The sequence below is a fragment of the Chiloscyllium plagiosum genome, unplaced genomic scaffold (genome assembly GCF_037043375.1).
Source record: "Chiloscyllium plagiosum isolate Xiang-an unplaced genomic scaffold, Cpla_swu_hap1 HiC_scaffold_5, whole genome shotgun sequence".
NCBI classification, from domain to species: Eukaryota; Metazoa; Chordata; class Chondrichthyes; order Orectolobiformes; family Hemiscylliidae; genus Chiloscyllium; species Chiloscyllium plagiosum.
Genome location: NW_028270143.1, coordinates 73,600,869 through 73,715,958, shown reverse-complemented (window position 1 = coordinate 73,715,958; position 115,090 = coordinate 73,600,869). Strand labels below are relative to the sequence as shown.

The following is a 115,090-nucleotide window of genomic DNA, read 5'->3' as shown; positions in this document are numbered from 1 at the left end:
GGCATAGCCTCCGATTTTGAGAATGCGCTAAATGTATTAATAACTTGGATTAAGCGAGGTACGGACGTCAGAGGATTACTGAGGAATAGAAGAACATCATCTGCATAAAGGGTAATTTTATGTTTACCTGTACCAATCCTTGGGGCCACTATATTAGGATCCGCCCGTATAGCTTCTGCTAGTGGTTCAATTATTAGCGTAAATAACAATGGCGAGAGCGGACATCCCTGACGGCAGCCCCTACCCACAGTGAAGCTATCTGAACCTAATCCGTTGGTAACCACAACTGCTTTGGGATCACTATACAATATTGAGACCCATTTGGTAAACACCTTTCCAACGCCAAACCTTTCCAATGTGTAAAACAAATATGACCATTCAACCCTATCAAATGCCTTTTCCGCATCTAATGAGACTACTACTCCTGGTATCTTTCCCTGATGGCAGGCTTGAATCATATTCAAAACCCTTCTAATATTATTGGATGATCTACGGCCCTTAATAAACCCCGTCTGATCCTCCTTTATGATATGTGGCAGTACCCTTTCTAGTCTCAATGCTAACGTTTTAGAAAGGATTTTAAAATCTACATTTAGCAAGGATATTGGTCTGTATGACGTGCAATCTTCTGGATCCTTTCCTTTTTTAAGGATAAGAGAGATATTTGCCTCTTTCAGCGAAGGCGGGAGACAGCCCTGACTATATGCATAGTTATACATGTCCATAAGTGAACCAGCCAATATTTCTGTAAATTCTTTATAGAATTCAGCTTGAAAACCATCTGGGCCAGGTGCCTTACCGCTCTGAAGTTGCCTGATTGCGTCAAATATTTCTTGGACTGTTAGGTGAGCTTTTAAGACCGATACCTGTTCCGCAGTTAGACCCGGAAAGGTCAAATTTTTAAAAAATGATTGCATCCTCCTAGTCCTATCTTTACAATCCTGCGATTTATATAAATCAGAATAAAATTTTCTAAAGATTGCATTAATCTTTTTATGATCATGAGTCAAAATACCTGTACTTTCCATGATAGACGTAATAGTTTGAGGGGCCTTTTTTTTCTTTGCAAGAAATGCTAAGTATCTACCCGGTTTGTCGCCAAATTCATATAACCTTTGTTTTGCAAATAATATTTCCTTTTTAGCCGTTTGGGAAAGCGTAGTGTTTAGAGCTGTCCTTTAGAGCCATAATCCTTTGCAATTTAATAATAGAAGGTCTATCAGTGTATGCTGTTTCAGCCGCTTTTAAGCGGGCTTCAAGCAGACGCTGTTGTTCTCCCTTTAATTGTTTCTGGGTCGCTGAGTAGGAGATGATCAAACCTCGCGCGTAAGCTTTGATGGTCTCCCACATCATTGATGGGTTGCTAGCCATACCTGAATTAATTTCTAAAAAAGTTTTAAGTTCTTGAGAGAAGTACTTTACAAATTTACTATCTTTCAATAGGAAGGGGTCCATACGCCAATGCCGAGGGGATGTCCTGTTGTTCCTCGCCTTGGTTTCCATATATACAGCAGCGTGGTCGGAAATTGCTATACTACCTATTTTACAGGATGATATCGAATTTTTAAAAATCGAGGGGGCAAAAAACATATCAATTCTCGTATGACATTTATGTGGATTGGAGTAAAAAGAAAAATCTCTGCCCTGTGGATGAAGACATCTCCATACATCTACTAATCCTAATTCTTTATACAGATCCACCAATTGTCTAGATCTGGGAGATACTCCTGCAGTACTCTTGGGAATCCTATCTATTTCCGGATCCATAATACAATTAAAGTCTCCCCCTATAATTGTATGATGGGCACCAAAAGCCATCAATTTTGAAAAGGCTTCCGTTATAAATTTAAAGGGGTGTGCCGGGGGGGCAGTACAAATTTAAAATCCCATATTCCTCTCCATTTATAAGGGCTTTAATCAAAATATATCGTCCAGATTCGTCTTTTATTTGATTTAGGATTTTGAAAGGGAAATTCTTCCGAACAAGAATAACAACTCCCCTGCTTTTTGAGCTAAAAGAAGAAAAAAAGGCCTGATCAAATCCACCCTGTCATAATTTCAAGCGTTCTTTATCCAACAGGTGTGTCTCCTGTAGGAGAGCTATATCAACTCTTTCTTTCTTAAGGTTTGATAATATTTTCTTCCTTTTGACTGGCGAATTACTCCCCCTGACATTCCAGGTGCACCACTTAACCGACTGATCAATCATACTCGTTTGGGCAAATCCGAGACCCCTCAGGAGGGGAAACCCTATCCAGAACATCCCGAGCATAGAGCATATAAAATTCACAAAAGTAAAGGCTCTCTAATACACTCACAACAGTATAATAAAAAACTATTTCTAAATAATAAAAAAAATATAAAACGTATTTAAATGGAGATTTTCCCCCTTGTTCTCAGGGGGTGTCACTTCCTTTCCAAAAGTCCATTGTATCCTCTCCTAACCAATGCCCCACCCTTGACCCAGGCACTCCTCAATAAAATGAGGAGAATTCAGATATAATACAAAGCTAGAGTTAACAGTGAGCACCCTACCCCCACCCACCCACACCAACACCAACACTTGGATATATTTGGTAGTGTTAATACCATGTATAAACATACATAACTATAAAATTACAACCTCAACAAATAATAATTAAATATAATAATACAAAATAACAAGGGAAAACATCCCCGCTCCTAGAGACAGAGGTAAAATAGATAAAGTAACCACTCCCCCCCACCAACATTAAATAAACCTCCCGGCTTATATATATATATAAAAAAAATTTAAAAAAACAACCCCAAGGGGGGGAGAAGATCGTTAAATAGAGAACAAATAAATAAATAAATCCCTCTCCCCACCCCCCAAGATAATATTAAACAGTAAGGTAAGAAAAAAGAAAAAAGGGGGGGGGGGGGGATATAAACCGGAGTGGAGGAAAGGCAAACCAACATCCATTATCTCTTACAATTTATTTAAGAGAGTCCAAAAATTCTTTAGCCTTTTCTGGTGATCCGAAGTTATACACGGATCCTTCATGGTTAAAGCGTAGCGTCACTGGGTAGCGTAAGGAGTACTGAATATTTAAGTCCCTTAAACGCTTCTTCGCCTCATCGAATGCCTTCCTCTTTCGGACCAGAGCCGAGGAAAAGTCCTGGAATAACATGATCTTGGATCCTTTATAGATCATGGCTTGGGAATCTTTTCCAAGATTTCTAGAAGCTTCTAGGAGTATCTGCCTCTCCCTATAGCTCTGCAGCCGGAACAGGACCGGGCGAGGGCGCTGGTTCGAACCAGGCCCGTGTATTGCTACCCGGTAGGCCCATTCTACCCTTACCCGGCCTGTTCCAGCCTCCAGATTTAAAAGCTGGGGCAGCCACTGTACGAGGAACGCTGTAAGCTGGCCTTCCTCTTCCCGTTTGGGAAGGCCCAGCAAACGAATATTTTTTCGACAACCTCGATTATCGAGGTCATCAATATGATTCTCTAAGGTCCCAGACTCGCTGTTCGAGAGTCCGGACCTGATCCACGGCTGATTGCGCTGTAGTTTCGGAGGTCGCGGCCTTTAGCTCCGCCCCTCCGACTCGGCACTCGATTTCTTTAATGTCTCGGTCGTGCTTTTGCAGCGCGGCCGAGAGTGAGTCCCATTGGCTTCGGGATTCTACGATGAAAGCATCGATCTTCGCATCGAGTTTAGAAATCATTTCCACGAGGCTTGCCACTGTAGGTAAGTCCCCCGGGGCTGCAGCTGGAGAGGGTGGGGGAGGGGTTCCTGTTTGCTGAGAGCTGCGGGCTCCCTTCCCTTTGGCCATTTTTACTAAAGATTAGATTGTCTAAATTTAATACTAAGCAACTAATTAAATTAAACAGCTTTTTTGAATGATTTGGTGAGTGTGGTGGGGGTGGGTGACCCACTTTACCCAAGTCTTGGGAGGAGCACTGTAGACTCAGACTTGCTGGGTCGCCACCATCTTGGATCTCCGCAGAATCCTGTCTTTAATCCTATATTCAGCATTCAAGTTCAACTTACAAAATGCATCACTTCGCATTTATCCAGGTTGAACTCCATCTGCCATTTCTCAACCCAGCTCTGCATCCTGTCTATGTCGCGTTGCAGCCTGCAATAGCCCTCGATACTATCAACGGCACCTCCAATCTTTGTGTCATCAGCAAATTTACTAACCCACCCATCAACCTCCTCATCCAAGTCATTTATAAAAACTACAAAGAGCAGAGGCCCAAGAACAGAGCCCTGTGGAACACCACTCAACACTGACCTCCAGGCAGAATACTTTCCATCTACAACCACTCTCTGCCTTCTGTCAGTCAACCAATTCTGAATCCAGAGAGCCAAATCTCCCTGTATCCCATACCTCCTGACTTTATGAATGAGCCTACCATGGGGAACTTTATCAAACTGCAGCATTTCACAATTGTATGAAAGTCAGCACAGGCAAGTTAAAACATCTTCTAGAAGTAGTTTTCCAGGCAAGACAGACAAACTAACTCATGCTATCTCTGGGCTGAATGTAATTGTTCTGTTATCTATTGAGTTTAGAATCATGAGCACAAGGAGGCTACTCAGGCCAGTGTTTATGCTGCTTCTTAGAATCATCATAGATTCCTTACACTGCAGAAGCAGGCCATTCTGCCATCACTCCCACACAGATGCAACCCCCTACTCTCCCACCCAAACTGCATGTCACTGAGTAGGTTATTGCTGAAGAAGTGCTGCTTGATAGCACTGTTGATGACACGTTTCATCACTTTACTGATGAGTGAGAGTAGACCGATAGGGCAGTAATTGGCCAAGTTGGATTTGTACTGCTTTTTGTGTACAATACACACCTGGGCAATTGAGTAGATGTCAGTGTTGTAACTGTACTGGAAGAGCTTGGCTAGAGGAGTGGCAAGTTCGAGAGCAAATGTCTTCAGTACTATTGCTGGACTGTTGTCAGGGTCCATAACCTTTGCACGATCCAGTGTCTCCAACTGTTTTTTGATATCACCTGGAGTGAATCGAATTGGCTGAAGACTTGTGATGCTGGGGACTACTGGAGGAGACCAAGATGGATTATCCACTCAGACTTCTAGTGAACATTGCTGCAAATGCTTCAGCCTTATCTTCTGCACTGATGTTCTGGGCTCTTCCATCATTAAAGATGGGGATATTTGTGGAGCTTCCTCCTCCAGTGAGTTGTTTACTTGTCCACCACTATTCCCGATGTGGAAGGACTGTAGAGCTTAAATTGGTTGTGGAATTCTTATCTCTGTCTATCACTTGCTGCTTTTGCTGCTTGGTATGCAATTTGTCCTGTTTGGTGGCTTCACCAGGTTGACACCTCATCTTTAAATATCCCTGATGCTGCTCCTGGCATGCCCTCTTGTACTCTCCATTGAACCAGGGTTGATCCCCTGGCTTAATGGTAATGGTTGACTGGGGGAAATGCCAGGCCACGAGGTTGCAGATTGTGCTAGAGTACAATTATGCTGCTGTTGAAGACTCACAATGTCTCGTGATGTCCAGTCTTGAGTTTCTAGATCTGTTCAAAGTCTGTCCCATTTAGCACAGTGATAGATGTGAAGTCTGACTTTGTCTCCACAAGGACTGTGCAGTGTTCTCTCTAACTGATACTGTTATGGACAGATACACCTGCAGCTATCAAGTCTGTAAGGATAAGGTCAAGTATGTTTTTCCCTCTTGGTGGTTCCCCTCACCACCTGCTGCAGACCCAGTCTGTTAGCTATGTCCTTTAGGACCCAACCGATTCGATCAGTTTTGACACTGCTGAGCCACTCTTGATGGTGGACATTGAAATCCCCCACCCAGAGTACATGCTGTGCCCTTGTCATCCTCAGTGTTTCCTCCAAGTATTGTTCAATATAGAGGAGCAATGATTTATCAGCTGAGGGAGAATGCTGCATAATAATCAACAGGAGGTTTCCTTGCCCATGTTTAACCTGAAGCCACGAGACTTCATGGTGTCTGGAGTCAACGTTGAGGACTCCCTGACAACTCCCTCCCGACTATATCCCACTGTGCCGCCACCTCTGCTGGGTCTATTCTGCTGGTGGGACAGGACATAACAAAGGAAAGTGATTGTCTGTCAGGTATGATTCCATGGGTATGACTGTGTCTGATGCTTACTAGTCTGTGAGATGGCTTTCTCAATTTTGGCACTAGCCCCCAGATATTAGCAAGGGAATTGCAGGGTCAACGGGGTTATTTCTGCCGCTGTCGTTGCCTTTCATTGCTAGGTGGTCCGTGTCTTTGACACTTTGTGGTGATTGGTACAACTGAATGGCTTGCTGGCCATTTCAGCGGATGGTGAATAGTTAAACACGTTACTTTGGGTCTGCGGTCACATGTAGGCCAGACCAGGTGAAGATGCCAATTTCTCCCCCGAAGGGCCAGGTAGTTTATCCAACAATTGGCAATGGTTCCCTGGTCATCAAAGATGCTTAAGTATGGACTACTTTTTATTGAATTCAAATTCCACTACCTGCTTGGTCAAACTGGGGTCCCCAGAACATCAGCTGAGTTTCTGGATTAATAGTCTTGCGATAATTAGGCTATCGCTTCCCCATTGCGTTGTCTGAATAACCTTTCACACTTCAATCAATACATTTAATTGATATGCTTGAAATTGGTTGTGTAATGCAGACAGCATTGCAGTTCTGTTGCAAGTGTTTGGAAGCCTGAAGGTGGCTGAGCAATGACTTATAGTAAATTGAATTAGGAAATCCACATCAAAATGTCTGACTGTAGTTAGAACTGGAGAAAGTGTCACTCCTTTCCTAAATATTTCATGCTTCTGTTTCTTTTCTGCTGAAGTTATATTGGCTTCACATCCACTCTTTCGGATATTTAGGGAAAATCATTCATGAAGGTAATTCTACACAGAAACAAATAAAGGTGGCAGACCATTTGACAGTAGATAGCAATTCAGGGAATTTGGCAATTAAAGGTTCTGGAGCAATAAACTGCTCAGCATGAGGGACTCACGTGGGGACTGGAGTGGAATATAACTGATAATTGTTTTCTCTTTTTGCCAACTCCAATAAAAACTTTGGATGTTCAATGGGATTTCATACTGGATGCAAGTCAATTGGCAATCCCAGTTTAAGAATGTATTTGACGTAGGATACAGTGTTAAATCTAGGTCATGTACACGTTTCTTACCTCTCTGAAAGTGTGCATTCTGATAACATGTGTTCTCCGTACAAACCTGAAAACTCTACAAGTTTCAAACTAGGATTAGAGGCCGGCGCAATATTGAAGGCTGAAGGGCCTGCACTGTGCTGTACTGTTCTATGATCTATGTTCAAATCTGGAAAGAAATTTTGTCATTTTTGTTTAAACAAATTCAGGCACATATCCCAATAGGCAAATAGACACAAATTATTCGTTTGAAGAGTTTCATCAAGTTTAGTTCAGATATTTTAGAAAATGTAATTATTGAGTCAACAGACCTGAAGTGGAACGCTTGATAAATTCAGAATTCTGAATTCACACAATGAATATATACTATTTGTAGATTCTCAGATTTCAAGTAATAAGGTTGTGTCAAAATTGACTTACATCAAATTTTATTCATTATTTCATTAATTCCTGACATTCACATTATTCAAAATAATAAAACATCACCACTTGTTATAGGAAGAATATTATTAAGCTGAAGACGCTTCAGAAGTTATTTACCAGGATGTTGCTGGAAATGGAGGGTTTGAGTTATAAGGAGAGGCTGGATAGGCTGGGACCTTTTCCGCTGGAGTTAGGCATGTTAGCCAGGGGCTGCAGGAAAAGAGAGAGAGAGAGAGATACAAGCTGCCAAAACACTGCAGTAAAATACTGAAATTGCTGACATGCAGGAAGGAGCGGCTTGTGAACTAAAAATTATCTGAGTCCAGGTACTGGTTTGTACTAACAAAGTTATGTGGTAAACAATGAACTAACAAAGTTATGTGGTAAACAATGCACCAACGAACTTATGCGGAAAGCAAGGAAAGATGATGTAATGCAAAAGCCCTATCTGAACAAGGAGTAATGAGGCAATGCTACTTAGGTAGGTTCTTGGCCTGGGCTAATAAGATAAAGACATGTGACAAAGCAGATGAGTCTGAGCCAATGAGGAAGAGACAGCTCACAAGAGATAAGGAATAAGACGACAACTCTCAGGCATGGAGCCAGCGAAAACTCCAGAGACCAACAATTATGGAAGCAGACCCTACGTCAAAGATATGGTGATGACACCAAGAGAGAGGGAACAGAGCACCTGGCCAACATCAGTCCCTGTCAGCATCAGCCGCTATCCTGCTCGGGTATTAGCTTCTATATTCTGACTACTTGGGGAGTGTCAGCGGATCCTGGTTGGTGTACAAATAGGTTCTAGTTTGTGGTAAAACATATAAGCTACATGTGTATTCTCAAACACATGAATAAAGTAACTTGTGACTTATGAGAGAACTGACTCTTTTCCTCTCTGTACAAGCTGATAACTGTAGCCGGCGATTTTGGGCAACAACACAAGGTTGAGGAGTGAACTTGTAGTGTCATAGAGTTGTACAACACAGAAACAGATCCTTCAGTCCAATGCAGACATGCCGACCAGATATCCTAAATTACTCTAGTCCCATTTACCAGAATTTGGCCCCTATCCCTTTAACCCTTCCTATTCATATATCCATCCAGATCCCTTTTAAATGATGTATCAACCTCCACCACTTCCTCTGGCAGCTCATTCCATACACGGACCACCCTTTGTGTTAAAAAGTTGCCTCTCAGGTCCCTTTAAATCTTTCCTCTCTCACCTTAAACCTATGCCCTCTAATTTTGGACTCCCCTAACCTAGGGAAAAGGCCTTTCACCCTATTCATTACCCTCATGGTTTTATAAGGTCACTTGTGAGACAGGAAAATCAACTTCATTTAGAAAGTCAGTGTGATCACATTAAAAAACAGAACAGGAATGTTCCTGGTTTATTTCTTAATACTTGTTTCAGGAAAGAGCAATGGAAACAGACACAAATATATTTTGCCTGATTCGTGTGCTACTGGACTCAGGAAATCCTGTAAGAGTCTATCGTATCTATAAAAACATTGGTGGGGTTTCCTACTAGATGTATTTAAAATGTGAAAAGTAGTGATTTGGTGGACACAGAGAATGTTTCTTCTCATCAGCAAAAGGCCATCAAGAAATTCAGTAAGGACTTCAGAAGCAATGTATCTACCCAAGACTGGTGGAAGTATGGAACTCATTAGCAGAGGGAGTGTTTGAAGCAAATATGATGGATGCATTTAACAGCAGGTTGGACAAACTGATGAGGAAGAAGGGATTAGAATGATTACAAAAGTACATTAGACGAAGAAAAGTGAAAGGCTTGAATAGAGCATAAATAATGTTGTGGACTTGCTGAATGGAATGGCCTTAAGCTATACTGTATATCCTAAATAAAATAGTAGTTACCCTATAACCAATTGATACTTGTGCAGTGGGGGAGGAGTCTGGCTTTAGATCCCTATTGATGCCAATTCTCAAAGACATGATTTCCTTCCCCATCTCTCTTGGCTCAGATACACCACCAAACTCAAAGATTCAGTCAGAGCTAACATGCATTCAGAGTTCCCACGTCAAATCAACCACCAGAAACTGACCCATGCTGCTGTTGCTGAGGCATAACTTTACTAGATTCTAGACTCCTTGTGATTGCACTTAATAGTAGATTTATTTTTGTAGAATAATAGAAATTGCATCAATGGAGAAAACCTTTTAGCCCCACTCATGGAACCCCATTACCCCCAGATCTTTTATATTTCTGACTACTTTCCTTACTAGCCCTCCAATAAGAATTATTTGGCATTCTTTGTTGATGGTCTTACATTTTATTCATCCCATCTCAGTTCCCATTCAACACTGCCGCTATGTCCAGCTCTGCAGAAAATGCCGAGTCCCACTCCAGCCACATACCCGCACTCTCTTCTCACCCCTAGTTTGCCTGTGTCTAATTCTATTGTCTCTTTCCAATCCTCCTCCGATTACTCCCACCTCTCAGGTTCCCTTGGCTCTTCCCTGCTGGTGATTGCTGTGCCCAACTCATTGACTGTTCCCGAAATAGTAGTCAGCATGCAGATTCTCTGTTGCATTTCCATTGTGAAGTAAATCAAGGTGGTGAAGGAAATTTGTGATAGTCCACACCAACAACTCTCTCCATTACAGAGAGACAATTAGTTATGTATAGCCTGATGGCAACCAAGTTTGAGGTATATGAGGAAGGGCCTCCATGAACTACCATCAGGGACTTGAATCCATCCTGATGATTTTATTCAGTAGCAGACTGTAGTAGACAGGTAGGAGAATTAAAAAGAGAAGTTATTGTTGCTGTGGTGTTTTAGGAAATTTGAAGATTTCTTAAGCACAAACGACATGCAAATGAAGTTGTGGAGTTAAAAACTGGGCTGGTTGAATTGAATTGAATTGAATTTATTGTCACGTGTACTGAAGCACAGTGCAAATCTTTGTCTTGGAGCAAAACAGGCAGATCCCATAGTTAAGTAAATAATAGGTAAACAGCGGCAAAAACAGTAGCATAGGTACAGGCGAATATAAAGAATTGGGAGTCCATTCAGTAGTCTAACAACACTAGGGTAGAAACTGTTCCAAAACCGGCTGGTGGATGTATTCAGGCTTCTGTACCTTCTCCCCGATGGTAGAGGTTGTAGGAAAACATTGCCGGGGTGGGATGGATCTTTGAGAATGCTAGGTGAAAGTGAGGACTGCAGATGCTGGAGATCAGAGTCAAGATTAGAGTGGTGCTGGAAAAGCACAGCAGGTCAGGCAGTATCCGAGGAGCAGGAAAATCTTTCCTTGACAGTGGGCCTGGTAAATGGATTCTATAGATAGGAGGTTGGCCTTTGTGATTGTCCGGACTGAGTTCACACTCTCTGTAACCATCTCCGATCTTGAATGGTACAGTTGCTATCACAGGTAGTGATACATCCAGACAGAATGCTCTCGATGGCGCACCTATAAAAGTTGGCAAAGGTATTCGCTGTCATGCCACATTTTCTCAGCTGCCTGAGGAAGAAGATACATTGTTGGGCCTTTGTAACCAGTGCATCCACATGAAGAGTCCAAGAAAGCTTGTTGTGGATGACCACTCCCAGGAGCTTGACATTGTCCACTTGTTCCACCTCTGTGCTGTTAATGTGTAGGAGGGGGGGGAGCATGAGTAACATCCCGTCGAAAATCAATAATGAGTTCCTTGGTTTTGCCAGAGTTAGGTTGTTCTCAGTGCACCATTTTTCCAGGTGTCCCTCTCCTGTCTGTAATCTGTTTCATCGCCATCTGAGATTCAACCGACTATGGTGGTGTCATCAGCGAACTTGTAAGTGGCATTAGTCTGGTATTTGGCGATGTATGGGTATATAGTGAGTACAGTAGGGGGCTCAGTACGCATCCCTGGAGACCAGTGTTGAGCGTTAGTGAGAATGAAATATTGCCCCCGTCTTCACTGATTGTGCCTATGGGTCAGGAAACTGAGGATCCAGTAGCAGAGAATGGGGCTTAGTCCGAGATCACTAAGTTTAGTAATCAGTCTCGGGCGGATAATAGTGTTGAAGGCTGAACTGTAGTCAATGAGTAGGATTCTTACGTAGCTGTTCTTGGTGTCAAGATGTTCTAGGGAGGAATGAAGGGCAAGTGATATGGCATCTGACGTGGATCTGTTGGTCTGATAGGCAAATTGGAGTGGGTCAAGAGTAGTGGGGAGGCTGGAGTTGATTAATGCTATGGCCAGCCTTTCAAAGCACTTCATGACCACCGAGGTTAGGGCCAGTGGGCAGTAGTCATTGAGACATGCTGCATGAGCCTTCTTAGGCACAGGGATGATGTTGACCCTCTTGAAACAGACAGGGACAGTGGCCTACTGAGGGGAGAGGCTGAAGAAGTCCAAGTTGATCTGCGCATGCTCTGAGTGCACGGCCTCTGTCTGGTCCCATCGCATTCCTTGGATTCACACAAAGGAAAACTGATCTGACCTCTGATGCAGTGACTGTTGGGATAGGTTTGTCAGGACTTGTTGGAATAGGAGTTACCGCTCCGCCAAAATTCTGCTCAAAGCGAGCATAGAAAGTGTTGAAATGATCTGGGAGTGATGTGTCATCGTCCTCTATCTTGCACTGTCTCTTTTTAGAACTTGTGATGTCATTCAGTCCTTGCCATAGTCGCCGGGTGTCTGTCTGGGTCACTAGTTTGGATCGGTATTGGTCCTTGGCTGTCTTTATGGCTCTGCGAAGGTCATACTTGGATTCCTTATATTTGAGTGGGTCTCCTGATCTGAAGGCCTCATGCCTGGTTTTTAGCAGATTCTGTACGTCCTGAATCATCCAAGGTTCCCTGCAGGTGAACACCCTGATTAACTTCCTCGGTATGCAGTCCTCCACACACTTGCTGATAAAGTCTGTGACGGCAGAGGTGTACTCGTCCAAGGTACCCGCACACTGGTTGAACACGGCCCAATCAGCCGATTCCAGACAGCACCGGAGTTGATCCTCTGCTTTCTCTGACCAGCACTGGACCTGTATCCGTGAGGGGATCTCCTGCTTGGGCTTTTGCCTGTAAGCCGAGAAGAAACACAGCATTGTGATCAGAGTTCCCGAAATGAGGGCGGGGGATCGTGCGGTAGGCATCTTTCACAGTGGTGTAGCAGTGGTCTAAAATGTTCGGGCCCCTGGTGGGGCAGGTAATGTTCTGGTGGTACTTGGGCAACACCTTCCTTAGATTGGTTGGGCCCATTATCCTACACCCAGTTAAAATACTTTCTAGTGCAACTGGTCTTTTGAAGATAATATGTAACTGTGCATAGGTAATGTCAACTTCAGATACTGAAGTCTCCTACACTTTAATTATTGTCATGTCCCAAGTTAGTAAAAACTTGCAGGCTACATTGTTTTTATTTCTTTGAGTGATGGAATGTGGGCATGGCAAGTTGAACCACCACTTATTGCTCAGAGGGCAATGAATGGTCAACACAATATAGTGGGTCTGAAATCACATGTAAGTCAGAGCAGGTAAGGAGGACAGACTTGCTTCTCTAAAGCAGGATTTTACTGAAGCAAATGTGTTTTTGTAACGATTGGTGGTGACCAAATAGTGACCTTTTGATTTCAGATTTGTGAGAAATTCAAATTCACCAGTTGTCACGATTTGATTCAAATCCATGTCCTGGGAATATTAGCCTCGGGCATTTACCACTACGTTCCTCCGTCTCTCCCAGCATACACTCCTCGTTACTCCTTATATTGGAAAATTATTCAGTTTCTTTTCTCAGCCTGATTGGCACGATTTGCAACAGTTGTCTTTTTTGAATGATCAGGGATCTTCAGATGGAATGTGATTTGATTGACAAACACAGACGTTATCACTCCCCAGACGCAGAAACACTTGCTTTTTGAGCATTTGTAAAGAGAATGTTTTTTCAGTTGATACAAAAGTAGTTTTCGCAAGATTGATGAAAATATAAAAAAAGTATATAAAGTCACTTTAATTGAACATGCAATACATAGTGTTTTTCAGATTACAGTTGTTTCAAGACATGCAACTATATATCTCACAGATACATCTGTTTGCATCTATGTTAACATTTTTACAGCGCAAGGATAAAACAGCATTCTGCAATCACAGGTTTGCAATATTATTGAAATCCAATTCATATTTAACTAAGAAGCACATTTTTATTTCTTCCTCAGATTAAAGATCTTTACTTCATATCAAGGAGATTCCAAGTGACCTTACACTGCTTTTCTTTACAGCCCCTAATACAGGTATGTAACTTCAATATTGGAAATACGGAAAAATAATTAAAGCCTTGTAGAAGTAAAATTGGTCTATGCCAGTTGTGCAAGTTGTGTACTTGAACAGTGTTTTCCAATTCATCTTGGATTTTATGAGTTTGGGGCATAATGCAACCCATGTGCCCTTGAGCCTGTTTATTTATTTACCAGGTAACCCCAGGTGAATAGCCCAAAGCTTTTATCATGTGGGCTGGGTTCAAACACAGTGGCAATATCCCTGAAGTTTAACACACATAACACCACTTCATCACCACTTGTCGCAAAGCTGGTCTGCCAATCCCTTCACCTGGACCTGTCCAGCCAGACCCTACTCATACCCACATTTACCTTGAAGGCTGGATGGCAGTGAGAGCCTTCACCTTTGGTAATCATTGCTACTTCCAGTGTAAGTTGGCAGCGAATCAGCTGATGTTTTGGGAGATAAGACTATAAGGTAAGACATAGGAACAAAATTAGGCCATTTGGCCCGCTTCGTCTGCTCTGTCATTCGATCATGGCTGATATGTTTCGCAACCCCATCCTTCTGCCTTCGCCCTGTAACCCTTGATCCCCTTACTCATCAAAATCTTAAGTATCTCTGTCTTAAATATATTCAATGTCTTAGCTCCATAGCCTTCCCCAGCAAATGACTTCCACAGATTCACAGTCTCCTCTGGCTGAAAAAATTCCTCCTCATCTCAGTTCTAAAGGGTTGTCCATTCACTCTTATACTGTGGAAACATCATCTCCACATCCACTCTCTATCCTGGCCTCAGAGTATTCTGTTAAGTTTCAGTGACGTTCCCTCTCATTCTTCTAACTGCATTGAGTACAGACCCAGAGTGCCCAACTGCTCCTCATATGACAAATCCTTTAACCCAGGATTATTCTTGTAAACCTCCTCTGGACCTCCAATGTCAGCACATCCTTCCTTAGAAACAGGGAGCAAAACTGCTCATAATATTCCAAACACATATGGCTGGAGTCTTATACAGTCTCAGCAGTACATCCGTCCTCTTGTATTCTAGCATTCTTAAAATGAATGCTAACATTGCATTTGCCTTTCTAACTGCCAGCCGAACTTGGATGTTAACCTTAAGAGAGTCCTGAGCTAGGGCTCCTAATTCCCTTTGTACTCCAGAATTCCAAAGCCTTTCACAATTTACAGAACAGGCTATACCTCTATTTGCTTTGTTTTAGCAGGTGGCTAGGAGCAGAAAATATGGTGCCCCATAAAATCCAGCTCAATGAAATATCTCTGTGAATTTCAGTGGAGCAAACATTTGGGCACAGTGAATATTAGTTGCTGATTCAGCAGGACTCTATTTCACACTATTGTGCAGACCAATTTCACCATCTATAAAGTGAAGCCAAGATAAAGAAAGAAATTGTGACAGCAAACGATTTATTCTACAGTGATTTGTATTACATTGCGAGACTGTGATAATTACAAACGAATAGATATTACAATATAGAGACCTTGAGGTTGCCAGACAATAATTTATATCATTCAGACATAACTTGATGAAAGCCACTGAATGGTGCAAAATCCATTAAAATATCAAAACTACAGGTTTCTGAATACATAGGAAGATCTATTTATAGGTTTAATTTCTTTTGGAATGACTGAAGGATGTCTTGATATAGAAAAATCATCCTCTTACCTCAGGGTCTTGAGATTCCTATAATAATTATAAAACAGGATCAGAGAATTCTAACAAGTCACTGATGTCTGAGAACACAGTGACCTGACTGGAATTTTCCTCCAGTGCAAAACTACCACAGTGGTCCTCAAAGTGAAAAGCTGTTTGATTTTAAATGAAAAACAAAAGCACGTGGTTAATATTTGGCTCTTATAAATCGGTCAGTAAGCCTGAAAACAATTTTTTTCTGTTCATTATCAATGAATTTGTCAGCTTAATTGGGTGGATAGCAGCTTTGCGATACAAGTTGGTGCTAACAGCATAGATTCAATTTCTGCACTCACAGATTACCACAACGGACTTCTCAAGTTAAACCACAAGTTCTCTCTCTCCAGTGAGAGAGCAGTCTGATAGTCTGGTAAGACTATGGTGGCTTTATCTTTCTACTTCTTCCCACATGGAATTTAAGTACTAAACAGACAGTAACAGCAGTAGTGATTGCAGCCAGTAAGTAACAATTTTAAGGCCACACAAAAGTTAAGGTTGGACTGTTATGTTTAATAAATTCATATAAATAAACCCAATTCAGTTAGTATAGATTAACATTTCACCTGTTCGGTTTGGTCAGTCCAAACAAAATGTTTGACTACTTAATAGAATAATTTTGAACTCTGGAAACTAAATAAGTTCTTCGCAATGGCATTAATGTTACAGGGGGTGAAATATAATTAAAATTTAAGCATTTTTAAAAACATGACAAGCACGGAACTGACCTGAAATCAATCTTCAGATTAAAGCCAATTTTAATGCCAAATGACCACACTGGCCATTAACAAAGATGGATTTAAATCTGTTACAATTACAAATTCCATTTCAATTCAAAGCAGAAAGAACCTTAGAAATTATCAAGGTGATTTCATGTGCCTACTCATGCTCACATTTCAGCCCAATTATAATTTTCTTTCCATTTTTCCATTAGGTGTGGTAGCTGCTGGCAAAGCCGAGATGTGTTGCCCATCCCTAACTGGCCCTGAACTGGGTGGTTTTCCTCACCATTTCAGAGGAAGGTTAAGAGTCAACCACATTGTTATGGCTATGGAGTCATACATAGGTCAGTCCAGGTAAGGATGGCAGGTTTCTTTGCCTAAAGGTTATCAATGAATCAGATGGCTTTTATGACAATGTTAGGTGTCACCATTATTGAGACTAGCTTTCAATCTATTTTTTTTAAAAAGCCAAATGTAAATTCCATGATGAGATTTGAATGCTTATCCCCTAACCACTACACTGCGCTTCTGGATTACTGGCTCAATGCCAATACTATGAGATTGCCATTTCCCCCCAATCACAGCTGAATGTGTGACAATGCATGTTTATATGTTTCCTCGAAGCAAGTTTAAGTAAACTGGAGATTCCTACGATCATTTTTCTGAAAAGCTAAATAAAACTAATATGAACACCAACACCAAAAATAAATTACAAAGTTTTTTTTATATAATAAAAATTTGATCCAAGCATCTAAAAGGCATAATTATGAAAAGCTTTAAGATAAAAGTTGCTTAATCTTCCTAATAATCTTTAAATGGAGAGAGAGAGAGAGAGAGAGAGAAACTACAAACAGAGGCATCAGAACATCATACATATTTAAGATACAAGTTCAATTCATTAATTTTCAATGGATCTACAGTAGATTGTATTCAGATAAACAGGCAAATGACAAAAAGCAATTTTTATTGAATCCACCCCAATCTAGAAACAAATGCTCTCCGGTCAGAACAATGAGTAGAAAGAAGCTTAGATTTTTTTTGCTATTGTTGTCTGAACAACTTTGGAAACTTAAAATTCAAATGTGTATAAAAAAAGGGTCTGTTTTTAGAAACAGAACAACTGCTTCTGTAGCTCAGACAGGTATATTTCCTTGCTCATTCAGTGGCTGGGTTTCCGCTTTCACATTTTCCTCAACTTTTTTGGTTTCAACTGGCTTATCCTCCTTTTCTTTCCAAGGCAGACCCTCTTGCTGAACATGCAGCACCAAATCCACAAAGAAGGCAATTGTAGCCAGGAATCCAAACGCCTATAGAAAACAATGAGAACAATGGGAAATGCTCCAGTTAAACAATATATCAGACAAAGTTAAAAATGACACACCACCAGGTTATAGTTCAACAGCTAGTGCTTCCAATTAAACCTGTTGGACTATAGCCTGGTGTTGTGTCATTTTTAACTTTGTACATCCCAGTCCAACACTGGCACCTCCAAATATATAAGACAGTAAGCATTCTATTATAATTACCCTACTATGAAGCAGGTATTACACAGATTACAGGAAAATCTGACATGACTGCAGTAGGGATGAAATTCCTGTGAGTTGCACTAATTAAGTTCAAGCAAAAAGGATTGAAAAGAAAATAAAGACCCATAATACTTGGCTTCTCTTAATATTAAAGTGCTGAGATGCTTCTGGGGACCTCCTTGGAGGGTAGAATGACAATACCTAAGCTAGTCAAGTCACAGACTGGATTATACTGGGTGCCATGGTAACTGCCACCTCAACTACGAAGTCAATGGGAGCCTACCTTTCAGGAGAGAAGGGGCTGCCCTGCAGGTATGAAATCTGGAAATGGGATATTTGGACCTGGGGACATGAAGTCCTAGGTCAGGAAGTGGCTGTCCAATCAGGTGCTGGCAGTTCTCAACATACCCAGAAACCTCACTGGGAGAGTGGTGGTTTCTGCTGTTACTGTATTCAGACAAGGATCCGGTCACCTGGGATGAATGGGAACTTGGATCAAATATCGTGGGGGATTGGTGAGCTATAGTTAGCGGGACAACGTTGAGCTTGGTGGGGCTTGTTACTGAAACAAATAAGGGATTATGGAATACAGATGCATATTACAGTGAAGCTACAAATAGTATAAATAGTTCAAAATTGTAGCTGCATGTTTGGTGGTGAAGAAAGGAGGCACTGAAGGGATAAGCAGGATTGCCTGCAATGTATCTATCTTCTGTGAGTAAATTAATGTAATCTTGATATTGGTCTCAAGTATATCAGTTCCTTTAAAAGACTTTCAGGTATTTAACTATGTTGAATTCCTTCCTCGCATATGGCTGCATGACGACAAATATTGTCTATATACCATAATAAAAATCCCAACAATTAACCATATGACACACATCAGGTTCATTAATGCTCAATGTTTTACAGGTTCTTTTTAGTTACATATTGTTTTGTTTTAAGATAATATGAATGATTGGTTCAAAATGAAATGGCTCCTGGGACATATTGGAGGACTGCTACTGATGACGTGAATGGCTTGAAATTGTTCTTTCTCCCTCCTGTTCAGTGATCTGCCTGTGGAGGTTCGATCGGTGGTGGCAGAGTTTTATTTATCGGAGGCCTGAGGACCAATTACAATTGATACTTAGGTCACATGGATAAAGGCAGGCCATGCCTTTGCAACTTCGAGTCTAAGTCTGACAACATACCCAGATTTTTAGCCTGAGAAATTTAACCACAAGGTAAGATTGGCTTAAAACTATCACCAGCTTCAAACACAAAAACAGAAGTTGCTGGAAAAGCTCAGTGGGTCTGGCAGCATCTGTGAAGATAAATCAGAGTTAATGTTTCGGGAAGCATTGAGGGCGGGTCACCGGACCTGAAATGTTAACTCTGATTTCTCTTCACAGATGCTTCCAAACCTGCTGAGCTTTTCTGTTTTTGTTTCTGATTAACAACATCCACAGTTCTTTCGGTTTTTAATCACCTTCAAACAGCCCACTAACCCCCGAGGAAACTGATTGGAAGGCTACTAATGCTCAAAGAACTGTGGTCCAAGCAAAATCTGATATCATTTTACAGAGCCTGAAACAAGGGAGATTGAAATTAAAAGGTATTTTTTAAAACAAAAAACTTACCACAGATGTTTTCTCCAAATCAGACCCATCATTCTTTGCGGCAAACACAATGGCAGCAATGAGGAACAGAATCCCAATCACAAGAGTGTAAAAAAAGTCCTGGAGGAAAAGAAAAGGATGCAGAGTGAATTTTGAGAAAGGTGCTGCATACATTTTTTGAAAACAAGTCATGAATGAGAAAGGCTGTTTGATGCACCGCTGTGTTCCAAGTACTTAAGCTCTCTCTTCATGATATCATCTAACATTAAAAAAGGAATGGGACTAATGTTTATTACATTGTCAGCAGATTGCTGTAAATATTAGTAAAGAAACCTTTTTCCCCACTAGTTGTTCTAAACTTGCTCTCCACAAAAGCCCATAATTATTGACTGATGCTATTTTGTTCATGATTTAATTAACGTGCTGTATTTACCTCATCTATTCCTATAAATTTCTGAGGTCCCTATAATCACCTGCACTCTTAATGGCAAAGACTTTTGAGACAGTGAACTTTCTCACTGTTCATTCAATTTACCTTTGGGGTATTCCTTTTTTATCTACATTTTAGGTCCTAACAACTGCTGTAAACTCTTTACTAATTTCGAATATTTCCCAACCAATCGTTAAAAGATTCATGACTCCTGCTGAGGATACATTAAACAGGGCTGAATAAATTCATCATCAGGTTGTTAGGTCTTTGATGTTCCCAATGTGTGCGAGACATCAGTCCTTAAAAATTGCCCTGCATGGCACCAATTTGATGCCAATAGAATGCAGGATTAAAATTAGAATCTTTGCTGATGGAAGTAATTCATGCTGGCTGTTATCAATTTTACAGTAATCTGTTTTTTGATGAAATAATTCACATTGGTATAGTACTTTTAATATCCTTAAAATATCAAGGTTTCTCACAGTAAATTAATTGTCTTGAAATGCACACATGCACTAATGAGGCAGCAGCAAACTTTAGAGGTTTACATACTGTGGGATAGACAGTAACAAGCACACTGGCGATTTCTCTCTTCTCCAGCATAAAGTGTCACCAGATCCATTTATTGACTGAAAAGGAGTTTGGATTAATCTGATGGTATCTTCAATAAAATTACAGTCTCAACTTCACTGAAGTGGTATCCCGGATTAATGTGCTTGAACTCACAACCTTCAGATTAGATGTACAACTGTTGCATTAAGCTGACAATGAAGGCCAGTGTAGTATCAGAGTATCTTATAATTCGGGAGGATAATCAGATCCTGTACCAGCTGTCACAAAGAGCAGTTCATCACTTATTCACTCCCTGTCTTACAAATGTAGGCATTTAGCTACACTAGTATTTCTGTTAAGACATTCTAAATCCAAAATAACCTGCATTGTGGAAACAAAATCCCAACTGCTTCCTTCACTTTTCTAGTAAAGACTTTTGGCAATAAGTTACTAATGTAGCCGCCAATGGAAAACTGCTATTTTAAAACTTCCATCAGACTGACTTGTAACATGCTTTGTTCAAATGAATTGGTTTCTCCGTATCAAGTAAAAGAGGAAAAGAAACGCAACTGCTAGTTTTCAGTGCACACAGGAGTCTTTCTTATGAAATGGCAGACGGCATAGAGCTGCTCTGTTTAACTGGTTCAATGTGTGCTTTAACCTAAGCAGCTGAGAAAATAGGAGGTGGCAGCAAAGAGTTTGCATTTCAGATCACGCAAGCAACTGAAGAAAAATCTTTCAAACTTTGGCTTCTTTTTGCTTTTCTATCAAGTTAGTTGATGCCAAGGGAACTGGATTCCTTCAATATTGATATGCACCAGGCAGTACAAAAGGCAATAGGAAAATCAATGTGTAGTAAACACCCCAGATTCACTGAAAAGACATGAAGGTGTCACATGTTGCAAAATGTATGAAAACCAAGTGTGACGACAAATATCCTGGCAGACTGAATTTGTCAGACATTTCTGGTTCATAAATAGACACATTTTCTGATATCAAACATGGTGGAAGTACAAGCTCAATAAATTATATGACTGCCTCTTTAATCAGTAGACTGCACACACTCAAACAGGAAGGAAAATCATTGTGGGTGGGGGCTGGTAGGACATAAAGACATAGGCACACTCCCCCGGAATGGTTTTCTCTCAAAATTACTACTTCAAAATAGATTTAAATTTCTGATATCGGGTTCTGCACATCTTTGAAAGTTCCTCTTTACTAACATCGCAAGTAACGCATGAGTTCACATGAGCAGGTGCTCATTTCAATACAGTTTGATGAGACAAAGAGCTCTTATTACAACCTACAGGCATACAGTTATTCCTGTATGATGTAGCTCATCAGCAAGTGTCAAGAACATTCCCTGGCAGTAATCCCAAAGTAAATGTATAATTTGAAAAGGTTAATTTGACAAGCAGCATGGCAAATCAGAAATAGAAGGAAGATTTGAGGGAGAGATTGTAGAGAAGCAGAGCTGGGTATCATTATTACAACACACAGCTGAAGCTCACATTGAAATGTTAGGAACAAATCTATCTCTGTCTTGTTTTCTTGTCCTGTAACTATTTGACAGCATCCGAGAGCTGCCAAGCAATCTAACAGCTATAGGACTGGCAGTGTACCTGGGGGCCCCTCCAATGTACACAGGGGTACCATGAAGGTGGCATCCATCCCTTGACATTGTTTTTACCCAATCTGTAACCTGGCAATGACTGCAGATGCTGGAAACCAGATTCTGGATTAGAGTGGTGCTGGAAAAGCACAGCAGTTCAGGCAGCATCCGAGGAGCAGGAAAATCGACGTTTCGGGCAAAAGCCCTTCATCTGGAATAGAGCAATAGGAAGAGGCCAAGGAATAAACAAGCCTCCCAACACCTTTCCCACAATTGGTAAACTAGAGTGGCACCCAATTTTATGGCTCTCCTTCACCTGCAAATTTGAGGTGCAAGAACCAGCACACAATTTATTTTCTTAAAACAGCTGGGCAACTGATCTTTGGTACTCATAGGCAATGTTTTAGGAAGTGAGTCTTTCTTTTTCTTTTATTTAACCTATTTTTCTAACTGACCTGTTCGGGGAGGTTATTGTACACGTCTAGAGCAGCTGGGACTTAAACCTGTGCCTCCTAATACAGTGATGGGATCTCTACCACTGTACCAAAAGCATGTCCCCATCAGACAATCTGCATTATTTTAACAATCACGGTCAACTAATTAAATTAGATGTTGGGAATTGAGGAACTCCATGGGTTCGTGTAGACCAGTAAAACACATTACAAGTTATGAAACAGATATTACAGCAACCAACTGTGCAGTGTGTCCGCAGCTTGCAAATGCAAGGTCAAACAGAGTGCAAACAACGCCTGTACAGTGTGTGGGGTGTCCTTAAACAACGCCTGTACAGTGTGTGTGGACAACGCCTGTACAGTGTGTGTGGAGTCCTTAAACAACGCCTGTACAGTGTGTGTGGAGTCCTTAAACAACGCCTGTACAGTGTGTGTGGGGAGTCCTTAAACAACGCCTGTACAGTGTGTGGGGAGTCCTTAAACAACGCCTGTACAGTGTGTGTGGAGTCCTTAAACAACGTCTGTACAGTGTGTGGGGAGTCCTTAAACAACGCCTGTACAGTGTGTGGGGAGTCCTTAAACAACGCCTGTACAGTGTGTGTGGGGAGTCCTTAAACAACGCCTGTACAGTGTGTGTGGGGAGTCCTTAAACAACGCCTGTACAGTGTGTGTGGGGAGTCCTTAAACAACGCCTGTACAGTGTGTGTGGAGTCCTTAAACAACGTCTGTACAGTGTGTGGGGAGTCCTTAAACAACGCCTGTACAGTGTGTGGGGAGTCCTTAAACAACGCCTGTACAGTGTGTGTGGGGAGTCCTTAAACAACGCCTGTACAGTGTGTGTGGGGAGTCCTTAAACAACGCCTGTACAGTGTGTGTGGGGAGTCCTTAAACAACGCCTGTACAGTGTGTGTGGGGAGTCCTTAAACAACGCCTGTACAGTGTGTGTGGGGAGTCCTTAAACAACGTCTGTACAGTGTGTGTGGGGAGTCCTTAAACAACGTCTGTACAGTGTGTGTGGAGTCCTTAAACAACGTCTGTACAGTGTGTGTGGAGTCCTTAAAAGCATAGCACACATGCAATTATAAAGCTTTAACACAGGTGAGTCCATAAACATTTATCAGTGCTCAGCAACAAAGGAATTTTTGTTTTTTTTTACACACACTCACTGCCTCCATGTTGAAAGTTGACTTGTAATATGTGACCCACTTTCTGCCATTCTGTCTACCCCCTACCCATCCCCCAGTTTTGAGAGGGTGGAAGGGGCATTGAACAGTCCAACATTGGGAAAATACAAGAGACCAATAGGTTTCTAATTAATGGTCACTTCAAGGCCTCCTCCTGCCATAGTCATAAAGGTTTACAGAATGGAAACAGGCTCTTCGGCCCAACTTGTTCATGCTGCCCAGCTTTCACAATTAAACTAGATCCATTCGCCTGCATGTGGTCCATATCCCACCTTACCTATCCCATCCAATGTACTTGTCCAAACCTTCCTTAAATGACAAAATTGTACTCACCTCCACCACTACCTCTGGCACCCACTCCAAACACTCACCATCCTCTGCGTGAAAAAAATTGTTCCCTGGACCCTTGTGTATCTCTCTCCTCTCACTTTAAACCCATGTCCTCCACTTTTAGACTCCCCTACCATAGGAAAAAAGTTGTTGGCTAGCTACCTTATCTATGCTTCTCATGATTTTATAGATCTCTAAAAGGGCACCCCTCATTCTCTCAAGCTCCAGGGGAAAAAATTCCCAGCCTATGCAGCCTCTTCTTAACTCTCAAACCTTCTAGTCCAAAAACATCCTTGTAAATCTTCTCTGCATCTTTCTAGTTTAATAATATCCTTTGTATAATAGGGCGATCAGAACTGCACCCAATACTCCACATGTGGCCTCACCAATGCCCTGTACAGCTGCAACAAGATGTCCCAACAATTATACTCAATGCTCTGACTGATCCCTTCTGCTATTTTGCCCTCAGCAGGTAAAGAATTGAGGCAAGTGAATAGCCCAGCAGGTTTTTGTGAAGGGGCAGCCCTCTTGTGGGTGGGTACTTACCTACTTCTTCGTGGGGGTGTGCTGGGGATTATGGTACAATTCAGTCCACAAAACTTGTGTTTCTGTCCTCTGTTATTTATCTACCCTATGTTAATTCTGTAAGTGTACCACTAATCAACTGACGTGCTTCACATCACAATCCTAGTCCAACAGAATGGTTTCGAACAAGGTAAAGCATTAATATTGATGCATTTTATAATCAATTAAATTTTTTAAACGCACTGACATAACCAGTAGAAGTTCAATGCGATGCGCTGTAAATTATTACTGAATGATGTGAGATTCAAAAGAGTACTTAAATGAACAGAATGGCATCAGCAACTGCAAGTGTGCCTCTGCTGTTCTGTCCAGAAAGTGAATCTAACAGCAGCCAATATTTTACAATGACAGGGGAAGTGAGTGAGTGAAGCTAAGAAAACAAGGGTACCTTTGCAGGTCACAATGAGGACGATCAGGGAGGTCACCACAAGTTAATAGCATGTGTCTGAGCCATAGAGTCCTACAGCATGGAAACAGACCCTTCGGATCAACTCATCATGCTGACCAGATATCTTAAATCTAGTTGCATTTGCCAGCATTTGGCCCATATCTCTCTAAACCCTCCTTATTAATTTTTAAAAACTTTTTTGACAGGGTGAGGACATTGCTAGCTAGGTCAGCATTTATTGTCCATCAGACAATTAAGAGTCAACCACATTGTTGTACATCTGGAGTCACATGTAAGACAGACCAAGTAAAGAAGGCAGTGTCCTTCCCTAAAAGAGATTAGTGAACCAGATGGGTTTTCCCCAACAACTGGCATGGATTAATGGTCACCACTTGACTCTTAATTCCAGATGTTTATTGAGTGCAAATTCCACAATCTACTGTGGCAGGATTCAAACTTGGTACCCCAGAACATTACTCTGGATTAACAGTACAGTGGTAATACCACTGGGCCATAGCCTCCCCTTATATCCATCCTGACGTCTTAAATGTTACAATTGTTCCAGTCTCCAACACTTCCTCTGACAGCTCATTCCATACATGTCTCACCTTCTGAGTGAAAAAGTTGCCCTTTAGGTCCCTTTTAAATCTTTTCCTTCTCACCTTGAACCTATGCCCTCGAGTTCTGGACTCCCCCGCCTGGGGGAAAGACCTTGACAATTCAGTTGAATAATTGTCTCCAAATGGAGAGTCACAATCGGTCCATCTCCAAATTCTATAACAGCTCAGCAGTGCAGAAGGCTCAAGACTGGAATGTGTGGATGATCCTTCTTGGCCTCTTTTTTTGGTAAATATTTTTATTGAAAAGAAAAAGATTTTTGAGTTTTTCTTGGCCTCTTTCAGGGGTCCCCAGATACAGAAGTCGGGCTTCAGCCAATGTGATTTACTCCACACAATATCAAAAAAAAACTGGATACTACAAAGACAATGGACCCTGACACCATTCCTGATACCATGACGTGTGCTCCAGAATTAACTGTGTCTCTAAGCAAGTTGTTCAAGTACGGCTGCACACTGACATCTATCCACCTGGAAAGTTGTCCAGGTATGCTCTGCAGGATAAATGCAACCTGGCCAATTTCTACCTGATCTGTCTACTCTTGGTCTTAAGTGATGAAAGGTGTCTTCAACAGTGCTGTTAAGGAGCAGTTGCTTAGCAATAGCCTCTTCACTGGCACTCGGTTTGGGTTCCACCAGGGCCACTCAGCTCCCGACCTCATTCCAGCCTTGGTTCAAATGTGGACAAATGACCTGAATTCCAGAGGGGAGGAGAGAGTGACAGCCCTTGACATCAAGGCTGTACATTAATGAATGTGGCATCAAGGAACCCCAGCCAAACTGGAATCAATGGAAATCAAAGGGAACACTCTCCATTGGTTGGAACCAGATCAACACAAAATAGAACGACTGCAGTTGTTCAAGATCAATCATCTCAGCAGCAGGACATCTTCAGGATAGTGTCCTTGGCCCAACTATCTTCAGCCGCTTTAATGATCTTCCCTCCATCATAAGGTCAGAGGTGGGGATGATTATTGATGAACTGCACAATGTTAAGTACCATGCATGACTGCTCTGATGCTGAAGAAGTGCATATCCAAATGCAGCAAGATCTGAATGTTAACAAGACCACTACACTAACCCATTACCATTTAGGAAATTCATATGAAGGAACCTGTATGTTTTAATAACTGAACCCAAGTGAGTGGTTTGTCATATGGTTTTCACATGAACAGTTATGAAACTGGTCTTATTACAGTTAATGTGGTGACCACTTAACTTTGACACATCACATACAAGAAAGATGACTGACCACACCTTTAATGTGTGTCGTGAGGAAGGGGATGCCTTATATGAAAGGATTTCTTTGTAATAATTCCCATTAACAGTAAGCTTTTTCCTGATTTTTGATTTATAAAATCTGCTAGTACTTAATAATGACAATTCATTTTAAACTAAGCCATTTATTTTTGAGGCAAATCCAAAATCTAGATTTAGAGGATTTTTCTCTCAATCATTTTGCCTGGTCTGGGTCCACTCTTGTTTGACATTTATATCAAACGATGTAGATGCAAACATAGGAGACGTGGTTAATAAATTTGTGGATGGCACTAAAATTGATAGCACAGTGGACTGTGAAGAAGGTTATCAAAGAGTACAACAAGATCTTGATTAGATGGGCCAATGGGTAGAAAAATAGCAGATGATATTTAATTTAGATGAATATGAGGTGTTGTATTTTGGTAAGGTAAACCAGAATAGAATCATAGAATCCCTACAGTGTGGAAACAGGCCATTTGGCCCAACAAATCCACACCAACCCTCCGAGTAGTAACCCACCCAGACCCAATCCCCTACTCTAATAACCTATATTTACCCTTGACTAATGCATCTAACCTACACACCCCTGAACATAATGGACAATTTAGCATGGCCAATTCACCTAACCTGCACATCGTTTGACTGTGGGATGAAACTGGAGCACCCAGAGGAAACCCATGCAGACACGGGGAGAATGTGCACACTCCACACAGACAGACAGTCACCCCTGAACCCAGATCTCTAGCACTGTGAGGCAGCAGTGCTAACCACTGAGTCATCGGGGCAGGACTTATACAGTTAATGGTGGGGCATTGGGAGTGTTATTGAACAGAGGGACCAAGGGGTTCAGGTTCATAGTTTCTGGAAAGTGGCATTGCAGGTAGACAGGGTGGTGAAGATGGTGTTTGGCACTATTGCCTTCATTGGTCACAGCATGGATTATAGGATTTGGGACATGTTATGGCTATACAAGAGATTGTTGAGACCACTTTTAGAATACTGCGTACAATTCTGGCTGTCCTGCTATAGGAAGGACGTTGATAAGCTAGAAAGGGTGCAGAAAAAAACGTACAAGGTTGTTGCCAGGATTGGAGGACTTGAGTTATAAGGAGAGAATGGATAGGCTGGGACTTCTTTCCCCTGGAGGGTCGGTGGCTGAGGGATCTTAGAGAAGTTTATAAAATCATGAGGGGCTTAGATAAGGTGAATAGCTAAAATCTTTTTCTAGTCCAAAACTAGAGGGCACAGGTTTAAGATGAGAGGGAAAAAGAGTTAAAGGGATCTGAGGGGCAACTTTTTCATACAGAGAGCGGTGCAAGCTGCCAGAGGAAGTGGTAGAGGTGGGTACAACTATAACATTTAAAAGATATATGGACATGTACATGACTAGGAAAGGTATAGGAGGGATATGGACTAGATGTAATCAAATGGGACTAGCTCAGTTTAAGATACCTGGTCAGCATGGGCCAGTTGGATCGAGGATCTGTTTCCATACTATACAACTCTATGGACTCTAAATGGTGCAATGGTGAAGGTGAGGAAGAAGGGAAAAGTTCTTTTATAGTTGTTGTCTTATAAAGATCAGTTATTTAATTACAAAATGAATAATTCATTCGGTGCAATCTCAACAGCTGCTACATACTTAGCACAGTCAATCCCAACACATCACTGAGAAATTTCACAGATAGTATTTAACTTTGTTTCCTGCTTTGCCTATTAACAGGCTCTCTATTAACACAGATCTGAAACATACTAGTTGAGCTTTTAAATGCTAAACATAAATACCAAAGTAATTAACCACGGAATTTAATTGAATATTTATTTTTACTTAACGCTCCCATGAAAAATGTGAAATTCTGTTTTCCTATAGTTATTTTGGTTGTATATTCCTGTAACATTCTTTAAGGAACTGATGAATATTTTCTTTACTTTACTGTTGATGTGTGAACTGAAATTACTTCCTTGCAAAATATTTTTTTCTCAAGGCCTCCAGCTATATTTGAAGATGGCAAAGTAATATAAACAAGTGGCACGAATATTCATTTTAACAAGTGGGTTTCTGAGACATCTCTAGAAGTAAATCACTTTCATGCTTCCAGTGATGCTGGAGATTGCTGCCTGTATTTTCTTCCTCAGACCAATAGTACAAGCCAACAGAGTATTTATTTTGCATTACTGTGTTATTCACACATTCCTCCAGTATGGGGAGAGATCTATTGCCAGATATCATGAGGCCAAAATTGTTGCTGTGTTCAGATACTCCAATACAAATGGAAAAAGAATTTAAATCATCAGCTTCATGTTACAGAACCATGTCCAATAGGCACATCCCACAGTATAAAGATGATGCGAACAGCATGCTTCGATTGAAAATTAAGATTAGGATAATCCTCTTCTTCTCTATCCAGTTTTGAATATACAGCAATTATTTTTCCAGTTAAACTATTTAATGCTAAGTTAATCATGGATTGGTTACAGCACAGAAGGAGCCTATTCAGCCCAATGTGTTTGTACTGGCTCTCTGCAAAAACAATTTACTTACAGTGACTACCCTGCCTTTTCCCAGTAGCCCTGTGAAGATAATGATCCAGCTCTCTTTCAAAGGTTGTGTCTGACCCTGCATGTATCACTCTCAGGCAATGCATTTCAGATCCTAACTACTTGCTGTGTAAAAATATTGATCTTCATTCTCCCCTTGTTCTTTTGTCAATCACTTAGCTTTACCAAATCCCTTCTCAATCCTCTCTTCTCTGAAGAAAACAGTCCCCACTTATTGAATCCATCGAGGTCAGTGAAATTCCTCATCCCTTGGGAAACAACCTGGGTTTCTGGATCCTTTCTGTGCCCTCTCAAAATCTTTTACATTCTTCTTAAAGTCTGGTGCCAAGACTGAATGCCATACTCCACTGTTTTGTTCAAATTTATTATTACTTCTTTATTTTTTAAACTTTCCTTGTCTGTATTCCATGCCCATATTTATAAAGATCAGGATCCAATTTGCTTTTTAACAGTTCACTCAATCTGATCTGCAACTGTAAGAATTGTGCATTTTATATTGTCTTTGTTCTTTCTAGCAAAATAAATCACTTCCTTACATTCCATTTTATTTTCCACTTCTCTGTCCTTTCACAAAATTATGAGAATCCCTGCAGTGTGGAAGTAGACCATTTGGCCCATCAAGTCCACACTGATCCTCTGAACAGCATCTCACCCAGACTCACTCCTATCTTTGTATCCCTTCATTTTGCATGGCTAATCCAGCTACCTGAGCATCCCTGGATGCTATGGTCAATTTAACATTGCCAATCCACCAGACCTGCACTCCTTTGCACTAAGGGAGGGAACTGGAGCACCTGGAGGAAACCCATGCAGGCATGAGGAGAATGTGCAAACTCCACATAGACAGTCACCTGAGGCTGGAATTGAACCTAGGTCCCTGGTGCTGTGAGGCAGCAGTGCTAACCACTGAGCCACTCATTCCATCAACCTCCCTTTGTCCTCATCATATCCAAATGTTGTGTCATCCATGAATTTTAAAAGTATGGCCCATATATCAAAGTCTAGGCTATTCATTTACATCAAGATGAGCTGGGGTCCAAACACTGTATTCACAGGGATACCACTGCAAATCTTCCTCCTGTTTGTAAAACAACCAATTATTCATCACTGCTTTCTGTTTCCGAAACTCAGTCAATTTCATGTCCATCTTGATGCAGTTCCTTATTCCATGAGGTAACTTTACATGCAAAGTTTTTGTGGGGCACTTTATTAAATGCCTTTTGGAAATTCATCTCCATTGCATTACCCTATTTGCTTAACTGACTGCATTTTCTCAACTGACCACCAACTTTGTTCCAAATGCTTATTTCTAATAGTTCCCCAGCAGTGAGGCTGAAGCATAATCATTGGAACTTATCCTTAAAAAACTTTGAACAACAGTGTAATGTTTTCAATTATCCAATCCCAAACTGTACCATTGTTTAAAAATGGCTAAATGAATCGATCCTAATAACAAATGAGAGCAGGGCCCTTGAATCTGCACTACCATCTAATAAGTTGCTGATTATCTACTTCAACTGAGTTACACCCTGTCCTCATATTCCTCAATTCCAATGGTGTACAGAAATCTATTGATCTCAGCATTGACTACATTCAATGATTCAGCATCATCAACCCCAATGCCGGATGAAGAATTGCACAAATCCACAATCCTTTGATGAAAATGATTTTCTTCAGTCCTAAAGAATCTTATCCGGAGGCCTTATCTGAGTCCTGGATTACTCAGCCTGTGTTAACAACCTCTCAATCTCTATTGTGTCAAAGCCCTTCAGAATCTACAGTATGTCTCCACCTAACGGTAAATCACTTAATGTCGCTTTGCTCTAACTGTGTTAATAAAGTAGTGTCAATATAAAGAAAGTCATAACATTAAAATGTCATGAGCTCGAGACTTCCTGTTCTGCAACCTGCTCGCATAAGAGGCTTTTGCCCCAGTGCTTCCATTTCCAATCACAATCCTGAGGGTCACTCCACTCTCCCCTCTCTCACTGCCAGCTCTAAAACCTTCTCTTCACCCGAGTTCCTTCTCCTACTCTTCATTCTTCTTTTATGAAGTTCCTGGTGTCTGTTGTCATCACTGGGGGCTTCAGTTGGTCCTCACATGTTGCTGTGGTTCTCAGCTTGGACCTTATTCTGGCTCTTGCTCCTGCATGCATACCTTGCACTTACCTTAGCCACTGGTCTGTGCTTTAGTTGGACTGGTCCTGACAGGTTCCTCCTGTTCTGCACTGAAGTGCACCATGTGCAAAGTTTGGTTGGTGCAGGTAGTGAGGCAGCATCCAAGGAGCAGGAGAAGCGACGTTTCGGGCATAAGCCCTTCTTCAGGAATGAGGAAGGTGTGCCAAGCAGGTTAAGATAAAAAGTAGGGAGGAGGGACTGGGGGGAGGGGCGTTGGGAATGCGATAGGTGGAAGGAGGTTAAGGTGAGGGTGATAGGCCAGAGAGGGGGTGGGGGCGGAGAGGTCGGGAAGAAGATTGCCGGTCAAGAAGGTGGTGCTGAGTCCGAGGGTTGGGACTGAGATAAGGTGGGGGGAGGGGAAATGAGGAAGCTGGAGAAATCTGCATTCATCCCTTGTGGTTGGAGGGTTCCTAGGTGGAAGATGAGGCACTCTTCCTCCAGGCGTTGTGTTGCTATGGTCTGGTGATGGAGGAGGCCAAGGACCTGCATGTCCTTGGTGGAGTGGGAGGGGGAGTTAAAGTGTTCAGCCACTGGGCGGTTGGGTTGGTTGGTGCGGATGTCCCAGAGGTGTTCTCTGAAACGTTCTGCAAGTAGGTGACCTGTCTCCCTAATGTAGAAGAGGCCACATCGGAACCACTGCACTCTTGACCTGCAATCGTCTTCCAAACCTCTCTGCCCCCACCCCCTCTCCGGCCTATCACCCTCACCTTAACCTCCTTCCACCTATCGCATTCCCAACGCCCCTCCCCCAAGTCCCTCCTCCCTACCTTTTATCTTAGCCTGCTTGGCACACCTTCCTCATTCCTGAACAAGGGCTTATGCCCGAAACGTCGCTTCTCCTGCTCCTTGGATGCTGTCTGACCTGCTGCGCTTTTCCAGCAACACATTTTTCAGCTCTGATCTCCAGCATCTGCAGTCCTCACTTTCTCCTCCTTGGTGCAGGTTGTCCTCACCATCTGATACCAGCACTGGCTGCCTTCTGCCACTAGATGGAGCCTGATTAATCTAAAGTACTGTACTGTGGGTGAGTAACTTTTTAGAACAGGTTACAATGTGTTGGTGCAATGGTACATCGCTAATAAAAAAGAAATACAAAGTATTGCATTTGGCAAGTTATCTAAGCTGCATCTATAGACGGTGCTGCACATGTATGGTCCAACATTTTAACTTGTATGTTGTTTCTTCAAGATGAGAAACATCCAAAGGAACCGAAACTGGTTTTAACAAGACTCAGGAGAAAGTGAGGACTGCAGATGCTGGAGATCAGAGTTGAGACTGTGGTGCTGGAAAAGCACAGCAGGTCAGGCAGCATCTGAGGAGCAGGAATCCTGATGAAGGACTAATGCATAAATGTCGATTCTCCCGCTCCTCAGATGCTGCCTGACCTACTGTGCTTTTCCAGCACCACAGTTTGAATTTTAACATGACTCACACAGTTATTTCACCTGCTCAGGTACACTCCAACTTTAAGTGAAGACTTGAAGTGTGTTTCAATGACACCAACTCTCATTCTTCTTAACTTGTGAAACAGGCCCAAATGTAATCAAATTCACCATGTAGGCCAACCACCTCATCCCAGGCACTAATGTAATGAACCTTTGTTGTATCAGTGTAATATCCATTCTTAAATATTAAGAGCACAACTTCACACTAAAGTCTTGTACAATTTGAGATAGACTTCTTTATCGTGTATTCCAATCCCAATGATTAATGGGATTTACTTTCCTACTTGCTTGATGTAACTTCACACTAATTCTTTTTTGTGTTCCAAGAATGAGCACACCCAAATCTCTCTCAACATCAACATTTAGAAGTTTCAGGCCTTTTAAAAATTATAATAATTTACTAATTCTTACTGCATACGTCAATAGCTCTCACTTCCCCATATTATATTCCCGCCTGCCATCTTAGTACTTAGCGTGTCTATTTTTTTTGCAGCCTTGACTTTATAACCTCGACTGGATTTTGTATTGTTAGGAAGCTCAGTCTTGGGGCTGAATTGTCCCATTTTTAGGCAGTGTAATTTTTGGGAAGTTTCACAAAATGACTTTTCTCATACTAGCCCCCCCTCCCCAATCTCAAGTCATTAATTATATAACTGGCCCCTTTGGCATCCTTCTCAGACATGCATATAATAGACATGATGATAAGAATGGGGTAGTGTCGATTAGATGGGATTCAGATTAGTTTCACAGGGTGGCGCAACATCGAGGGCTGAAGGTGTTGTACTGCGCTGTAATGTTCTATAAACTCCTGATGATGCCAGGCCCTTCTCACATAAGCTGACATATTTAAAGCACAACTGCACGTCACTTCAGATACTAAAAGTGAAGAACATGATCATCTTATGAACCAAAATGGCTCAGAATGGGAGGCTGGGACCCTGCTTTCCAGATTGGGACCTGAAGGCCCTGGTGAATGGCGTGATTGAAAGAAAGGCCATTCTTCACTCAGCAGACCAGAGGCGGCAAACAGCTGGCCTGGAAGCAAATAGCAGCCTGGGCCAGTGTGATGCCCCAAGTTCAAACAAAATGCCCAGGAATTCAGGGAAAGGTCAATGATCTTACCCACAATCTTTGTGTTACCACTCAAATTCCGGCCCTATTACATTAACCTCACCAATATTCATGGACTATGGACATCACTACTGGATACAGCATCTTTACCCAGAGGGTCTCACATCTCATCTGCCACAACTACTAACCCTTTCTGCCCTCTGTCCAAAACATTACGCATAGAGACTTACAGCCTCCAAGTAAACCAAAACCGAGTGAACACTAAGAAATAAATAATACATAATTTGTATTCTGTATAGTTTGAGAAGATAGCGGTGTCTTTTTTTATTCACTCATGGGATGTGGATGTTCCCGGCTGATCCAGCATTTATTGTCCCTCCCTAGTTGTCCTTGGTGAGCTGCCTATGTGAATCACTACTGTCTATATCCTATACCTAGATTCATGGTGCCATTAGGAAGGGAGTTCCATGATCTTGTTCCAGCAAAACTGAAGGAACAGTGATAAACTTCCAAGTCAGGATAGTGAGTGGCTAAGGGGAAAATTTGCTAGTGTTGTTTCCATGTACCTGCTGCCCTTGTAGTTGATAACAGTTATAGGTTTGAAAGTAATGTCTAAGGAACATTGTGAATCTTTGCAGGGCTTCTTAGAAATGGAACACACTGCTGCTACTGTAAGTGGTAGAGGGAATGGATGTTTGTGAAAGTGGTACCAATCAAGCTGGCTGTTTTGTCCCGGATGGCGACAGGCTTGAGTATTGTTGGAGTTACACTCATCCAGGGAAGTAGGGAAAATTTCAACCCAATCCTGACTTATGCTTTGTAGATGGTGGACAGGCTTTGCAGAGTCAGGAGGATAGATATTCACTGCAGGAATCTAAGCCTCTGACCTGCTCTTGTAGCCACAGTATGTATATTGCTAGTCCAGTTCAGTATCTGGACAATGGTGACGCCCCAATGGTAAATCCACGTTTTGGCTTACTTGGATGTTGTTGTGGGGGATTCAATAATAGTAATGCCATTGCATGTTAAGAGGACAGGGTGTCGGTGGTTGAATTCTCTCGTCTTGGGGATGGTCACTTGTATGGCACAAATATTAGACAGATATGGTGTAGGAGGGGTTTGTTTAAATGAACTCTTTCGGGCAAGAAGAAACTATAAAGGCCATTTTCCTAGGAAAGTGAATGGATTCAGTATTTGATAAAGAGGCCGATACAGAACCTGCAGAAGGATGGGGCACTGATATTTCCTCATTCCAGATGTACCTATTCCTATGAATGTGGAACAGGTTACCACTTCTTGATAAATACAAATTCACAAGAAAATTACAAAGGCATGGCTGAGGAAGTGGCATACCTTTCATCGATCTGTATTAAGGTAAATTAATTTAACTCCTCTGTGGCCTTAATAAAGTATTACCCAGAGGGTGCGTTTATTTAATGCAGTATCTTTATCACTCTATTGTAGCACATCTTGTTTTTAGCGGATTTCTTCTTTATTGATAACACTGAACTTTTCAAGGTTGTGCTTGCAGCTGGGGGAGGAGCTGGAATTGCTTCAATTTTGATATTTTATTGTAGATCAGCACCAATAGGTTGAAAGAGCCAAAATAAAACCCAGAGATGAAAGGAATGCCAGACTTTTAGCTACTAGGTTCTATTTAATAGTAAAAATGTAGTCAGTTTGAAATCGAACTGGCTAACCATAATCCAGTGACAACAGTACCACAGACAAAGGGGATAACCCATGAGTTGTTCAGAACTACTCCTACTCCACCAGTGCAACATTTTATTTTATTTGTTCACAAGATATGCACGTCACTGCCAAACCTAGTATTTACTTTCATTCCTAATTATCCTGGAGTGCTGAGCTGGCTTCATAAATCTCTGCAGCCCGTATATGTAGACATAACCAATGTACTGCAAGGTAAGGACTTGCAGGATTTTGAAATAACAATGATGAGGGAAGCTCCAGAAAGAGACTGAGAGAAATTTGGAAGGAACTTGAAAATGTTGGTGTTCCCATGTGCCTGTTGCCCGTGTTCTTCTAGGTGATAACAGTTGCAGGTTTGGGAAGTGCTACAGAAGGAACATTGGTGAGTTGTGCAGCCCACCTTGTAGATTGTACAAACTGCTGCTACGTATGTAAATGATAGAGGCAGCAGATGTTTAAGGTTGTAGACAGAAACAGAAAATAGGAATAAACTATTTGTATATACATACATGTCTCATACTTCCCTGATGATTAAGAGTAAACTGATGGGGACAATTGGCCAAAGTGGATTTGTCTGCAATTTGTGGACTGAATGTATGTGGATAGATGTACCTGTGCTGTAGTCTCAGTCTCCAACACTGGAGCTATGATACTGTTGTGGACCACAGCCTCTAGCATAGCAAAAGCATTTGGCTGTTACTCAATATCACAAGGAGCAAACTTATTTTGTCCTAAGTGTAGCCAAAGCACTGTTTAAGCATGATATGGAGATGCCAGTGTTGGACTGGGGTGGACAAAGTCAGAAGTCACAGAACACCAGGTTATAGTCCAACAGGTTTTTTTGAAATCACAAGCTTTCTGAAGTGTGAAATGACAAAGGAGCAGTGCTCTGAAAGTTTGTGATTTCAAATAAACCTGTTGGATTATAACCTGGTGTCACATAACTTCTGACTCTGTTTAGGTAAGTACTGGGATAAATTTGAATTTGAACAATTCTGGAAATACATATTAAAATAGAAGCTTAGATAGAATACTAGAGGATTTGATATCCAGCACCATGGAATGCCAAACTAAACATAACGCAAAGCATTTTTAAATAAATCAAATAACTTCACTTACCACTCGTGTCCAGTTGATCCGGTTCAATTTGGATTTCAGTGATGTCATCAGTACGAACAGCAGGAAGAAAGTCAGTAAGAAGGCACTGCAGCTGACAAACTCAAAGAAGTAAAGCGCATGACAGTGCATGCAGTTCTGCACTATCTCCTCCAGAATAAAGGCCACGAATGATAGGATCTATTCGGGGAAAAGGCAAAAAACGTAAATTCAGACAAACCTCCTGTAAATCATGTTTTCACGTGGACATAAAACAATTCAGTTCAGGTTGGCCTTCGCCACTGTTAATATTAAACTTTTTTCAACTGATGGTATTGATCACATACAGTTAAACTACCCCCTTCATCACATTGTAACTTCAGCGTCGAAAGAATACACTATCTCACACAAATCGACTTATTCCACTTCCAGACTAACTAATGAGGGGCATATTTAGGGTAAATAGACAAGGTCTCTTCTCTGGGGTGGGGAATCCAGAATTAGAGGGCATAGGTTTAGGGTGAGAGGGGAAAGATTTAAAAGGGGCCTAAGGGACAACTTTTTCATGCAGAGGGTGGTGAGTGTATGGAATGAGCTGCCAGAGGAAGTGGTGGAGGTTGGCACAATTACAACATTTAAAAGACATCTGGATGGGTATATGAATAGGAAGAGTTTAGAGGGATGTGGGCCAAGTGCTGGTAAATGGGATATCTGGTCAGTATGGACAAGTTGGACTGAAGGGTCTGTTTCCGTACTGTACATCTCTATGACTCTATCTTAATATTTCAGTTTGGTGTCAAAACAAAAGGATACTTTTGAGCCTGTTAAGAAATAAGAAACTCATTTTGTTTGGGGCCCTGGCAATGGCCACTTAGGTTGTATACAAACCTGAGGGATGAGGCATGAAGCATGTGTTAACCCACTGTAGTACCCCGTCCCAAAAAGCCCAAACAGCTTAACAATGCTTCAGTTTCAAATGAGTGGTTTTTCTCAAACCTACATGATTACCTGTTCCTGAACATATTCAAAATGTTTTATATTCCAGGAAAATTGTTGAATAAGAACAGAGTAAAAAAATGTACCCAGTACTAAATGGTAATCAAACCCTCTAAGTGGTATTCAACCAAGGTTACTGATGAGAACATTACTGTGTTTTACAGGATCCACTTCAATCTGAATAAACTAAAACCAAGAAGCTCAGGGGAATGTTTGCAATGGGGTAATGAATAGTTGCCAGCATGTGTCTAATGCAACATACAAACCTGTTCGTGCAGGAGACTTTAAGGTAAGGAATGAAAACACTGAAATTAGGTAAGTTAATGTTTATGTAAAAATGACTTATGCAGGAATATCTTCCCAGCATGCCCGAAATTCAGATGCAAGCTCTATCAATTGTAATTTCTCCCCTAAAAATAGAAGAATTTATCTAATCTGGCTTGATCATTTGACTGGACAGTGTAAAGAAAAAGATGATTTAAGACATGCAATAACTATTAACTCCATCAAGTGAAATCTAGAAAGATATGAACGCAAAACATTGTTCTCTTTAGGTTTACTAGCAATTTTCCATTGGCGATACTCCCTTGATCCAGAAATATTCTACGGAATATTTTAAATTGTTAAATTAAAACTGACCCCACTTGTCCAACTGATTTGCTTTCAATCTTTCATTAGCTCGTGGCACAAACCCAAACCTCTACTAAGTAATGAACTTGTAAACACATTATCTTGTAAGAACTAAAATGATGCTGTGATCAAGCTCTGAAATGTTGGCAAAATAATGCTTAACTGCTACACCAAACTGTACATTTTGCAAGGAATGTGGTTTAAAAAAAAAGAACTGGAGAATCAAAGTGGCTGGAGAGCCAGTAAGTGTCACATTCCCAAACCACGTGTTACACATTAAAGGTTTCTTTTGTTAAGTTCTTACTTCGTTCTGTTCTCCCCTTTTTCTTCCTTGATCCTGAACTGACCACGTACAGATTCAGGAGGCAAAAAGGAACCGTTGCTCCAGGTCTCTATCAATAATACATGAATTACTAAGATTGCAAAGAGACGGGCCTGAAAGAGAGCCTAAGAGGAGGAGAGTGAGGTGGACAGCCATTGGTTTTAGAAAGGAATTCCAGCAATTACAAGTTTAACACATGACCAACAAATAATGCGTTGAAGGGGAGGAGTAAGGGACAACATTTGAAGAGGGTGGGTAGAACTGTAAAGGGGTGCAGTGATAGGGATGCTATATGAAGTAATAGCAGAAGTACACCATTTGAACCCCTGAGCCTTTACGTTCAATAAGATCATGACTGGTCCGTGGTATTTTGAATTCCACATTTCTATCTATACCCGATTTCTCTCTATTCTCCTGCCTAACAAGAATCTTTCCAAAAGAACACAGAACAGCAAAGCAGAGGAACAAGCCTTTCAGTCCACCATATCTGCACTGACCATGATGCCATTCTGAACTAATTCCATCTGCCTGCACATGGTCCATATCCCTCTATTATGTGCCTGTTCACATGTCTGTCTAAATAACTCAATGTTGCGATCATGTCTGCTTTTACTGATTAAGGATGATCAGCCATGATCATATTGAATGGTGGTGTAGACTCGAAGGGCAGGTTGGCCTACTCCTGCACCTATTGTCTCCCTGGTTGAGGAGAGGCTAAGGATAGGTTATGCACCATGAGCACAGTTATTGTTACTGGGACATTGGTTAGAGATATTAAAATGACCTGGCATGAGCAGAAACTGACCACCAGCTTTAAAAAAACACCAACTCCAAAACAACTTAAAGGTCATAGGGACTACAAGACCTGTGTGGTTTTCATATAAACATGGGAAAAACTTGTACACGGTACATTATTTAAAACGCAATAGTCCACACATAAGGATATATGGCACCATCTACTGTACATATGTAGAATTTTAATTTGACGGCACAGAATTCTCTTGAATGTTATTTAAATATCCAGATCTCCATTATGGTTTCCAGCAACAGCGAATTAAAGTTATGCTTCTATCTTTTAATATTTCCTTTAGTTTATGATTTACAACCTGATTTTGAAGCTAGGCAGATATGAATTGCTAGACTTGCTGCAAAAAATTCATTTTTTTTTATTTTAAAGATGTGTTTGTAGCTTAGCCTAAATATGTGAGATCACCTAATCACAAGGCCTTATGTTGAAATATGCGAGTAATAGAGTTTTTAAATCAGGAACCACCTTGAGTGGTACCATGCTGATAGCCCATTGTCACAGGAGAGACTGAGTACTTTCCAAGAGTAAGAACTCCCAATAGGATTCTCAAATTGATTGCTGAAAAATAGACAGCCTTTGTTGAAGTTTTTCATCTTGCACTTAACAGGACAATTTGCAAGAAATACCAATTTGAGGGCAAAACCAAACTTAATACTGTATGAAAGGGCAGAGACGATTAAGACTCTGATTCTTAGAGGTGCTGCCATAGAGAATATTAATGATGTTTATCAGTTAATTGTCAGGTTTTATTTAAATAAACCAGCAAATCACAGAATTATTATGGTGCAGAATGAGGCCATTCAGTTCATTGAGCCTGCATCTGTTTCATTGTCTGCACTAATGTAACTCTCCTGCCTTTTATTAAAATTCACTCAAGGGATGGGTGCTGGGCCAGCATTTACTGCCCATCTCTTATTGCCCTTGAGAAGGTGATGGTGAACCACCTTCTTGAACTGCTGCAGACCATGTGCTGTAGATAGACTCAATGCCATTAGGCAAAAGTGAGGACTGCAGATGCTGGAGATCAGAGTCAAGACTAGAGTGATGCTGGAAAAGCACAGCAGGTCAAACAGCATCCGAGGAGCAGGAAAATCGACATATCAGGCAAAAGCCCTTCATCAGGAATGCTGAAGGGCTTTTGCCCAATAGATCGATTTTCCTGCTCCTCGGATGCTGTCTGACTTGCTGTGCTTTTCCAGCATCACTCTAACCTCAATGCCATTAGGGCAGACCCTTCTGCTGTTTTCACTGATAATAGTGCCTGTCTTGGCTGCTCTACTTAGGCCTTCAACATTATGATCACCATTAAAAATGACTAAGGCTGTGTTATACAGATCATAGGGGGAACAGCACCAATCGCATTAACCCAGTGATAGGTGATTATATTCTGGAATTCCAAATGCTACTCACTTGGATCACGTGCTGCATCGTGTTGGCAGCCACACAGGAGAGGACTATTGCTGGGCAGGGTTTCAGAATAGCAGCAATGGGTGGTGAATGTGATACAGTTCCAGTGTATTGCCAAAGTGCAATCAGTGTCTCCCACCTTTGGCAAAGTTTCATTTTTGGCACTCATGATTCATTTCTTCATACAGATCTCCATGGAAGACATTTTATACATTCAAATCACCACAATGAATGCTTTGATGCCCATGTTTTAGCTCATTTAGAAAATGTCTGTCACTTTAGGCTCTCCCAACATCAGTCCCTCAAGTAAGAGGTGTGAAAATTTCATTACATCTGTGCCAGGTTTACATTGGTCATTGTATCAGATGCAGTATGACCACGGCTGTGCCATGCTCCCCTAAGAACTAAGTTGCAGTTTACTACAGGAGCATCGTGAAGGGAAAGGACAACACCAATCTTCTCTTCTCAGTACCAACTATTTCCTTCTCAACTTCCCCATCCCAATGCACTCATCTCAATACAAAGTTGATGTGGATCACTTTCAAAATCACAAAAATCCAGAAAGAAAATACTGTGTGGTCCGACAGCAGATTAATTCCATCACCCACATGAAGTAAAGATCCAAGATTCTGTGCTGATTATTCGAATATCACGTGGCAATGAAATTGGATTTGTGATCAGTTGCACGTTTTGGTTGAGGAGATCTTAACTAAGTTTAACAAAAACAATTTAAGGGAAGAGCTTGCTGAAGGGATTGAGAAAGCCAAATGATTTTGTATGTCAGTATATCATAATTATATATAGTTAATAAAAGATTTTTAATTTTTTTAAACTTTAGAGGATATAGACTCTTACAGCGGGGCAAACAATGGTTTTAACTCCTGTATTTCTGCTCTTTTCTTTGAATAGACCTCACCAAATTATTTGTTCAATCTTGGGCTGCCACGTTACACTTGGCTGGTCACCAGCAAGTTCAGTGAAATTGCCACATTCGACTTTCCTTAGCTGTTCCTACTTTCAGCTTGGCAGCTGCCTTTAAGAGGTGGGTTCAGCCATGTGTTTGTGGTCCAGTGTTCTGCATTTACTCTGCCTCCCATACAGCAGTGTGGTAATGTTGCAAGGCTCCGATGTGTCAATCTTGTAAAGTATTTTCAGACCAGCTCAGAGTTGGTCCCCCTCCTTGGATACATTGTCAACAAGGCATTCAAAGTTCTCCAGCATTAAGTAGTCACTGCTGGAGTGGTTTCTAGCCTTGTTAAAACCAAAGTCTTCTCAATAGGCTCGAGTTCAATTTGCTTGTGTGACAATCAACTTGGTTGTACTTTATTGTACTCACATTCCAAATGGTGTTTGTTACCCACCCCCACCAAGAAAGTGGAAATAAAACAATTGCATTAAAGTGGAACGATAGTCCTTTTAAATGCAATTAAAGAATCTGGTAGTTAGTATTAAGCAGCTTTAAATGAACAAGAATAATCTGTACAGTCCACAAGAACAAAGATAATACTTCAAGGTGGAGTTAAAACATTGCTGCAAGCAGCAGGTCTGGCTCAGGTGAATTTACCTGACATACAATATGGCATAAGAGGTCTTACAATTAATCTTTTCACAGAACAGATACTCAAGTTACCAAAAATGCTGGTGGACAAGTTAACCCTTGAAGCCTCCAAACATTGGTATAAACAGATGGATTTGGAAATGGGGCTGAAACTGTTTCATGGTCCTAAACTGATCCTTGGGAGAAAATAGTCACTCTGGAATTTTGTTTCTGGATTAGTGGTGCTGGAAAAACACAGCGTTCAGGCAGCATCCGAGAAGCAGTAAAATCGACGTTTCGGGCAAAAGCCTTCATATTCGTGATGAAGGGCTTTTGCCCAAAACGTTGATTTTACTGCTCCTCGGATGCTGCCTGAACTGCTGTGCTGTTCCAGCACCACTAATCCAGAATCTGGTTTCCAGCATCTGCAGTCATTGTTTTTACCTACTCTGGAATTTTGACATGGGCACTCATTGAATTGGCACGAAGGCAGATTCCATGCCCAATTGCGGGTAATAAGTGGGCTTTCAAAGCTGGAAGGCCAATCCCAATTGATTCCCTGGTTTGAGGCAATGGGGAGGATTGACATTTGGCAGATCACAAGGTTATAAATTGGTCTATCAACCACAGCAGAATTACATTCAACCTCAATCTGCAACTTCAGAATATCTCCTTTAAACTGACACCTCATTATGCTGAAGGCTGTATTTCTAGCTGTTAATGAGCCTAACACAGAGTGTCAAATACATGGTCAGTACTGACATTTTTAACTTCCATCTGCTTCCATTCCCTAATTTGATAGCACTCAAATATTTAGACCTATGTTAAACTCAATAATGTTATAATTGTTATTTGATAAATGCTCATGTGCCATCAGGTTATTAATTAAATGTAGTGTGTCACTTCTTTCAAAATCTAATATGGTTCGCCCACTTGCTGCTTCTCAGACATATTGTTGCAAAAATCTATCCAGCGTTCAAGACATGCACAACCTTAAAATATGCTAGTATGAATTGGGAGAAGCATACGAATGTTAAATTTTCCCATTAAATGATTCTACCTTTTCTATATTACACACACTTAGAGCAAGTGGGACTTGAACCCAGGCTTTCTGATCAGAGGTAGTGATGCCAACACTGCATGACAAGAGCTCCCCAACCTTTTCTACATGCTTTTTTAATCTTTGGATTTATACAATCTAAACATTTACAGAAGGCCAAAAAGCAACCATCATTGCAGTCTTAAATATTTTGCTTGTTCTTAATTCTAATTTGTAGCCACTGCCATCACTGAAGAGATTTCAATTATTAAGACCAATTTATGTTCCTTCATCTTATCCATCTTTCTTCTGAATCCTATAACCTGGTATGTGAGAGACCTGGTACATTTCAGACTGTCCTTCAGCCATGTCTCAGTAATGGTTACAGTGGCACAGCTGAATTTCCAACAGCACTTTTTTTTCCAATTTGCTCTTTTTAGTCCATGTACCTTCAAGTATAAGAACACCAATTTAGCCACCAATCAACCTATTTTGCTCTCTGCTTCACTTATACATTTTCTATTTCTCTCTCTCCTGGCTTAATTATTTTATACCTTTTAAATTTTCCCTTTTGCTGTTGTGTCTTAACCACCGCTACTCAGCTCCCTTCCCTTTTAAAAAATTACTATCTACAGAACTCTTTTCAGCCGAACCTTCCCCTGGAATCCCACTTATCAACTGAGGGTTCCTGTGACCACACTTGCTATCCTTTCCACTGAGACCCTGACTCCAGCCTGGTTCAGGCGACGCCCAGCAAGCTCTTTCATGCCCCCAATACTAAAGCTCCATGAACCGGAATCCTTTTGCCACATTGCTCCTTCAGCTTCCTTGATAACCTTATTCTAACATTAATTTGAAAAGTTGCTTGGGTAATAATTCAGGGGCTGTAACTCTCAGTTAGCTCTTTGTTCCTGGTATTCTCTGCACAGAACATCCTGTCTATTTTTTTCTGAATGCCTAGATCCTCTCCAATATCCTTTCAAGTTGGTTTGAGTTGCTGCTCACCCTCGCACAAGATACAGAACAAGCCATATGGAAATTCTACTCAAAGGTGTTAGCCATTCCTCAAGTGTAGACGGAACAGAAATTTTGTGTCCTTCATAGAAAAACAGAATGAAAACTTCAAAATGGCAAGCCCAATCAAAACCACTCATTAATATTCATTGAACGTATTCATAGACAAAAAGATGATTAGACATGGGTAACTAATTAAAATACTACACCCAAGTGACTGGAAAAAGCCAACACTTTGGACTGATTAAACTATTTAAGAAGAACATATTAACATGCCATAAACAAGCTGAACTTCAGGGAGCACAAAGGTAGAAACCAAACTATAGTAATAAATCAAATGGATTTCAGTTTGTACTCAGTTCTCGGTCAACATGCTGGATTCCTCACTGCAGTCTCAACAGAGAGTTAGCAAGTGAATACATTAGGCCTAATTACTGAGGAGGTTTGGTATACAATGGGTTGGACTCAATTAGGATTTCCTGTAATCAAATTCTAAAATTCTGAAAAAATTACACCAGAAAACAAAAGTGAAAAGATGCAACACCATGTGGACTGTTTTTTAAACAAAGTAGAAAATCCCCCAAAATTTACCCTCAACATAGTTTAAATTTCAGTTGTAATTGTTTCCCTTTGGAATTTTAGCTGTTACACTTTATTTACACAAATCATCCACAATTCAAGGCAGTGTTTATAGCAGTGAAAACCAGCCTCCCTATCAAAGAGCTCTACTAATTTAAATGATAAACAATCAGCAAATGAAAAATATCTGAAAGATACGTCATCATTTCCTCATGAAAACAGATTCAAAGTTAAGCACGGTGAAGTACTAACAGCAAATGTAAACAGTTTATAAAAAAAACTTTCTACATAATCAATCATGTTACGTAGCCATCTAAAACTCTGAAATGCCCAATTTCTCAAAATTTGTCCTCTTAGCCCAGTTATTTTTACATTTCTTACCCTTCACCCGAAGGTACAGACTCGCTCAAGTTGGGCCTGGTTTAATGCGTGTTCACAGCTCTAATCCGTGCGAAGCAGCATTTATTTCAATCTGAGCTTGTCATCAGACAAAATGGATATCCCTTTAAATCATTAGGTGGCAAGAAGAAAGCAATTAAAAAAAGAAAATCCTGATCATGGCTTCCTCAGTGTGGGCAGGTTACTTTCCTCCCGAGAAATGCTGACCCTGAACATGTTAAGAATTATTTATACCAGTGTTGTGTTCCAGAAAAAAGCCTTCCAGCTGCTGGCTGCCTGTAGCACTGACCCTGCCAGAAAATACAGCTTCAGCCCATTTATGTACTGAGCTGATACGTTACAAGAATAATATACAGACAAGGGTGGAAGCCACTGACACCAGCAACACACATACTCTCCTCCCCTCTTAGTGCTCCAAAGGAACTGTTCCTTTTTTGACACCTCAGTACAATCTGCATTCAACCCCAATACCCCTCCCCTTCCCAACAGTATCTTCCACCTCCCCCCGAGGCTGGAATCAAAAACCCGAGTGCCTGGTGCTGTGAGGCAGCAGTGCTAACCACTGAGTCACCGTGCCATGTACAAAGGTACATAATCTGTCTTGGTGTTGTCACTGGAGTCTGTATAACAGGAATGTCATTCCACATACAAACCCATCTTATTAATTTGCAGATTACATGCCTTCCCAATACATAACATTTGTTTTACTGAGGTAAAGGCAATGGTCACTTTTACTAACGATGCTTTTTTTTCCTACACTACAAGTCAAAACATTCCAATTCTCGTCAGGACCTATTAAACATTGTTCAACAATACTATTTAAATTTAGGTGCTGTGTTGTTTGGAGTGAGTTGGAGTTTATATTGGCATGAGAGGAATGATGTGGTGATTTAGCCTAGTAAGAAAGCAAAGTTTCGAGAGAAACGTTGACACAATGAATTGTTTTTTGGAAATGTGAGGTTTGATTTGAGGAGACATACCTATACTTTTTAAACATAATACTGATGGATCGTCTGTTACATTTCATGTGGCGAATCAGTGAATATACTGGAGGAGGGGTATACTGTGCCTTCCTATGTTGTAATCAACCTGTTCAGAGATATTACAAAACTCTTGAGCAGGTGGGACTTGAACCCGGGCCACTTAGCTCATGTAGGAGTGCTACTACTATACCACTAGATCCCACTTATGCCAGCGTTGGACATCTTGCCCATGTCCCTCACTTATATTTTTACAAACGTCTCATTTCTATCTTTTCTCATGAATTATGATGAGCTAGAAGCCAGTACCTAAAAAGATCAGTAAAAGCAGATTTCATTAGTAATTCAAAAGGGAATTGGTTTAATTCTTAAACTGTTAGGTTAGATGAAAGAATGAGAGACAGAGAGAGAAAGAAAAAGATTAATTGGATCACTCCTTCAAACAGGTGACACAAGTAAAATGGATGAAGTGCCTCTTTTTGTGGGGTGGTGTTCTATTATTCTCATTCCCCCTTTTTATTTGTACCTTGGTATTGCTCACAACTCCCTTCCTTTGAGTGCTTCCTGACAACATGTGCTGCACCTCATCCTTTCCTGTTGAGCCCTACCTTGTTGACTGTAGGATTTTCAATTCCTGTAGATAAATATGGCTTGTTTAGCTTACTTGCATAAGGGTCACATGAGTTTTTTTAAAACAGTGAGATAAACCAAACAAATATTGGTGAGCAACTGGGAAACAAGTGCTAACTCTAATGAAAGTGTACAAATCTTTTCCAATTTATTGATATTTCCATCAGATATACCTGGATAATCTAAAACATAGTTAAAAATCACACAACACCAGATTGTAGTCCAACAGGTTTACTTGGAAGTACTAGCTTTCAGAGCGCTACTCCATCATCACTAGTTACCTGAAGGAGCAGTGCTCTGAAAGCTAGTGCTTCCAAATAAACCTGTTGGATTATAACCTGGTGTTGTGAGACTTTTTAACTTTGTTCACCCCAGTCCAACACCGGCAACCCACAACAAATCTAAAACATGACATAAACAGAAATCAGGAAATATGTTAACAACGAAATTGGAATTAATTGAGAAATATCAGACATGACATGTATGTGACACTAAATCCCCAAAAAACAGCCACACTGAAAACCCAAGTGAGTTATTTTTAATCCCAATCTGAAATAAGATGCATAAGGGAAAGTGGCAAAACCACAAAACAGCAAAGGAGCCTTGCAAAATCAGGGATGCTGCCGGTCCATCAAAATTAATAGCAGAACGTCATGAACATGTTTTTGGACCATTTACCACACTACAGCAGTCATATTAACAGGCTAGCCAGAGGTGAAACCAACAGGAGGTGGCTGTGGCTAGTGAAACAGAGGATGATCCATCACAATCATAAACTTCTAGATGGCCAGACATTATGGAGGTACAAACTGACATTGTAGAGTTTATCAGCAGGAGGGAGAAAGGCCACAAATAGCAGAGGAAGGAATGGGTGGAGGTGGTGCTGGTAAAGGAACAGGAGTGTGTACACCTGCTCTCCTGATTAACTAGGAATGCTGTATCACCTATCCTTCAGTAAGAATGCATACAACTTAAAAGAAACCTACATTTCAAAGCAAAAGCTTTTTGTTGTAGATGATTTTCAAATATTGGCCTAATTCTATCTCCCAGCATTCCACAGCTCACAGAAGATCTGGCATACACAGAGTCAGAGTCAGTTTTTCAAATCCCAGGCAGCAGACCACACAATAGGGATGTGTCTACAAGTGGGAGAAAGGACGATAAATAAACTTACAGATCTGGAGCCCTTATAGCTGAATATTCATTTCAAATGCTAATCCCAGAGAACCTTTTAAAGCAAAACTGACTTCATATAACTAAGATCTGCCAAACGGAAATCACCTTCAGATGTTACTAGGCTACTCATGCAACTGTTCCAGTATATAAGAAATGGGAAAGGATTTCTTACAACAAACTTTGTCATGAGCGTGAATGCAGTTTTCAGTGTAGTGATGCCAGTGCCAAAGTAAATAAGGGAAAAAGCAGTAGCCAACAGCCTAGTGCTCTCAGTACATTCAGTATTATACTGTCTTAACTTGGAAACATCGATGCTCTGCTCCTTTCAAGTTAAACTACAAATACTGATTTATCTTAAAAGGGCATCAGGATACTGATATGAGAGTTTACCAACATTGCAGTAAACTATTTAAAAAAATTGAAAGCCTTGACAATTTTCTGCATCTGGGCAGGTTTACACTCAGTCTTCCGAAAGTTGGAAAAACCACTACCAGCTCCCACCTCCCCTTCACTGCTGGGTTGGCAGCAACTTTAAAACCAGTTCCAAACTGTGCATTGTGGGAGCCCAAATTAAGCGCATTACTGAAGCTCACTGCCTCTCCACTGCAGGTCACCTGCATAGCTTCAAATCCATTGCGCTGGGTTCAGATTGTGGCCTGTACACGGGACTAACTTTGACCTCTGATCTGTGCTCGACCGTCACCTATTCCACTTCAGAGAAGGTTAATATTGAGGCCAATGAGCCAAGCATTTGCAAATCTTAACCAATGACCCAAAAAGCCCAAAGTTTCAGCAAGACCATTAACCAGAAATGTTAAGAGGAGATAACAACAAGGCTTAACAGAGCCATTCTATGGTAGTGTCTACTGAAAAAGGTCTGCAGTAAAAAATTAATTTCACTGTCCAAATAATCCAACCTCTCATGTTATTGACCATACTCTGTGTCCTTGTATAGATCACACAACTGTCTGATTAATAATTAATCCCTGCCAACTTTCAGCATTGAGCTGCAATTTTGGCCAAACCAGAAAAGTTAAAAGATATATGCCTTCATTGTATTCCTTATCCACAGCAAAACTTCATGTGGTACATGTAAGCATAAGGAATTAAAATATAAGTTAGTTAAGTAAAGTTCATGAATACCATATAAACTTTAAATCCAAAATAGTTAAGGAGATGGTGCCACAGCAAATAAGCCCATTGGCCTTTCACCTCGAGGACCTTGACTCAAGTCCAGGCCGTGAAGTAACATTTTCTTATCATCTGGCTGAAAGGGTCTGAAATAAGCCTGATCACCTCTACCCACTATAGAAATAAAGAGGTTTGTTGTTCTCCAATGCTTTAAGTCCAATTCTCACCCACTTGAACTTTTGTTTCTGAACTGACAATGACTTTGGACTGATACCAGAATTTTGTAAACCTCCAGAATTTAGCTTAAGGTGCAACTGGTCATAGTAAGCTCCAATCCAAGCTCTTTCCTTCATTACAATGCAATCTCTTCTTTGGTAGTTTATGAATTTACTATTATGTGAAGGAAACAAAGTGACTGGAAAAAATACAAAGTGTCTTTTTCTAGAGTCAGCCTTCTTAAAGTGTGCAGAATGCCATGTTATTACACAATTCTCATAAATAATACCGCTGTGTATCCGTATTCAGTAAATTTTCAGTAGGGAAAAATAATTCACCATTTATAGGTCAGAAAACATATTTAAGGTAGGAAAAGCAAGGCTTAGATATTCTGCTTCATAAGACCATAAAACATAGGAGGGGAAATAGGCTTTTCAGCCCATTCAGTTTGCTCCACCATTCATTGAGATCATGGCTGATCAAATAACGGCACCCAACAAGGGCTCCAGACCCACAACCATTCCTCCATTATATGTTTGAATACAGGAAGCGATTTATTCCTAGAATGGAATGTGGCAAAAATTAGGTGGAAATCAGACTTGAGAGACAACATAAGCTGATTAATGAGGTGAGACTGGTAAGATATGGCAAGAGATCTCCATACACCTCATAGTGGCAAACCTTCCAAAACGAAAAAAAAAAGTGATACAGCACTGAATTAGTTAAAAAGGACACCAGATATACCCAAAGTTTGGATCTTCTGCATGAGGACATGAAGCCATAGCAACTTGTCCAGGTCCTATCTATTTGGCAGGCTGGTTGGACAATGCTGAAAAATGTGTTGCTGGAAAAGCGCAGCAGGTCAGGCAGCATCCAAGGCGCAGGAGAACCGATGTTTTGGGCATAAGCCCTTCTTCAGGAAATGGTCAATACATCCTTGGAGTTCAGTAAAACATAATTAGAAGCAGGAGGGGGCCTTTCAGCCCTTCAAGCCCACTCTGCCAAACAGCGAGATTATATTTGATGATCTACATCATTTTCCCACACTGTCCCCAAGTTCTTTGATGCCTTTAACATATGGAAACTTTATTGATCGGAGTGCTGAACATACTCAACCACTGAGCTTCCGCATTTCCCTGGGGCAGACAATTTCATAAATTCAATATTGTCTGCTTGAAAAGACTCCTCCTCAGCTCAGTCCTAAATTGCCTATCCATTAATCTGTGACTGTACATCTGATTCTAGACCACCTCCACCCCAACCAACCAGCCAGGGGGAACACCTTTCCTCCATCAACTCCATTGATCCCTGTAAAACGTTTGTATGTTTGAATGAGATTACTTCACATTTTTCTAGACTCCAGAGAATAATTGGCATTGTCTATTTAATCATTCCTCAAAGGACAATTCCTTTGTCCAGAAATTAGTTTATTGAATCCTTATTGCATTCTTTCTATGACAAGTATAAACCTTTCTTGTGTGCAGATTCGGTCTCCTTGCCCAATATACCAAGTGTGATCTCAGCAAGAGTTTAACTGCAGCAAGAAATCTATGTTTCTGTAATCAAGTGCGCTTGTCACAATGGCAACATGCTACTTACCTTCTTAATTTGCTTGCTATCCCTGCATGCTAATTTTCTGTGACCCAAAACAAAGATACCCAGTCTCTTGGAATTTCAATATAACCCTCTGACCATTAAGGAATACTTTGGTAAGAAAAAGCAGCACAACAAAGTGGGTAACTTTTCATCACCTTGTATCCCTTCTGCCAAACTTCTGTTTTCTCATGTAGCCTCTCCAAATGCTTGAATCACCTCTATTTCCGCTTTGGAACTCCCACTTCCACCTCGTCGTCTCATGTACAAACCTGGTGATGTTATATTTAAACTCCACACCTAAATCATTGCTATCGACTGCAAATAGTTGGCATGCAAACACTCATTTATTTTTTTAAAAATTCCTTCATGCAATATGGAAGTAGAGTGCCAGGCCAGCATGCAGTTCCCATTCCTAATTGACCTTGAGAAATTGATGGTGAGTTACCTTCTTGAACCACTCGAGTCTATATGGTGTAGTTCACCCACAGTGCTGTGAGGCAGGGAGTTCAGGTTCCATTGCAACAACATTAATTTTACCCATACTATATGTAAATTGAAATCCCTCATGATTGCAACATTACCCTTGTTACATCTGCATCTAACTTCCTGAATTATACTGAGCTTTAGATAGCTACTTGGATTCCTATGAAAAACTCCTGAAAACATGTTTCTTGCTATTTCTTAGTTCCCCTCAAACTGATTCTACATCTTGAACTGAGGTTGTCTTTCACAACAGTACATAGCCCTTTTTAAATCAAAGGTCTAGTATCTGTCCCTCCTAAAATGTCATGCATCCTCAGGTATTCAGATCCCAGCTTTGGTTTTCCTTGGAGCCAAACTTTTGTAATGATCAGCATGTTGTACCTATTCATTTAAATTTGAGCTGACAATTCAGCTTTTTTTTTTAAAAAAAGTGACTGCTGTGGGCATTCATATACAGAACCCTTAATTCATTTTTTTTCTTTACTATTCTTGTAAATTCTGGCCCTACCACTGGCTCACTCAGAGGGTTACCATCACTGGATCGTCTTGCCATGCTCTGCATACCATTTACTGCTTGCTACCCTTTTCTAATATCCTCAATATTTACTCAATCTTCCCCAACTGGAGCCCAGCCCCCTTCTCTTCAGTTTAAAGCTCTCTCTACTTCCACAGTTAACTGATTCAGTTTGCAAAGCAGTTTACATATGTCACATAATACAGATGGAAGCAGTTACCTGAAATAACACAATGCTCCATTACTTTGGATTCTCGAAGATTGCTACGGGTGGGTGTGGAGGCTTGCAGGAATATTACCTTGGGGTGCAGTGCTCTGGTCTACCAAAAACTTTCAGCCTTCAGGCTGTTTTCGAAGGAGCCAAGAAAGAGGCACAATAGCTACAAACTTGCACGCAGCATGTAGTCTCCTGCACTGACCAGAATTCTGCAGTTTGCAGGCAAGCCTCCCATGTGAGTGAAACACAGCAAGTGAAAGGAGGTGGCCGCTGGGCAGTAGAATGACAGACAAAACCTGCAATAATTTTCCAAGGTGCTAATACCCTCTCAGTGCTGGCAGGTTTTCTATGGACTATCCAGCACCTAGAACCAGCCTACTTTCCTTGACTGAACACAATGTTTGCAAGATTGGCCCATGACTATTCCTGACAACAATGCAGGTTGGTCCACCATTTTGATCTCTACATCAGGGGTCTGATCCCAAATGCAACGTGCAGCCCTATAATTGCCTGGTGTTTGATTGCAAGCTCCCAACTGAGATATTGGCTACTCTAACTAGTTGTTTGTTCAGCGCAAAGTACAGAGGATGAAATGAAGACGGGTGGGAGGAGACAGGTATGCAGCATAAATCTAGCATATTCCAGGACGGCTCAGAGAGCTGTTTCTATACAATAAACGTTATGCAACTCTAAATATAAATTGCTTAGTTTCTTCTTTCTGATATGATCTTTGCAGCATTCCAAATTCCTCAACAGATTCAAATTAATAGGTGGTTTGTTTGGTCAAAAACCTTCAAAATAACTACCTAAGGGTGTGAAATAAGTGATCATGTTATTAAGACCCGATAACATGATGCACTGCAACTGTGGCCAAGATTTTGTTGTGTTAAAAGGGTCAGAGAACCAATGGGAACCCCTGTCACTTTGGTGGGAAAGCCTGACAGACTCAAGTGCCTGTCAGCCTCTTAATTGGTCACCAATGGGCCTTCCCTATGATCCAGGTCTTCAGCAGTGGAACTACCACCAGCTGAGGGCTGCTGGTAAAACAGTGGCCAAGAGCTCACATTCCTCCAGCACTAAGCACACTGCAGACACCAGGAGTCCTTGATCACGGAGAGACCCAGGCCATAGGAGCATAAAGGCACGATATAGCAGAGAATTGAAGGTAAGGTTGTGAAATGTGAAAGGTTCAGAAAAGATTTACAAAGATATTGCCAGGGTTGAAGGGTTTGAGCTATCAGGAGAGGCTGAATAGGCTGGGGCTGTTTTCTCTGGAGCATTGAAGGCTGAGAGGTGACTTTATAGGAGGTTTATAAAATCATGAGGGGCATAGATAGGATAAATAGACAAGGTCTTTTCCCTATGATGGGGGAGTCCAGAACTAGAGGGCATAGGTTTAGGGTGAGAGGGGATAGATATGAAAGGGACCAAAGGGGCAACTTTTTCACGGAAAGGGTGGTGCATGTATGGAATGAGCTGCAAGAGGAAGTGGTGGAGGCTGGTACAATTATAACATTTAAAAGGCATCTTTATGGGTATATGAATAGGAAGGGTTTGGAGGGATATGGGACAAATGTTTGCAAAAGGGACCAGATTTATGCAGGATATCTGGTCAGCACAGACAGGTTGGACTGAAGGGTCTGTTTCCGTGCTGTACATCTCTATGATTACAAGTGGGAAAGCACATGAGATGGGGAAAGAGAGGTGCTTTCAGCCCCCCCTGTTCCAGATGTTAGTTCCTTCAAGTGGGTAGAGTGCCTGATTGCGTCCTTCACTATCCCCACACTCCACAAGGCGGATGCATGAAGCCAATTTCCAGGCCAACACTAAATTGACAGATTAGCTATGAACTTCATTGCAATCTGCTCACTAATGAGCTGAACTGAGATCCCCCTCCCCACTGGCAGCCCCTGCCTGCCCATTCTATTCGTCTATTCAGGGGAGATCTTCATTTGCCGGGAGATGTATGCAGGGATACTCCGATGAATAAGGCAGTTCATGCCACGACAGGTCACATAAAACCCATTGCTAGCCATTAGTGAAAGAAAAGCATTGACGGCCACCTATGACCTACTGGCAGCAAAAGTAATACTTCCTGTTCCACGGCCAACCACTCCTTGCCACACAACAGCAATAAACTTCAAATTGGCAAATCACCAAAGCAGAGAATAAGAAGCACCGTCCAAAGAAAGCCACAAACTGAATACTGCAAAGTACTGACAAGGAAAATTTAATATCCTTCTGGTTGATAAACTGTATTTTTAGAAATGACCAATAATTATACTGCACAACAGAGAGATAGCTGAACATGGATTACAAGACCAAGTTGGTACAATCACCATTTGTTTAAATGGCAAATAAGTTAAACAGTGAGGGCAGTTGCAGTTTAACTGATGATATAGTTTTACAGCACACATAATAATAACAGTACTCAGTTGCTGTTCTCTTTCCCCTACCTCAGAGGTGCAATCTGTTTACTAAGTAGGTTTCACCATTAAAGTTTCAACGGTTTGTTACAGCTGCAGCCGTCAAACTGTTACAGCTGTTATGTATGCTAACTTGATACTCAGTTTGTGATGAAAAGAGATGTATTTTGTAGTCATTGCATTGCCTGCCACTCCAGTGTACTCACTGCCAAGTGACTGAAACAGTGGAAATGCTTAGCTCCTTCCTTCCTCCCACATTTCCAAACATTTCTCACACAAGCTTAACCCCATCCAAACACAACTGAGCAATTCACTTAATTTTCTCACTTATTTACATGGTTATGCTTTGCAGGGCTCACCCTGCAGGTTTTGGCCCTTCACTTTGGCGTCACACCAACACATGGCCACGAGCTGCACTCAACCCTGTGGAAATTCAACAGGATTTTGTTGTCATTTGTACACACCGAGGTTTTGTTGAGCCCACGCCCCACTAATAAGCATCCTTTTCTCTTCAAAGTTCTGTATCTTGCACTTGCCTGAATACTCGTGTTAACTTGATAACACTGGCAGGAATTCCAAAATCCTGGAGAGCTATGGAACCCGGCACTTAGAGTCATAGAGATGTACAGCAAGGAAACAGACCCTTCGGTCCAACCCGTCCATGCCAACCCAATCTAGTCCCACGTGCCAGCACCCGGCCCATATCCCTCCAAACCCTTCCTATTCATATACCCATTCAAATGCCTCTTATATGTTGCAATTGTACCAGCTTCCACCACATCCTCTGGCAGCTCATTCCATACACGTACCACCCTCTGCGTGAAAACGTTGCCCCTTAGGTCTCTTTTATATATTTCCTCTCTCACCCTAAACCTATGCCCTCTAGTTCTGGACTCCCCAACCCCAGGGAAAAGACTTTGCCTATTTATCCTATCCATGCCCCTCATAATTTTGTAAACCTCTATAAGGTCATCCCTCAGCCTCCGACCCTCCAGGGAAAACAGTCCCACCCTGTTCAGCCTCTCCCTGTAGCTCAAATCCTCCAACCCTGGCAACATCCTTGTAAATCCTTTCTGAACCCTTTCAAGTTTCATAACATCTTTCTGATAGGAAGGAGACCAGAACTGCACGCAATATTCCAACAGTGGCCTAACTAATGTCCTGTACAGCCACAACATGACCTCCCAACTCCTGTACTCAATACTCTGACCAATAAAAGAAAGCATACCAAACACCTTCTTTACTATCCTATCTACCTGCGACTCAACTTTCAAGGAGCTATCAACCTGCAATCCAAGGTCTCTTTGTTCAGCAACACTCCCAGGACCTTATCATTAAGTGTGTAAGTCCTGCTACGATTTGCTTTCCCAAAATGCAGCAGCACCTCGCATTTATCTGAATTAAAATCCATGCGCCACTTCTCAGCCCATTGGGCCATCTGGTCCAGGATCTGTTGTAATCTGAGGTAACCCACTTCGCTGTTCACTACACCTCCAATTTTGGTGTCATCTAAAAACTTACTAACTGTGCCTCTTATGCTCGCATCCAAATCATTTATGTAAATGACAAAAAAAGAGGGCCCAGCACCGATCCTTGTGGCATTCCACTGGTCACAAGCCTCCAGTCTGAAAAACAACCCTCCACCACCACCCTCTGTCTTCTATCTTTGAGCCAATTCTGTATCCAAATGGCTAGTTCTTCCTGTATCTAACCTTTTTAAATCAGTCTCCCATGGGGAACATTGTCAAACGCCTTACTGAAGTCCATATAGGTCACATCTACTGCTCTGCCCTCATCAATCTTCTTTGTTACTTCTTCAAAGAACTCAATCAAGTTTGTGAGACATGATTTCCCATGCACAAAACCATGTTGACTATCCCGAATCAGGTCCTTGCCTTTCCAAATACATGTACATCCTGTCCCTCAGGATTCCCTCCAACAACTTGCCCACCACCGAGGTCAGGCTCATCGGTCTATAGTTCCCTGGCTTGTCTTTACCACCCTTCTTACCACGTTTGCCAACTTCCAGTCTTCCGGCACCTCACCTGTGACTATCGATGATACAAATGTCTCAGCAAGAGGCCCAGCAATCACTTCTCTAGCTTCCCACAGAGTTCTCGGGTACATCTGATCAGGTCCTGGGGATTTATCCACTTTTACCCGTTTCAAGATATCCTCTGTAATCTGGACATTTTGCAAGACGTCACCATCTATTTCCCTACAGTCTATATCTTCCACATCCTTTTCCACAGTAAATACTGATGCAAAATATTCATTTAGTATCTCCCCATTTTCTGTGGCTTCAGACAAAGGCCGCGTTGCTGATCTTTGAGGGGCCCTATTCTCTCCCCAGTTACCCTTTTGTCCTGAATATTTTTGTAAAAACCCTTTGGATTCTCCTTAATTCTATTTGCCTCACCCAAACAATGTTTAAAACAGACTGATAGTGGTCAGTCCACCCGACCATTGCCCCATCACAGAACAGATTTGTTCTATTTTGGCGAGATTTTAGGAACAGCTAAAAAGGATACAAGCTCATTGACTAAACCCCAATTTTTAAAATCACTAGGAATACATGAGCACAGGACAGAGCCATATGGATTAACTTTCAGATATTGGAAGCATGCTATTTTATCATTTAACTAGAACATTGTGTTTCTCAAAAACTATTTGGCTCTGGTATCTTTAAGCATTACTATTTAAATAGAACTGTTAATGAAGCCACTAGATACTAGGTTGTACAGTTTGACACCTTGATCCTGGATACTGACAAATTATATTGCTTTCAATTTGCTCATTATTCTTAAATTAATGATTGGCAAGTCATCTTCCATCTCAGGAACTTAGAATTATTCAGTCTTGAGATTAGCTCTTCTCTGATGGTTACAACTTGGAATTTTATCCAAATTCTTTGTGGGAAATCAATACAATACAATGCAAGAACATTTGGCCCACGAAGCCTGCATCGATTCCTAATCCTTATTGAGACCCGCTACATATTGCCAATGCGCAGTATCTATCCCTCTGTTCACCTCATGTTCATCGGTCTCTCAAGATATGTCTTAAACATTGCTAATGCGCATTCTTCCATCACCTGCACTGGCAGTGTGTTCCAAGCACCCATCACCCTGCGTGTGAAAACATTTCCCCACACTTCTCCCTTAAATTTTCCCCTTCACACATCATCAATGCTAGATGTACAAGTTTGCAAAAATTCTCCCTTAAGACAAATAAAATAAACATTCTGAGAGTTCTTCGTGTGGGTGCAGATCTTTTTATATTCATTTACTCGCAGGATATTGGCATCACTGGCATGTCCAGCATCCCCATTTGCCCTTGAGGCAACAGAGAGCAATTAAGAGCCAAAGAATTGCCGCGGTGCTGGAATCACGTCGACCAGATTTCAGATTTCCTTCTCTAAAAAGGGCATTATCACACTAGATAGATTTGAACAAGAATCTCGTAGTTCCAAAGTCACCATTACTGATCTTCAAGATTGGCCATGATTAATAACTAATCACATTTCAACAGCCACATGGGCGACTGGAGAAAGAAACAAAAAAAAGGTACACATGACCATTAGGTGAAGCTATTGTATTTGAGGTCAATGCACATTATTAGGAAAAACTACATGGGAATATCACTTCTAACCATCTATATTTCACCAACCTTGATATTTAAACATTTCCCAGCATCCCTCACAATGGTGGGACAAACACCTACCAAAATATTTCCTGGATTATTTACAGTTAATTTGGATAGATAAGCCTGAACTTTAAAATATTGCTCTTTTTAAAAAGTACTTTCATTTTTTATATTAGTTAAGAATAAATTACATTTTTTTCCTGATTGTGCAGGATTATTACCTTGTATTGCCAGCTTTTTATAAGAATATAAGAAACAAGAGCAGAATTGCGCCAGTCAGCCAGTGCTGCTCTGCCACTCACTAAGGCGATCTGATCTTGGCCTCAACTTAATGTTCCTCCCTGTCCCATAATTCTAGATTCCCTTATGGTACAAAAGTCTGTCCACCATTCTGAAAACATTCAATGGTACACAGTCTCCACACTTCTATGGGGTACAGAATTCTATAACTTGAGGATCCTCAGAGAAGAAGCTACTTCTCATCTCTGCTCTAAATGGATGATCTCCTATTCTGAAACTACTTTCTTTAATTCAGTCATGGGATGTGGGTGTCATTTCTGGTGCTATTCCTACCAGGCCCTCCTGCATTCTTCATTAAACTACAATTGATCTCCTAGCTTAATGGCAGAGTGGGGAAATGCCTGGCCAAGATGTTGCAGATTATGTTGGAGCACAATTCTATTGCTGATGGCCTACCACACCTCATGGATACGCAGACTTGAGTTGCTACATCTGTTTGAAATTTATCAAGTTTAGCCCGGAGATAGTGCCACACAACAGACTGCAAGATATTCTCAATGAGAAGAAGAGTCTTTGTCTTCACAAGGACTGCGTGGTGGTCACTCTCACTGATGCTGCCATTTATAGATGCATCAGCAGCACATAGCTTGAAGGAGAGGTTGAGCCGGGTTTTCCCTCTCGTTGGTTTCCTTATCACAGCCACTAATCTGGTTTCTGCAGCAGATATCTTCATACGAGCTGACCAACTTTATCAGCAGTGGTGCTGAGTCACTCATTGAAGTTCCCCACCTAAAGCAGAGAAAGTGCGTATGCACGCATGGAGGGTGAGGGGTGGAGAAGAGCTGGTTTTACATGATAACTTGCAGGAGGTTTCAATACTCATTTTGACCCAAAGACATGAGACCTCATGGTATCTGCAGTCAATGTGAAAGACTCCTTGTGTAGCTCCCTCCTGACCTCTGGTGGGACAGGATGTCCACAGAATAGTGATGGTGCTATCCAGACAGTGTGTGTAAGGTATGACTTATTATAGCATGGTGCTGGTTTGACTATGCCAGGTTGCTATTTGAGCAGTCAATGGGACAGCTCTCTCAATTATGGCACCAGCCCATAGATCTTAGCAGGTTGGCCTATGTAAGAACAACCGAGCTGTGTTTGTCATTGTCATTTCCAGTGCCTTAGTCAATACAGCTAATCTGTTCGATTTTATTCCTTCTTTCTTTTTCTGTAGTTTGTACAACTGACAATCTTTCTAGGCCTTTTCAGACTGCAAATGAGAGTCACACACATTTCTAGGGAACTGGAGTCATATGTAGACCACACCATTTAAGGAAAACAGTTTCCTTCCCTTAAAAAGGGGATATGAGTGAATCAGCTGGGTGCCTACAACATTGACAATAGTTTCACACAGTCATCATAAGATACAAGATTCAGATTTATTAAAATAACTCAAATTCCACCATCTACCATAGTCGGAATCAAATCCAGGTCCCCAGGACATTACCTGGGTCTCCGGGTCTAATGATAACATCACTAGGCCATTACCTGCCTGTTGTCCATTTTCCACAAACATCCTATGTAAAGATCCTTCAGGATCTTGAGGTTTCTCAGTCAGATCAAGTCTCATTCTTCTAACCTTCAGTGAATGTAGATTCAATAGAATCAACATTTCTCACAGGACTTAACCGAGAGAACTTTCTCTTTGTTCCCCACCTTTATACTTCTGCTCATTTGCTGATCAAAACCATGAATGAAATTTATATAAAACAAACTGGAAAAGATTCAACTAAATGTGACTTTGGCTTTCTCTACAATACTAAGCACTAAAACGTATCTGCTGCTTTCACATTAACAGGCCCCAATCCTGGGAGAAGAATAATTCTTGAGCTGGGTTAAAAAGGTCCTTTGTAATATTTGTGCTCAATACCTCAGTGATAATGGGCATATTTTTGGAACGTTATTGCAGGCCTCAGTGGCTGTCTAGACACAATAGTTTGTTCTAATAGATGACAGATCCTAAGAGGACGTTATCTTAGAGTTATAGAGCTGAACAACATGGAAACAGACCCTTTAGTCCAACTTGTCCATGCCAGCCAGAAAACCTAAATTAATCTGGTCCCATTTGCCAGCATTTGGCCCATAATATTCTAAATCCTTCCTATTCGTATACATACTCAGATACCGTTTAAATGTTGTAATTGTACCAGGCTCCACCACTTCCTCTGGCATGTTTATTCCATACACACAGCGCCCTCTGCGTTAAAACAAAGTTGCCCCTTAGATCCCTTTTAAATCTTGCCATTCTCACCCTAAACCTATGTCCTCTGGTTTTGGACTCAGCCACCTCGGTTATTCACCCTTTCCATGCCCCTCATGATTTTATAAACCTCTATAAGGTCACCCCTCAGCCTCCAAATCTCCAGGGAAAATAGCCCCAGCCTATTTAGCCTCTCCCTGTAGCTCAAATCCTCCAACCCTGGCAACATCCTTGTAAATCTTTTCTGAACTCTTCCAAGTTTCACAACATCTTTCCTATAGATCAGAATTGCACACAATATTCCAACAGTGGCCTAACCAATGACCTGTACAGCTGCAACATGACCTCCCAGCTCCTATACTCAATACTCTGACCAATAAAGGAAAGCATACCAAACGGCTTCTTCAGTATTCTGTCTACTTATGACACCACTTTCATGGAACCATGAACTTGCACTCCGAGGTCTCTTTATTCAGCAACACCATCCAGGAACTTACCATTAAGTGTGCATGCCCTGCTCTGATTTGCCTTTCCAAAATGCAGCACCTTACATTTATCAAAATTAAACTCCATCTGCCATTCCTCAGCCCATTGGCCCATCTGATCAAGATCCAATTGTACTCTGAGGTAACCTTCTTCACTGGTGTCATCTGCAAGCTTACAACTATACTTCTTATGTTCACATCCAAATCATTTATATAAAAATGACAAATACAGTGGACCCAGCACAGATCCTTGTGACACACCGCTGATCACAGGCCTCCAGTCTGAAAGGCAACCTTCCATTACCATCCTCTATCTCCTACCATCGAGCCAGCTGTTTCCAAGTAGCTAGTTCTCCCTGTATTCAACTGGACTTGCCATATAAATATAACAGCTACGAGAGCAGGTCAGAAGCTAAGAATACTGCAGTGAGTAACTCCTCTCCTGACTCCATGAAGTATGTCCACCATCTACAAGGTACAAGTCAGGATTACTTTCCACTTGCCTGGATGGGTGCAGCTCCCACAACACCTCAACAAGCTTGACACCATCCAGGATAAAGCAGCCCACTTGATTGGCACTAAATCAACAACCATCTACTCCCTCCAACCCTGACACTCAATAACAGCAGTGTGTACTATCTACAAGATGCATTGCAGAAATTCATTAAAGATTCTTAGACAGCACCTTCCAAACCCACAGCCACCTCCGTATCAAAGAACAAGGGCAGCAGATACATGGGAACATCACTACCAGAAAGTTCCCCTCCAAGCCACTCACCATCCTGACTTGTAAATAGATCGCTTTCTTTCACTGTTGCTGGGTAAATTCCCTCCCCAACAGCATTGTGAGTGGATGTGGATGGGTGGACTGCAGTAGTTCTAGAATGCAGCACACCACCACTTTCTCAAGGGTAACTGGGGATGGGTAATAAATACTGGCCAGTCAGTGATGCCCATGTCCGAGTGAATTTAAAAAATCCTGGGCATCTACGGTCTGTCTGATTATCAGTGATAAAGGATAAGCCACTGGTCAACCTAAACAGAAGAGGAACATCATAGATAACAAGATATAGTTTAAAGTTATTTGCTGCTGTGCAATAAACTAAGTATTTACATTATTAGTCAGACATAATTACCCAGGTCTCTTGAGAGTTGTGCAGAATACTTATCTGTCCCCTTATGAGAACGGAACTCAACCAACTCCACCCAAAGACTGAGAGACATTGTCAGATTAGCTGGAGCTAATGCAACTTGAACATTCACACTTTGAGAATTATTATAATAGTTACATGGGTCTGTGAGTGAAAAGGCAAGCCAAGAAATATTAAGTTAAAAAATTTTTCAACTAAGCTTCAAAAAGACTTCTAATTCCGGGCTTCCTTTGTGGTGGGGGATTTGTACATGGTAAGCTGTGTCGGGGGTGTGGAGGAAGTTGAGTGATATCATGACAGTGGGGAGCACTGGATAAATATTGTTTAAGGTTTAAACTAATTTGTATTCCTTCCTGATACAGTGCTTGCTGTAAATCACTATCATCCCAGGTTCTTTGCCTCTGATTAACAGCAGGAGAAATTTCTGTGCATGGTCGGGCCATTAAATCCTAATTATTTACACTGAGGTCAGTGTCAGAGACATTCCTTTATGATCCGGGCAGCCAATTGAGTCCAGCAGCAGAATTTTAAACATCTGTTTTAACAACACAGTCTGGACTTCCAAATGTTTCTGACTAGCAACAGTGGTTGTGTGCCTCTACATTCACTGCTCTTATTACCAGAAGATCAAAACCATTAACTAACTGCACTGCAGCACGGTGAGCAGGTACAGCCTTGTTGCCAATTAGAAACCACTCAGCCATTAGAACGTTTACAATCAAGCACCAGGTTCAACTTCATCCCCCAGATAAGAGAGATCCCAGCCTACACAGGTACATTCCCTCAAATCCAGCAGCCAGAGGACTGAAGCCATGCTGGATCTCAGAACCTGAGAGTTTTTGTGGAAAAAAAAACATACTAACTTAGATCAGAAACTATTAATCCACTGAATTGGGGCCTGGGGGCACAGGAAACCCAAGTGATATAGTTACAAAGCACTTTAGGTTAATGGCCATGTCACTGCTAATATTAATTCACTCTCGTGCATTGGATTTAATAATTCTTTCTTGCTTCTCCTGCTTCCCTACTACTCCCAAGAATCCAGTAATCTTCAAAGTAGTAATAATCTTCCAAGAATTCTTTGTTTCTGGAAAATGTTGGAGCATTGGAAAACTGCCAGTATCACACATACATTCAAAGTATAGAACAGGTGGCTACAGACCAGTTGATTTAATATTAGTTATTGGGAAAATGTTAACATCTATTATCAAGGATGTAACAGCACAGCATTTAAAAAACTCAACATAATCAAGCAAAATAGGTGGGAACGTAAGTGCTGAGTCTGACGAGGGACACAGAAAGGTTTAGCAAGTGGGCAAAAACTCAGTAGTTGGAATACAATGTGAGAAAGTGTGACGGCATGCATTTTGGTAAGAGATAGAGAGCAGAACAATATTGAAATGAACAAACTGCAGAATGCTGCCACACAAAGGGATTTAGAGGTCTTCATACATAAATCACAAAAAGTTAGCAGCCAGGCTTAGTAGGCAATATGGAACGCAAATGGACTATCGGCTTTCATTTCAAAATGAAATGGAATATGAAAATAGGCAAGTCGTACTAAAACTTTATGAAGTATTTATCAGGCCACACTGGAATACTTTGTACAGTGTTGGTCCTTTTAGCTAAGGCAAGAACACTGGAATTGGAGGCAACCCAGAGAAGATTAATCCCAGATCTGGAGGGATTTTTTTTAATGAGTAGAGGTTGAGCAGTTTGGGCCTGTACTCATTGCAGTTTAGAAGAATGTGAAGTGACCTTATTGAAACAAAGGAGATTCTTTGGGGGCTGTTAGCCTGAAAGGTTGTTTTCCATTGTGGGAGAATCTAGGACCAAAGGGGAATATCTCAGAATAAGGCAGAAATGAGGAGAAATTTCTTCTCTGAGGTGGTGGTGAATCTGTGGAATTCTTTACTGCAGAGGGCTACAGAGGCTGGGTTGTTAATTACTGATAGACAGTTTCTAGCCAGAAAGGGAATCAGTATTATGGGGAAATTTGCAATTTGGGATTATCAGATTAGCTACGATCTCATTAAACAGCACAGCAGAGTTGATGGACTGCATGGCCTACTTCTCTCCTACAGTTTATGGACTTATCAGCACAACCTATTTGAAAGGAGAAAATATTGATTATTAAAAATGTCTAGTTTTCAGATAATGCTAGTCTATGAATTGCCTGATTTGAGAGAGAATGTAGTGTACCTCATCACCATGTTGGGCACATTAACTCCACTTACTGATTGTGAAGTAAAGATAGATTTTATGAATCTTATTGCCCAGCCCAGTGCTTTCTCAATAGGCAACACAAGGCCTCACACCTACTAATTTCTGCCTAACTTCATAAGTTGCACATGATAGTTCAAAAAATGCTCACAAAACTGGACAGGAATTCCTGTTTATTCACAGACACAAATTCCAAGAAGCAATTTCTGTTACAATAAACAGATGCTACTCCCAAAAATTAAACTGTATCTGACTTTGATTTTTCCCTCTCCTGTTTTTGGTGTTAGCACGATTACTATTAATGATAAACCTGGGTATGTGCCCCCACCATTCACAAGGATATCTGTTCGTCTTCTGTAATACATGATGAAAATACCTCATGAGAATATTGTCCAATATTTCTGACATGTTGTAATTGTTTTGCAGTTTGCCAAGACTGCTGCTTCACTAAATACATTAAATCTTTTATTTCTAAATTGAATAGCATTAACACTGAGTTGTCACTGAAACTGAAAACATTTAGTAACTGTGAAATAAAAAAAATTGGAAAAGGTAAAATAATCTACCTGTGGGAATCTCGTAAAGCTTCTTGCCCAGTGTTTCAGGGATTAAATAGCAGCAGCTAGAGAAATTATTTCCAAATCTAGCCAAATTTCAGGTGTTCACCAAACCATTCTTTCACTGAAATATGTATACTTTTCTGCAGAAATGTCCTGTGGCTGTGGCGATTGACCTTCAACAACCACAACCATCTTCCGCTGGGCAGCACATGACTCCACACAACTGAGAATTTAACTCTCGAATCTCATTGCTTCCAGTTTTGCTAGAACTCCCTGTTGCCACACTTGGTCAAATATTGCCTACACAGAACTATTACAATGTGGAAGCAGGCCTTTCGGCCCATCAAGTCCACACAAACTCTCCAGAGAACATTATACCCAGACCTGCCCTCCCCCCCCCCCCCCCCCCATCCCTCCCCCCAACGCTATCCCTACATCCCTGCATTTCCCATGACTCATCTACATAGTATCCAGGGATTTTCAGGCCATGGGCAATTTTGCATGGCCAATTCACCTGACCTGCACATCTTTGGACCATGGAGGAAACACACAGACATGGGGAGAACGTGCAAACTCCACACAGACTGTTGCCCAGAGGGTGAAATCAAACCTGGGTCCCTGGTACAATGCTAACCATTGAGCAACCGTGCCATCTTGCTGTCAAAAACAAAGGTAGTCTCCATCATTTTCCTATGGATTCATCTCTTTTGTCCTTGTGTGAACCAAGGCTGTAATAAGATCAAGAGCTGATTGGCCCTTTTGGTACCCAAGCATGTTATTGCTGGGTTAGTGGTGCTTGACAGCATTGTTGACGATCCCTTCCATCACTTTACTGATAGCCAAGACCAGGCGATTGAGGCAATAATTGGTTGGGTTGAATATGTCATGCCTTTTGCAAACAGGACATACCTGAGTAATTTTCCACATCATTGGATAGATGCCAGTGTTGTAGCTTTACTGGAACAGCTTGGCTAGGGGCTGGCAAGCTCTGCTTCATTTGCTACTGAGCTCTAACATTGACTGAACATATTGAAACCTTGACACTTGCATATCTTCAACTACACGAGGTAAGCATCTGGTAATGAATATGCATTATTGAACTTTGATGTCTAGAACATTAATGTAACAAACAGTTTATTGCTGTTTTGCAAATCCCCTTTCACTATGCTTAAGCCATGTGAATAAGGAATTATGAATTTAAGATGAAGACCATTGGAAGTCATTACCTGAAGGTCAGGTACAATAACATGAACACAAACGCAAATGAAGTTGTTTCCCATGAACATGTTGCTTTCAAGGTAGGAATTATATGTAAACCATAAAGAGAGTGTATAGCATTGATTCGGCAGGATGATATAACTGATAGGAAACTTTCATTGAGGAGTATTAATGATCCCACTTCATGTTACTACTGGACTGGTTACATCCCAGAATTAAATATGTCTTGATAAATGAAAAGCAAAGTCAAATCTAATTTAACATTGTGGTTTTTCACTGAAACATAAACATGCAAGGCTATATATTTGGTATTAGCAATAAAACAGAGGTTTACTACACAAAATAGATAAAAATAAAATAAACCCATACAAGCTAAATATAATAATTTGAAAGATTTCAAAACTTTTCATCACAAGGAGAAATAAGGGAACAATTTCCACTGGACAACAGGGAGCTCAGAGGATTGTTAGTAGGACTTTTTTTAAAATGCTGTATTTTAGTGCAGTCAATAAATATTTCTTCTATTTGGGAATACAGTGACAAAGTCAGTGACCTTGGTTTGACGTGATGACATTGTCCCTGAGACCCAGGTAATGCTCTGGGTACCTGAGCTCATATCTCATCACTGCAGATGGTAGAATTTGAATTCAAAGCAGAAAAAAAAATCAGAATTAGAAGTGTAATGATGACCATGAAACCACTGTCGATTACTGTAAAAATGCATCTACCATCTTTCTATGGGTCTGGCCTACATGTTACTCCAGATGAACAGCAATGTTGTGGTCCCTGAAATGGCCTGCCAAACCATTCAGTTCTTTCTAACCACTAAGAAGCTGAAAAACAACAATAAAACCAAACAGTCCACCTGATATTGAACATGGGACGGCAAATAACAGCAGCAAATTCAGTCCTGGCAACCCTGGAAAATCCTTACTACCATCTTGGGGCTGGGGTCAATATCAGGAGAGGAGCAGCCAGATGATTACTTTGCGTTTGATTATGTGCCAGACAACACCAACACTATCCTGTCCACCCACTGGCAAGTCAGATCCAGCAGAACGGACAGCACAATAGTATATATTGTTGGGAGTATGTTGCCCCAGGTTCTGCAACATTGATTCTAGACCCAGTGAAGTCTCAGGGCATCAAGTAAAATGTGGGGCAAGGAAACCTCCTGCTGATTACCAGTAACTACACATCCATTTACTGAGGATGGAACAAATTTACACTATGAGAAAAAAAACTGCTAGGAGACGACAGAATGAGGTTTCACAACTCCATGTAGCTTATTAGTACAGGCAATCTAGAATCTTATGACATTTCAAGTGTGCATTCAGAACATGGTTTCCCTAGAACCGAACAAGTTATGCTACTCTGCCATTGTGCAGAAGATGCAGAGATGTATCCAGGCGCAGCTGTTTTACTGGTCCAAATAAACCCATCCTGGTAATTACACTTGATTCAGAGTGTTACATGACACACCTGGGATAGATAGGACTTGAATCAAGATTTTCTGGCTCAGTCACAGCAATACCACACTGTGCCTTAATGGCCTTAACTCAACATAATACTGGCAAATGAGCAATCATTAGTGTCAATTCATTCTAATTCACTTCATAGATTTGGGGGCTACAACTGCTTGTTCTGTGGCGCTGTGGAGTCCGTGGACCACGTATATATTGGGTGTGGGCGTTTGCACTCCCTTTTTGATTTCCTGAAAAACCTTCTCCTCTGTTTTTGGCTGCACTTCAGTCCCACGCTCCTGATCTTTGGGCACCCGGTACGGACGAAGGAGGGCAGGTCTGAAGACCTCCTCGTGGATCTGCTCCTGGGCCTGGCCAAACTGGCCATCAACAGGTCCAGGCAGCGGGCCGTGGAGGGGGTCGTTAGGGCCGACTGCCTGCCCCTCTTCCGCGGTTACATTAGAGCCCGGGTGTCCTTGGAAAAGGAGCACGCGGTGTCCACCAACACCCTGGAGTTGTTCAGGGAGAGGTGGGCGCCGCAAGGAGTGGAGTGCATCATTTCTCCCTCCAACTCTATTTTGATTTAGTCCCTACCCTCCCCTTCACTGTTTTGATCACACAGCACTGCCCTCTGATGTGAAGGGCAGTGTTTGTCACTGGCCACCCGGGTGTTTTCCTATCTTCCTGGTGGTGGAAATTGAATAAAGATTCGTGCACTTTGTGTCTTTCACTGTGTCTCACACCTGCACACACACACCATGGGTGCAGGGGATAAAATAAGCACTACCGCACTTAGGTGGTAGTGTGGGGGTTAAATTTAAAAAATAAAAGAAAAAAAAATAGATTTGGGGGCTAATCTCATTAATAGTATGAGGAAAGCTGTATCAGGTGCACCTGGTCAGCAGATTTATGAAATAAAACTCATGCAGAGGGCATTGCTTGTCACTGGCCACTCGGGTGTTTTCCTACCTTCCTGGTGGTGGAAATTGAATAAAGATTCGTGCACTTCGTGTCTTTCACAAAAAGAGAGAAAAAAATAACCAGGAGGAGCAAACGAAAAAAGAAAAAAAAACTCATGCAGGCCTTGGTTCTTGTGGTTGTATCCCTACCAGGAGGCCAGTTTTCAAATCCCATCTGCTTCAGAGATGTGTAATGACATGTCTGAACAGATTGATTAGAAAAATAGCTTCAATAAGTTTAAAAAAAACTCATTCAAGACTCTTGTGGCACAGTAGTAGTGTTCCCATCTTTGTGCCAGGACACCCAGGATCAAGTCCTACTTGCTCCAGCGGAATGCAGTAAGATCCCTGAACAGGTAATTAAAGATATAAAAATCATGTAGGGCTCTCATGGCACAGTGATAGAGTAAAATAAAATCCCTTTTGCATGTAAATTCGTCACTGATTTAGGAACATGGCTGATTTAGTGGTGGAGAATAAAGGAAAAATAATTAACATGGTGATCTGGTGGTGGAAAAGTATGTTCAGTGGCGTGTGAAAGCATTTCTGGATTGGAAAACAAGTCCTCGTGTTTCAACCAGTACTAACATATGGGCCTCCTCAGTAGATATCAGGTTATACTTAAAACAGACCTATACATTGTGTTTTAGTAAACTGAATTGCCTGTGTTGTGACTCATGGCGAGCAAAGTGGTAATTATTTTTAATCAACCTATTCACAGCTGTTATAACACACCTGGAGGGCAGGTGGGACCCGAATCCTAAAATTTTGGGTCAAAGGTAAGGCCACTACCATTGCACCATAAGACCCTGAATTCAAGTTTCACCACTAGGTACAAACAGGTTTCTGTAATGATCTGAAAGTACCACTAAAATTTGGGAGCATAAAGACAAAAGCACAAGCGATAAAACATAATCATTCTATTGCTTTGAAAGAGACATTTGCATTTGAACTGGACAGAATGTTGCAGCAACATTAGCCCACCTGGTGAGCAGACAAGTTCATTGCAAACATAGCAAAGAGAGAGCAAAATAGTGAGAGAGACGAAGGAAATTTTAAAAAAAATCTGCAAATCAGAAACAAAACCAGAAATTGCTGGAAAAACTCAGCAGATCTGGCAACACCCTTGGAAAGAAAGCAGAGTTAACATTTTAGGTCCAGTGATCCTTCTTCAGAACTGACTGTAGCTAAGGAAAGGGTGGAATATAATCTGAAGCTGGGTTTGGAGTGGGCAGGGCAGTAAAGAAAAGGTGGAGATGAAACCCAGAGAAAGAGAACAGCAGTTGGGTAGGCAACAGGAGATGCCATGTGTCACCCGGGGGAAATGAATAGTTGTTGATGAGGACTATTAGAAGCCGACAATGGGTTGGTTATGGTAGCAACCCAAGTGATGACAAGGCCTGGTGTGTGGGATTGGGGGAGGGACATGAAAGAAGGTGTCTAAAATTATTGAACTCTTATATGGAGTCCTGAAGGCTACAAGGTTCCCAAGTGAAAAATGGACCGCTACATCACTGCTCACAATATGGTCTCCTCTACGTTGGAACACAGATGAGGTAACTGCTTTGCAGATACCTACATTCTGTCCACAAAAATGACCCCGAGTTTCCGGTTGCCTGGCACTTCAACACACTGCTGAGTTCCCTGGCCAATCTCTGTCTCGGGCTTGCTGCAGTGCTTCAGCAAGCCATTCTCAGCTTACATAAAACTTTGTCATTGCAATGTCGGAATTGCAATAGCCAACATGCACACAATCAAATATATCACATGGCAATGTAATAATGTAGTTTCATCATATTGGGTCAGGAAGAACTATGGGCCAGCGCTCTGGGGATAACTCCTCTGCAACAGTTGACAATAAAAACATTTATAAAAATTAAAAGTAAAAATATTTATAATATTGATTTTTTTTGGCACTAAAATTAGAATGAAATACAATGATATTTAAACTGGACACGGATGACAAGAAACTGGAAGTTTTGATGCATTCACAAGTTAGAAGAGTTATATTGCTTTAGCTGGGAGTGTTTTTGAATGGGCAGTGCAAATTACAGTGGACAAAGAGATTAATGAAAGTGACGGTGTGTCTAATGAGTTGGTTAGTAATACCCTCCCTTTTAAGCAAACTGTTTTCAGCAAACCAGTAGGCCATTTGGCCCCTCAAGCCTGCTCTACCATTCCAAACTATCATGGCTGAGCCAACATTCTTCACCTCCACTTTCCTGCCCTTTCCCTATAATCCTTGGATTTCCCTACTTATCAAGAGTCTGTCTATCTCAGCCTTATATAGACACAAGGACTCTGTCCTTATAGCTTTCTATGGCAAGGAGTTTCAAAGACACTCAACCCACAGAGAAGAAATTCCTCCTCATCTCGGTCTTAAGTTGGCATCCCTTTACTGAGACTATGTTGTCTGGTCCTAGACAGTCCCATGAGGAGAAATAGCCTCTCGGCATTTACCCTGTCAAATGGTTCTTCTGATTAATGTTGAGAACTGGCTGCAGATTGATGTACAGAAACAGAGACTAGTTGCTATGAAAAACGAATGTTGAATATTTGTTGGAAGGAAAGTGGGATTAACACTCGCTATTGAAGTGCCATACGTTAACATGCCGCAGGTAGTAGTATCCAATGGTAAGCATTTGTATATATTTCTGAATAGTGATAATCTTTGACAACAATAGAATGGACGTTATCTGGGGAAAAAAGTTGGAAGGTCAAAGTGGAGATCGTGAGACAATTATATTCTAAGGAATTTGACATTGAAGAAACCAGTAGTAATCAAAATAAATGCATCACCTAAATTAGCAGTAAACTATTAATCAAAACGTGAATTAGAATGAGGTAAATAGACAGTACTTAAGAGTACTGCAAATCTCTAAAAATCTCCTGTCATTCACCAACAACTTTGGACATATGTTGAAAATCAGAAAGGTAGGCACAGATAATCACCTTCAAGACAGGAAGAGAGAGTTGGGCTATTTCTTGATCTCACGATCCTCCACCCTACCTTCGGCGGAACCCAACCATATTAGTTTCAATGCGGGGTGGTAGGAGCAGGGTGCAGTTGAAGTCACTGCCTCATGTACCTGGACCAAGCCAGAAACTGAGATGGGTGAATGCTGAGGCAGGCAGCTTAGAAAGACCCACCTCCATTCACTGGGATGTTAGCCCTTGCAGTAGTGGCGTGTAATCCCCACCCCCGCTAAAACCTAACACTCCGACATGCAAATGCAACCCCCATCTCATAAAGCCCTTTCTAAAATATAGGAACGTGAAGGAATAGAAGGAAAACTAGAGCTGATTCTCTTCCCATGAAAGAAGACAAAAGCATCAGAAATTAAACTAAAACTACATATGATCAGGACTAAGACAGCAACAAGATGACAATAAATAGGAGGAGTTGCCAAAAGAATATTGTTCAACAGACAATTCTGCAACCAGGCATCTGCAATCTATGTCAAAGTCTTGTGGCACTTGCAGTTAGTATATACATTAATTATATGCTGAAATTGTTTTAATCATTAAAAAGATAAATTTGTATTAAATAACTAACATTCTACTCTGATCAATGTAATCTAAAGACTAAACCTTATGCTTTTCAGGTCACCAAAAGCATAGTAGCTGAGGAAGTTGGAAATTAGAAATAATAACAGAAATTCTGAAAAGTTCAGTAGATCTGGCACCACGTGTGAAGAAAGACTTAATGGTTCAGATGGATAATCTTCCAGAGTTCATCAACTTGAAATACTAACTCTGCTTCTCTCTTCAGAGATGTTATTAAGTCTGCTGAGTATTTCCAGCATTTCCTGATTAATTACTCTGAATTGCAATTACTACTGCTCTGGAAGCAAACATAGCAGCCAACTTCTATTCATAAAATGCCAACAAATAGTAATCTAGATATTTATTCTTCATTTCCCAAAAAAATGATTACAGGAAGAATGTTGAAATGTGCACCGAAGAAGTCAGTGCTCTTTCGAGAAATGCCATGTTTTGAGGCATAACTGAGCAGAAAGCAAGTATCAAAGAAGGGTCACTGGACCTGAAATATTAATTTGGTTTTCTCTCCACAGATGCAGCCAGACCTGCTCATTTTCTCCAGCAATTTAGAGTCACAGAGATGTACAGCATGGAAACAGACCCTTCAGTCCAACCTGTTTTTGCCGACCAGATATCCCTGAATACTCTGACCGATAAAAGGAAAGCATACCAAATGCCCTCTTCACAATTCTATTTTCCTGCGACTCCACATTCAAGGAGCTATCAACCTGCACTCCAAGGTCTCTTTGTTCAGCAACACTCCCTAGGACCTTACCATTAGGAGTATATGTCCTGCTAAGATTTGCTTTCCCAAAATGCGGCACCTCGCATTTATCTGAATTAAAATCCATGCGCCACTTCTCAGCCCATTGGCCCATCTGATCAACATCCCATTGTAATCTGAGGTAACCTTCTTTGCTGTCCACTACACCTCCAACTTTGGTGTAATCTGCAAACTTACTAACTGTACCTCTTATACTCGCATCCAAATCATTTAAATAAATGACAAAAAGTACTGGACCAGCATCGATCCTTGTGGCAGGAAGCCTCTACTGAAGCATCAGCCTAGATTATATGCTCTAATCCTCAATGGGACAAGAATCTAAACCTGCAATTTGAGTGGGGTGGGGCGTGGAATAGTTATTGAGCTAATTAGCCACTATTAAAACATGCCAGATCGCATTTACTATAAAAACAAGGCTGAATATACTTAGAAAACAAACTGACAACTTCTGCTTCTGTACAACTCCAAGACTCTTGTCAAGAAAACCATTTGATTTGTCTTTCTTGCATCTTGATCTCTTACAGTTATGCAAACAATTGTGTGTCTGTCATAGCCATTCCCATCCACTTATTCAGTCTATTATGTTACAACTTCGTGTTCCTACTTACATACATTATTCTTAACTTAATTCTAATTATAAACTACAAACCTACAACCCTCTTTATTCAGCCAAGCTGTCGACCTAAATTTTATGATCAGTGCCCAAGAAAGGAAATTCAAAAATTAAGGAACCTCTATGAATTTCAGCTTTCCCAATGTTAATTTGAATTGGACAGAAATTTAAAGGGATCTCTGGTGTCCGTGAGTGGAAACTAAGCAACCCCATCATTTTCCCCATTACACCAGTACTGAATCCAATAGCTTTCTCCATGCAATTTACTTTTAGGTCCTCTTGTACTATGAAATAGATGCATTTCACAAACCTTCAAGGTTTTCCTATCCACTATAATAGTATCTGTATTTGCCTTTAATAAATCTATATTCACCCTTGTCACATTTATTATATTAAAAAAAACCTTATATCAGATTGGACACCTTTTGTAGTTTTTTGTCATGAAGCCACCACGTATTTTCTTTGTACCACTTTGTGGCTGTTTACGACTTGGTTTGCCATTTCCTTTTGTTTTGTATTTGTGCACACTTCCTCCTTTTAGCTCAATCATGTCTTTTACCTGATTTGTCGAGCATGATTCTCAACTGCACATGTAAAGCCAGCATTTAAAGCTTACCGACGTATTTGATTACAAGAAAACCTTTAAACAGCCCACACTGTTACTGTGGTTTACCCATTAGCAGTTGAGCCTAGTTTACTATCACACTAGTTTACTAGCTTTCCTATCACACATCACTGACAAAGTATGCCCTGCTACGTCATGGCTCTTACATTCACAGCAGACTCAGAATGATGAAGAGGGAACAAAATTAGTAATTTTTAGAAAATAATTTGTGGGATGTGGGTGTTGCTGGCCAGGCCAGCATTTGTTCCTAGTTGGCCTTGACAAAGTTGGTGACCTGTCTTTTGAACATTACAATTCACTTATTTTACACTATTAGTGATGAAATTCCAGGATTTTGATACAGTGAAACTGACGGAATAATGGTGTATTCCCAAGTTGGGACAGTGAGTCACTTGGAAGGGAACTTGCAGCTGCCTGCAGTGTGAAAGCTTGTGGCTGAATTTTACATCATTTAGTGAAACTTGTATCTTAAACAATCCTAACTTTATCCTTTGAGAAGCTGGAGGCGATTTGCCACATCTTGAAATTGCCCTTGCTGTTACCAACATGGTGCCTCTAACACAGGCGGTTGGAAAGAGTGCACTGGGGATGGAGCTGCAGCTCAAAGGATTGCAAGTGAATTTAAAATATATTCACGTCAGCTGAAATGTGCAACATTATCAAGCTAAAAGGAGGAAGTATGCTCAAATACAAAAAAAACCCAAGTAAATAGCAAACCAAGTCAGAGCACTGTGATTAGCTATTTCAGGGGAACAGGACAGATTGTTCTGCACAGTAAGATTGCCAAGCAAAAAGCAGAGATCCTGAGACAGCATTTTAGAAACATTCAACTATGTACCAGATGTTTAGATCTATTACACAACCATTTTAAATTCATATCCCTGCTTCACACACAAAGTGTGCTACCAGAATTGTTTGCTCAGTCTGAAAATGTTCATCTTGATTTAGGTCATAGATTAAAGTGAATATTTCTTAAGTTTGGTTTCATGTCATTGGGATTTCTTTTCTTTGGACCTGCAAATCAAGCAGCTAAACTTCAGCAAAACAACAAAGGCCTCTGACTGTATCAAAGACTTGCAGTGACTATCATATGACTCACAAATGTACTTTCCTATCATAAGCAAACATGTGTTTTGGGGATTTTTACCAAAACACGTATGTAAATATTGAGTATTAAATTGCACTAAATTTCCCAACAATTAAACCAAAGGAAACTTTACTGTTTTAAAATAATTAATTTCCCTTTGACAATTTCCCACCAACACCTCCCTCCCTAAGATTGGTTGTCCCTCTACAATTTTGCCCGAGTAATAATCATTCATTCTTGAACATAAACAGTGAATTCTGACATTTTTGGACTGAAAGAAATTATGCTCGACACTTCCTGTCACCTTTGGCTGAAAATTACTTGTTTAAATTTATTCATTTGTGTAATATATATAACCCTATCAAGGCCAATATTAATTGCCTATGCCTTATTGCCTATGAAAAGGTGTTGATGAGCTGTCTTGAACCACTTGTATCCACATGGGGTGCGTACACCTAATGCTGTTAAAGAGAGTTCAAAGATTCTTTTGATCCGATGAATGGCAGTATTCTGTTTCAAAATCCATTACTCAGGGAACTTGCAAATGGTGATGCTGCACATACCTGTATTTGCAACAGAGTTCATGGAATGGAGATCTACAGTTGAATCAGTTTCCCTTATTTCATGTGACATTCAATAGAACATAAGAAATGGGATCAGGAAAAGAGCTGATTAAGCCTGCTCCACCATTCATTATGATCACTGCTGATTGTCGGCTACAACTCCACATTTCTGCTGGTATTAGGGTTTTTTTCAGTCCCAGCTATAACTATAGCCAGTAACGGCACACCCACAAACCTCTGGGACAATGATTCTACAATTATTTGAGTGAAGAAGCTTTCCTCATCTCAGTCTGAAATGATTACCCCATAACATGAATCTGTGCCCCAATGTTTGAAATTCCACAACACTTCAGTATCAATGTTCTTATGAGATCTAACACCAATGGCAGCATCCAGTTGAAATCAGGCATCTGTACGCCTCATCTACTAACTTGATGAACCAATGAAGGTGTTGGTCAAAGGTAAGTTGTTCAGTAAAAATATATTTTGCTTCCTTTCTGTATTCTGTGGAATAAGTTGCTGTATGCAGTGAAGCTTCTCTTCAGTGCTCATTGATTTTGAAAAAAACAATAAAATAAGAATTTTGAATATTTGCACAGCCTGAATATTCCAATAAGGCGTTCCAAAAGGACATTCATCTAATAATGTAATTTTTGAAGGGCAGTCACTGCTGTAATGGAGAAGACATTACAATCAATGCAGTACTTTAAGAAAACATTCTGACCCAGAGGGCAGAGTGCTGCAATTTAGCTACGATCAATATTTAAATATTCAGCTCTAAATCCTTATGCCCCAACTACTTGTATTTAATGTTATCCCACAATTCTTTAAAAAGCAACATTACAAGGCAAAGTATAACACCGAAACATGCAAGGAAGTATCAATACAGATCAAAGGTAGGTTCAAAGGAGTGTTTGAACAGAAGAAAGTGAGATAGGAAGTGTAGGGAGGGGGATTCCAAAAGGCAACTGTAGGCGTGGTCACCAATATGGAGCAATGACATTTTGAGATGGACAAGGAACCAGCATTAGAGGATTGCAGACAGTTTAAGGATTATGCGACTGGAGGAGACTACTGAGATAGGAAGGGGCAAAGCCATGGAGGGATTTGAAAACAAGGATGAGAATTTTTAAAGCAAAATATTTCTTGATCAGGAGGTAACTTAGGTGAATGAATACAAGGTGATGGGAGAATAGCCTGGCTGGACGTTAAGGGCTCATTCCTGATGAAGGGCTTCTGCCCGAAACATCAATTCTCCTGCTCCTCAGATGCTGCTTGACCTTCTGTGCTTTTCCAGCACCACACTCTAGACTCTGATCTCCAGCATCTGGGGTCTTCACTTTGTACTGTTTGCCAAGTTAAGACGGTGCAGATGAGTTTTGGCTGACCTCAAGCATCAATACAAAAGAAACAATAAATTTAAATAAATATTGGGTAACATAAGAAATAGGAGCAGGAGAAGACTATACGGCCCCGAGTTTGCTCTGTCATTCAAAACAATCACGATAGATCATTGCCCTGAACTCTGATTTCCTGTCTGACATCCCTGTCCAGTGATATCCAGGGAGGCTAAACACCTTCATTATATACAATACCAACAAGTACAACCTTCTGGGGGAGGAATTTCCTAAGATTCACAACCTAGATTTCCTAGCTAACAGGAATACTCTCTTGGTGACTACCCCAGCAATCCCTTCACAGCTTTATACATTTCAATGAGGTCACACTCACTCTTCTACCTGGCAGAGAAAATAGGCCCAAACTACTCAGCACAAGACAATCCTCTTATCCCATAAACCATTCTTGTGAAACTTTACTACATTGCAAGAATATCTTGCCTTAACTATAGGACCAAAACTGTACACAGTACTCCAAGTGCAGTCTCACCAAAGCCCAATGTAAACTATCACAAATAATCCTCATTCTGATACTTCACCCTCTTGTAATAAGGCCAAAGTGCCATTTGCCTTTCTAATTGTTTGCTACACCAGCATGCTAACTATTTGCATTCTAGGTATGACTAATTCAGAGTTCCTCTTAACATTGACATTTAACAATTTCACATGTTTTAAAGAAATATTCTGCTTGCCTTAGAGCACTACGAAAGTGAACACCCACACATTTCTCTACATTATACTCCATCTGCCACTTTGTTGCCCATCAGCTTAATCTGCGTAAAACACTTTGAATCTTCCTTACAGTTTACAGTTTGACCTAGCTTTCTTCTGCCATGGAGTCATAGAGATGTACAGCACGGAAACAGACTCTTCAGTCCAACTTGCCCATGCTGACAAGATATCCCAACTCAATCTAGTCCAACCAGCCAGCACCCAGCACATATCCCTCCAAACCTTTCAATTCAAATACACATCCAGATGCCTTTTAAATGTTGTAATTGTACTAGACTCTCACTTCCTCTGGCAGATCATTCCCACATGCACCACCCTCTGTGTGAAAAAGTTGCCCCTTAAGTCCCTTTTATTTCTTTCCCCTCTCACCCTAAACCTATGCCCTCTAGTTCTGGACTCCTCCGCCCCAGGAAAAAGACTTTGTCGTCTATTTACCCTATCCATGCCCCTCATGATTTTATAAAGCTCTATAAAGGTCAACCCTCAGCCTTTGAGGCTCCAGGGAAAACAGCCCTAGCCAATTCAACCTCTCCCCATAGCTCAAATCCTCCAACCCTGGCAACATCCTTGTAAATCTTTTCTGAATCCTTTCAAGTTTCACTACATCCTTCTGATAGGAGGGAGACCAGAAGTGCACACAATATTCCAAAAGTGGCCGAACCAATGTCCTGTACAGCTGCAGCATGACCTCCCAACTCATGTACTCAATACTCTGACCAATAAAAGAAAACATACCAAACACCTTCTTCACTATCCTATCCACCTGTGACTCTACTTTCAAAGAGCTATGAACCTGCACTCCAAGGTTTCTTTGTTCAGTAACACTCCCTAGGATCTTACCATTAAGTGTACAAGTCCTGCTAAAATTTGCTTTCTCAAAATGCAGCACCTCACATTTATCTAAATTAAATTCCATCTGACACTCCTCAGCCTATTGGCCCATCTGGTCAAGGTCTCGCTGTAATCCGAGGTAACCTTTTTCACTGTCCACGACACCTCCAATTTTGATGTCATCTGTGAACTTACTAACTATACCTCCTATGTTCATATCCAAATCATTTATATAAATGACAACAGAAAATCTAGATGCAATATTCTTGATCTCTTCATCTGCCATTAATACAAAGTGTAAATAATAGAGGCCCCAGCATTGATCCTTGTAGCACTGCACTAGCTACAGCCTGCCAACCTGAAAGTGTCTACTTTTATCCACACTTCCTGCCTCTTGTCTATTAACCAATTCTCTATCCATGCTAACAGATTACCTCAAACCCATGTGCCGTCATCTTATGTACTATCCTTTACTGTGGCATGCTATCTAATACCTTCTGGAAATCATTAAGAAAAATGCAATCAGACTCTGTGTTAATTGTAGGAGTTAATAGCCGAAAGCAAATTCATGGAAACCAAATAAAGAGGGGGAGGGAGTTGGGATGGAATAAAATGGAGGACTGAATTCATAGTCAGAAGTTGTTGAACTCAAATGTTGAGTCCAGAAGCCTACAGTATCTACACCTGGTTTCAGTACCGAAGAATCATGCTAAATTTGAAAAGTTAACTGTTGCCTCTCCTTAGCTGATTTCATGCTTGCTGCCACCATGTTCCATTTTCACTTGAGATCCCCAGCATCCATAGTATGTTGCTCTTATTCTCATAAACCAACATCCTGATTCTAAGAGTCAGCATGATGTCAGTCTATATGAATTTCATGAGTTTGACAAAGATGCTAGCTGCTTTCCCACAGTTCTGCATCAAAAGACAGTCTGTGGTACCAAGGTAAAAGAGCTGGCCAATCATTTTCAGAGGGCTTTATGCAGAGCAATCAAGGACAGAAATGTAATATCTTCTCAGATAATCACAGTTTTGTGGTGCTTACAGCAAAATACAAATATTGAGACGACAATCCATGAGTCAACGTGGCTGCATTTGTACGTGGATGACTGGCATGGCATCTTCAGCAGGCAGGAGTCATTTATCATGGTATGCTGTATTTTTGACTTTGATTGCAATTGGACCAAATAAACTCCTTTCATACCTATCAAGAATTCAAAGATCAGGAGCATGGAGAAGGAAATACCAAATAAAGTGGGGGCAAGGACCCAAACCTAGTTCATTCCATTCTGGAGAGTCCAAAACTAGAGGTCATAAGTTTAGTGTGACAGGGGAAAGATTTAAAAAAGGGCCTAAGGGGTACATGTATGGAACTAAACTGCCACACGTAGTTGTGGAGGCAGGTGCATTTACAACATTTAAAACGCATCTTGATCAGTAGATCAATAGGAACTGTTTACACAGATATTGGCCAAATCCTGGAAAAACTGATAGGCTTTGGGATTAGCGAGTTTTGCAAAGATTTGTAGCTCAGGTTGAAGTTCTGGATATATGTTTGCTTGCTGAGCTGGAAGGTTTGTTTTCAGACGTTTCATCATCATACTAGGTAACATCATCAGTGAGCCTCCGGATGAAGCACTGGTGGCAAGGCCCACTTTCTATTTATGTGTTTATGAGTTTGAGATGTCTGGTCAGTGTGGATGAGTTGGACCAAAGGGTCTGTTTCTGTGCTGTAGGAATCTATAGCTGGTATCATCAAATTATACCATACAGCACCTGTTCACATGAAAACAATTGAACACACTGTGGGCAGCTTGATGGACAACAAATTTTCCCCCAAATCTTGTAGAGACATTCCAGTTGATAGTGTCAAGCAAAACTTGGTCGGCATGGATGAGTTGGACTCAATGGTCTGTTTTCTTGCTGTATGAGTCTATTTAAGAAGATCTATGAAACTACCAACATTATTACTAAAACAGATTATTTGGCCACTGTCTGATTACCATTAGATTAAAGATCCACATAACAGACTGTTAACAAAGACAAGTCCATTGAATTCAGGACAAATTACTGATATGTCTGCGAGAATGTAGGGATAATGGCAGGTACTCAAATTAGCTGAATGTGACGAGTGGTTTCCCCACAAGAATCTGTGTTTGGGCCTCAAATATTTATATTATTTTTTAACAACTTTGATAATGCACAGCGGATCATATATCCGAATGTGCTGATGACACAAAGATAGGCAGCATTGCAGACAGTGCATATGATATCATAGAATTACAAAGGGATGTTGATAGATGCAGTGAATGGTCAAAACTTTGGCAGATAGAATTGAACGTAAGCATGTGGCAGGTGGTAAGGTGGCCCAGTGGTTAGCACTGATGACTCACAGTGTCAAGGACCTGAATTCAATTCCATCTTTGGGTGACTGTCTGTGTGGAGTTTGCACGTTCTCCTTTTGTTTGTTTGGGTTTCCACTGGGTGCTCTGGTTTCCTCGCATAGTCCAAAAATTGGCTATGGAAGTGGATGAGCTATGCTAAATTGCCCATAGTGTCCAGGGGTGTGCAGGTTAGCCATGGGAAATGGAAGAGGTATAGAGCAGGGGGACGCATCTGGGTGGGATGATCTTCAGAGGGTTGTTGTGGATTTGTTGGGCCAAATGGCCTGTTTGAAGTTAAATACAGTGGATGTCCAAACAAACTTAGCGGTTCAGGTGCACAGATCTTTAAAATGCCACATTCAGGCACAGAAAATACTCAAGATGGCTAATGGAATGCTGTCCTTCAGACCAAGAGGACTGAAGCATAAGCACGCAGAAGTTATGCTGTAGTTATACAAACCCTGGTTAGACCCAACTTGGAGTACTCACAGTAGATCTGGGCACAAACCTTAGGAAGGTTATACTTCGAGGAAATATAGTGTCGGTTTACAAGAATGATACTGGACTTTTGGGGTTAAGTTATGGGGACAGATTATACAAATCAGGCCCGTTGTCTTGAGAATTTAAAAAGAAGTGGGGTGATCTGATTGAAGCCTTCAAGATATCAACTGAAAAAGACAGGGTAGGTAAAAGATAGTCTATTTTCACTGGTTAGGGATTTTAGAACTAGGGTGCATAGTCTAAAAATTAGATAGAGACTGTTCAGGACAGATATTAGGAAGCATTTGTACACAAAGAATTATAGAATAGAATCATAGAATCCCTACAGCATGGAAGCAGGCCATTCAGATCACTGACTCTACATTGACCCTGCAAAGAGTATTCCATCCAGACCCAGACGCACCCCATCCCTGTAACCCTACATTTCCCATGGCTAATTCAACTAGCCTGGACATCGCTAAACACGGTGGGCAATTTAGCATGGCCAAGCCACATAATCTGCAAATTGAATCATACAGCATGAAAATAGACCATGTCCATACTGAACGTAATCCCAAACTAAACCAGTCCCACCTGCCTGCTCTTAGCCCACATGCCCACAAAACATTCCTATTCATATAGTTATCCAAATATCTTTTAAACGTTGTAATTTTACTCACATTCACTGCTTCCTCAGGATGTCATTCCACATGCAAACCACACTCTTGCTCCTCATGTCTTTTTAAAATCTCTTTCTTCTCACTTTAAAAATGTACCCCCTAGTCTTGAAATCACCCATCTTGGGAAAAGCCAACTACCATTAATTCTATCCATGCATCTCATTATTTTATCAGCCTCTATAAAGTCACCTTTCACCCTCCTTCACTCTAGTGAAAAAAGTGCCAGTCTTCCTTTATAATTCAAACCTTCCATACCTGGCAACATCCTGGTAAATCTCTTCTGAATCCTCTCCTGCTTAATAATATCCTTCCTATAAGTGGGCGACCAGAACTGGACACAGTACTCCAGAAGAGATCACACCAATGTCCTGTACAACTTCAACATGACATCCCAACTCTTATACTCAGAGGAGTGAGGAAATCTTTGGACTGTGGGAGAAAACTGGAGCACCCTGAGATAACCCATGTAGACATGGGGAGAACATGCAAAGGCCACACAAAGCAAGAGCAAGAGAGAGAAAGAGCAAAAGAGGCCTACACTGCTGTCTGATACAGCAATGAATCTGCACAGCTTCTGCCTTTCTGTATTTCTGGACATTGGAGTGTGTCTAAGAAAAATTAACAGACAGTGAAATTCACAACTGACTTGGGAGGAACCTGTGAGAGAGAGCTCACAGCACAGCAGCAGATAAGTGCATGAATTTAAAGTGTAACCTTGCTGTCTTTTTTTAAAATAGCGAGTAGAATAGGTTCTTTTTGGTTATATGTTTTACTGAGATCTGTCTCTTGATTAAAGTTTAAAAATATAAAACACAGGTACTAAGTTAGCCTGGAAAAGGAAGACTGTGCTATTTTCTGTGGATTGTTAAGGTGCAAAGATGGCCTTCAGTAGATGATGTGCTCTTCCGGTCAGATGTGGGAGATTAGGGAGCATTTCCAATTTATTGATGATTAGGTCTGCAGTTAAGAGTGCTTGATTGCAAATCCTATCAGATCGCATGGATCAGTTGGAGCAGCATTTAGAGGCAATCAGGAATTTATAGGAACTTACATGGTACGGTTGTGGGGAGTGTTGCTGAACAAAGAGTGCAGGTTCATAGTTCATAGAAAGTGGAGTCTCAGGTAGATACGATAGTGAAGGAGGCATTTGGTATGCTTTCCTTTAGTGGTCAGAGCATTGAGCATAGGAGATGGGAGGTCATGTTGCAGGATATGGGTTAGGCCACTTTTGGAATAACGTGTGCAATTCTGTTCTTCTTGCTGTAGGACAGATGTTGCGAAACTTGAAAGGGTTCAGAAAAGATTCACAAGGATTTCGCCAAGCTTGGAGGATTTCAGCTATCAGAAAGGCTGAATAGTCAGGGGCGTCAGAATCTGAGGGGTGACCTTATAGTGGTTTATAAATCATGAGGGGCATGGATAGGATAAATAGATATGGTCTTTTCCCTGGGTTGCGGGAGTCCAGAACTAGAGATCATAGGTTCAGGGGAAAAATTTAAAAGGGACGTAAGGGGCAACTCTTTCACGCAAAGGGTGGTGCGTGTGTGGAATGAACTGCAAGAGGAAGTGCGGAGGCTGGTACAATTACAACATTTAAAAGGCATCTGGATGGGTTCATGAATAGGAAGGGTTTAGAGGGATATAGGCCACGTGCTGGCTAATGGGACTAGATTAGGTTAGGATAACTGGTTGGCATGGACGAGTTGGACGAAAGGGTCTGTTTCCCTGCTGTACATCTCTATGACTGTATGATTAAAGAGTTACCTATTCAGTTGCAACTTCCTGTAATCAATGTATATAGCTACGTAGACGTAAAACAAAGCTGGGCGCTTTCAGTCGAGTTATAATTCCAGCATAAGATAGACAATGGTACTGAGGAAGCAATTTTCTGCCATTGTGCCCTGGCCCATATGTGAGCAGACAATTTGCAGACAAATTTCCATGCAAATAGCACACACACGCTGTGCAACATCCTTGGACACTGTGGGTAATTTATTATGGCCAATCCACCTAACCTGCACATCTTTGGACTGTGAGATGATGCATCCTTCCTGTTATGCAAGTGAGAGTTACCCATTCATTACCAGTATGCAAAAATGTTAGGTTGCCCACGAACCCAGTTGAAAAAATTAAGAGAAAGATTATAATGTAGAACAATGAACTGCATAGTCCCATGTACTGTTTTCAAAATTCTCACCACTTATTAATTCAGCAAATCAGTAAATACCAAGCATACTCATCGAATTCAGCCATTTACTACATGTACACTTACTACCCCATGCCACAATATTCCTTGACTGGTAAGTAATCAAGATTAGGGTATGCCTTCCAATATTATCATTCATTTCCAGGGAAATGGCCAAGTGAAAGATTCACACCATTGACCTAGCATGTATTTCCAGTGAAAGAATTATACAGTGTAGTTTATGAGTGATTTAAATGCATATCTTATAGTGAGATAACTTTATTTCTTTCCCTGATAGACCAGCTACATAACCAAATATCTGTACACTAACCTACCTCTAGCACATAGTCTTGCCTGTGACCTGTTCACAAACATTGTTTATGGCTATGTATATTTTGGTTTTGGAACAGAAATCAGTTTTTAACCCAAAGTTCAAAAGCCCTGAAAAGTGGCCCAAAAAGTAAATCATTAACTAGAGTGAGGTTTGAGATGACCTGGAGGGTCAAGGGGACAAGCGGAAGAGAATGGGACGTTGTAGATCAAAAACATTTTTTTTAAAAATTCGCTTGTGGGATGTGGGAGTCGCTGACTGGCCAGCATTTATTGCCCAAGTAAATATGGCGCTGAATCAGAGTTGGAAGAATTTGGACAGGAAGGTGAATTGCAGCATCAGCATAGAGGACTAATGAGAAACATCAAAAAGGATAATAGTTAGTAGGTTTCTCATGACATTGTACAGAACTGCAAATGGGAGCACAAATAACTCTTGGAGCCAGGCATGAGAGCTTGCATTTCCATTATGAACGAATCCTCAGATACTTCACAGGTGATTAAAGATTGTAGACTCAACAGATTAGGCTCGAGAGCAATACCTAATAGATTCAATAAGAACTGGGCAATTTTATGGGCAAGTTGAAATACTTCTAAATTCATGTTTGGTGCAATTTTTATTTATTCATTTCGCTATTAATTACTATAAACTAATTATTTACTTGTTACTCAGCATAGCACTTGTTACTCAGCATAGCACTTACAAAACTTCCATAAATATCTAGAGCAATTTGATCAGTTCAACATATTTTTAGGAGCTTGAGTATAGATGAATACAGATTGGCACGGTGGCTCAGTGGTTAGCACTGCTTCATCACAGCGCGAGGGAACCAGGTTTGATTCCACCCTTGGTCAACTGTCTGTGTGGAATTCCCACATTTTCCCCATGGGCTTCCTCCCACAGTCCAAAGATGTGCAGGTTAAGTGGATTGGTCATGGAAAATGCAGGGTTACAGGGATAGGGTAGGGGTGGGTCTTGCTGGATGCTCTTCAGAGGGTCAGTGTAGACTTGATGGACAGAATGGCCTGCTTCCATACTGTAGGGATTCTACGATGAATCTAAGAGCCAGCAAACACTGAAGGCTGAAAAGCCTCCTTGCGCTCATGATTCTAAACTCAATAGATAACAGAACAATACATTCAGCTCAGAGGAGACAGATAGAACATAGAATGTTACAACGCAGTACAGACTCTTCGGCCCTCGATGTTGCACCGAAATGTGAAATTAATCTGATGCCTATCTAACCTACACTGTTCCAATATTATCCAAATGTATGTCCAATGCTCATTTAAATACCCTTGACGTCAGCAAGTCTATTACCGTTGCAGGCAGGCCGTTCCACGCCCCTACTACACTCTCAGTAAAGAAACTACCCCTGATACCTGTCCTAAATCTATCACCCCTCAATTTAAAGCTATGTCCCCTCATGTTAGCCTTCACCATGCGAGGAAAAAGGCTCTCACTGTCCAACCTACATAACCCTCTGATTATCTTATACATCTCGATTAAATCACCTCTCAATCATCTTCTCTTCAATGAAAATAACCTCAGTTCCCTCAGCCTTTTCTCATAAGACCTTCCCTCCATACCAGGCAACATCATAGTAAATCTCCTCTAAACCCTTTCCAAAGCTTCCACACCCTTCCTATAATGCGGTGACCAGAACTGTACACAATACTCCAGGTGCGGCCTCAACAGTGTCTTGTACAACAGAAGCATGACCTCATGGCTCCGAAATTCAATCACCCTACCAATAAACGCCAACACATCATATGCCTTCTTAACAACCATCTCAACCTGGGTGGCAACCTTCAGGGATTTATGCACCAGGACACAGAGATCTCTCTGTTCATCTACACTGCCAAGAATTTTACCATTAACCCAGTTCTCTGCAATGCTGTTACTTCTTCCGAAGTGAACTACCTCACACTTTTCTGCATTAAACTCAGTTTTCCACTTCTCAGCCCAGCTCTGAACCTTACCTATGTCCCTCTGTAACCCAAAATATTCTTCGGCACTATCCACAACTCTGCCTAGCTAAGTGTCATCACATATTTACTAACCCATCCTTCTACACCCACATCCAGATTGCCCACATAGCAAGAGTTAGATTGTCTGTCTTGCCTAGAAAGCTATTTCTGGGGTGGCTCAGTGGTTAGCACTGTTGCCTCACAGCACCAGGTACCTGGGTTGGATTCCACCCTCAGACGAGAGTTTGCACATTCTCCCAGTGTATGTGTGGGTTTCCTCCCACAGTCCAAAGATGTGCAGGTTAGATGGAATAGCCAGGGAAATGAAGGAATGTGGGTCTGGGTGAGATGCTCTTCAGAGGGTCAGTGTGGGCTGAATGGCCTGCATCCACCCTGCAGAGATTCTATGAATCAAAATTAATGAATATGCAATTAAAATATTGTAAAATAACAAATATATGAGATGATTTGTGCAAATTTTGATAGATATTAAGCAGTTTAATATTAACTTTTTTCTAAGAATGGATTTTTTTAAAAAATGTTTTCATGGACAACAATAGGTTTAAGCAAAAAATTATGCTCTGACCTAATTTATATATCTCTTAATTTTGTTCTGTCTTGTCCACCTGTGAAAATACTTTCCTTAGCACAATTCTTCATAATCTGCAACTTTTAATCCTTTCAGTTCAAGTGAAAAAGCCAAAGCTTTTCACGTCTCTCTTTAAACATCACCTCATATCTCTGGTAAGATCCTGAAATCTACAGGCTGTGTCTTTTTTGTTACTAGGAGAAAGTGAGGACTGCAGATGCTGGAGATCAGAGCTGAAAAATGTGTTGCTGGAAAAGCGCAGCAGGTCAGGTCAGATCAGAATTGGATTCCTGAAGAAGGGCTTATGCCCGAAACATCGATTCTCCTGCTCCTTGGATGCTGCCTGACCTGCTGCGCTTTTCCAGCAACACATTTTTCAGCTCTTTTCTGTTACTCTCATTTCCTTCTGTTAACTAAATGGCACACAAATGTTAGAAATGACAAAGGTGTGGAAAATATTCATTATGCATATATATTATTTATTTTTGCTAGTTAAATCAATTCAACTTTCTTCACAAGTGTGGAGATGAGAAACGGTCTACTGCTACTGAACAGCAGGTGTGAATTGAATCTTTTTGCAATAAAGAGAATTTGAATTGAATTGTGCTCAAAATGTGTTGCTGGAAAAGCGCAGCAGGTCAGGCAGCATCCAAGGAACAGGAGAATCGATGTTTCGGGCATAAGCCCTTCTTCAGAAATAGGAAAGTGTGTCCAGCAGGCTAAGATAAAAGGTAGGGAGGATGGACTTGGGGAGGGGCATTGGAAAAGCGATACGTGGAGGGAGGTCAAGGTGAGGGTGATAGGCTGGAGTGGGGTGGGGGCGGAGAGGTCAGGAAGAAGATTGCAGGTTAGGAAGGCGGTGCTGAGTTTGAGGGATTTGACTGAGACAAGATGGGGGGAGGGGAAATGAGGAAACTGGAGAAATCTGAGTTCATCCCACGCCCTCCACCTCCTCCATGATTTTCGCTTTTCCCGGTCCCCAACGCCTTATCTTCACCATGGACATCCAGTCCCTGTACACCTCCATCCCCCATCACGAAGGACTCTAAGCCCTCCGCTTCTTCCTTTCCCGCCATACCAACCAGTACCCTTCCACTGACACCCTCCTTCGACTGACTGAACTGGTCCTCACTCTGAACAACTTCTCTTTCCAATCTTCCCACTTCCTCCAAACCAAAGGAGTAGCCATGGACACCCGCATGGGCCCCAGCTATGCCTGCCTCTTCGTAGGATATGTGGAACAGTCCATCTTCCGCAGCTACACTGGCACCACCCCCCCACTTTTTCCTCCGCTACATCGATGACTATATCAGCACTGCCTCGTGCTCCTACGAGGAGGTTGAACAGTTCATCCACTTTACCAACACCTTCCACCCCGACCTCAAATTCACCTGGACCGTCTCAGACTCCTCCCTCCCCTTCCTAGATCTTTCCATTTCTTTCTCGGGCGACCGAATCAACACGGACATTTACTATAAACCGACCGACTCCCACAGCTACCTAGACTACACCTCCTCCGACCCTGCCCCCTGTAAAAACGCCATCCCATATTCCCAATTCCTTCGTCTCCGCCGCATCTGCTCCCAGGAGGACCAGTTCCAAAACCGTACAACCCAGATGGCCTCCTTCTTCAAGGACCGCAATTTCCCCCCAGACGTGGTCGACAATGCCCTCCACCACATCTCTTCCACTTCCCGCTCCTCCGCCCTTGAGCCCCGCCCCTCCAACCGCTACCAGGACAGAACCCCACTGGTCCTCACCTACCATCCCACCAACCTCCATGTACAGCGTATCATCCGCCGTCATTTCCGCCACCTCCAAACGGACCACACCACCAGGGATATATTTCCCTCCCCTCCCCTATCAGCGTTCCGAAAAGACCACTCCCTCCGTGACTCCCTCGTCAGGTCCACACCCCCCATCAACCCAACCTCCACTCCCGGCACCTTCCCCTGCAACCGCAAGAAATGCAAAACTTGCGCCCACACCTCCCCCCTTACTTCCCTCCAAGGCCCCATATCCGCCACAAATTCACCTGCACCTCCACACACATCATCTATTGCATCCGCTGCACCCGATGTGGCCTCCTCTATATTGGGGAGACAGGCCGCCTACTTGCGGAACGTTTCAGAGAACACCTCTGGGACACCCGGACCAACCAACCCAACCACCCCGTGGCTCAACACTTCAACTCCCCCTCCCACTCCATCAAGGACATGCAGGTCCTTGGACTCCTCCATCGCCAGACCATGGCAACACGATGGTTGGAGGAAGAGCGCCTCATCTTCCGCCTGGGAACCCTCCAACCACAAGGGATGAACTCAGATTTCTCCAGTTTCCTGATTTCCCCTCCCCCCCCACCTTGTCTCAGTCAAATCCCTCAAACTCAGCACTGCCTTCCTAACCTGCAATCTTCTTCCTGACCTCTCCGCCCCCACCCCACTCTGGCCTATCACCCTCACCTTGACCTCCCTCCACCTATCGCATTTCCAATGCCCCTCCCCCAAGTCCCTCCACCCTATCTTTTATCTTGGCCTGCTGGACACACTTTCCTCATTCCTGAAGAAGGGCTTATGCCCGAAACATCGATTCTCCTGTTTCTTGGATGCTGCCTGACCTGCTGCGCTTTTCCAGCAACACATTTTCAGCTCTGATCTCCAGCATCTGCAGTCCTCACTTTCTCCTTGAATTGAATTGTAACATGTTAACACACCCCAATCCAATTACAAAAGGCATCTGGATAGGTAAATGAATAGGAAGAGTATAGAAGTGTATGGACCAAATGCTGGCAAATGGGACTAGAAGCTTTGGTTTTTTCACTTGAACTGAAAGGATTAAAAGTTGCAGATTATGAAGAATTGTGCTAAGGAAAGTATTTTCACTTTCACAGGTGGATAAGACAGAACAAAATTAAGATAATTATAAGAAAAATGAGGTCAGAACATAATTTTTTTGCTTAAACCTATTGCTGTCCATGAGAACATTTTTTAAAAATCCATTCTGAGAAAAAAGTTAATATTAAACAGCTTGGGAACTGATAGGTGAATGGAATTAGACGGTGTGATTCTTACAGAGAGAAGCATGGCTCAGATTTGGTGGAGCAAATGGATTATTTCTTTATAGTATTTTGACCAGTTTTAGTATATCATTATGGGACTAGATTAATGTAGGATACAATTGGCAAGGACAAGTTGGACCGAAGGGCCTATTTCCATGCTGTACATCGCTATGGTTATAATTGTGGCCTCAGCACTAATCCCTGTACTACTCCACTAGTTATAGGTTGCCTTCCTGAAAATGCCCCTTTATCCTAACTCTCTGTTTTTTATTGGTGAACCAATTAATTCTCTATCCATGCTGATATACTGCCACAATACCAGGGGCTCAAATCTCATTAAGTAGCTTTTGGTACAGTACCTTATCAAATGCCTTTTGAAGATCCAAATATATTATATCTACTGGATCCCTTTTATCTATCCAGCTTTTTACTTCCTCAAATAAATTTGAATAAATTTCCTAGGCATGATTTCTTGTCGTGAATTCATGTTGACTCTTCTTGATTAGATTATGTATTTCTAAATGTTCTTTATCACATACTTTACAATAGCTCAAATATTTTCCCAAAGACAGATGACAGAACTGCAGGACGATTATTGTCACTCCAGCCTCTGCATACTGAAGTCAATTACTATTTTCTCAGATAAGATAGCTCATGTATTGTTCAGGGATCATTTGCAAAAACTTTCTAATATATACATCTCAATACAACAACGTTCAGTCAATTGCAAAGAACTTGATTGCAAAAAAATTTCATGTTATGTAATTTTTTCATGTAAAAGTAATGCCAGCATTATACATGTTGAGCTCACTGATTCTATGTCCAGTCTTAAGTACAGTCTTAAAATTACTTGAAGGTTTCTTAAAAGAACTTTCATGTTTATGCTAGCCTAGACATCTCAGGCAGCACTGTCTGTGCTGTCTTAATGGTTGTTCTCTCCTTCCTCTCACTACTCCCAGACTCCATTCCCTCTTTTCTAACAAAATCTTCCCAATTCATAATGCAATCCTTCTACTCTGCTGTCAGATTAACAGCATCTCGAATCTGTTACATCTAAGAAGCTGGTTTTGTTCATCATTCTGTACTGAACGTTTTCACATTGGCCTTCAAATGAGGATAGCATTGCATGATGAATATAAATCAGGTAATCAATTAACACATGCTGGCAATGAACTGGACTCCTTGAAACTAAGAGCAAAAGTAAAAGGAATATAATTATTTTCCACTGTCTTAAACTTGTGACCCTCTTCAGCTGCGGCTGCCAACCTCTAGGAGTGTCCTGGAATTTCCAAGAATTGAAGATCCATTTCCAGGACGCTAGTGAGCAAGCCATTATCGAAATCATAAGCAATAAACACAAAGTGCTGGAGGAAACTTGTTATTTTTGGTGCAAATTTCCAGCATCCGCAGTTCTCTGCGTTCACCAAAATCATGGCAACGTTAGCATTTCCATTTTCTTTTAACTGACAGAAATGTGGGAAATGCTGGGCGAGGCCTGTTTGGCTGATGGGAAACCGTGTGAAGAAAACTCCAAGAGCAGATCCAAGCGGAATTAATATAATTACAAAGATATACAGGATTTCCTTAAACCGGGATCGCACCTCAATCCCGCCCTGACTTCGACTGACTTGTCAACCTGGGTTCTTAACCCGCCCAAAATAATTCTGCCATCCATGTAGAAGAGCCAGGAGCTGAACAGGTCAGACTCACCACTTGTAGCAGTTTGAGGATCCCTTTGTGAGTGCGGAGGTAACCGAGGTTACAGCAGGAGTCGGAGTTCTGGATTGGCTCCGTGGTTCGCTGGTAAACCTCATCCATGCCGTTGCCCTGTCCCTGCCGCATCCTGTCGCTGACTCTTCAATATACCCACTTGCCCTGTCGGCCAACTTCGACGGTGTTTAAAAAAAACAGAAAAGGGAAAGAGAAGGAAATACGACACCGAAATTAACCTCCTCCCCTCCTTGGAATTGATCTTATTTTGTCACACGGAAAATCCTATCGGTGGGCTTTAAGACAAAAATTCCGAGAGCCTTGCTTTTCCCTCAGCGCCGCCGATCACTTCTGGCATCGCGTCGCCCGGAGTGAAATGAACGCATCTGCGAATAGAAAGCGGGGAGATGTTGGTGAGAGAGAGCGTTCAGATCCAACCTCCTCTCCGCCTCCACCCAGTCCCTCCCGCCTTCTCTCCGCTTGGTCAGGGCGTCACAGGCCACACTTTCCCCAAACTGCAGCAACTCGGCTCCTACAGCTCCCCGACCACCATAAGCACCGTCTCTGTCCACTCACCGAGGGGTATTAGCCCTGGCTGACTCTCTGTTGCTGCCGCCCCGATCACAGACCGCGCTTCCCCGCCTCGCTTGAACCCTGTCTGTCTAACTCAACTGCTTCACTTCCTGGTTTCACTTTCATCATGAAAAGGGGGGTTGGCTTCTACTGGGACTTCCCACACCACACCTCATCCGTTACAATCAGCACCTGCACGGAGAGAAAAACCCTTTCGAGTTCGAGATGACCTTCTCGAAATCCCAGCTCCGCTCAACACTTCCCAGGTTGACTCGTGGGGCATGGGGAAATTCCCTGGGCAGACGAATGGAAGACGATTTGGTGTGGATTTCTCTCAGGGAATCCAGTAAATTGGAAATTTTCAGAAAGTACCTAGGCTAACACTACGTAATGAAACTGTTGTAAAACCCAGAAAGAAAATGGAAACAATTGAGCAGCATCAGCCGACAGAGAGAAAGAACCGAGAAAAAGTCGTGGCATATATTATGAAAGCAGGGAGGTGTACAGAAGTTTGGTTAGGCCACAGTTGGAGCACGATGTGCAGTTTGATCGCCCCACACTATAGAAAGATATCATTTCACTGAGGCGGCGCAGAGGAAATTCACCAGGACGTTGCCTGAGATCGAGTCATTTAGCTGTGAAAGAGAAGCTGGAGAGGATTTAGAGTAGAGAAGAACCTGATTGAGGTGCATAAGATTATGACGGGAATGAACAGGGTGGAAAGGAAGCAGCTGTTTCTCTTAGTTGAAGGGGAGTAATGACACGGAATAAGTTTGAAGTGAAGGGCAGGAGGCTGAGAAGGAATTTGAGGAAAAAGAACCTCAATCTGGAATGCACTGCCCGGGAGGATTGCATTGGTAGATAAACTCACAACCTTTCAAATGTATGTGGATGAACGCTTTAAATGTCAAGGCTATGAGTCAAGTGCTGGAAAGTGGAGATTATTGCAGATAGATTGATTCAGACTGTTTCTCAATTCACGTGGGATGAGGGCATCTCTGGCTGGGTCAGCATTTATTGCCTCTCCCTGGTTGCCCTTGAGAAATGGTGTTAACAAAAGTGTTTTGCCTACCAACATGGGGCAGCTCAGTGGTTAGCACTGCTGCCTGACACCACGCACCCCCCCCCCCCCCCCCCAACAAACCACCCTTCCTTCTGGCACCTTCCCCTGCCACCGCAGGAATTGCAAAACCTGTGCCCACACCTCCATCCAAGGCCCCAAAGGAGCCTTCCACATCCATCAAAGTTTCACCTGCACATCCACCAATGACATTTATTGTATCCGTTGCTCCCGATGCGGTTTCCTCTACATTGGGGAGACTGGACGCCTCCTCGCAGACCACTTCAGGGAACATCTCCGGGACACCCGCACCAATCAACCCCACCGCCATGTGGCCCAAAATTTCAACTCCCCCTCCCACACTGCCGAGGACATGCAAGTCCTGGGCCTCCTCCACTGCCACTCCCTCACCACCCGACGCCTGGAGGAAGAACACTTCATCTTCTGTCTCAGAACACTTCAACCTCAGGGCCTCAATGTAGACTTCACCAGTTTCCTCATTTCCCCTCCCCCCACCTTACCCCAGTTCCAATCTTCCAGCTCAGCACTGTCCCCATAACCCGTCCTACCTGCCAATCTCCCTTCCCATCTATCTGCTCCTCCATTCCCACCCCCATTCACCTATTGAACTCTTTGCTAGCTTCTCCCCAGCTCCCCCCCCCCTCCCCAATTTATTTCTCCACCCTGGAGGCTCCCTGCCTCTATTCCTGATGAAGGGCTTTTGCCCTAAACGTCGATTTTCCTGCTACTCGGATGCTGCCTGATTTGCTGTGCTTTTCCAGCACCACTCTGATCTAGACTCTGGTTTCCAGCATCTGCAGTTCTCACTTTTACCCAGGTTCCATTCCTGCTTTGGGTGACTGTCTGTGTGGAGTTTGCACATTCTCCCCGTGTCTGTGTGGGTTTCTTCTGGATGCTCCGGTTTCCTCCCACATTCCAAAGATGTGCAGGTTAGGTGAATTGGTCATGCTAAATTGCCCATAGTCAGGGGTAAATATGGGGAATGGGTCTGGGTGGGTTACTCTTCAGAGGGTTGGTGTGGACTCGTTGGGCTGAAGGGCTTGTTTTCATACTGTAGGGAATCTAATCGAATCTATATGATAGTTTGTCAGGCAACTGAATAGCTTATGGTTGGGAACAAGATAAAGAGAAAGGATTTGATATCCATCAGCATGGAAGTTGCATCCCTGTACTCTGCAGCTAAAGATCACTTTAAAATTCAAGATAACTATTTAATCTTCAGCAGTTGCTTTAAACTTTGACTTTGAATTGTTAAATCAGACAAGTGAACCAGCCACCCCATGCCTCTTGTAAACCAGCGCAAGAAAAGGACAGTCATGAAAAACTTTCAGATCAGCAAGAACCAATTCAACAGAACTTGGGAACAAAGATTATTGGACTGTCCTTACAGTTTTAGTTCCTTATCATTTTTTTGTCTGCCATTACATCTACCTCTCAGTGTTTGTAAAGAGACTATATTAGGGGATTATAATTTAAGGTTATAGTACTTTATGCCAACAGTTTGTAACTGCTTGCCTGTAGCTAGATGTACATGTAATAAATGGCAATTCTTGTTAAGTACAGAATCTGGTCCATGCTTTCTATCAACCAGGGTCTGAAATCAGGTTAAACTGAGAAATTCTATACTGATTTTTAACTTTTGTGATTATTCCAGGAATATCGGGACCTGATTTCCAGTGCACTATGCCAATGACTCATGACATTTTGGACTTAACCAGATCGTTCAGTTGTGATGCAAGTCACTCTTGGTAATGAACATTGAAGTCCCCCCAGTCAGAGCACATTCTGCACCCTTGCAACCTTTAGTGCTTCATTACAAGTGGTGTTCAACATGGAGGAGTATGGAACCATCAGCTGAGGGCTAGCATTACAGTGTAATCAGCAGGATGTTTATTTGCTCATATTTAATCTAATGACACGAGACTGCATAGGCTCTGGAGTCAATGTTGAGGACTCACAGGGTAATTTCCTCCTGACTGTATATCATCATTCCATCCCTCTGATGGGTCTGTTATATTCAGAGATGGTAATGGTAGAATCTATGACAAGGTATGTCTGAAAAGTATGATTCTGTATGACCATGTCAAGCTGTTGCTTCTCATCCATGTGACAATTTTGTTGTTAAGGAGGACTTTACAGTGTCAACAGGGCTGAATTTGCTGTTGACAATGAGGTGGATCCAAGTGGTTGATCTGATTTTATTTATTTTTGATACTTTCTCACGGTTGATACAACTGAGTGGCTTGCTAGCCATATTAGAAGGCAGTTAAGAGTCAACCATGTTGCTGCTGGTTTAGAATCATCTGTCAGCTCGGCCAGGTATGTTCAAAACATCACCCAGAACCAGATGGACTTTTATACTAGTCGGGTCTTTATAACAATCAACAATGGTTTCATGGTCATTGTTACACTCTTCCAGATCTTTATTGAATTCAGATTCCACTATCTGCTATGTTGGGATTCAGACCTTAGCCCTCAGAATACAACCTGGATATCTGGATTACTAGTCCAGTGACAATGCCACTACACCATCACTTTCCCATCAACTTAAGTGTTCATTTATAATCTATGAGTTTTAGTTTTTGACCCACTCACCTAAGAAATAATTTTTCCTTTGCTAGAAAATTTCTTGTAGTTTTAATTGAAGTTATTATAGTTATTATACTTCACTAATATAAGAACTGTATTCATTTTGTTTCATTGACATTCAAAACCCAAAAATATCAAACATAAAAAATCCTGAAATTTTTTCAAACTCACCCTTTTTTAAATGAGCTTTTCAGGATCTAAGATGAATGGCTGAGGTTTTTTTTAAATTCTAAATTTAGAAGTTACAGAAGACTATATGCATTTTAAAGGGAATTTTTTTTACATTATAGAACATTACAGCGCAGAACAGGCCCTTTGGCCCTCAATGTTGCACCAACCTGTGAAACCAATCTGAAGCCCACCTTACCTACACTATTCCATTATCATCCGTATGCCTATCCAAAGACTATTTAAATGTCCTCAAAGAAGGTGAGTCTACTGCTGTTGCAGGCAGTGTGTTCCACACCCCTACCACTGTCTGAGTAAGAAACTACCTCTGACATTTTTCTATATCTATCACCCCTCAATTTAAAACTATTGCAAATTTTTTTTGAAAATGTAACTTTTTTTTAAAATGTGGAGTTGTGTTTTCATTTGGGGATTCCTACACGTAGTCAGCTGTGGAGAAGATTTTTTTTCTTTGAGGAGTTTATTGAAGAGGAGGCTTACTTTTTTTCAGTTAATCAGCTAAGCAGTTAATTTTATTTAAGTTTTAAAATGTTTGATATACATTTTTAATTTTTTTTCCATTTTAACATTATTTTCTGTAGTTATAGAGTCATAGAGATGTGCAGCACAGAAACAGACCCTTCAGTCAGCTCGTCCATTTCAATCAGACATCCCAACCCAATCTAGTCCCACCTGCCAGCACCCGGCCCATATCTCTCCAAACTCTTCATATTCATATACCCTTACAGATGCCTTTTAAATGTTGCAATTGTACTAGCTTCCACCACATCCTCTGGCAGCCCATTCCACACACGCACCACCCTCTGTGTGAAAAAGTTGCCTCTTAGGTCTCTTTTATATCTTTCCCCTCTCACCCTAAACCTATGCCCTCTAGTTCTGGACTCCCCCACCCCAGGGAAAAGACCTTGTCTATTTATCCTATCCATGCCCCTCATGATTTTATAAATATCTATAAGGTCACCCTTCAGTCTCCGACGCTCCAGAGAAAACAGCTTAGTCAACCTCTCCCTATAGCTCAATGGTTCCAGACAGTTCAGAGGTAGCCAGACACCTGCTGAGATTTCTGGTCTCAGTCTGTCAGAGGACAGGTACACATTCGAACATATAATGAATCACTCTAATAGGGGCTCTTTAACCCTCAAATCTGCAATAATCCAAAACACTATGACTAGTCAGTAAAATAGAACTTTTTACTTTTGGGGTTCTCAAACTTCAACAGCGTGACCCTTATTTAAAAAGGTTCTCGGTCCTGATGAAGGGTCACTGGACCTGAAATGTTAACTCTGATCTCTCTCCACAAATGCTGCAAGACCCGCTGAGTTTTTCCAACAATTTCTATTTTTGTCTATGAAACCATAAGAACTAGGAGCAGTATTAGGCAGTTCAGCCTCTTGAACTAACTCTGCTATTTGATACGATCATGGCTGATCTCATCTTGGCCTCAACTCCACTTTTCTGCCACTTTCTGTAACTCTTCAACCCATTACTAATTAAAAATCTATCACCTCCTCAAATTTATTTAATGTTCCAGCATTTGAAACACTCTGGCTTAGCAAATTCAACAGATTCACAACCATTTGAGAGAAGTAATTTCTCCTCATCTCTTTTTTAAATCTGCTACTCCAAATCCTAAAACTATCAGTCTTGTCCAAATTTCAGGATTGCTTACTTTCACCTCTAATATTGCTGCCATTATTTCTCCAGCCTTATTCCTACTTCTGGAACCTCTAGATACAATTTCCAACATTTTTCTCACAGTTGTGAGATATTGTATTATAGGTCTTTTTACTAACCCCCTCACAAACGCTTTAGATTTACTCATTCATTACTCTTTACTAACCCACTCACAAGTGTTTATATTTAATAACACTGCATTCACATTTCATTCGTTCATAAAACTGTGCTTTTGTAGTGTATTTTATTATTACAGTATTGACTAAACTGAAAACATTCCTTTCAACCGATTACTGCGTCTTCACACCTTTAATCCTTACCAGGCCTATTTCTATATCAAAAGCTACCTCTGAATAAGTGCCAATATCATAAAAAATACCATCCCCATCAAGTCTCCAGTCCTGAGCCCATCACTTCACCATTTTTACCTCTCCCAGATTCTTCCTTCTTGTTGTCATGTCTTCTTTCATTGCTCCCCCTGTGTGCCCGCTGCCATCCCAAATTCCCACTTCAATCTTTCAATGATCTTACCCCAATCTCAGGCTTGACTCCCTCTTAGGTAGGCCCACTACCTTTGTGTATTACCCTCTAGACATTCGAGAGTGTGGTGCTGGAAAAGCATCCTTATGAAGGGCTTATGCCGGAAATGTCGATTCTCCTGCTCCTCGGATGCTGTCTGACTGGCTGTGCTTTTCCAGCACCATACTCTCAACTCTTATCTCCAGCATCTGCAGTCCTCACTTTCTCCCTCTAGACCTTCTCAGACATTTGTCGCTGTCTCCTCAGAAGTAACAACCTCAAACACCCGATTCTGCTCTCTTGCTGCCCATCAGCCAGTGTTCCTTTTGGTATTAAGGTTGCCAAACTCCTCCACATTCAGCTTACCTCCCCCATAGCCGGGCCTTTCAGTGGATCAGCTATCATAGTCCCTTTGCGCATCTCCCTCCAAAATACCCACTCAGTAGTAAATAAAACCCTTACAACCCAAGAGTTTATTGTTCAAAAACATGCTTAAAATTTAACCGCAGCAAAGCATAATTCAATGCATTTTAAAATCCAAACTTTGAGAAACAGGTTTGCATGTATTTAACGATTCAAAAGGAAATCAAAAGGAAACATTGCAAAGTACACATGGGAGACGGGTTAGATCTCATGGAATAAAGGGAGAACTCGTCATTTGGATACAGAACTGGCTCAAAGGTAGAAGTCAGGGTGGTGGTGGAGGGTTGTTTTTCAGATTGGAGGCCTGTGACCAGTGGAGTACCACAAGGATCGGTGCTGGGTCCACTACTTTCATCATTTATATAAATGATTTAGATGTGAGTATAAGAGGTATAGTTAGTAAGTTTGCAGATGATACCAATATTGGAGATGGTAGTGGACAGCAAAGAAGGTTACCTCAGGTTACAACGAGATCTCGATCAGATGAGCCAATGGGCTGACAAGTGGCAGATGGAGTTTAATTTAGATAAATGCGACGTGCTGCATTTTGGGAAAGCAAATCTTAGCAAGACTTATACACTTAATGGTAAGGTACTAGGGAGTATTGCTGAACAAAGAGACCTTGGAATGCAGGTTCATAGCTCCTTGAAAATGGAGTTGCAGGTAGATGGGATAGTGAAGAAGGCATTTGGTATGCTTTCCTTTATTGGTCAGAGTATTGAGTACAGGAGTTGAGAGATCATGTTGCAGCTGTAGAGGACATTGGTTAGGCCACTGGTTGGAATTTCACGTGCAATTCTGGTCTCCTTCCTATTGGAAAGATGTTGTGAAACTTGAAAGGGTTCAGAAAAGATTTATAAGGATGTTGCCAGGGTTGGAGGATTTGAGCTATAGGGAGAGGTTGACTAGGCTTGGGCTGTTTTCCCTGGAGTGTTGGGGAGGGAAGGGTGGCCTTATAGAGGTTTATGAAATCATGAGGGACATGAATAGGATAAATAGACAAAGGGTGGGGGAGTCCAGAACTAGAGGGCTTGGTTTAGGGTGGGATTGGAAAGATATAAAAGAGACCTAAGGGGCAACCTTTTCACGCAGAGGGTGGTACGTGTATGGAATTAGCTGCCAGAGGAAGTGGTAGAGGCTAGTACAATTGCAACATTTAAAAGGCATCTGCATGGGTATATGAATATGAAGGGTTTGGAGGGATATGGGCTGGGTGCTGGCAGGTGGGATTAGTTTGGGTTGAGATATCTGGTCGGCATGGACAAGTTGGATCAAAGGGTTTATATCCATGCTGTACATCTCTATGACTCTATGACTCAGCAAGCCTTTCAACTGAGAGAGCTGGATTCAAAACCCTCTCACTAGAAACAGTTCAGTTATCACTGTGTATTCTAAGGCTTGCCTCATGGAATTTAAAAAATCAAAGCTGTCAGCAACATTTAGAAATCAAGTCTTATGATATCCTACCACTGAGAAAGGCCAAATTCAAGCAAACACATTTTTGTAAATGGAATTAAAAGCAGAAGAAATTTTCCAATCACCTGCATGAGGAACTGGAGTTACATAGAAAGATTGGAGAAGTTGGGACTGTTTTCGCTAGACAAGAAAAGGTTGAGAGGAGATTTGACAAGATATTTAAAATTATGGGGAGTCTGGACAGACTAGATAAGGTGAAATGGTTCCATTAGTGGAAGGATCAAGAACCAGAGGTCATAGATTTAAGGATGATTGGCAAAAACATACAATGGCAAAACGAGGAAATCTCTTCCATGCAGTGAGGAGTTAGCATCTGGAATGCTTGATACTGCTTGACATTATAGGCAAAAGTGAGGACTGCAGATGCTGGAAACCAGAGTTTAGATTAGAGTGGTGCTGGAAAAGCGCAGCAGGTCAGGCAGCATCCGAGGAGCAGGAAAATCGATGTTTCAGGCAAAAGCCCTTCATAGCTCTGTTCCTGATGAAGAGCTTTTGCCTGAAATGTCGATTTTCCTGCTCCTCAGATGCTGCCTGACCTGCTGTGCTTTTCCAGCACCACTCTAGTCTAAACTGCTTGACAGAGCTGGAAATGTGTTGCTGGAAAAGCGCAGCAGGTCAGGCAGCATCCAGGGAACAGGAGAATCGACGTTTCGGGCATAAGCCCTTCTTTTGCTTGACATTATGGTGACCAAAGGAGACTTTCAACGGGTAATTTGATCATCATCCAAAAAAAATGAATTTACAGGACTATGGAGAAAAGGATTGCACAGTGACCTGAATTGTCTGTTTCTGTGCTGTATCATTTGATGATCTAATGATTCATTATCTTCTCATGATAGACACTTCATTGATGGTGGTAACACCTTCCCACTAACTGGAGCTTTCTGTTTGATTATATCTTCTACCACTTGCCAGTCTGGTTGTTGTTAAAGTGCGATTCAATATTGAGTCATTTTTGTCTGTCCCCTTACTTCATGACACCTCTTCTTCCTTTAAGCATCTCACCTAGTTTCACTCTATTTCATTTTAACAACAGCATTAGCAATTTATATGTACCTTTGATGTAATGAAATATCCCATTGAGCATCTCAGGAGCAATAAAAACAAAAGATATGACAATGAGCCACATGTTATTTTAGATGACCAAAATATCTATCAAATAATGTTTTAAAAAGTGCCTTACATAGACGATAGGAGCATGAGTAGACTATTTGATCCCTTGAGCCTATTCTGCCTTTCAATGTGATCATGGCTCATCATTGAGTTCAATACCTTAATCTCGCCCTCCTCTCATATTCTTTGACCCCTTTAGACCCAAGAGCTATATCTACCTCCTTCTTGAAGACACATCCTGTTTTGGCCTCAACCAGTTTCTATGGAAGTGAAGTCCACAGGGTCACCACTATGTGTAAGACATTTCTCTTCATCACAGTGCTAAAATGGTTTACCCCTTATTCTTAAACTATGACCCCTGGTTCTGGACATCCCCACCATTGGTAACATCCTTCCTACATTTAATTTGTGTAGTCCTGTTAAAATTTTGTGAGATTCCCTCCCCCTTCTAAATTGAATACAATCCTAAACAACTTAATCTCCTCATATGTCGATTCTGCCATTGCAGGAATCAATTTGGCAAACCTTTGCTTCAGTTGGGACCAATGTCCATAATTCTATTAATTTTAAAATAGCTATGGAAAAGGATAGACCTAGTCCACAAGTAAAACCCTAAATTAGGTCAAGGCCAATTTTGATGGTATTAGACAGAAACTTTCAAACGTTGATTAGGGGAGGTTGTTCAGAGGTAAAGGGATACCTGGCAAATGGGAAATTTTCAAAGGTGAGATATTGAGAGATTGGGGACAGCTTGTTCCTGTTAGAGTGAAGTCCAAGGTTGGTAGGAGTAGGGAACAGTGCATGACTAGAGGTATTGAGAAAGAAGGAGGCATGTGTTAGGTATAGACTGAGGTTAATATAGGGTGTGTAGCAGTATACTTATGAGAGAAATCATGAGGGCAAAAAAGGAACATGAGAGAGCTTTGGCAGTTAGAGTAAAGGAGAATCCAAAGAGATTCTACAACTATATTAAGGGCAAAACGGTAACTAGAGAGGGAACAGGGCCCCTCAACGAAATTAGGTCTTCTATGTGTGGAGCCACAGGAGATGGTGAGATCCTAAATGAATATTTCTAGTCAGGATTTACTGTGGAGAAAGACATGGAAGCTGGGGAATTCGGGGAAATCACTAGTGACGTTTTGAAAAGAGTTTGCATTACAGAAGAGGAGGTGCTGCAGGTCAAAACACAAAGTTAAATAAATCCTTGGGACCTGATCAAGGACATTGTATCCCAGGACATTGTATAAAGCTAGGAAAGAAATTCAGGACCCCTATCAGAGATATTTGTATCATTGACAACCATGAGTGAAGTGCCAGAAGACTGGAGGTGACTAATGTGCCATTATTTAAGAAAGGCTGCAAGGAAAAGCCAGGGACTATAGACCGGTGAGCCAGACATCAGTGGGTAAGTTATTGGAGGGGATTCTGAGAGACAGGATCTTTACATGCATTTGGAAAAGCAAGGACTGATTAGGGATGGTCAGCAAGGTTTTGTGTATGGGAAATTGAGTTTTTTGAAGAAGTGACCACGAAGATAGATGAAGGCAGGATGGTAAATGTTGCCTTTAGCAAGGCCTTCATCAAGGTACCGTATGGTAGACTGGTTAGTAAGGTTAGATTGCATGGGATCCAGAAAGAGCTAGCCAATTAGACACAAAATTGGTATATTAGTAATACAAAGGATGGTGGTAGGGGATTGTTCTTCAGACTGGAGACCTGTGACCAGCGATGTGCTGCAAGGATCGGTGCTAGGTCCGCTATGTTTGTTATTTATATAAACTATTTGGATGAGAATATAGGAGACATTGTTATTAAATTTGCAGATGACACCAAATTTGGTGGTTATAGTGAACAGTGAAGAAGATTGTAAAATAGTACAATAGGATCTTGATCAACTAAACTAGTGAGCCAAGGAATGGCAAATGGGGTTTAATTTAGATAAATGTGAGATTTTGCATTGGGTAAGACAAACCCAGGGCAGGGCGAGCACAGTTAATGGCCAGGCCCTGGGGAGTGCTGTCGAACAGAGACACCTAGGGGTGTAGGTATGTAGTTCCTTGAAAATGGCATCACAGGTAGGCTGGGTGGTGAAGAAGGCAGAATTTGGCATGCCTGCCTACATTGGTCATTATAAAGTCATGAGGGGCATAGATAAGGTGAATAGACAACATCCTTTCCCCAGGAGAGTCCAAACTAGAGGGTGTAGGTTTAAGGTGAGAGGGAAAAGATTTAAAAGTGACCTGAGGGGCAACTTTTTCACAAGAGGGTAGTGCATGTATGGAATGAACTGCCAGAGGAATTGGTAATGTGGGTACGATTACAACATTTAAAAGACATTTGGACAGGATGGATAGGAAAGATTTAGAGGGATATGGGCCAATTGCAGGCAAATGAGATTAGTTCAATTTAGGAAAGCTGGCCCATCATTGAACGAATTGGGTTAAAGGGCCTGTTTCTGTGCTGTATGACTCTTTGACTCTCTATATAACAAGAACATCCTTTCTCAGATAAGGAGACCAACAATGCACACAATATTCCAGGTGTGGCATTACCAGTGCCCTGTATAATTGCAACAAGACATCCTTGTTCCTGTATTCAAATCCTCACGCTATGAAAGTTAACATACAGGTTGCCTTATTTATTGCCTGTACACTTGCATACTTCATTTCTGTGACTGGTGCTAGTTGAATATTCCTGTCTCTGAATTTATAGCCATTCAAATAATAATCTGCTGTCCTATTTTTGCTCCCAAATGGATAATCCACATTTATCCACATAATAGTGCATCTGCCATGCACTTGTCCAACTCCCAAATCAAACTAAAACAAACTTACATCCTCTGCTCAGCTCACCCTTCCACCCAGCTTTGTCTCATGTGAAAATAAAAAAAGGAAGAAAAGTGGCAGGGCAGAGACATGTACTGAGGAAATTCCAGGGCTTCCAAAGCACCAATTGTTAGCAATTGTAATTGGGAATGCACCTAAAGTCAGAATGTCTCTCATCTTGTCTGCGACCTCTGACATAGTTGACTATACTATCCTATTCTGAGCCTCTCCATGGTCATCCTGTTGTGTGAGACTGCCTTCACGTGGTTTACATTTTGGGGATCAAAACAATAGGTTCAGTCTTTTAAATATTTAATTGGATGAAATGTTTGCACATAATGTCAGACAAGCATTCTGATAATTTAGCAATAGTGGGGGCACTGAATGAGGTGATGATGAGATAGAGCTGGTATGATCCCACCATTCAATCCCACACCTCCACCCACCATCAATGAGACCCACCTGGTTCTTATCACTACAATATGTTAATGACTTAAATGAAGGAATATACTAGTGCCAAACTGTTTTTTTTAATCTAATTGTACTGTCTTATATCTATTTGTTACTGTTACTGTTTTGTGATGACTGAAAGTGGGATTTGAGGTTTGTCCTCATTTCCCTGAAAACTGGTTGAATGGTAGGGTTTGGGGCCTGGCTTTGCTGCTCCTCTCCCTTGTAAATTGCTGTTTCTCTGTATACAGCTGTTAATGTTAACTGTTTTGTAAACTGTATTGTCTAATTTTTAAAAAAGGAGAAAAACATATACTAGTGCCAAATTTGCACCAAAATAGGTGGGAATGTGAGGATAACAGATACTACAGAGGGATATATAGGCAGGTTAGGTAAGTGGGCAAAAACTTGGCAGGTGGAATATATAGGTGGGCGGCACGGTGGCACAGTGGTTAGCACTGCTGTCTCACAGCGCCAGAGACCCGGGTTCGATTCCCGCCTCAGGCGACCGACTGTGTGGAGTTTGCACGTTCTCTGCGTGGGTTTCCTCCGGGTGCTCCGGTTTCCTCCCACAGTCCAAAAGACGTGCAGGTTAGGTGAATTGGCTATGCTAAATTGCCCGTAGTGTTAGGTAAGGGGTAAATGTAGGGGAATGGGTGGGTTGCGCTTCAGCGGGTCGGTGTGGACTTGTTGGGCCGAAGGGCCTGTTTCCACACTGTAAGTAATCTAATCTAATCTAATCTAATCTAAATCGATTTACTTTGCATATTGGAGGAAAACATGAGAAGATGCACATTGGCAAGCAGAATAGAGCAATGAATATTACTTAAATAGAGAAAAATTGTACAAAGACGCACACAGTGGGATTTGAGTGTCCTCATGTATAAATAACAAAAAGCTAGCGTACAAGTTCAGCAGATAATAAGGAAGGCAAATGTACTGTTGGCCTTTTATTTTCAAAGGAAATAGTGTAAAAATAGGGAAGTCTTGCTAAAACTATTTATAAAGCATTTACATTACACTTGGAATACTGTGAACAATATCGATCCCTTTATTGACAGGAAAATATAAAAGCATTGGAGGCAGTCCAGAGAAAGTTCACACAGTTGATTCTGGTATGGAATTATTTTCTTATGAGGAAAGATTGAGTGATAACATAGAATATAGAACAGTACAGCACAGTAGAGGCCCTTTGGTCTTTGATGTTGTGCTGACCTTTTATCCTACTTTAAGATCAAACTAATCTACATACCCTTCATTTTACTGTCATCCATGTGCCTATCCAAGTGTCACTTAAATGTATCTGACTATACTACCACTGCTGGCACTACATTCCATTCACCCACCAGTCTCTGTGTAAAGAACCTACCTCTGACATCTCCACTAAACTTTCCTCCAGTCACCTCTGTGATAGCCATTTCTGCCCTGGGAAAAAGTCTCTGGCTATTCACTCTATCTATGCCTCTGACCGTCTTGTACACCTCTATCAAGTCACCTCTTATTCTTCTTCAATCCAATGAGAAAAGCCCTACTTCCCTCAATCTTTCTTCATGAGACTTGCCCTCCAGTCCAGGCAGCATCCTGGTAAATCACCTCTGCACACTCTCTAAAGCTTCCACATCTGTCCTATAATGAGGCGATTTGAACTGAACACAATATTCCAAGTGTAGTCTAACCTGGGCTTTATAGAGCTGCACACATCAGTCTTCTTAACAACCCTATCAACTTGGTTGGGAACTTTGAGGACCTCAAGATCCCTCTGTTCCTCCACACTGCCAAGAATCCTGCCTTTAACCCTGTAATCTGCATTCAAATTCAACCTTCCAAAATGAATGACTTCATGCTTTTCCAGGTTGAACTCCAGCTGCCACTTCTCAGCCCAGCTCTGCATTCTATCAATGTCCTGTTGCAATCTACAACAGCCCTGCATACTATCTGCCATTCAACCAACCTTTGTGTCATCAACAAACTTGCTAACTCACTCTTCCACTTCCTCATCCAAGTCATTTATAAACACCATAAAGAGCAGAAGTCCCAAGACATATCCCTGCAGAACACCACTCTTCACTGAGCTCCAGGCTTAATACTATCCATCTACTACCACCCTCTGTCTTCTATGGGCCAGCCAATTCTGTACCCAGACAGCCAAATTTCTCTGTATCCCATGCCTCCTTACTTTCTGAATGAGTCTACGATGGGGAATCATATCAAGTCTTTGCTAAAATCCATGTACACCACATCCACTGCTCTACCTTCATCAATGTGTTTTATCACATCCTCAAATAATTCAATAAGGCTTGTGAGGCATGACCTGCCCCTCACAAAGCCATGCTGACTATCTCTCATCAAACTATGCTTTTCCAAATAATCATAAATCCTGTCTCTCAGAATCCTCTCCAATAATTTGCCCACCACAGACATAAGACTGACTGGTCTGTAATTCCCCGGGTTATTCCTATTCCCTTTCTTGAACAAGGGAATAGCATTTGTCACCCTCCAATTATCTGATACTACTCCAGTGGACAGTGAGGACAGAAAGATCATTGCCAAAGGTGCAGCAATCTTTCCCTCACTTTCTGTAGTAACGTTGGATATATCCTGTCTAGCCTGGGGACTTAACTCTCTTCATGTTTTTCAAAATTTCCAACACATCCTCCTTCTTAACATCAACTTGTTCGAGTGTATCAGTCTGTTTCACGCTGTCCTCACAAACAACAAAGTGCCTCTCACTCGTGAATACTAAAGCAAAGTATTCATTAAGGACCTCCCCTACCTTCTTTGACTCCAGGCACAAATTCCCTCCACTATCCCTGATCGGCCCTACCCTCATTCTAGATTACTTACAGTGTGGAAACAGGCCCTTCGGCCCAACAAGTCCACACTGACCTGCCGAAGCGTAACCCACCCATTCCCGTACATTTACCCCTTTACCTAACACTACGGGCAATTTAGCATGGCCAATTCACCTGACGTGCACATCTTTGGACTGTGGGAGGAAACCGGAGCACCCGGAGGAAACCCACGCAGACACGGGAAGAATGTGTAAACTCCACACAGTCAGTCGCCTGAGTCGGGAATTGAACCCGGGTCTCTGGCGTTGTGAGGCAGCAGTGCTAACCACTGTGCCACCCATTCCCTTGTTCCTCACTTAAGTGTAGAATGCCTTGGGGTTTTAGAACATGGAACTTAGAAAAGTACAGCACAGAACAGGCCCTTAGCCCACAATGTTGTGCCGAGACTTAATCCTAATGTAAAATGTAGTAATTTAACCTACGCAGCCCTTAATTCTCCTTAGTTTTCCTTAATTCTCCCCGCCAACGCTTTTCATGCCCTCTACACGTTCTCCTAAGTCCATTCTTCAGTTCCTTCTTGGCCACCTTGTAACCCTGTAGAGCCCTGTCTGACCCTTGCTTTCTCAACTTTAAGTAAGCTTCCTTCTTCCTCTTGACTAGATATTTCACACCTCATGTCATCCAAGTTTCCTTCACCCTACCATCCCTTCCTTGCCTTAGTGGGACAATCCTATTCAGCACTCGCAGCAAGTGCTCCCGAAACAACCTCCACATTTCTGTCGTGCATTTCCCTGCGAATATCTGTTCTCAATTTATGCTCCACAGTTCCTGCCTAATAGCATTTTAATTACCCCTCCCCCAATTAAATACTTCCCCATATTGTCTGCTCCTATCCCTCTCCAAGGTCAGGGAGTTGTGATCACTATCACTGTAATGTTCTCTCATCGAGAGATCGGACACCTGACCCGGTTTGTTGCCAAGCACCAAATCCAATATGACCTCCCCTCTAGTCAGCCTATCTACATATTGAGTAAGGAATCTTTCCTGGATACACCTGACAAAGTCTGCTCCATCCAAACAATTTGAACTCAGCAGGTTCTATTCAATATTAGGAGGTTGAAGTTACCCATGACAACAACCCTGTTACTTCTGCACCTTTCCAAAATCTGCCTCCCAGTCTGCTCCTCCATGTCTCTGTTGCCGTTGGGGGATCAATAGAAAACTCCCAATAAAATGACTGTTCTTTTCCCGTTTCTGACGTCCGCCCATACTGACTCAGTAGACAAACCTCGACAACCTCCCTTTCTGCAGCTCTGATACTATTCCTGATTAGCAAGGCCACTCCTTCACCTCTTTTACCTCCCCTCATCCTATTTGAAACATCTAAATCCTGGAACATCCAACAACCATCCCTGTGATATCCAAGTCTCCGTAATGGCCATAACATCATAGCTCCAAGTACTGATCCATGCTGTAAGTTCATCGCCCTTATTCCTGACACTTCTTGTGTTAAAATAGACACACTTCAACCCATCACACTGACTGCAACTTTGCCCTATCAACTGTCTAGAGCTGAAAATGTGTTGCTGGAAAAACGCAGCAGGTCAGGCAGCATCCAGGGAACAGGAGAATCGACGTTTCGGGCATAAGCCCTTCTTATCAACTGTCTATCCTTCCTCACAGACTCTCTGCATGCTGTATCTGCCTGTTCACCAGCTACCCCGTCCCTGATCTGTAGCTCCGGTTCCCATCCCATTAGTTTAAACTAGTTGGTTTGGCTGTTACTCCTTGGGAGGTTAAAAAGAAGAGGCAATCCTGCAAAAGCCAAAGATTCTTAGGAGTAGAGAAGTTTCTTCCCCCTGTGGGAAAGTCTAGAACCACAGGACCTATCTCAGAGTAAGAGGTGTTTTGCATTTAGGAGGAGAAATTTCTTGTGTCAGAGATTAGTGAATCTGTGGGGCTGTAAAGGTTGTGTTGATAAGAAATTCAGTGATGTGATACACGTTTTTAATCTGTAAAGGAATGGCAGGGGAAAAGGCAGGAAAGTGGAATTGTGAATTATTGGCTCAACCATGATTTCATTAAATGCCAGATGGGATATGCAATAGTCGGGGGAGGGGAGGAGGAGAAAGACTGCTAATGGTACAGATTAACTGATCAGAAAGTGAGAATGACAGAACAATAGTGTGTCTAAATGTCAAACTGGAAAGAACAGATGGTCGTACTGCAGTGGGGGAAAGGAAGAGAGGACATGGTGACAGTGAATGCAAAAGTAAAGCTAGAAGAAAGGGAAGAAATTGGAGTGAGTTCACAATCTGAAGGTGTTGAATTCAATGCAGTATTCAGTCCACAAGATTGTAAAGTGCCTAGTCTGAAAGTAAGATGTTGTTCCTCCAGTTTGTGCTGTGATCGGTGGAGCATGGCAGCATGCTGAGGACATGAGCAGGATATTGTGTTAAAATGACACGCTATGGAAAGGTTGGGGTGACCGTTTTGCAGAAGACCTCCAGTCTCTGTGCAAGCATGACTCAGTATTGCATAAATGCTGCCCCTTCCACACTTACGTCAGCGCTGATGAAGAGTCATCTAGACGCAAAACATTAGCTTGCTCTCTCTCCACGATGCTGCCTGATCCACTGTGATTTCCAACATTTCTTGTTTTCAGTCTGCTCCAATTCAGCTGAATTGCTACTAAAACCGTCAGCTATGACTTTCTAGCTACTTTCTAGTTTCATTCTTATAAAATGATTTTGTCACCTTCTTGTGATGTTGTCATATCTTCTGGTTGCCAGCCACTAGTGGCTTGTGGTTGTGGTAGTTTGATGCCAGCAATACTCTTCGGTTTAATTCAAGGTTAAATCTCAGAGAATACAGGGAGAACTAGCCACTTGGATACAAGCTAGACACTTGGCTCAAAGCTAGAAGATAAAGGTGGAGGGTTGTTTTTCAGATTGGAGGCCTGTTTTTCAGATTGGAGGCCTGTGACCAGTGAAGTGCCACAAGAGTCGGTGCTGGGTCCACTACTTTTCGTCATTTATATAAATGATCTGGATGGGAGCTTAAGAGGTATGGTTAGTACGTTTGCAGGTGACACCAAAACTGGACAGTGATGAAAGGTACCTCAGATTACAACGGGATCTTGATCAGAGGAGCCAATGGGCTGAGGAGTAATAGATGGCATTTAAATTTATATAAATGCGAGGTGCTGCATTTTGGGAAAGCAAATCTTAGCAGGACTTATACACTTAATGGTAAGGTCCTAGAGAGTGTTGCTGAACAAAGAGACCTTGGAATGGAGGGTCATAGCTCCTTGAAAGTAGAATTGCAGGTAGATAGTATAGTGAGGAAGGCGTTTGGTATGCTTTCCTTTATTGGTCAGAGCATTGAGTACAGGATTTGGGAGGTCATGTTGTGGCTGTACAGGACATTGGTTAGGCCACTTTTGGAATATTGTGTGCAAGTCTGGCTTCCTTCCTATCAGAAAGATGTTGTGAAACTTGAAAGGATTCAGAAAAGATTTACAAGGATGTTGCCAGGGTTGGAGGATTTGAGCTACAGGGAGAGGCTGAATAGGCTGGGGCTGTTTGCCCTGTAGCGTCGGAGGCTGAGGGGTGACCTTATAGAGGTTTACAAAATTATGTGGGGCATGAATAGGATAAATAGACAAAGTCTTTTCCCTGGGGTCGGGGAGTCCAGAACTAGACGGCATATTCCAACTTTAATTTTAGAGTTGTAGAGATGTACAGCATTGAAACAGACTCTTTGGTCCAAGTCGTCCATGCCGACAAGATATCCCAACCCAATCTAGTCCCACCTCCCAGCACACAGCCCATATCACTTCAAACCCTTCCTATTCATATACCCATCCAAATGCCTTTTAAACGTTGCAATTGTACCAGCCTCCACCACATCCTCGAGCAGCTCATTCCACACATGTCCCACCCTCTGTGAAAAAGTTACCCCTTAGGCCTCTTTTATATCTTTCCCCTCTCACCCTAAACCCATGCCCCTCTAGTTCTGGACTCCCCCACTCCAGGGAAAAGACTTTGCCTATTTACCCTATCCATGCCCCTCATAATTTTGTGAACCTCTATAAGGTCACCCTTCAGTCTCTGACGCTCCAGGCAAAACAGCCCCAGCCTATTCAGTCTTTCCCTGTAGCTCAGATCCTCCAACCCTGGCAACATCCTTGTAAATCTTTTCTGAACCCTTTCAAGTTTCACAACATCTTTCCGATAGGAAGGAGACCAGAATTGCACACAATATTCCAACAGGGTAGATGAATAGGAAGGGTTTGGAGGGATATGGGCCAGGTGCTGGCAGGTGGGACTAGATCAGGTTGGGATATCTGGTCAGCATGGACGGGTTGGACCAAAGGGTCTGTTTCCATGCTGTACGTCTCTATGACTCTATAAAGTACAAGTCCCTGAGGCAGAATGTAACAAAATTTTAAATTCCTAAGGAAACATAGATTTAAATCAAAATATCATTGCGCAAATCCTTTCTACTCTTTTGAAAGAAACATTAAATAAAAGGGGCATGGTTAGGGTGACTAGCCAAAGTCTTTTCCCAGAGTGGAGGATTCCAAAACTAGGGGGGTATAGATTTTAAGGTAAGAGGGGAAAGATTTAGAAGGGACCTGAGGGGCAACTTCTTCACGCAGAGGGTGGTGTGTGTATGGAATGAGCACTCGTATGAAAGGAGCATTTGTTTTATAGAACATATTTCTTATTGCATGACAGCAACAGGTACAATTAATATTTAGTTTGGGACAATTACGAGTACCCTGTATTAGGAGTAGAGTATGTCTATCTGTCACCATTGGAATCTCATGCAAGGCTTTTTCCACCAAAAGACTAACATCATTAGGTTGGGAAGATCTAATTCAACTGCAACATTAACTATTTTAGAACTGTTATCTTATGTCCTCGCCCCTGTAAACCCAAGGTCAAAAATTCTGCTATTATTTGCTTACTTCTACCTTCCTATTCTCCAGACATAGAATACCTAGTCTGGAATTAGGTCATTTGGCCCAACAAGTCCACACCGATGCTCCGAAGAGTAATCCACCCAGACCCATTCTCCTACCCTACACATCCCTGAACACCATGGGCAATTTAGCAAGACCAATTTACCTAACCTGCACATCCTTGTACTGTGGGAGGAAACCCATGCAGACACAGTGAGAATGTGCAAACTCCACACAGACAGTTGCCAGAGGTTGAAATCGAACCCAGGTCCCTGGTACTGTGAGGCAGTACTAACCACCGAGTCACCATGCTGCCCTCATTAATAATTGCTGACCCAAAGTGGGTCCTAGTTGAGCAATACCTCACTTTTAAAACTGATTTCTTCTTGATTTATAAATTTCACTATGGCCTAGTCCTTTCCCGATTCTAATCTTCTTTAAACCTGCAAACCTCTTGTCTATACGGATTCTGGCTTTTTTGAGCATCCCAAAAGGTGCTGTCTGAGGATCTATGGTGAATTTCTGCAGTGCATCTTGTACATTGTACACACTACTGCTACTGAGCATTGGTGGTGGAGGGAGTGAATATAATGCCAATCAAGCAGCTGCTTTGCCCTGTTAGTGTAAAGCTCTTTGAGCGTTGGAGTTGCAACTATCCACATAAGTACGGAGGATTCCATTACATTCCGGACTTCTGCCTCCGTAGATAGTGGAAGGCACTCGCTATAGTATAGAATCATAGATTCCTCCACTGTGGAAGTAGTCCATTTGGCCTCTCATGATCACATTAACCCTCTGAAGAACATTCCACCCAGAGCCCCCCAACTACCCCAGTAACCCTGGATTTCCATGACCAATTCACCTAACCTGCACATCTTTGGACCGTGAGAAGAAACCCACACAGAAGCCAAAGGACAGAATCAAACCAGGGTCCCTGAGGTAGCAGTGCAAGCCACCAAGCCACAGTGCCGCCCCAAACACAGCTCCTAGCCTAATAAGGCCAGAGTCAGCTACAGTGGACTGGGCAGATAGATTAGTAGGAAAGAAAATAAGAAAGCATTCATGGGGGTAATCCATGACTCTCGTCAAAAATATATCGGAGTTAGGAGGATAGATTCTGAGAAGGATAAACTGGTAATCGCTAACGAAGGAAGTTAAAGAGAGTATAAAATTGAAAGAATACAAGGAGGCAGTACTTAAAGTTCTGAAGATTGGAATAAATTCAGAATCCAGCAAAGGAGGTCTAAAAAGATACTGCCACTCTATTTCTTTTTACTACCCCCAACCCAAATCCTGTCACTATCACCTTTTGAGTGGCTCAGTGGTGTCTGGTTCAGTTCACTCAGCAACCCTCACCCTCACGCGAACAAGCTGTAAAAGCCTCAGAGCGGTTGGACTGTTGCAAACAGACTCTTGCACTCTGGGTCCCCTCAGCTGCTGGCAGAGTCCTGTCAGCACCAATCAAATCAGAACCTAAACCTCCTGGAAAAAAATATCCAGATACCTATCCCCTCCCTGATGTGTCACAATTTCTGCCTCCAGCTCAATGAGTAAAAGTTACGTGACCTTCAAACATGTATACAGACATGTTTACCCTGGATCATACAGGCATCCTAGAGTTCCCTTACATTACAGCCATGACATCTTTAATTTAAAAAAAAAGAACTACTTAATTATGTTATCGAATTAATTTCTTTTTAACTATATTTTATTAAGTGTGTCACCAGGTGATA

General features: G+C 41.7%; 1 protein-coding gene across 1 annotated transcript; it reads right to left on the bottom strand.

Moving 5' to 3' along the window:
- Window positions 1-13,507: 13,507 nt before the first annotated feature.
- Window positions 13,508-93,388, bottom strand: cmtm6 (CKLF-like MARVEL transmembrane domain containing 6). Its single transcript, XM_043690240.2, has 5 exons — window positions 93,261-93,388; window positions 92,685-93,070; window positions 36,846-37,022; window positions 19,375-19,473; window positions 13,508-17,533 (listed from the first exon to the last, which is right to left on the bottom strand). Exons 2-5 carry the CDS (start codon window positions 92,814-92,816, stop codon window positions 17,360-17,362), a joined length of 582 nt encoding a protein of 193 aa, XP_043546175.1. The 5' UTR covers window positions 92,817-93,070; window positions 93,261-93,388; the 3' UTR covers window positions 13,508-17,359.
- Between the last annotated feature and the right edge of the window lie 21,702 nt (window positions 93,389-115,090).

What these genes read in the sequence shown, in the direction of transcription:
- cmtm6 (XM_043690240.2), bottom strand. Translation starts at nt 92,816, where the DNA reads ATGCGGCAGGGACAGGGCAACGGCATGGATGAGGTTTACCAGCGAACC. An exon ending in TCCTCAAACTGCTACAAGTG is followed by an intron (nt 37,023 to 92,684) that starts GTGAGTCTGACC and finishes TTCCCCGAATAG; the next exon opens with ATCCTATCATTCGTGGCCTT. An exon ending in ATTTGGAGAAAACATCTGTG is followed by an intron (nt 17,534 to 19,374) that starts GTAAGTTTTTTG and finishes TGTTTTCTATAG; the next exon opens with GCGTTTGGATTCCTGGCTAC.